Raw genomic sequence first — 144179 nt, 5'->3', positions numbered from 1 at the left:
CCTTTCAGTCGTAACATGCGAGGACTATATTCTCCTGATAGGGTTAAAACTGATTTCTGGAATCCCCGTTCCATCGATGGTTGTATTGTCAAGTGCATCAGCATCCAACAAGTCGTGGCATACATCTACCAAATCATCAGGCGTTAATAAGATATGACACTTGGCCTGGCAAACGTGCAATGGATTGTATTTCTCGTTGCAATAATAATAGAGTCCCAAACGGCGTTGTTCATGCAACTCTACTACAGTAAAACATTTATACGAAGGTTTGGTCATTGTTTGACTTCAAAGTAGGTGGCTGGTTGACAGGGGTTGTAGCTGGTTGTGCGGCAGGAGTTCGGAATGTATTGGGTTGCGAAAATAAGAGGAAAAACTGACGATTGTTTCAATGATTGTTGTAAAGCAGCGTAATTTTGTTCATGGAGCAAGGCTATAGCAGTTGCCTCATGGTAAGACGGTGGTTTGGCCAGCCATAATTGACACTTTAAGTAATCGTTGAGACCAGCCACAAAGAAGCTAACAAGCCATTGTTCTGTCAATCCATTGACTCTAGTGGATAGAGCCTCGAATTGGGTTTGATATTCTTTCACTGTGCCTTGTTGTTTCAATTCCTTGAGTGCTTCTTGTGGGTTGGTGTACAGGTTTAAGCCAAAACGTTTGTATAATGCGTCAACAAAGATTGTCCAATCTTGTGTAATCGTTACGGATCATCCACTTGTACCAAGCGTAGGCAAGTCCTATCATGTGAAAACTCGCAACTTTGATATGTTGCTCTAAAGGAGTTTTTGCAACATCAAAATACTCCTCTAAATGAAAAATCCAATCATCGACATTGATTTCGTTGAACTTAGGAAGATCAATCTTGAAAACTTTGGTGAATATGCATGCAGTGGAAAAATGTGACAAGCTATGCGGAATCGAGTGTGTAGATTCAGCGTCAAGGCCTTCAGCATCTAATTTCTTCTTCTGTAACAGAGACATGAGTTGAGTCATTTATGCTTCCATGCGCTCTTGAAAACTTGAGTTTTGTGCCTCAATACGAGACAACTCACTCTCAATTTTGCTAAGTTGAGTTCCGTCAGCCATAGAACAAGTCAATGAAAGTACCAATGTTAGAGCTTTATTCAAGTCAAGCTCTGGAACTCCATAAGAGACAATATCTTAAATTAATTCAAATTATTTATGCCATTAAAAATTGCATAATAGATTTATTTATAGAGACACCAGCTAACAGGATCTTAATCTTGTGTGGTTAAAATAAATTAATAATGATATATGTAAATAACTAAATCTAAAATAAATTAAGCTAAAGATAAGATAATATAACCAACTAAAGAGAATTATATCATGTGTTAAATAATATAATCAGTTGTCCATAAAGGTACACTTATATCCTAAACCCTAAACTCTAAATTATGTTATTTTATCTTCACGACACTTTTCTTATGTTTTCTAACAAATTCAGTAATCTCCATTATTATAATTTAGTTTGTTTATTGCGGTAATATCGTTACTTTAAGGTAAGGTAGTATTACACTAAGGTTTTTTTCTGCTTGAATTTAAAATTATAAGTTAAATTAGAATAATTTCCTACAAATTGGTCCATGTGCTCGCTAATACATTTGAATATTTTTAGTTTTAAGTTTATTAACTTGTGTGTTTGATCAAATTTATATAGATTTTTATGTGTTTCCAACACACACGTGGAAATTAAAGATTGTCAACAGGAATATGTCAAACTATCGTATATCATTGTCATATCTGCATTTAAAACACAACTATGAAAGTTTTGGACGATATTTAAAATTCGAACCTTAATGAAAAATTAATTTTTTATTTATGGTTTTTTTAACTATTTATTTTTTATATTTTTAAAAATGTTGTCAATAATCTGTCAATTAATCAAGTTTTTATAGTATGTCGTTGGTGATTTACAAATTCTTCGCATCCAACTTGATTCATAAAGGTTGTTTTTACTTTCTTTAAACTAAACAATGTGTAAATATGGTAAAATCATAAATTATTTTTTGGGGAATTTTCCGTTAAAATTATACAATTATTATAACCTGTAAAAATTTATTAAATAATAATTCATATTTGTGATAACCTTTCTTTTCTACCTGTATAAATTTATGTGAGTTTTAATTATAATTGTTGACAATTTAAAATTGACAAAAAGTGTTTCATAATAATAATAAAAAATTACGTTCAAGTTTGCTACAAATTTATATTAGTAAAAAATTACAAAGAGACTTATTGTATTAAAATAAATTAATTTAATAATTGAACTAATTGAGTAATTTTGAAAGGAACTACTCCCTTTGTGTAAAAGGGGCCCACGGGATTACTAAATGCTCATTTGCATATCAATTTAGTTCAAGCCAAGATTTGCCTCCTTTTCCCAGGTTGATGGAAATGCACCTCACGCGTCAGAAATTTCTGAAATGACTTCGCTTTTATATATATAAAAACTAAAATTTATTAAAAATCATATGAAACTCTTTTTTAAAATATAATATTTTTGTAATTTTCTATAAAGTGTAATTAATAAATAAAAAGATATTTTTAAAAATTATGTTTAAAATGATAGAGGGTTCCACTTTATATAATTATATAAACTACCTTTCTGCACATAGTCATTAGTCTTCTTTCACTTTTTACTTTTGGTCAATGTCATTTCTTAACTTTGGAGGCTTACCCAGGGTCTTCTATGTATATCCTAAACATTAATCTTTGGCCCTTTTGGTCAATATAACAGGCTAGAAGAAATCACTTATGTTTAATCCATAGAATTTAAATTATTAAGATAAAATAGAATAATTTGATATAATTAATTATTATATTTTTATTTAATAAATGTTAAAAAATAATATAAAATAAATTATTATATTATGTGTTTTTATTTGGATCATACAAATTTATTATTGTTTTTTTGTTGTAAAATTTTTATTATCCTTAATAAATTGATTTATCGTGCAGCTGAATCAATGGCAAACGGGACCCAATCATGTTAGCCCAAGTTCATGGTTGGCCTTTCCTCGCCAACCCCACTCCTTAGTTTATCATCTTTCAACGATGCCAAAAAATGAAAAATGACCTTATTAATAAGCCCAAAATATGCATCTATGTCACTTTAAATTCAAGGGTGTGTTAATGTATGGTTAAAAGGATTATTTAATATGTGCCATTATTTTTGTTCAATAAAAATGTTCCATTTGTTTTTCAATGAAATATTTTAAAATTTTTATAAAGCAGTTTTATAAAAATAATGAAATTTAATACTAACAAACTTAAAATAATTATTTCCTACTTTTAAGATCAATAAAAACTATTTTTAATGAATTATACCCTCTTATATGATAATCAAAATTTACAGTTTTTTTATTTTAAAAACATTTAATTTCTTTTTAAAAAATGGTTATTTTAGTCCATTTTAATTAAAATAAATCTTATATCAACAAACAATTATTATAAATGAATTTGTACAGGATAATTTTTCTGGCATACTATTATTATTAATAGAGTTTAAATGAACTTAAAATTTAATTTTGACTTGTTATAGAATTAGACTGTTTAAGTTTAACTCATTTATTTAAATGAGTCAATCTAAAGCTTCAACTTGACTTGATTAACAGTTTTAAAATTTAAACTTAACTCATTATATTTTTTTATAAATATTCAATAAATTTTTATTAATTTAATGTTTAATAGACATTTATGCTAAAGAAAACTAAATAATAATAATAATAATAATAATAATAATAATAATAATAATAATTTTATCTACATAAAAATACTTAAATTAATTTTTTATAAAAATAATATGTTTATTTTTAGAAAACCATAATGCAAGTCTTAAAAATTAAAAATAGATAAATTATATATGCATATAATAATAATAAATTTTAAATAAATATAATAAATAAAATTATGACTATCAAATATATATATATATATATATATATATATATATGCATGCACGCGCATTCATGCATGCATGGGTCTACATACAAATTATTTATGAATTATTAGTATTAAATTTACAAATTTTACATTTAATTTATTTAACTAATCAAACTGAACTTTAAGTTTAAATTTATTCATTTAATTAAATAAATGAAGTGAACTCAAATAATTTACCAATAACTTACTTATAATATTGGTTACTAGCAAAAGAGATTTTATTTTGTACACTTTAGTCAAAATATTTATTTAATTTAAAATATTATAAGTGATAAAAGATTTATTTAAAACCAAATGTCAATAAAAGCATAAAGAGAAAAGCCACTCACCATATTATGCTATTTCATATAAATAATGCATAAAAATATTATGTTTGTTCATAATAGAGTTATCTTTCTTTAGTATTTTCTTGAAATATTCATGTCATTTACAGAAAAATTGATTGCCTTTAGTATTGAATCCTTATACCAAATAAATGAATAGATTGAAAAACCACAGTATTACCTAAGCTGTGAGAGGCGTTAGCTTATTTTTCTATTTTTTATTTTAAATTGAAATTTGTAACAAATAATTATTAAAAAAGTCATACAATTTTTTTTGAAGTTTCAAACTATTATGTTAATCAATTAAATTTAAAAAATAAATAATAAAAATAAAATAAAAATTATTTTTTATGTTAATTATATAATAAAAAAACATTCAACTGAAAAATAAACATACAAACAAATTAAAACGCCCAAAAATTGTTTATTCTAGAGTGTCGCAAAGAAACGGAGGTCGCCCGTTTTTTGCGCGCACACACAGTAAAGTGATTGAACTTCAGGACCACCTTTCCCAAGTTGTCATTTTCGTGACTTTGTTGCTTACGTTACCCTGGAAAACATTCATTTCAAATTCACAAACAATTACACTTAATAACATTTATTATTTTCCATCATTAATTTCTCACTTATATATATATATATAATATTTATCGTAAATTTATAATTTTAATATAATATATGTCTTTTTAATAAATAACTTGATATCATAATTAAGAAATTAAAAGTAAAACCTTTTTTATTAAAAATATCATCAATATACTGTCACTATAATTTTTAATAAAAATCTATTTATTATTTTGTTTAACCAATGTTATTAATTAGCAAAATACTAATTAAAAAAAGAAAAGAAAAGAAAGAAAAAGTGAGTGGAAAAATATCAGGAGCTGCAGCACCTTCTCTCTAGTGTATAACTCTATATATGGCATAATAGAACTTCACCATACACTTTTTCCTTTCATTTGAAGGAACCAAATTCAATCTCTTCATCTCTTCATGTGACTGAGGTTATGTGTAAACACTAAACAGAAGAAGATAGAAAGTGCATGAGCAATGAAGCAGATCCAGAGTATCAAACAGCAGTCTTCTTCCCCAAGTTTCGGCAGATACTCTTCCGAGACCTTAGCTGATATCGCGGCAAGGGTAATCCAGGAGCTCCACAGCGACACTCTCTCGGACTCCGCCGAAGAAAACGACAACCTCATTAATCCTAAACATGACGATGTCCCCAATGACTTTGAGTTTTCTTTCTCTTCTACACACCCCGATTCTTCTCCTGTCTCTGCTGACGACATTTTCTATAACGGCCAAATCAGACCAATTTACCCTCACCCTCTCTTTGACAGCAACTCGCTCAACCCCATTCCCCACGGGGAAACGCCACCCCTTGAGTCTCCTCCTCGTCGTTTACCTCTGAGGAAGCTTATGCTTGAGGACCGAGAAACACCAAACGACAGCAGCGTGCCTGCAGGGCCCTACTGCGTGTGGACTCCGTCGTGCAAGAAAAGCGTGTCCACAAGAAGATTCTCGTTGAAGCGGTGGAAGCTTCGAGATCTTCTGAATGGGAGCCACAGTGATGGAAAGAAGGAATCACTCCGGTTTCTGAGTTCCGAGAAGAGGACCAACAAGGTGGCCTCTAAGCATGCCTCCGCCGACAACAATGGCGCCAGCCGCCAAATCAGTTGGGTTTTTTGGTAGTGTCAATGGACTTGTTGGAATTTGTAACCGCCTTTAGCAGGGACATATTAACTTTACTGCTTTAATTTATTGAGCCTATTAAGGAATTTCAGTTTAGTATCCTTGTACTAGTGTAATTAAAGTGAATAAAATAAATTAAAAATTTTCTATCCTTTTATTTTTATAGATTTTTAATTATTAAATGAAAAAAGTTAGAGACAAAAGTATGGATAATGGACAACTTTCTCTCTTAGTAAAGTCAAAATTAATAGTTTTTCTATAATAATTTTATTAATTTTCTTAGTAATTTTAAAAATATATATTTTTATTCTTATTTATAAAAATAATTATAAAATTTTGTTATCTTAATTACAGAAAAAAAAAGTCTTTTCTAGAAGTATTGGTTATTAATTTTTTTATACTTTTACTTATTATAAGTTTCTTTAACAAAGTATTTACTCTTTCCCTATATAAATAAATACATTCATTTATTTAATATTAATTTTTCTAACTTATATAATATTATAGAAGATAATAAATTATATATAATAAATTTGTATTAAAAATTACAACAGTTAACCAGTTAATGTATCAATACTATTAAATGCTATAATTTTTACTAAAAAAATTATTATATATAACTTACTATTTTGCACAATATTGTACAGATTAAAAATTTATTTTTATCATAAAACATAAATTTAGAATATATAAAAATAATTTTTATTAATTTTAATAAATTAAAAATTGTTATAAAAATAAAATTACAGATAATATTAAATGAAAATATTTAATTCACTAAAAAATTAATATCTTTTTTAATTAAGAAAATGAAAATAAGATGGCATGGAGGGTAGTGCGGCTGGCGCTTGCATGGTGGATGAGTTGGCATGGAGAGTGTGTTGTGGGTCTCACACGGCATAGAGTGGGGTGATGTTTGTGATTTACAAGGTTAAAGGTAAATGGTAAATGGTAAATGCTTTGAGGGTGGAATACACGTCTTCCCAATTGGGGAGTTGTTAGAGCATGGTGCTAATTACTAGAGTCATCAGAATACCTAGTTATCCATTATCCAGTGAGGCCTATTTTGGCTTCTTCAGAACTTTAAATTGTTTTCTTTCTTTAATTAAATTGGAGGGTCAAGCCTAGACAAAAGGATAAAAACGCACCATATCTAACGTTACTCCAGCTAAAGCAGCAAGAACCTCAAATCCCATGGCGGAGGATTCTAGTCTCACTTGGCTATATCCAATCTCATAGGTCTTAAAATTAAGAGCATCATAATTTTATTAGAAATTTAATGACTCAAGTTTATCAACTAAAGGCTTTTTTTCACTTTCAATAACCATTTTATTATCTCCACAAGTCCTTTTTATATCTTTTTAACTAATGCTTAATTTGAGAAAATTTTTAGAGAACTTTTTATATTCAAAATTAATAAAATTTTTCAGATAAGTTAAAAACAATTTAAGTTTTTTATTTAACATTTTAAAAATTTGAGTAAATAAATTATTTTTAAAGTTCTTTTCTAAAAGTTTATTCAAATCAAATCTAAAATATATATATTCAAAATTCTTTTTATTGATTTTATTTTTTAAAACTAAATTTAAACGCTTAAATATAGTAACTTTTTTTTCTTGAAACTAAAAAAATTGTTAGATATCTTGGTATTCCTATTTATCATCACAGACCTTCTAAGAGTTACTATTCTTATCTCTTAAATAAAATAAAAAAAAACTTTTTATTTAGAAAATAAATTCTCTTATAATGGCTGACAGAGTAACTCTATTCCAATCTTGTCTTATGAGCATTTCAAATTATGTAATACAATTTCAAGTAATTTCTTCCTTTGTCTATCAGGATATTAATAGCATTTGTAAGCAGTTTATTTGGGGTTCTCTAGGGGCTAAGAAGTGTCAAATTATTAGCTGGGAGATCATATGCAAACCAAAACTTGAAAAGGGTTTGAGTTTAAGGGATCTGCACATGCTAAATAAGGTATATTTGATGAAATTGTGGTGGAGGATTTACACCTCTCCCTTTGAACTGTGAGTTCAGATTCTTTGTACTAAATATAAGTTCAATATTGATCAAAATTCTAAAATTAATAAAGGTTATAAAGCTTCTCACCTGTGGAATCTCTTAAGGAATTGGTTGGTATATTAGAGATGGTATGAATGTTAAATTTTGGTATGATAATTGGTGTCTTGTCTAAATATAGCATTATTCCTTTTACTGCTTTAACTCTTTTTGCTTTATTTGGTGGGAATGAAGTTTAGGATTGGGAAAAACTTGTTTCTACTCTGCCTGTGCAAATTTACAATTTGGTGACTACTAAGAAACCTTTAATTTCTAAGAATACTCTATTTTTTGGCATTTAACTAATAATGGTATCTTTTCTTTGAAATCTGCCTATTCTTTGTTGTCTAGTCCTAATAATAATCCAACTAGCTATCAAATTTGTTTGGAAATGGGAGGGTCCTCTTAAAATTAAAATTTTTCTCTAAAAATTAACACATAATAGACTGCTCACAAATGTTGAATGTTGTACTCGACGTATGTCAAATTCTTCCCTTTATTCTAGATGTAATGTGGAGAAAGAAATTGTAATTCATGTTATTAGAGATTGTGTTTATGCTCAAAATATCCATAAATCCTTTATTTTTGCTGATTAGTGGGTTTCTTTTTTCAGTAGAGATATATCAGATTGGTTAATGTTTAATTTTTCCAAACATAAGTAAATTCTCAAATTGGGAAAGTTTGTTTGGAGTTATTGTTTGGCACCTTTAGAAGGAAAGAAATAAATTTATTTTTAATAATCAGTCTGTTCAGCCTACGAGTCTCATTCAAAAAATTGTTTGATTTTCAGGCCTTTTCCTGTTGCCAAAATAACAAGAATGAATCTTTCATGCAGCTTGTAAAAAATCAAGATCAGATTAAATAGGTTCCTCCTCCTATTCACCAATGGAAGCTCAATGTTGATGGAGCTATTTTCCAGCTAACAGGAGATGCAGCTTGTGGTAGAATAGTCAAGAGTGCTCAAGGTCAATTCCTGTTTGGATTCTACAATAAGCTTGACCCCTAATCTCCTATGGTTGTTGAACTCTAAAGTATTCTACTAGGTTTGGAACTTGTTCTGCAGAAAGGGATCCACATTATCTAGATAAGGAGTCTAAATGTCCAGATTGAGGCCCATCCTTTATATGACCTAATTGTTAGAATTAGAAATGTTATTAAGTTCATTTAATTTGTTAAGTTTAATCATATCTACAAAAAAAACTAACCAGTGTGCTAATTATTTAGCTAAATTAGGTCTTGATGATTCAATAGTGTCCTTTTGTATAGATTTTGCTCTCTTAACTCCCTTTCTTTATTTTAATTTTGTAGGCAATTGGACTCCTAAGATAAGTCTCTAACTTTTACTTGTTTTATTTGGACTTTCAGCCTTCTTATCTAGCAAAAAAAGAGAGTAACTTTTTATTAATATTAACTACTAATAATAAATTTTGTAATAATTTTGTTGATATTAACTTTAAAAACTAAACTTAAGTATATAAAATAATATTTTTTTAGAAATTATATACTTAAGTTTAGTTTTTAAAGTTAATATCAACAAAATTATTACAAAATTTATTATTAGTAGTTAATATACTAATTTTTTTAAAAATTAAGCATAATATTTTAACTTTGTTTTCAATTAAAGTCAAATTTTATTATTGTATCAGTTATTAAACAATTAAAAACAATAATTAAGGATAAACATGTAAAAAAATAATAAATATTTTAAAATTTGTTAAAAATTATAAAAGAGCCTTAAAAGAATAATTTTTTTTTACTACAGTTACTACCTGTACATTTATGATTCTCGAAAGTTCTGCTATGAAAGCGCAACTTATTCCAACCGCCATTAGGCAGAGGAACTTTAAATGATAGCTCCACAGCTGGCCATAAATAATCAACTGCTTGGAGGGAATTTCCCATTAATGTCATGCAGTGATGAATTGGTAGCAAGTTGACTTGTATAAGGGGCCTCCCTAGCTTTTTATGCTTATTTTTGACAAGTATAAAAAAAGAGAAAGGGTGAGAAGTAAAGAAAATTGGGTAAAAAATATAATAAATAAATAAATTACCTTTCTTGTTTTGAAAAGTAAACAAAATTAAATAGATTGTACAAGAAATTATTTTATAATAGCAAGAATAACATTAATTTAATAAAAATTAAAAGTTTGTTTGTTTTTTACTTTTAAAAATATTTTTTCCTTTTTAAAAGTAAAAGAAAATATATTTGTTAACATAAGTTTTATTTTTATTTTTAAATTTTTTAAAGTTATTTAAAATATAATATTTAAAATTATTAAAAACTATCATAAAAGAAAGATATAATACTTAATCATTAAATTTAAATATATTTTTAATCTCTCAAAATAGAACTTTATTACATCCTCCTGATAATTTTTTTAATAATATTTCTACTTCTTTATAAAATAAATATTAAATAAAAATATAAATTCATTATTATGTTGAAGACATAAAATATATTAAATATTTTCTTTATTTAATAATTACCAAGATTTTTAAAAATAACGAATAGAAGGATAGAAAATTATAGTTTAAAATATATTATTTTTTTCTTCTAATTCTTAAATTTTTTTATATTTTTAATTACTTTTACTAATGTTACCTCAGAAACAAACATGACATAAAAGTTAACATATAATTCTCATAATCATTTAACATCAATTAAAAACTAAATAATTTTGCAATCGTTTAACATCAATGAAAACCAAAGTTAATAATTTTAAAAAACCTAAGGACTAACATAACAATTTTACATAAATTAAAATAAAACTTAGTATATTTTAAAGCACCAAAAACATATTTAATTTTAAAATTTAGTAGCACTTATTTCTTTTACCAGTTGATATTAAATATCGACATTTCAATCTCGTATAATCCCTAGTAATACATCACAAAACTTAGGAGGACATTTCAATCTCTATAATCCCTAATATTGCATCATTAAACTTAGGAGGGCTTTCATGAGTTTTATACAGAAGTAATACCGTGACAGATTGTTGAATTGAATTTACCGTTCTCTTATTAACTAAGATCTCAACCTAATTCTGGACGAAATAAAAGGAGGTACGGTGAGTTGACCTAGAATTTGGACAGGTCGTAGCTGTTACAGTTGCGTTCTAATACTTCTCAACCCCAACATACATACTAATCCTGTGAAATTTTATCAGTCCCAAAATTAATGAATTTATTGATTACCTAACAGCATTACTAACTAATGTTCCAAGCTTCCTACAGGAATGAACCTCCTTGCCGAGTTGTCAGCTAGAGACAACACTGCTGCCTCCGTCACCATCGGTTAACTCGCCGCCAAACTATTTAATTTTGAACTCACCCTAACTGCCTACAAGATTTTAGTTGCCACTTGATGCACCTCCTCTCGGAGTGGAGGCAGTGGAGTTTGTCTCTCTCTCACAGTGATGAAAGCAGCTTCTACTTTGAGGGTTCGAAGAGGAGGAAGATATAAAAAAAGGGAAAAGAAAGGAAGATAAAGACGAAGAAGAGGTGGGGTGAATGTGTAGATTGAAATCGCAGGAATAACATGACCAATACACATAGCAGAAAAATGAAAAATCAAATTGAACAGTTAACTTTGTTAAGAAAACCCATTTAATAAAACATTTTTAAAAAAGAGAACTAAAATGAATCAAAATAAAATTAGAAGACAAAATCTCAACTTAACTTAAAACTAGAGGGTAAAAACACTAATTTTGCCTTCCAAAAATTGTTTTTTTGTAAAAAATTGACCAATGACAAGAACTGTATTAAAGAATGTGCTTAATAGTGTGTGTTGATGACACTACTCTTAAATTAAAAATGACAAATAGAGAAAGGAAAAGGATTTTTAAAAGTCAAAGCACAATTTTACTCAAAAATGAGTCATCCTAATAACATCAAAACGCAAGTCCGAAATCGAGTCCAGTATAGATCCAAGACAATTAAATATGGCAACATCTAACTACCAAAAAATCAAACAGCAAATAATCCTGACCCAAACAAACCATCCCGAGATCCTCTAGCGCAACCTTCTTGCTTCTCTTTCAGACTCAAGTAGGGTGAGAATGTCCCCTTCTCTCACTGGTCCCTTCACATTCCTCATGATATGACGGTTCTGATCATCCAGAAACTTCACTCTAACCTGAGTCACCTGCCCTCTAGACCCAGTACGACCCATAACTTTGACAACAACAGCATGCTTCACCTGAGATTCCATCCTGCTCAAATACATGCAAAATTTACAAGATTAACAGAGTGTGGAGTGGAAGAACACATGTAAACAAACCAGATACATATATTAATCATAGTACTTGACATACGAATTCCTTTGAACGCATCCAACAAGTGATAATAACATAAAGTTGAACAACGGAAGAAATAGGAAAGACAGTTTAAACTAAAATGAAATTAGGTTCAAACAGGTTAGGTGAAATTTAATATCAGTACTCAACCCAACTCAACAGCTATGAAATTTGCAAATAAGGTTTATGCGGTCATCAATCACCATGTGGATGGAAACCACTTAGACCATAAAATCAATCCAAATCATGGTACTCTAAGATAAAAGCCTAAGGGCAGTTCAACAAGATACACATAGAAAGCGTAATCAATTTCAGAACAAGAATCAAAACAGCTTCATTTTGTACATATATAATCTCAAGCTTCAGAAAATATTTAATACTTTGTTTCTACAAATGCTGTATAAAATATACCGAGATCAAGTTTTTTTTTTTTTATCAAAAATTCAAAATTCAACTCCACAAATAAGAAGAATACATATTTCACATTCTAAATGGAAACAAGAAGTGTTAAATATCTACATTATGCAGCAGCAGCAGCAGTAACAACAATAATAAACACTTTCACCCTTTTGAATAAAGTTCAACCGTTTGCTATCAGATAAATGCTAATAACCGCACTCACTCTTTCTGTCATAGGGTTAATCTAATGTTGGCACCACTAAATAATCTGGATCCACTCTCCATTAGAGGGTCCAGCACAAAATCTTACACAACATTATAGAGAGTATTCAAAATATATTAAGTTTGAAGCGTAGAAAATTGGACACTTTTACGCATTAGTAATGCGTAAAAAAACCAATAAAAAAAAAAGCAAATCATTAAGGTCACGGTAACCACGGTGATGGACATTAAAATCAGAAAAGGAATATTAAAAGGATAAAGCAACGAAGAACAATTGTGAAAGATAATGAAGGAGTGAAGTGTTAGAGAGTGCAGTAGCAGAACAGAGCTTTGATGAGAAGTTACCTGATCAATGAAGGGGAAGAGGAAGCTAGGGTTACGCCTGGCGGCTGCTCTCTCTTTTCTCACTCACAAATGTTAACTAAACCCTTCTGCGCGTGATGCTTCACATTTATACTAATGGGTTTTTAAATTTAAATAAATTTTATAATAAAAATTAGAGAAAATATTAATTTGTTTTTTTATTAGTAATAAATATTTCATTGTATGAATGGAATTCTCGCCCTTTACTATTAAATTAAAATTATACTGCAATTTTTTAATTTAAAATAATTAACAATTTTTATTATTGATATAAATATTATATTATATGTGTCTAAGTTAAAGAATTTTAAAATTAACAAATAAATTAACAAAATTTAAAAGAGAAACATGTTACTTAATATAATAAAAAATTATTAAATAAATACTTATATTTAATAAATAAATATGATATCTAAAGATAAGTTAAATATAATTAAATTAACAAGATGACACTTTTAAAATAAAAAAAATTACAAAAAAAAATTTATTAAAAATATGACATATATAAAAAATGATTAACATTATAATAATACTAAATTCAGCTTATTTAAAAAATAAATTATAGTATATTAAGATTTAAATTTAAAACTGATATTTAGAAAGAAAAAAATATAAAATTAAACGATAAACGTAAAAAAAAAAACGTGAAAATAAAAATAAAAATAATATTTCATTTTAAAAACATGGACTCGGTACATGTAGATTAAGGTATATTTTGAGTAAATTTATTAAAAAATTATAAAAAATTAGTATAAAAATAATTTTTATGAGTGAAAAATAACTTTTCTTTTTAAATTTAGAACAGTTAAATTAGAGATTTTTTTTTCAAAAATTAGATAAATATAAAATCTATAAAAAAATTATTTATTTATTTTTATTCTATAAGGACTTCCAAAAATAGTTACTTAAATTGGACCCAAGTGTATTTTTTAAAAAATGTTATTTTAGACAAATTCATTGCGTGAAAGTTTTGCTACATTTGAACCACTACCAGGAGGGTGATCAAATCCACAAGGGAGAGTAGAGACAACATTGTTTCTGTATGTTATATTTTTGCAGTGATTTCCAACCCAAATAAATTACCGAGAAAAGGCAAACTTGGTCATTTGAATATTTGAAAAAATAGAAGCCTGAAAAGAAAAATTAAAAAACTTGATTTGTTTTCATATTCGTAATCGTTAGTGATATTACAAAATATTAATATGTCAAAATATATTTTTTGTTTTCCTAAGTAGTATACTTATCATAAAAAGCAATCTAACTAAGGAAAATAGCCATGAGTTGGGGGAAAAAACACTGTTTACTCTTCTAAATTAAACAGAACCATATCGTGATATGCAGACATTAAATAGTATTTTTTTTCATAAAAAGTGAAACTATAAATATAATTTGTAAACTTTACCCGTAAAATCTGGAGTGCCCCTCTTGTAGTGACTACGAAGGATCATATTCCCGCGAAGTGATAGCCCAGAAGGGACTTTTCTTTTTATTTTAGGAGCCTGTTAGTGGAACTATTGATTCAAAGCACCAATTCGAACATGCTCTAAATAAAATGCAATAACAAAGGTTATAACTTGCATCTTTTTATAAAGTGGGAAGCTAATCCTTTCAAAATATAGAGAACAAGCATTGGGCTATTGAGATTAGTGGACAGTATTCTTTGTGAGGTCAACTATGTCGGAAGTGCTGAACCCACTCGCATGCTCTTCTCAAGTAATTATATTTTTTGGGCAGTGACAGACAATGTTTTGTGTCCTTCTCTCACCTCATCTCTACTTTTATCTAATGTATTATATGTGAATCTCTCTCAGCCAACCATAACACTACTCCCATCTCTCTTTTTTAGATGCGGAAGAAATTTTTTAATTCAAAACCTTCCTCAGATTCAGTATATAAACTGGTTATGGAGAGAAGCTAACTCATAATGGACAAAGGGAAAATTTGTTTTGACTATTATGTTGCTGCCTGGGAGCTGCTATAATATAGTAAATGTTAATAATCCTTTTAACACTTTCAAATCACGTTTATTATGGATTAAAATTTATAAAGATCGAGAGTATGAATTACTTGTTGCCTCTATGAAGTGTGTCCAATTTCACGATTCAAGATGAAGGGTGCAAATTTGAAGCTTAAGAATTTTGCTTAATTAGTTTGTTCAATGGAAGACTTGATACAAAAGCACTCTTATGGCAAAGAATGAAGTAAAGGTTGTTGGGAGGAAAGGAGTTAGATGAGAAAATCATGTATTAAATGCCAATTGCATAGTAAATATTAAAAAATCTACTGAATACCATTCAGAAGATGATGAATATGAGCAGATTTCTGAAGAAGAAACTTTCATGAACAGGATGGGTCAAGTTTCGTGTTGGTCTTATCAATTTTCATAAATATCAATTTATTTGAAGAGATAGCCGCAAACCTAATACATGAAAAGATTCATTCCCTTTCTTGGCTTTGACACATTCATGGGCAATCTCCCATTGACTACTAAAAAACATTATTTTCGGTGAAACTATGATAAAACTACAAGATAAACTAAACTAAATGCATTTAAATATCATCATTCCATTAATAAAAACCTTTTTTTCATTTTTCAATATTTGGGGAATGCATCATCCTACATTGTATACAATTGTTCAATGGCCAAAGAAATCATGGTGAAAGCTAGCAGTTGGCAGGAATGAAGCACATTCCCCAGTTCTTAAATCAGTTTCATGCAGGAATAGGAGTCAAACTGGAAGAGTCCTGTAAGCTAGCAGCATATTCTCGTGCCCAAAGGTCGTAGTGAATAATTTCCTCAAGGGAAGGCGAGGATAGCAATTCATTTTGATGCTTCTCACATGTTAGCTCCACAACCTTGAATATATCCAAATATCTAATCCTGGAAACACCAAAAAAACCATTAGAGGATAATTTACGTTGACAAGAAGACACGTATAAACATTCAAGCACGGGACAAGGATAGTTCAAAAGGGTGCACACTGCACATGCATCAGACAGTGTCAGAATGACATGACACAATTGAACAATTCCTAAACGGTAATGTTTGCATGGAATTTGTGTCATGCTTCTAAGATAGTAACAAACTAAGTACAGGTAAAGAAGAATCAAAGTAATATGAGTCTATGACCACATCATGAAGGATTATAGGCCACCTTGGTCACCCACATTATGTTAGAACAATTCCAATCAAGGTGGAAAATTTTCACATAAAATGTAAGTATACGGGAAAATTCTTAGTGCACACTTGTGATAAGAAAAATAACAAGAAAATTCTTACTTTTCGTCAATAAACATTTCTACAGCTTTCTCATTTGCTGCACTAAGAACTCCTGTCATGGTGCCTCCTGCGCGGCCAGCAGCATAGGCAAGATTCATCGATGGATACTTAACATTGTCAGGAGCTTTAAATGTAAGTGAACCAAGCCTGCATGATCACATTTCAAATGTGGCTGTCAGACAAACTAACAAAATTCTATGCCAACTTTAATTAAATGATTCATCTTACATAATAAAATTTCATGATAGTAAAAAACACCATATTGTGAAGAAGAAATTATATGATCATATTTTAAGCAATTCTGTAGATGCTGCTCGATAATTAACCCATATCAAAACATAATGCACCCAACTTAGTATATTCCTGCAGTGTTTACTATGTAAACATGTTAAAAGAAAGATTATATTTAATCCAACTGAAAACCACAGAAAGGGGCGTGGGGGTTGAAGGGACATGACTACCTTTTCACATCACTCTAACTCTCCATTTTTCACATTCTATTGACACCCATGACGAATGAAATATACTTGCTCGATGTTAGGCAAGGAGCCAAAATGGAAAAGAAAATTAAAGTATTGATCATTCATAATAAGAACCATTGATAATTCAAATTGTACTTCGTAAAGTTCCATTTAACAACAATAAAGACTTCAAAATTTGAAAACTCTATGCCAAATGGATCTATTTTCTTTGGTATGTACTAAAATGAAATAAGGAATTGAATTCAGTAAAGCTTAAGGGAAAAATTGTAGTACTTGCAAAGATCAAGGCGAGGCCAAGTGATTTCAGAACAATAAATCCTTTCAGGCCATGATAATGTAAAAAGGATTGGCAAACGCATGTCCGGCCACCCCAACTGTGCAAGAACAGATGAATCCTGAAATTAAGAATTAGTTTAGCATTAGATAAAGATTAAACAATGTTTGGTGAACATTTTCTCCTTTCTTATGTTCCTTTTTCATATATTACGTATGTTCAGCACCACCCCTTTGCTAATTAAGCCAAGGGTCAGGACTCTTAGGTGCCATGGTTAATCTTTGTATCTGAATATACATATGTTAAAAAGTGGTAGCCAACATAACATAGTATAAGGTTTAGACCTGTGTTTCAACCATTGAATGTATTATTGATTGTGGATGAATGACAATATCAATATGATCATAGTCAGCTCCAAACAAGTAATGTGCTTCAATTACTTCAAGACCCTGTGAATAAGTAGAAGAAATTTACCATATAGCAAGGTAATTCATTCCACATAATTAAAATATTCATAAGAAGGCTTTTTTTTTCATCCAATATATTAATGAAAAAAAAAGAAACAAACCTTGTTAAAAAGGGTAGCGGAGTCCACGGTTATCTTTTTTCCCATATTCCAGTTGGGATGTTTTAATGCATCAGCAACTTTAACATCTTTCAGTTTATCAACTGGCCAATCCCTGTCAATCACCAAGAGAATGATACTTAAGGTCACTTTGATTAAAGAGCCTGGAACAAGAACTAAGAGCGGAACAATTCAAGGTTTTGAGTGGTAAAAGAATATTGGTTCAAAGGACAAGAGGAACCAGACATTTAGATATATGTGGGAAAGTTTAGATATTCCCCTTCAGTTTCCTCCCATTTCCAGAAAAAAAAAAAAGAATTTTCCAACATAGAAAGAAAACAAGAGCAACAGAAAAGCAAAACAACAAAAAGGCAATCATATGAGGTTTATTTTAAACACCTGAAAGCACCTCCAGAAGCAGTTAAAATAACTCGTCTAAGTGCACCCTCTGGCAACCCCTGGATACACTGAAAAAAATAATTCTTTAAGTTTTTGTAGTAACAAGTGGAGCAGGATGATAAAATAATTGCTTGAGTTCAATAAAAAATCAAGAGGCAAGAGTAGATATAGGTAATAAATAACAACAGTATAAGTAGACTCTATTGAGATTGTTGGACACAATTTTTTATCATTATGTGCTATTTTACCTGAAAAACAGCAGAATGTTCTGAATCAGCTGGAAGTATTTTTACATTATGCTTCTGAGCAAGGGGAAGAACAAAAGGACCTCCAGCAATCAAAGTCTCTTTGTTGGCCAAAGCTATATCTTTCCCTGCTTCTATTGCAGCAACTGTTGGCTAGTAAAATAATGAGAGGATTTCAGATTTCTATCATCTGTTGTCTGATAAGTGGCAACCAATACCATCTATAGTTAGTGATTTTCTCTCTAACTGGCTTTGCTACATATTTTGTTGACGAAAAAATAAATGTTCATTTACAAGGGGAACAAGCTAGCCATAGAGTTGCAACTGGAAAAAATTACTGAGTTCATACACCATGGGCCATTATAAGCAAAATTCTTATATTTCTATTCTACCTTCATTATATATAGAATGATATCTTTTAATTGAACATTTGTGGATCATTCTCCATTGAAAGAATCAATGTCCTAATATAAAATTAATAACCATGCTCCATTATTTTCCACCTAGTGGAATATGACTTGATTGTTATTGATGTCCCCCTGATGACCTCGATGATATACTTCTATTTGTTCTACCCCCACCAAAAATAAATTCCTCCAAATTGTTGGATGTGGTCAATGAAGTTAATATTTAAAGATATGTAAATGCATGCACACAGAAGACCTCATTACATGGGATAGCAAAGAGATCCGTTACCAGGAAGGTCAAGAAAAGGGAAAAGAGGGTTACCTTCAGTCCTGCACAGCCTACAATTCCTGTGACTACAGTGACTGCATCTGGGTGACGAGCAACCTGAGAATATATGAGCCATAGCCTAATGAAAAATATCTCTATAAATACAAATTGTGTCATACAAACAAACCAGATATTCACCTCAATGATTCCCTGCTCTCCAGGGATGATCTCAGGTTTTTGTTCAACATCATCCAAAGCCTCTTTTAGTTCAGCAATTAGGGATTCATTTCTAACAGCAACAAGTTGAGGCTTAAATCTCTTTACCTGTGCAACATAAATATTTACAAAGGATTAATCTTTCTTTATTTTTTTTTTCTGGCTGGTATGTTGAAAATATGAGATACATCAACTGAGCCTTAAACCATACTAACTAATGTAGTTTTAAAACCTTTTTAGTCCTTTATGATTTCGCAGCAAGAAAATTTAAGAGAAAATAACGAAACCTCCAGAAATTATTAAGAACAAAATGCCTAGCACCCCTGAGTTCTTTTGAAAACAGAGCAGGATCACCATTTTCATCATGACTAATGTAACAATAATTACAGTATTAAATTATCTGTGGGGGTGAATTGATCATATAAATTCACTGAGGTCATTAAAATTCAGATTTAATGTTTGTCAAAGATAGAGAGACAAATCAATCCATAGTTACATTACATGCTTCAAGTGAAGTAGTTACCTGATCTGCAAGAAGAGTGACGTTTGAACCAGCTGCAAGTGCCACAACTTTAAACTTATCTGGATTCTCTGCTACGATATCTAGTGTCTACAAAAGCATACAGGGGAAAAGATGCACCACATCAAAGAATAAGAGACAAAGGCAGGTCAAGCTACATCTACAAGGAGTAAACAGTCAACTATTCCCAGTAATACTCTCATTCACTAAAAATTCAAATTATTTCCAACAAATGCTTGCAATCAAACAGCACGTTTCAAGTCCAGCCAAAATCAGCTTGAAATCATCAGGGACTGTTTGGTTTGGGAAAATATTTTCTATTTCAACTTTAATTACAAAAACGTCATTTTGTTTCTATTTAGTTTCATGTTTTTAAAGATTTATATAAGACACAAAGAAAACAACATTTTGTAATTTTCAGTGTTTCCTATATGAATCTTTGAAAACGAAAAATAAAATAAAGTAACAGTATTTAATTTATAATTAAAAGTGAAATTATAAATAAAAAACATTTTCAAAAACCACAGATCCCCTTAGGCATTTTGCTACATTAACTACAGCTTGTCATGGTAGAGAGGGAATCCATTTCCATCAATACCTGAGTTCCAATTGAACCAGTACACCCCACAATAGATATGGGTTTTGGTCCCTCCCAAGTCTTGCGATATTCTGGAACCGCCCTTCCTGGCCATGCTGGTGGGGGCGTCTGCACTGAGCAATAAACTCGCCTTCCACACGCTGCTCCACACTCTTTTCTTTTAAAAGCAAAACCTCCTGAGAATCAAATGACTATGAAAGTAAAACTTCTATGTCCCATATAATTCACATAAAAAAAAAAAAACATCATAGTAGACAACAAAGGTTTATGCATGACTCATAACAAAATATTCTTGTCAGCACAAGCATTAAGCAGCAAGAACATAGAAAACAAACATAATCCAACACAAGCAAATGGGGGGAGGGGGGTATTTCTCTATAAAGTTGTTGACTTTAGAGTTTTCCCAGAACACACAGGGAAGGGAAACATAGAGATATTAAAAGATGAAAAGAAGAAAGGACCTGAGAATTTTGCTGTGAGGCTATTAGACTTGAAGGGATCAGCGAAAAAAATGGACTTGACTTCAGCTGGGGAAGACAAATTGAGAGCCATCATAAGAACCCAACTTCAGTTTGAAGAAGAAAGAATCTAAGAGTTTGCAATCTGAAACAAGAAGAGTAGTTGCCGCTTAAGGAGTGTGTGTGGTGGCAGAAATGGCTCAGTTTTATAATGGACACTACAGTGGATGTGGTCTCAGAGCTGAATTTTTTATTTTGAATTTTTGTAATAATCTTATGCCAAAGGAAAAGGAAGGGGAAAGTGGCTAACTAACGAGTTTGATTTACAATTTTTTTAATGTGTACTATAGACACACGTAATACAAATTTATTTCATATAATTTTATTAAAAATATAGTGTTATAAAGTATAATAAATTAATTACATTTAATGGTATAATATTTTATACAAATTTGTATTTATTAATTTCTTTAGACTTTCTCCTGTCCACGTTTAAATTAATAGTTTGATTTAATCGTTAACAAAAGCGCACAGAATGAGGACGAAAAAGGGTTAGGACAGGGTGCTGACTGTGGAATCAGCACTAGTCTTTGCTCCACCCAATATTCTGATTCGTTCGTGTTAATGAGTTTTAAGTTTAATTTAAAATTAAGTATAATTACTATGATAAAATTAACTTCAAATTATTGAATATAATTAAAATAAACATTTCATTCTTAAAATGAATTTTATATTAAAATAAGAATTTTATTAACTTTAATTCTTAAAATGAATTTGAGCATTATATTCATTGTATTAAAATTATAAAAGTATAATAAATATTAATTTTTTAAAAATATTTTTTCTAAATATTGAGATTAATATTTTTTTAAAATAAAATATGAATAATAATTGATATGAAATGTTTTTTTTTTTTAAATAAACAGATGTTGAATCATATACACTGAGTAGTGTACCTGGTAAATGTAACGAAACAGTTTTATTATTAACTATTAGTGAACATATTTAATTATTTATTCAGAAGCATTTAATATTTTTAATTCTTGATTGTTTAAAAAAGTTATTTATAGACTTTTATTTATTATATTTTGTGTTTAATATTTTTAATTTATTAATCAACGTCGGTTGTCATTTATTAGCAAAATAACATATTAATTGTGTGGTTTATAAGTAACTAATTTTGTACACTTCAAAAACAATTTTGATCCTACATTAAATTATTTATATTATTTAAAAACTAAGAAAATATTAATTCTCTTTAATTGTTAAATATTAAATGCTTGTACATTTCATTTAAAGTATCTTATTTTAGTTCCTTAGCCTAATCTTAAAAGCATTCATTGACCTGATCTTAAAGTAATATTTTATATTATCTTAATAAATACGTGACAAATAAATAAAATAGCTCTTTATGATGGCATACCTAAAAAAACTCAATAATGATAACCAAAGTTGATTAAGGTGAGTGTAGTGTCTAATTAAAAACAATAATGCGGATTGCAGATTCCATTTCAATTTGCTTATTACAAATATAAATACAAATAGTTTCAAAATGTGTTTCAAATGGAGGAGGGGTACTATTTAGCATAGAAATTGAATATGAATAATCCTCGAATTTTAAAATAAATGAAAGGATAAGTTATAAAAATATTGTAAGTAGATGTTAGATATTTTTTTTTACTTATAGAAAAAAATTATTTAAATAAAAGAGCAAAGTTAATAATATATATTTTTAACAATTTTTTAATATTAGTTAAAATTTATAAATATAAAAATGATATATATTTTATTTAATAAACAAATATATTAAAGAAATTATGTCAGACACTGTATCACAAACGATGCATTTGCAGTCGTCGTGACAAGAGCCCGACAAAAACACGTGCCTCGGACTCCACGTCTTCAAGCGGCAGTCCATACAGTAAAATATGTTAGAAATTTCATAATTTATAGTTGTTAAGTTATTTTAAAAGTTATAATTAAGTTTATATAACCCATGAGTTTTAAAATAAGAATTTTATTAATCATGATACTAATTATTAGTCAATGAATTAATAAATTATTTTTTATTAAAAATTATGTTAATTATAAAATATAAAGATTAGCATTTTTTAAGTTTTTAACAAAACATTTTTAATTTCTATTCTCTTACTAATACTCTTAGAGCATTGATTAACATTTTTTTAAAAATAAATGTGTATAAATATTTAAATATATATATAATTTTCATTTTTTATTAAATTATTTATAATTTTATTATGTCTTTAAACATATAAATAAAAAAAAATTTAAATTTTTTAATTTTATCAAGTCATTGAAAAATTTAAATATTATAGTATAAAATTTAAAATATAGGATTATTTTTTTATTTTATCATAGATAATCGTAGATTTCTTTTTGTTTATAACAAACTATAAATTAAAAATTAATATGAATATTATTGTTATTGTATTTAAGAAATTATAATTTAAAGGCTAGAATATATACATGTAAAATTTTATATTAGTCAATTTTTTTTGTCTAGATTATATTGGTAAATTTGTTTGTATTATATGAATATTATTAATTAAAATTTTTAAATAAAATTTAAAAGTAAATTGCATTATTTTTTAATTTTAATTTTTTAAAAATTAAATATTTTATTACTAATAATAAATAATTAAATTAGTATTAAAATAAATACAAATAAAGTTTCAAAATGTGTTTGAATGAAAAATTAAAATAATGCCAAATAAAATTACTATTTGAAATAGAAATTAAAGCATTTGAAGAATAATGATCCTCGTATTTTAAAAAGTCATTTGAAAGAACAGAGAAAGGAAAGTTGTGTTTTGTTTTGTTGGAACTGTCAAAACTCTAAACAAAGTTGTTTTCATACAATAATTTAAGCAGTCAAGTCCGCAGTCGTGACAGGAGTCTGACCAAAACACAGCTTCCCACTCACACTTTGCTTTTAGTGGCAGCCTATACAGTAAAATAAGTTAGATTTTTATAATTCATAATTAATTAAATTACGTTAAATAATTAAATTTTCTGTTAAAAATGTTTTAAATGAGTGTAAATTTTAAAATATTATAAATAAAAATATATTTTAAAAGTTAAACTTTTTTATTTGTAAAAGGTTCTATTCATTTATTGATAAAAAAGCTATAAATTACTATACAAGTTGCAAGTTCATGTTTTATATTGCACAAATCATATTCACATTTAATAAAATGATAATTTTTTCAATTTATATAATTTATAAAAAATATAAATGTCAGAAAAAATATACAATATTATACTACTATACAAATTCAGAAAGATTTATGTAAGATAAACATATTAAGAATTATTTTTATGAAAGTTTAAAGGATATGAATGAAATTTATATTATATTATTTTTTTATATTATATTTATATAGCTAATTTTTTGTGTGAGTAAAAACATATTAATATTAATATAATATAAAATAAAATAAAATAATTTTATAAAAATTAAAACAAATAGAAATACATGATATTATGCATTTAAATGTATATACTATTTCATAGTTTTTATTCTATTTTGTACATATAATATGGTTTTTAATAGTCATATATGTATTGGTATTCTCAGTGAATTAGTAAAAAAATATTAATCACTTAATTTTTTAATATATTTATTATTAAAAAGAAGATAACTAATGAATACATATCAGCAGCCGCAAACGACACCACTCTCGTGTGTAAAACGTTCAAGTGCATTAATTTCCATCAAATGCTTTGGCATTTTGAAATTTGCAAAATTATACATTAGACGGTGCTCGAAATCAAATTTAATCTAAAGTCACGATGTAAGTTCAAATTTAATAAAAGGTAAATTCTGTGATATCTATAAAATTTTTTCAGGATATCATAAATAAAAAATTTTAATTTAGACATGTATTTAAATAATAAATTATTATATTTATTATATTTAAATAAGTTAAAATAAATTAAAATTTAAAAATAAAATAATATTATTAATATTTAATTATTAAATTAATATATTATTTATAATTATTTTTATTTATAATAAATAAAAATTACTTAAATACAAATTATATTTTATTTAAAATTAAAAATTTATAAAAAATAAAAAAAATTAATATATAATATATATAATAAAATTATATAGTAAATAATATAATTTTAAAAAATTATATATAATAATATTTTTTAATTTGTCACGTATTCCTTTTTTATTAATATATATTTTTTGAGTACGATACTAAAAAAAAATTTAAGATACCACATTCCACACTTTAATAAAAATTATTGAAATCGAGTTCTAACACAAATATTTGTGCTCAATTGAGATATATTGTGTTCAGTGTTGTGCTTCTTTTCCACATGTTCCATTTTTTCACTGAACAACTATTTAACCATAGTAGTATTGCACCTGTCGTTTTCTAAGGCATTATCTTCACACGGTGATTTTGTTATACACGCACTTAGGTCCTTAAGAAATGAATATATATCAACATTTTAAATTAGAAAAAATATAGAGGAAAGTCGATATTGAGCATTGTAATTTAGTGCGTATTGATTCAATCGCCCTAAATTTGTTGGCCAAATCATGATGGGTAGACGAAGTAAGTTTAATTTAAACTTTGCATGTAAACATGCATCTACCATCAAACTTTAATACGTTAAAATTATGAAGCAGTTGCAATAAAATAAATAATAAACGCACCCTTATTTATCCACTTTAAGGACAAGTTATATCTTAAAAAAAATCCAATCTTATAAATTATACATAAAGGTCAAACTCGGTCCTGACAGCAAACAATGGAATCAATTCAATTAAGAATCATTAAGATGCATGACGCTCCTAGTTTGGCATTTGTTGATTGCAATTGACTAAACAATCAGATTTTTTTTCATTATTATTAAATTTTCTATGTTTTTCTTTTGTTTTTTATATCGATAGAATGAATCGATTTCTGTCTCACGGTGTCACTTGCTTACCAACGTCAAAATCATCAAATTTTATAATCAAAGGAGGAAATAAACCTAGTTAATGAATTGTACTGCACATATTTGAAAACTGAAGCTTGAAATATAAAGCTGCCGTTGCTATGACTAGATGTTTGATACGAGACCCGGCTTTAAATAAAATGGGAGTTGAGTTATAGGTCAAATGATTCAATTAGTTAGATTGTAATCATATTGGTCAGTATAAAGCATCAAAACTTCACGTAAAATAATGTTTTAATTATATTTTTATCTTTATAAATATTGAATATTTTATAATAATTTTTTATAAAAATATTTTTTATTAAAATTTAATCTATGAAAAGTTAAAAAATTATAATTTAATTTTGTCAATGTTAAGTGTTAGCTAATGAAATATCAGTTTAACACTCTTAAGTAGCATTTTATATCATTTTTTTATTATTTAAAATTATATAATTGTAAATAAGTTTCTAAACATATTTTATATAATTATCTATAAGTCTTTTTAATTTTTTTTCTTCTTCTTGCAACTCTTCTCCCTTCTCCACAAGCCTCCTCCAATTCCAACCCTACCCCTTCTCACTTCCCCATCCATATGATATTGTAATAAATCTTCTCTATATAATTATAACTATGCAATTGTATTGGTAACTGGGATTCAACTCAGCAGAAAATAGATGGGACTGAATTGGCATAGAGGAGTTGTTAGTGTCTTTCTACTTCTATTCTGGAGGTTAATTTTTAACGTTGGAGATATATGTTTCAGTATGTGTGGAAAGACTAGTACTTTTGTAAGAAATGATTATTTGTCTTTGGATATGCCTATAGATGGTGATGTGTTTCGTGTGCCACCTGGTTACAATGCTCCCAGCAATTAAAGCGACGTTTTTTTAAATACACTTGAAACTACTTCTCCAAGAGTTAGTTAGACTTGTTATATATGTTGATTTCTATTGAAAATGTGGATTTAGAAAGGTTCATATAACACAAGGTGATCATCTCTTGGGTTACCCCAGATGAACCGGGTTCAAGCACCGTGATATATTGGGCACTCTTTTTGCCAATATCCGAGCCATTGCGGGTAAAATTTGCACCAAGAGCTCCACCTCGTCGAGTACCAAAGCAAGAAGTCAAAATGTATGTGTCATTTGTTTTGACAATGGTTGGTATAACTTGGTTTGATTTAGCACAAAGCTTAGGTGCAGTTCTTCAAATGCCATTTACGTTGTTTGTTTAATTAAAATTAGAGTTCTTCAAATTAAGGTTGAAGGGAAGGGGTGGTGAAAAGGGGAGGACAGCGACTCGTGAAGAAGAAAAGAAAAAATTAAAAAAGTTTTTATATAATTATATAAAATATATTTAGAGACTTATTTGTAATTATGTAATTTTAAATAATAAATAATAAATAAATTAAATAATATGGCATGTCACTTAACAGAAGAGAGTTGACAATAGTGATTAAAACATAATTTTTGAATTTTTTAAAGTCTAAATTTTAATAAAAAAATTTATAAGAATTTATCATAAAATGCTCAATATTTGTATAAACAAAAAGTATATTTAAGCCTAAAATAACTTAAAGCATAAAATATGATTGTGTAAATTTATGATAAAAAAAGGGTTTAATTACATTTTTTTTATATTTATCATAGTTTTTAACTTTTAATTCTTCAATATTTTTATTCTTGAATTTAATTGTTCAAATTTTTAATTGTTATAATTAAATTCTTCTGTTATTTTATTTTTATAAAATTCTAAATTTTGTATATTTTACTCAAATAATTAGAGGTTTTAAACAAATTCAAGATAAAACAATTATTTAAAAATAAAAAAAATATTTGATGAAACTTTAAATTTAGTAAGGTGTGAGATTAAGGTTTTACAAAGAAAAAAAAATGAGTTTCTTTGATTTTTGGATAAATATGATATTTAGATTGGTAGATATTGAATAGAAGACTTTTTAAAATAATTTCATAGATTTAGTTCAAAGAGATTTAAAAATAATTGAGAGCTTTAAATAAAAAAGAAATGGTAAAAAGACTTGATTTAACAATTAAAAATTTAAAGAACTTGGTTGTAATGATTAAAAACTCAAGGAAATAAACTCGAGGAAAAAATTATTGGAAGACTAAAATTTAGAATTGGTGATACTAGAAAAACCAAAAATACAGTTAAGCCCTAAAAGAGTTCACCCAAAAAAATCCAGTAATAAAAATTTAAAATTCACTCTTTTTGGTAGATAAATTTTAAATTTTCTTACAACATTTAAAGTTTGTACTTTGAAGTAAAAATTCACTTCAGAAAGTGCGCTTAATTTTGAGTGAAAATTCGCTGTTCTAACATTTAGCATCAGCAAAACTTGCATCGTAGCACAGGCAGGATACTATTGGGGTACAGCTTTAAACAATGCCACAAGTGACAAATTTTCCATTAAAAATGCAGTTCATCGAAACAAAATTCTCTACAAGACAATTAAATTTGAGATCCTAAGCTGACGACACATTTTCTGTGCTCATTAGATCATCTTCAGATTTTTTTCTTTGCGTCGCCACTCGTTTGTTATAAATTAGCTTCGCAACTTTCTAGTAGAATACTTCGTTCAGTTATTTTAAACATTCTGCATGCACTGACTGCACTCATAATATTACAAATAACATTATTCTTTCATAAAAAGACACGTGCATTTTGCATCTTGGATTGACGTCCTGTTCGAAGTACACAATTTATGATTATGAAACAAATATTGTGAAAAAGACTATCCATGGGACTACTTCAAGTGCTATATCCGACTTCGTGTGTTTCATGACAAACCATGATTCGCCTTTATTTCTCTTCATATTTCACTTCATGGTCTTCGACTTCTTGTATCTCACCAGAGCTGAGAACTGAGCTGACACTGTTGCCCTCTACCGCACCTTCAGATTCCAATAGTTGTGGGGTCCTATGCACCTCATCAGAGACATCTGAAGAATGAGCTACTGACTGATTATCTGACATCTGCTCCTTTTGGATCACTGACTTTGGGCGTCTGATTGCTTCAGCAGCCTCCGGCATGGCTATCGGAGGAGGTTGAGGAGGAACCCACACACGTTGGACTGGCTGCTGACTGGATGCAGCACCATAGGGTGCTCCATTAGACTCATTTTCATCATCAATCTCTCTGATTCTAACATTTTTTCTCTGCCACCAGGGCAATGGGTCATCCCCATTCAATTGAGTGGTGTCTTGGGTCTTGATATTCAAGTCTTCACCATTTACTTGAGACTCAAGCATTTGGGTAGAAATGTTTTGCACCTGACCAACCTCCCAAGGCTACCCAGGAGAAGTTGAAGCATACAATCAGATTCGGATGAAATAATACCACTGAGAAAGGAATATTACTGTTCCATGTGCGTGTGTGCCTCTAAGTTAAAACTCCAAGTTCATTCTCATGGATTAATTAGAGCCCACAATATGACTCGATGCATTATATCTTTCAGATTAAAATTAAAATCAAGGCAACCTCCCATTTAGCCTAGATATCTTAAAGAAAGTTGACATACAAATTTAGTCAAACAAAAAAACTTCATAAACGAAAAATATTTAGGAACTGCAAAGCACTTTGAAAGAAACCTTGGATCTAGGCACTAAGCGTGGATTTGATGGTTCTTGATTAGGGTTGGGGGGTAAATCATTGATATCCTGCATTAAAACCCAGTGTTTTATAAAAGTAACAGTGACCACAGATATATAAGCATAGGAACAGATCTTCTTATGTCAAATTAATATGACAAGGTCAGGTTCAAATCTTGTGTCTATCTCTAATGATAGACATTCAATAGAGCTCGAGAGAGAAACACAAAATATAACTTGTCATGTACATGAAAAGATCTATTCCCTTTTAAGTGTAATCTTATTTGCACAGCATAATCTTCTCCACAGTGACACCTCTCTCACATATCAATCTGTAATTACTTTAAAGTGAATTAAAAATTTTTATGATTATCAACGTTGCAGAAATGAGTTGTATGATTTATTGTGCAACTAAATTTATCTTAAAAAGCATAAAGGTTTACTCTAATATTAGAAGGCTTCTCTCCTCTTTGGACCATGGCCATTATCTGCAAGAAAAAATTGTGTAAGTCAAACAAAATCTTATAAATATTAAGATAAATAAATAAATCTCTATCGACTCCATCAAATAGGAAGAAACTACAAACAATTCATTAATTTCTACTAAGCAGTGTCCAAAGTGACGCAAGCAGTGAACACTCATGTACTGCACGAGCTGCTGTATATGAGAAAATCTTCAAATCTTTACAGGTAACAAAATTAATCATTTTGAAGGAATATCCTATCGATTATGGAAAGTAAATAGAGTAAAGTAGGCATCAATTATGAAGCTGACACAAGATTGTAATAACCAGTACCAACAAAAAAAAAACACTGCACAATAGACTTAAATCACAATTTCACCATCTTAGTTAAGAAGCTCAATCGCATACAAGCAATTACCTGTGTTGACATGGCACATTTGGTGGCCATAATAGAAAGTTGTAGTCAAATCCCAAATTTTTTTATTTAATGCCCAAATGTTAAATTTTGGTAATTATAAAAGTGACCTTCAAGACATGACTGAAAATGATAACCATTCAGATATGATCCAACAAAAAAATGCAAGACAGGGGATGTAAAAGAGAAATTATAAAAGCAAGATAATCACTACCTCCATATATGACTTTGGATGAAGACCACCTGATGGTTCAACAGATGCAGGTGGGGATGAAGATCTCACTGCACATCACATTCTAGTTATTGATAATAATTCAAAAAACAAGATTGATTTAATTAAGACTTATTAACAATATGACAACCTGAACGCAAGTCATAGTCTGCTTTGCCATTCACAATCAGTTGCTGCATATTTTTAAAAATTACAGTCAACAAAAGTCAAATTATATCGTAGACAATTCAATGAAGATCAGGAAATTCATTAAAGATGCTGAGATGGTTTCCATCTAAGTCTATTTATATCTGACCTTTGAACTTGTTTGACTGACTCTAAGATCTTCTTGACCTGAGACAGAAACTTCATTAGAATGGTATATTTTGTCCCACAACTTGGCAGAAACAGATATTTGACAAGAACTTTTAAAAATTCAAAGTAACTGTCAAAAACTTTCAGCGTAAATCTGCCAGAATTTCTGACATGATAGCCACCAACATTATCAGTAAGCCTCAAACAATTGAATGAAAGTTCAAGAATAATACAGTCATGAAGCTAGAAATCCAGTTAGAATAGTTAAAATGTGCACAAAACTAATTACAGCTCTTGGTCACCATGTGCCACCTCATTGACTCTTAAGGGGCTACAATAACAAGTTCCCCAATTAAAAATCACGTTCTTTGAAAAATTTACAAGTGCTATTGGCATATATCATACATCAAACCTTGTATAAAATATTCAAAGCATTGGAAACTTCTCATCTCAGTCCAATAGATTAAATGACAACGCCCAATTACCTTCCAATCTTCTTATTGCATTTGTCATTGACTTCATTTCTTGTACTTGCTTATCTAAAAGACTCACAACTTCCAGAAAGTATCTCCTCTCTGCAAAGCATAAAACCAAATGCAGTAATATAACTACAGTCATTTCTCAAAAATAAAAATGTCCATGGAGGGTAGAGAGTATTAAAACAAATCAAAGACATTTTATAGTATCCAAATTAAAGTTCTATACACCCACCTTCACCTTTTGAAGCCAACATTTCTTGGCTTGCTTTTGCCACATCTGCAGCTGCAGCTGCAGCTGATTTTGCAGCTTGTGCAGCTTCTTCCACCAGCGTTGGTTTTTTGTCATTTTTCCTTATTTGTTCATCATCTTCATCTAAGACAACTTTACGTATCCAAGATTTTAACCGAGGGAGAATGGAATTCTAAAACATGGAGCAAGCTTCCAAAGTTCAGTGTGGAGAAAACATGTAGCAATATGTACTCACCGTAATATGCAATTCCAAAGTTCAGTGAGATTAAACTTGTGCATAGCAACATATTAAGTATAAGAAAGGATATAAAATATCAATAACAAAGGGAACCTAGTAATATCGATATGCACTCATTCATTAAGATATCAATTTAAATGACATCATGCATGACGGTTGGCAGTAATACCTTAATTACTATAGCTGTTCCAGCTCCTGAAGCAGCCAGTAATCCAACAGCAATAAGGGCATGGGACCAGTGAAATCTGGGCCGTGATAAACTTCCTGATGAAGAATTAACACCAGTAGAAGCAGGTAAACCCGGCTGCAAAGTTTGTTGTTGGGCTTGTTGCTGAATGTTTGATGATGATTTCAGTTGCCCATCTGTTAGCAATGAAAAAAGCCGTGTTCAAAGCACAACTTAAGCAAGAATCAACCAGCTCCATTGAAAACTAATTAATGTTAATTTCACAAGCAGTTTAACCCAAAGGTAAAAAGGAAAACTTCAATATTAGAGTTACACTTCACCTTGATTTACACCAGCTGTCTGCACAGTTGGAGCAGAATCCTGTGATTTGAATCAAAGGTAAGGATTAAAACAGATGAACGTACAAGAAATTGATAAAATGATAATCAATCGGTTGGCTGTGAAAAGCAGTCTAGGAAATTGAGTGACTGATATAATAGTTTTATAAAAAATAGCTTACTGGCACCCGCTGAAAGGCTTCATCAATCTCCTCCTTTGTAAGGCCCTTCTTCTCCAGAAATGATCGCCTATAGATGACAGGTGAACCTCTAACTTTTGGGTGTGATAGAAATTTCACAGCATTCTGAACTTGTTCTTCCCGCAATGGTTGTGAATTAACAAAGACTGATGTAGATGAACTCTGTTTAACAGGCTCCTCTTTGACATTTTGCTGATCCACATTTGTTGGTTGCACAACTTTAGAACCTAAACCTCAAAAAATAGAATCAGCAAATCAATTTTATCATACTCAAGACAATATAATTTATAACTAAAATGATGATAACAACTAAATCTTTGGTACAACTGTATAATAAAAACAAGGAATCTTATAGACATTTAATATAAAAGCCATTCTTGCATCTTCACCTAACAAATTAAACTTTTAAGATTGTTGTTTATGACAGAATCTGCTGAGAAATTTAGTTAGTGTTTTCTTAAATTAAGTTAGTAATTACTAATAATGCATCCGTAGTAAAGGGTATCTTGTCATGTTATAATTATTACAAAACCATTGGATAACCTTTGGTCCCACAGCAACTTTTTTTTTTTCCCTCTAAATAGTCAATAAAGTCCCACCTTAGAGTTTGTGAGGGATTTTTGGGAATAAAGCATGTGCAAATATCATTACTATATTAATTTGTTTATCAGCCAGCATCCAAGATGACAAGCATAAAGGGAGCCTAATTTTTCTGATTGCGTTGTCATTGGTTGTGTCCTTTTATTTTTCAGATAATTCAATACAAACTAGAGAATATTTTACAAAACAACTACATTATTCAAAATTAGAATACGTAGTATTATCAGTCAAGTTGGAACCTTGAATGGAAGATTCAGTTAAAGGAAACAGAACAAGAAGAACAAAGTAAAAAGCCTTTTCCTACTAGGTAGTGTTTGCTATATATGATTTAAACACCACCATAATGTCCTATAATAAACCAAGTCGAAAAACCATTTAAATCTAAATCCTTCTTAATGGTTTGACAAATAGTTTTCCTTGATCTCATTCTACCTCTAAATAGTGGACTACCCTCCACGTGATCTACTAGCCTAATTGAGACTTTTACAGGTCTTCTCCTCATATACCTAAATCACCTAACATGAAATTCTAACATATATTCCACAATAGGTGCAACTCTAACTTTCTCTCAAATCTAATGCGTTTGTTCTTTTCCTATTATATCTCATGTACACTTATCCATTGTAACATTCTCATATGTATAACATCGAACTTATTTTCTTGTTAGCTCTTTACTACCTAGCATTTAATCTCGTAAAACATAATAGGTCTTATAGTTATGAGACAAAATTCTCCCTTAAGCTTAAATGAAACTTTTGTATTACATAACATTTGAAACACCATTCCATGTCAATCATCCCACTTGAATTTTGTGGTTTACATCTCCCTCTATTTCCTTATTTTTTAACCATGTGACCTGGGGTATTGTATGGTCTCAAATTTTCGCCTCTATGCTAGAATTAGTGTGCCTCCTACCAAACTTATATGTCATATACTCCATTGTACTTTTACCCAAACAAAAGTCATGTGCTTCTAGAGTTTGTTTCCACATCTCTAGCTCCCATTTATTTTCACTCGAGTCTTGACCCTAACTAGGACTACATGTGTGTGTGGATGAGATAAAATAGTGCTGAAGAGCTTTTCTGAAGGATAAAAGATTTTTTCTAAAAATGGCAGTATGTTTGGCATAATTATTAACGTGATAAAAGAAAGCTTTTTTATTGTAAGCAAAATTTTGAAGGCACATAAAATTAATGTTTCTCCTAATCATGGTGTCCATTGTTCACATCATCTGTAAGTAGCCTACATTTCAAGTCCACAATTAATCATACTTTCATGAACTAGCTTTGTGTTTTTATTACACTCAGGCACTGATGCAACAACTCTTGCTCACTTGACACAGTACTTGAGTCATATGGCATTTTTCCTATAGTCAATGAGCTAGCAAAAACACTATCGAATCTTTGATCAATATCAAGATGATTCAACAAAGTTTTACATCAGTTACCAATTCCCTAACACAACCCTCCTCTTTTCCACGCTTGGGAATGATTATGTAAGATGGAGGAAATGTCCAAGCTCCAATTGAACAGAGGATACGGAATAGGGAACGAAGTTCTCAAAGAAACCATGGAATCTGTTTTGTATTACCCAATTAAGATTAACATTACTGCTTAATTAAAAAAAAAAAAAAACAAGTTTCATAAATATCATAATAATTTCAGAACTCCCTAAGACTGGTGTAAATGTATTATAAACTATTGGGGCTAATAAGTTGCTTGAGCCGTTCAGAAATGATTTGGAACCACAAATGTTTGGAAAACGATTTGATTTAAAAAATAAATAAATCTGCCGTTTAGAAATTTTTAATGATTCCAAAAACAGTGTGTGGTAAGTGACTAAAACCATGAAGACAAGAAAGTAAAAAGGAGTTTTTAAAAGTGAAAAGTAGAATCAACAAAATTCTCCGATGGCACTATCGAGAAAATTACGGATTTGAAAGCTGAACTGAATTAAGAGAGAGAGAGAGAGAGAGAAATGGAAACCTTGGTTTTCGTCAGTGTCGGGGGGAGTGGAAGGCGGTGGCGATTGGGTGGTCATGCCTGCTACTCTACTCACTTCTGCGTAAGGTAAAGGACCAAAACAATTTTAATATTAGAGTCGTAAAGAAAAAATTAATTAAAAAATAAAAGGGTGATTAAGGGAGAGTGAGAGGATGAGATTACAGTGAATGAGTGGATTAGCTGAACAAAACAAAATGAATGGGTGTGCCTTTTATTTCCTCTTCTCCTTCTTCAAGCATATCCTCTTCTGCTCTCCTTGCTCTACCTCACGCCAAAATGCCTCAACCATCAACTTGAGTCAAATATTTTTTGTTTTAACTATATTTGTATTACTGTATAGTTTTTTTCAGGTTGTTTTTATAATGTAATTTTAATTAAACTACACACATTAATACAGTTAATTAAATTAATTATTTAAACAAGTATCATTTTATGATAATTTTATTTTTATTTGATAATATTAATAATAATTAACATTATTACTTATCTAATACGTCAGATTCTAAATATATTATGTATCATCTTATACCTTCAAATAATATCATATGACTCTATAAAAAGGCAATTATTAAACAAACTCCCTCCCTCACAAAATTTTTCAATTATTGACTGCATTTGAAAACATTAACGAATTAATTAACTGAAAATTGAAATATGAAAGTTGAAAATAATAAGCTAACTAATAAATTTAAAAATATTTAATAAAATAAACTGCTAGATTAATTGATGATATAAAAAAATATATAAATATTTAATTAATCATTATATTAAAATTTAGTAATTATATAATTTTAAATAATAACATTATTTAACAATATTTTATTATTTTTAAAAATAGAATAACAATTTTTAATTTTTTTCTAAACATTGTTATTGACTAAAGTAAGATAATACAAATAAATTTAGACTTTTATTTTGATATTTGATTGTTTTCTTAAGTAAAAATACATGAGAAAAAATATGTACTTTTTAAAAATTTTAAATAAATAAATTTTTTTGAGTAGTGGTAGTTTGATTATTAAACATAATAATATATAAAGAGATATTAGGTTTCTATAATTGAAAGTGTAAAATTGGTATTACACTTTCAATTCTCAGTTTTATTCTGGGTCAAATCTTTAGTTTTAGTTTTGGTCAAGTTGTTTCTTACCTTTAGAGAAGTATTACATCTGTCTGGTCTATGTTTTCTCAGAATTTAAGGTGGACAATTAAAGATGACATGTCCACTAAGTTTTGGACTGATAATTAGCTACCTAATAATACTAATCTAGTCATTTATTCTAAGTGTCCTACCTCTGACTTATATCTAATTATTCCTATAGTTTTATTTTTTGTCAATGGACACTAGAATTGGTCTAAAATTTAAGCTGCCCTTCCTGTTAGCATTTGTAACACTATAGCCTTGGTTAGGCCCTTGATAGGTTTAGTGGTTCTGATGCTATTTTTTGAACTTTAAATGGTAATGGCTTATTTTCTATTAAAACTGCTTATCAACTGCTTTCAACCCCTTCTAATATTTTTTAATTTAGTTTAGAATTAGGAAGTTCTTCTTAAAATTGCATATTTTCTCTGGAAAGTTACTCATGGGAGGCTCCTTACCAATGAGAAGAGGCTTAGGAGAAATATGTCTACCTCCTCTTTTTGTCTAAGGTGTGGAGATCAGGTTGAGTCTGTCATGCATGTTTTAAGAGATTGTTTTTCTTTTTTTGCTAAGGCAGTTTGGGATCATTTAATCTTTCATCAACAGTGGATTTATGTTTTTAGCTTAGGTTTTCTTGATTGGTTACTTCTAAATCTTTCTAATTTTTCTTGCAATAAATTTCAAAACTGGAATTACTTATTTGGTTATGTTATCTGTTTGTTATGGAAATGTAAGAATGAATTTATCCTTCTGAACCATCATGTTAAACCTAAGGATGCAGTGTATAAATCTTTATATAAAGCTAATTATTCTTTGCTTTATTGCAGGGTTAATTCCAAGAACTTTTCTAGCTTGGTTTCTGAACCTCGGTGTATCCGTTGGTGCCCCCACTTGCAGGACAGTTCAAATTAAACACAAATGGAGCTGTTTCTAAGTCTGGTTTTTTTCGACTCTACTTGTGGAGGCCTCATATGAGATGATCAAGGAAAGCTGATTGTTGGGTTTTATAATAGAATAATTCCCTATTCTCCTCTTATTGCTGAGCTATGGGGTATTTTGTTAGGTGTCCAATAGGTAGCAAACCTTCATATTAATTCTATTTGAATTGAAAGTGACTCTAAGGTTATTGTTGAGCTCATCCTTAAGGCATCTTTATCTTCCCACCCCCTTCCCCATCTGATTGATAAGATTAGGGAGAAATTAAAATCTATTCAGATAATTAGGATTATGCATATTTGTAAAGAAATAAATATGTGTTGATATATTAGTTAAATATGATCTGGAAGAAGAAGTGGTATTACAGGATGAGTACATAAAAGCATTACTTCAAAGTGTTTGTATTATTATTGGGCTTTGGGCCACATTTTGTAAAAAAAAAAAAAAAGTCTGCGTTATCTTTGTTTTGTTTTAATTTAATGATAAAGATGGAATTCATTATTGAGATTTGAGAAAGAGCAGAAACCGTTTCTTCTTTACGCTGTTATTAACTTCTTATATGCTCGTAAAAAAATTAGAAGCATAGATATATATTTTTTAAAATTACCGTAATATATATATAATTGTAAAACTCGTAATAATTTGATGACTTTACTTCTTCCAAGGAGCCACATCTTTATGATCAGCTTGCAGTGGGAAAAAGTTAACCATGATTCTTAAAATGAGAATTAAAAACTGATCCAAACTATTTAAAAATTTATAATTTTATTAATAAATTATTTAGTTTTTAACTGTTCTTATTAATTTAACATTTTAGATTGATTTATAAATATCCCTGCCTGCCATCGACCGCAAAAGAAACCCACGGAGTCATATTGTTGGGTTGCGAGGAGAGAGACGGTTCGAGGCGCAGTGGTGTTCTTCGTGGGGTGTGCAATCTGATTTCAAAAAAAATATTTTATATGTTTTTTATGATTTTATTTCTATCTATAATTTTCATGTAACATATTATCATATTACATACACAAAATTCAATGGCCAGAAAACTTTAGGAACTTAAAAAGGGGAATAACAATATCATACTTGAACATCGTATACACTATATTAACCATGAAGCCTCAAGACAATAATCACAGACACACACCCGTGATGCAATTAATATAAAGAAATAATAGTCATTTTCAAGATGTTCTGCAGAAGAGGATATTCTTTAAAGGCAACTTAATCAAAGGCCAAAAAGACGCTCCTGAAAAGACTCCATCAAGTAACGAGTAGTGCATAGCTTAAGCTCACTATCAGCAAACAAAATGTACTTTCAAAATCATCTGCCATAATCTCTTCATGCATGCTTTGAAAGTTTATCAGACCCTCACTCACGTTTGCTTGGACAAGATTTTCGCCTTCACCAATTGACCCTGAATGCCTCGTACATGTGTCATTGCAATTATCCTTTGGATCAATAATATAGACAATTTTCGGATGAAGGGCACGAACTTTGCTCTTTTTCTTCTTAACACCAAGCTTCTTGCTTAAATGAGTGTTCCAATAGTTCTTCACTTGGTTGTCTGTCCTACCCGGAATCCTGTTGGCACAGAGACATGATTATTTATCTCTCAACTCAAATTCTCACTCATATACAATAAAGGAAGAAAGGAAGAAACATTTGCTAAAAAATATTCACTCAATTGATGTGTATTTCCTCTTACATGCTACTACTTTTTATAGGCTCTTCACTTACAATAAAACAAAATAGTAAATATCAATTATTCAAACGTAGCCTGACATATAGCCTATTCTTCAGTTTCTTATTTTGACAATCTTCAACATTTGAAGATTTACAAATCTCACAAGCAAACAAGTAAACAAACGGTGCAGCAAACTTTGACATTTTCAATGCACACAAATCTTGACTTAATTCATAACATTGCCTCCCTTAAGTCAAGTTTGTATCATACCAAGCATCTTCTTCAATTTGTAAAATAACTCAACTTTTAACGGCTTCGTAAAAATATCTGCAACTTGTTCCTCCGTGTGGCAATAATCAAACTCCACTTCATTTTCTGCTACTAGTTCTCGAATCTTATGAAATCGAATATCAATGTGCTTGGACCTTCCATGAAAAATAGGATTTTTGCATAATGCAATTGCAGACTTATTATCACAAAATATTTTTGTGGGAGTATCCTACTTTTGATGCATCACTTCAAGTATTCTTCTCAGCCACACTGCTTGGGTTGCGCAACTTGTTGCTGCTATATATTCTGCTTCGACCGTTGAGAGCGCTACCACCGGTTGCTTCTTTGATGACCATGATATTGCACCACTTCCAAGATGGAATGCATACCCTGACGTGCTCTTTCTCGTCTCTATATCTCCTGCCCAATCACTATCTGTATATCCAACGAGATTCACATCAATGTCTTTGTCATAGAGAATTCCTTCTGTTAGAGTACCTTTGATGTATCTGAGAATTCTTTTAGCTGCCTGCCAATGAGAATCTCGAGGCTTCTCCATGAATCTGCTGAGTAGTCCAACTCTATAGACAATATCTGGCCTGGTTGCAGTTAAATATCTGAGGCTTCCAATCAAACTTTTATAGAGAGTTGGATTGACTTTCTTGCCTCCAATGTCACTCGTCAGCTTCAACTTTCCTTCAACTGGCATAGAAACTGGTTTTGAATTCACCATCTTGAACTTCTTCAAAATATCACCAGCAAATTTCTTTTGAGAAATAAAAATTTCATCATCTCGCTGATCAACCTCAATGCCCAAAAAATAGGACATTAATCCCAAATCCGTCATTTCAAAATGGCATGTCATAGCCTCCCTGAATTCTGCACTCAACTTCAAATTGTTTCCAGTGATAATTAAATCATCAACATAAAGACACACGATTAGAACGTCTCCAGCCTCAGTGAATTTAACATATAATGTGTGCTCAAATGGACATCTCTGAAATCCATTCTCAACAAAGTAAGAATCAATCTTCTTATACCATGCCCTGGGTGCCTGCTTCAAGCCATACAATGCCTTCTTCAATCTGTAGACTTTATCTTCTTTTCCTTCAACTTCATATCCTGCAGGTTGCTCAACGTATACTTCTTCTTCCAAAGTGCCATTCAGAAAAGCAGATTTAACATCCATTTGATGAATTTTCCAATTATTTTGAGCTGATAGAGAGATAAGTATACGGATTGTATCTAATCTCGCTACAGGAGCAAATACCTCAAAATAATCAATACCTGGCTTTTGTTTGTACCCTTTTGCTACCAACCTTGCTTTGAAACGCTCAATTTCTTCACTGGGCTTGTACTTAGTTTTGTACACTCACTTCACTCCAATTGGTCTTTTGTCTGTTGGTAAGTCTGTCAGTTCCCATGTTTTATTCTTCTCAATGGCATGAATTTCTTCATCCATTGCTTTTCTCCAATGTTGATTATTTGAAGCTTCTTCAAAAGTTACAGGCTCACAATCTGCAAATAAAGCAAAATTGATAATTTCTTCATCAGATGGGTCATTATCATTACCCACAACATAATCCTCCAATCTGGCTGGTAGTCTCCTTTGCCTTTGTATTCTGCTCGATGTTTCTGGCTCATCAGGTATTGGATCTGCACGTCTATCCTCTTCTTCATAATTTTCTGGAATTATTGCAGGCTCCTTTTGGGGCTTGGAAGACCAATCCCACATTCCTTCTTCATCAAATGTCACATCTCTGCTGATAATTACCTTCTTTGTCACTGGATTATAAAGCTTGTACGCCTTTGAGTTGGTGCTATAACCAATAAAAATGCACTTCTTTCCTTTGTCATCAAGCTTCTTTCTGAGTTGATCTGGTACATGGGCATATGTTATACACCCAAAAACTCTGAGATGCCGGATTGAGGGCTTCCTTCCACTCCAAGCTTCTTCTGGTGTTTTATCACAAACACTCTTTGTTGGACATCTATTCAAAATATACATAGCAGTAGAAACTGCTTCTACCCAGAATTCTTTAGGCATTTATTTTGTCTTCAGCATGCATCTCACCATGTCCATGATCGTCTTGTTCTTCCTTTCTGCTATTCCATTCTGCTGAGGAGTGTATCTTGTTGTCAGTTGCTGCTGAATTCCATGTTGATCAAGGAAATCTGCACAGGCAAGATATTCTTGGCCTCTATCTGTCCTCAGTGCTTTAATCTTGCAGCCACTTTTTTTCTCTACAAATGCCTTGAATGACTTAAAGGAATCACAAGCTTCTGATTTATGTTTCAAAAAATACACCCAAACTTTTCTGCTAAAGTCATCAATAAAAGTGATGAAATATCTACTACCACCATGTGTTGGTATCTCAACCATGCATAAATCTGAATGCACAATCTCCAATGTCTTTCTTGCTCTCCAGGATTTTCCAGTTGGAAAAAATTCTCTGTGTTTCTTTCCAATTTTACAAGTTTCACATATACCTTCAGGAATGTTTATAACAGACAAACCGAATACATACTCTTTTCTAGATAAAAAATTTAATCCAGAAAAGTGATAATATCCAAAGCGTATGTGCCACAGCCAATCATCATTTTGTATGATGGAACTCAAGCAGGGAATTTTATCTTGTTGAACTTTCAAAGGGAATAGGCGATTAGGAGTCATTTTTACCTTGACAATGAATCTCCTATTTTTGTCAACCAACATACAGTAGCCATCATGTATCTGCATGTTGTAGCCTTTCTCTGATAATTGTCCCATGCTCAACAAGTTGTGATGAAGACCAGGAGCATAGAAAACATCAGAGATGAAGTTTTGAGAACCGTCCTTCAATCTGATTGCAACTCAGCCTTTTTCCAAAATCGGAATATTAGAGTTATTTCTGAATTTCACGGTAGATTTTACCGTTTCATCTAGTGAGAAAAATAACTCCTTTTTCCCACACATGTGGTTGCTGCAGCCAGTATCTAGGTACCAAATATTTTCATCGCCTGAAAATCTATTTGCTGCTAGAAGTAAGGTTTGTGAATTATCAAAACTCTCACCCGTATGCTCATATTGATTTTCTGCTATATTTGCTTGTTGTTTGAATCTACAATCTGCAGCTATGTGCCCGAACTTTCCACAGTGGTAGAAATTGAAATTTGTCCTCTCCTGGTAGGTGAAGCTGCCTCTTCCTCTTCCACGGTTGGTAGATCTGATATTATGTCCACCTCTTCCTTGATTAGGTGGCCTGAAATTGTTGTCTTTCCATTGTTGATTGAAATTACAACGACCTCTTCCTCTGAAGCTGCTACGACCTCTACCTCTGAAATTTATATTTCCACCTTCACGACTTCTACCGTCTTCACTTCGGCTGGATTCTGCTATGTTGGTAAAATTCACCTGGCTTTTCAAAGCTTCTTCATTTGATTTTTCAGTTTTCTCCAATATTCTACTCACATGGCTTTCAATGCTACCTTGCAATTCTACAACCGTCATGATGTCTGTGTCATGGGACTCAATTATTGTAGTCACCACATGATCAAACTTCATCGGCATGGTGCGTAGAATTTTCTCCACCACCTTACTTTCAGGGATGTCTTCTCCATACACCCTCATCTTATTGATAAGATTTGTTACCCGTGAAAAATATTGTTCCACGGTTTCTGAACTGGACATCTCATATCTTTCATATTCTCGACGCATGGATTGTAGTTTGGATTTCTGAGCTTTCTCTACTCCTTTGTATGATAGCTTTAAAATGTCCCACGCTTCTTTGGCTGTTTTGGCATTTGCTATTTTGCCAAAAATTGAATAATCTACACCTTGGTGAATTTGTGAAAGCGCCAACTAGTCCTTCCTTTGAGTTGCATCATCAGCTCCTTGTTGTATGCCTTGTTCAATAAAGCTCCAAATATTGTGAGCTTTTAAATGAGTGGACATCAATAATGCCCAATAATTGTAATCTAGTTTCCCATCTAATTTGGGACCAGACCAAATAATATTGTAGTTTATGGCCATCTTTCTCTCTCAAATAGACTCACAAAACCAATGCTGGATCTATCCAGTGCTCTGATACCAATTTTTGTTGGCACAGAGACATGATTATTTATCTCTCAACTCACAAATTCTCACTCATATACAATAAAGGAAGAAAGGAAGAAACATTTGCTAAAAAATATTCATTCAATTGATGTGTATTTCCTCGTACATGCTACTGCCTTTTATAGACTCTTCACTTACAATAAAACAAAATAGTAAATATCAATTATTCAAACGTAGCCTGACATATAGCCTATTCTTCAGTTTCTTATTTTGACAATCTTCAACATTTGAAGATTTACAAATCTTACAAGCAAACAAGTAAACAAACGGTGCAACAAACTTTGACATTTTCAATGCACACAAATCTTGACTTAATTCATAACAAATCCTCCCCGCGATCAAAGACCACCTAAACAAAAAAATATTGTGTACTACCCTCGTTAAATTCATCATAAGTGCCAAAAAAGTAATGACCAATAGTATAAAACGTGTCTTGATCTATAACATTTAAGATATTAATACAGTAGATGATCTAATAATTAAAAATTATTTTTTTTAATTATAACATAATACTAGTCCTGTTTATAAAAATAATCACTAATTTTTTATTTTAAATATAAAAAGTAAAAACTCTTTTTAAATATATTAATTGTTAACTTTTTCTATACTTTTATTTATTATAAAACTTATGTTAAGGATATATTCACATTTTTTTATAAAAATAAATATATATTTATTTAATAAATAACACACTAATTTGACCATTTAATATTATGAATATTTTTTTATAATAAAGTATAAATTTAGGATATATATAATAAATTTTTATTGGTTTTAATTAATTAATTAATTATTTTTTTATAAATAGGACTCCAATAATACATGCTAATAAATTATATATAATTTTTTATTAAAAATTATATATTTAATGTATAATTTTTATTAAAAAAATTATTATCATATACAATAATCACAACTTTAAAAAAGTAGAATTAATAATTATTGGTCCAAGAGAGAACCTATTTCCAAGGAAGTTGTGGTTATGGTTGAGCTTATATATATATATAAACTCTTACATTCAATTTGAGCTTTCTAACGGATTATAATTTATTACTTCACTGATTATTAAATTTAAATTAAATGAAAAACTTAAATTAGGTGTTAGAATTTTTAGACCTACATATATATATGATATGATTCATTGACACCAAGTGTAAGTCATAAACTTACACTATTTTTAACTATTAGATTATTTAATTTGTATAATTAGAATTTGGTATAAGTCTTTTAAACTTACACATAATATCAATGAATCATATATATATATATATATATATATATATATATATATATATATCTCGGTGTGTGTGTATAAATTAAATGATTGAGCAGATAAAATTTAACTAATAAATTAAGGAGAATGTTCTTTAAAAAAGTTTTAAAATAATAATGAGTTATATTTTAATATATTACATTACAGTCTCTTAAAAGATAATTTTACTAACGCTGATAAAAAATTCTTTTGCTAATTGGATGTATTAATATGATTTAAATCTCACATTTTTACTTCTCTTATTACGTGTAGCCTATGCACAATTCAACTTCATTATTTAAATAAAGGAATTTAATCATAAAAAAATTTATTTGAGAAGATCAAACTATTACGTAGGAGACCATATTACTTACCAACGTACTTCCTAGAAATTAATATGCATGTGACTCTCTATGTAATTAGTACTTCTTGTATTTGGGATAAATTACCCCTTCCACTTTATCATTCTTTTTTGGCTTGTAAAAAATAAAACATGGGATCACACTCTTTGGTTAATGGTGTTTGTGGGTATAGATAGAAAAGTGTGATGACATTACCATTAACAAAGAAATAAAAAACATACTTTTATAATAATGTACGGCATTCTAATTTAGTTAACTGAAGTAAAAGAATATAAATTCTCATTTCTTCACAGTTTTAAGCTTTTATGTGGTGTGTAAAAGAAGGATCTGGATCCTCTCATGTTCAAAATCGAACATGAGGGTCATGTTGATGTAATTTTATACGTTTCACTTAAGCGAGTGTATAAAATTACACCAACATGACCCTCATGTTTGATTTTGAACATGAGGGGATCCTTTTCCGTAAAAGAAAAAAGAATATATATACAAGATTGAGTTTATGTGAATATTTAATTATGGTGCACAAGGATATGCATGAATTGTATAATTTGTATTCTGGCATAAAGGATACCTGCATGCATGGCTGCATCTGATTGATTATAGAAGTCATGGCCACCAAAAATAAACTACAATGCCCATATGAGAAAGTAAGTGAGGGTATGGACTACTACTAGAAAAGCGCCATTTGTTGTTTTTTTTTGTTGTAATTTTTGAAAAATCTGTCTGTAAATTTGTTTATATTACAAACGGATAAAAATCCGTTTGTAATATCTATCTATAGTTTGCCCGCCATTTGACGCGAAAAAATATAAACAAGAATTATAGACATATTTTTTTGTCTGTAATTTGAAAATGGGAGGAAAATTTGGAGCAAGAGTTACAGACAAATTTTTTTTGTCTGTAAATATGACCCTTTTAACCGACTTTTCATGTGGCTATTTACAGACGAATTTTTCTGTTTGTAAATGGAATTGACGAATTTACAGACAGATTTGTCTATAAATGGACCTTTAAAACGCACCGTTTCATTAAACCATTTACAGACATATTTTCCCGTCTATAATGTCTGAAACTCATAAAACTGCGCCTCCCCCTTTCCCTTCCTCATTTTTCATAAATCTCTCTTTCTCTCTTGCCTCTCTCTGTCTCTCTCTAAGAGCTTAGTTTTTTTAGCTTTTGTGAGTGATTGAAGCATCCGTTTGAAAGATAATTTGCATCATTGTGTTCCTGGTATAATACTTTAACTTTTAATCGGTTTATTTTTTTTTTATGTATTTTAGAGACTTAAAATTTCTAAGATAGAGTTATAGAATTGGAGATTGTATGACTGAGGAAGGGCGTAGAGCTCCTTCTCTGAACCTAATTATTGTGTGCTGTGAGATTGCTTGTATTTATGGAGTTTGTAGAATATGCATGTTGTGGAGTTATAAGGGAATGTGCTCTAGAACGGTTAAGGATTGTAATGTGTATATTTTTTATGCATTGATTAATAGATTGTTATATAATATATAGATTATGTGTAAAGAAAATTTAAATTTTTGTATTAAGTACGTGTAAATAAATGTTATTTTATTTTTTATATTATTATTTTAGATGTTTACTTCTTCATTTGTAATGAAATTTTATATTTTACATTTTATAAATAATTTCTGATTTTTAAATATATAATTTTATAGTTTTTATTATGTTTATAAATTTGTGATAATTAGGAACAACTAAAAATAATTATGTTTTTTAAAAAATGAAATAATTTTTTTAAAATTTCATAAACAAATTACAAATGAATTTTTTCGTCTGTAATTTACAGACAGATTTGTCTGTCTATAATTACAAATGGATTTTTCTGTCTGTAAATTACTATCTGTCTGTATTTATTTACCGACGTACATATTACAAACATATTGGAGCCTAATAATGAAAAAATCCGTCTATAAATGCATCTATATTTTCAGGTTTTCTAGTAGATTCTTTTATTGAAAGCTGATGCAAAAGTGAAAAAATATCGTCTCTTTATATCTACATGCAATTTGTCTTAATTTACCCATTCTCACATCTCTTCTCTTTCATTCATCACTTTATGTTTAATATATTGCCACAACTTTAGGTTCATAAAAGTAGAAAATTTAAAATGCTATTTGTTTATTTGCTGTTATTGTTTATTAATTAAACTAAATTCTTATTTTAATAAAAAATAAATTTAATATTATTAAATTTTTTATCTTTAGATAAAGTTATAAATAATGAATGACTTATTATAATGAACCAACATTATATATATTGATATAGACTACAAAATAACATATGCATATGTATGTATAGACTATATGAGTAATGCTATTTAAACACGCGACACCGTATAAGAAAAGAAACTAAGTAATAGATTGCACCAAATTTATTCTACACACGTGCATAGGTTATTAAACCTTATAAAAAAAATTTCTTCAACTCTCCCGTCCAGTCATGCGTCCTGTTTATCTTCTTCTTCAAAGGAAAAAATTTATTTTGCTAATTGTCCAGCCTTTTGTTCATCATCCTCTTCTTCTTCTTGAAAGGAAAAAAAAACTTCTTCTGCTAATCGCCCAGTTGCCTTTCGTTCGTCCTCTTCTTCTTTTTCTTGAATAAATAAATAAAAAAACATTTGAATAACTCTTACCCTTGTTCATGTTCTTGAATGTCCTCTTCTTGAATGACTTTCGCCTTCCTTCTTGTATGCCCTATTCTTCTCAACAAAAAAGAAGCGTTTCTCACTCTCGCCCACTATTCATTCTTCTATGACTCTCTCTCACTTGTTGTTTGTGACCTACTCTTTCGTATATGCATATTGGCCCTTATTCTAGCCTCTGTGTTTTAAAAGCTTGAAATACTGGTTAGGCATCACGTGCAGCATCACAGGTACTTTGCTCCCCTCTTCTTTGGGTTTTCCACAATGTTATGGGTATAGATAATGTTGATGAGTACTCTAAATTTATTTTAGATTCCTCTGTGGTGGCCTTATAAGCAACAGTACTTAGTGAATGTAAGGTAATTTGACATATTAAGTTAGTAATTTTTTGACCTTGGTTCTAGTAATTTAGTATATAAGCTGATAATTCTTCAGGTATGTCTTATATTGATGAGTAATTAGAAATAGTTTTATATTCTGCTATGGTGGCCTTGAAGACCATAGCATTTAGTGAATGTAGGTAATCTAGCATCAAAGTTGGTAATTTTTTGTCAAATATACTCGTAATTTAGTGTATAAGCTAGTAATCCATCGGGTCTATAAACTTGTCTCCTACTCCCATTATTGGACTAGCTAACATATTGAATTAGAAATAATACAATGGTGTATACTGTAATCCTGAGTAATATACTACAATTAAAATGATAACAATTTTTTCTTAAGTGAACTGTATATAGATGGTAATAGACTATAAAAAGCTGGTGATTCAATGTTCAAAGTGATGGTAATTGACTATAGAAGCTGGTAATGTTGCAGTGTGTACACATAATTTTTTTTTCCACTTCTCTAATGTGTGTTACTGAACTTACTTAATTAATGGCTACCATAAGGTTATTTAATTTTTTGTCACCAATATTAACCCATAAGTACGAAATTACTACTAATATGATAACAATTTTACTTTAACTGAACTGTATGAAGATGATAATTCACCAAATAAACCTGGTAATTTGATGTTCAATGTGATGGTAATTGTAATATTAAACTAGTAATGTTGAAGGGTGTTCACGATTTTTTTTCCACTTCTCTAATATGTGTTACTAAACTTAATTAATGGCTAACATAAGGTTATTTGTTTTGTTGTAACCAATATTAACCCATAACTACGAAACTGCTAATAATATGAAGGTGGTATGAAGTTGGTAATTCAATATTCAATGTGATGGTAATTGATTGTAGATACTGGTAATGTTGCATGTTGTACACAAAATAAAAAAATGACGCGAGAAAAAGGACGTGTAGTTGAAGATTCAACAACCTCAAGGTCAGACCAGGACTTTGATCCTAATGAAAATGTAAATTTAGATGAGTATGACTATAATGATGAAAGTAAAGAAGTTATACATAGTAATAAGATCTGTGAACAGTCAAAGAAGTAAACTAAGAATAAATTTGATGGCAAGGTATGTATTTATCAAACTTGTTTCCACTTTATCATTCAGATTGAGATTTTATGTTTGATAGTTGAATTGGAATGCATGTATACGGGCTGTTTTCCTTAGTCGATGCTCACCAAATCATTTACAAACAATTTGTAACATCTTGACACAAGAACAACGAAACACAGTGATTGATGTGGGGTTTGAAGAACTTTTCCATGTTAAATGTACAAGACTTGATAAGAGAGTGTGCTTAAAATTAGTAAAGTCTTTTGATTTACATCAATTATGCATATACGCTAAGAGAGAGGAGATTCAAGTCAACTATCGCGATGTAGGCAAAGTTTTTGGCCTACCAAAACATGGTATGTCAATTGTCCATATTGCATAAGTTAATTAACATAAGGATTATTACTATATTTGTCAAGTTTGAAGGAATGAATATGTCTGATATCATGATTTAAGTTCACTAAATGAGTTTTATAAATATTCTTAACCATTAGTTGCAATTAATTTTTTTACTTAGGAACTATTAAATCTAATATTTTGGATGAAAATAGGATTGAACATTCCAAAATGTGCCACAACGGATGAAAGGGCAATGTTGAGTGAATTTGCAAGAATAACAGATATCCAACTAAGTCAGATTATTGGTGAAGGCAAAGTGGATGATCAGATTAGAAGAGCTTTTATCTTGTATGTTTTGTCATGTTCTAACTTTAAAGATGACACTCTGTCTAAAGCTTTTAGGATCTATCATTGATATAGAAAACATAAAAAGCTACAATTGGAGCTTATTTATTTTTAAGTGGCTTGTAAGGCACTTGAAATCATATAAGGTCAGATAATATAAGAGTAAGACAGTAAGGATTAAAGGTTCCATCTTTTTCCTCAAGGTATTGTAATGTATTACTTGAGTATCTAAGTGTCCCTTTATATTATGCTGTAAAATTAAATTCCAGTATTGTTGCAGGTTTTGTATTTTCATAAGCATCCACTAAGTATCACCGCATTAAACAAAGAATATCCGTGGGTTAAATATTGAGATGATGACATGATAGACAAACAGATTTGGAAAGAGAATAATAACGTGCTGGTAAATTCCATTGAGTTATATCTAACATATCTATTTGTGTTTATATTAGTGTAATTATAACTAAAATTGAAAATGGTTGATATGAAGACAAATTATTTTTAATTAATGATAATTTCTATTCTTGAATAGGGTCTATTGTACCATAGAAAAGATAAAGGTAATATTGTTGACAAAGTGTGGTTGAAAGAGAATTTTGAAATGGAGGTATAGTAAATGTTATTTTGAGATATGAGAATTTATATTTCTTTTTCTGGTGGTCAGTGTATTTTGTCATGTTATGCAATTTTTGTTGTCCATGAGTATAATATTCGATTTAATATGAAAATATAGTTGTTTCAAAACTTGGTTGCAGAGACTATTAAGAGGTATAAGGCATAAGAAGAAGCTACACTTACTGCTAATCATCTTATAGTTTCTGATTCCACAAAGATGAAAGCTTCAAAAAAGAATAAAATGAGAAATAATGATATAGATAAATCAAGCCTAAAAGGCATACATGAAGGTGATGGAGGACAAAGAATAAAATGAGAAATAATGATATAGATAAATCAAGCCTAAAAGGCATACATGAAGGTGATGGAGGACTTACTTGTGCTCCTATTGTCCAATCAGGTGAAGAACATCATCGAAGAATGGCATCCAGTGTCTTATATGAGTATTGTATTAAGAAGTCAATACCACCAGAATAAAAAAAAAAGAGTATGAATTTATATGTCTATCTGTTATAAATATTTGTAATATAATTTATTTAGGCATAACCAATCAAACGTAATCATATTCACATGATAAAGCTTAATCATATTAGAACATTGTAGGCCAAACGATTTGAGGAGATATTCACATTGATTGATCATAATTTTGCCTTTACAAATGTCCACCTACAAATTGAGTACCCAAATGTCCCAAGACAACATAATGGATGAGTTTGTATTTCATATTTCATATATATGAGGTTTGGTAACCTATGCGTATATGTAAAATAAGTTTGGTATAACTTAGTATTTGATTTTTTTTCCTATACTGTGTCACACCTAAATAACATTACTCTAAACTATACCGCATTGCATGCTTTTAATCAGTTTGGGAACTCTTGCATTCTTATGCAAATGAGTCATCCGAATGTAAGCAATTGGTTTTTTGTGCTAGCACCACATGTATGAATCTTGTTCTTGATACGTAGGAAAGTAAAAAAGTAATTTTTTTATTTAAGTTTTTGTAAAATTAGTTAAAAGAAAATTAAGAGCTGTTTTGCGCTTAGATTCTCCATAGTTAAAATCAGGAACTAAATGAAAACTATTATATTTTCAAGAATCAAATGAAAGAAAATAAAATAAAATAGAAAGTTATAGAAATAAAATAATTTATGAAAGAACTGTATAAAGAAATCACATTTTTTTTTATGTTATCATCTCACGCAAAAATCTTGTTCCCGTTACTAAGAATAAATGTTTAACTTTTTAATTGGTTTCCAAACATATGAACTAAACAAAAACTTATAGAAAATTCTGTGGATTCTTGTGTTTCTTAGCAACCAAACATACTGTCAGGGTCAAACAATGATTATTTTTTGGTATACACAAAATAAGGGCATGTCCGCGTACGGTGATTAATTACATCTTTATCTACAAATAACTTTAGGATAACAATATTAAAAAACCCTTCAATATTCATTCCATTTCTAGAGTCCATGTGAAGATCAAGTTTTTGATGAGTCCTAGCTAGCTAGCCATAAACATCATCAGGCATCGATGATAAGGTTTTTAAAGTACGAACATTGGCATCAAGAAGGATCTCAAGTGACTTGGTTTTTCTCTTTCGAACTCTACCTGTTTCCTTCAACAACTCATGCAACCTTCTCTTCTCATAAACAACATCAGGATTTGCTGTTCCAAGTTTTTCTTCCCTCGTACCCACAATGTGCTCCAGAATTTCAATCGCCTCATCCACCCTGAAATACAATTTCAAAGTGCACGACAAAAATAACCTTCACTTGACCATTTATTAGTTAATCATGAACTCTAAAGACTAATGAAGCAATTGATTCCATATTATGCCAGTAAATTTCCAAAGACATAATAATTACTATTTTTTTAATCCGGGTCCTTTTCGTTTCCTTAAGAATACCATCATGTTTTAGTTATAATTTATTTCAATAATTTTTTCCTATAACTTGTTAAAATACGTTGTTTTTAGCTTATATCAATAAATTTTATGATCAAATTTATGGTACTGATTCCAAGCATGCAGTCTCAAGCCTAGCAGACTAATTCTTCACTTTAAAATAAAATAATATGCATTATATTCATTATCAATGTTAATGGCGTGACTTGATTATGTTGCCTAATAATTAATGGCAGTAACTAGAAAGGGCTGCAAATACTCAATCAAGTAGTGAAGGAAGATTTTCAAACAGAAGAATGTAGAACCAAACAAGAAAAGGAACACAGTGGGTGGATACCTGCCCATGGCATCATAGGTGCCAGCAAGATTGCTATATACTCCAAGCGTTTCAGGGTGATAGGGTCCATTCTCTTGTTCCAAAATAATCCTCGCTTCTTCAAATAACTGTGTAGCCTCACTTAATGCATGAAGCTGCACACAAGCAAGTCCCATTTGATTAAGAATAGTACCAAAGTAGGCTGATTTCTTTTCTCCAGTTACACGAAGCTTTGACACAGCATTCTGAAAAGCATTGTAAGATTCAGTATAGTTCCCCAACATGTAGTACATGACCCCAATTTGGGCTTCAATTCCTGCTATTGTGCTTTGTTGACCAGGGGCATCATTATGTATCCCTAGTGCCTTGTGCAGCAGTTTAAGTGCCTGTTCTAGCTCATTCATTGACTCATAGATGGCTGAAACATTCATCAGCCCACTTGCGATCTCCTCTGATGGGACTCCAGGCATGGGATTCTCATAGATTCTAAGTGCATTCTCACAATAAGATTTTGATTCCCTTGTCTTCCAAGTCCTGTTATATAAGTCAGCAAGACGTACTAAGACTAATCCTACAGCTGGATGATTCTCACCTTTGTGGGTCTTGAGAACTGTTAAAGCTCTCTGATATGCAAAGATGGCCTCATCATATCTAGCCAAGGATAAGTATGTGTCTCCAATGCTGCAGTCAACGGATGCAACTTCCACTCCCTCACCGTTTTCCACCATTGCAATGCTTGCCAAAACAAGATGCTCCAATGCTGCTTCATGATTTCCATTTGCTTCACATATAAGCCCCATTAGCCTCCTATCAGCTGCCTCTTCAAGAGATGAGGGTGAACCATTGGCTCTATGAATGTCAAGAGCCATTTGGCACAGCCTCTCTGCCTCGTCAAATTGCATTGCTTGAAAGTTTGCTTCAGCCGCATACCGACAAGTTTCACCAACTCTTGGGTCTGTTTCTCCCAAAACCTTCCTTTGTATTTCCAACCCTGCAGTGTAGCACTTAATTGAATTTTCAAGCTGGCCCACCACGGCATAGATGTCTCCCAGTTGCATGTGACCAGCAAATTTAGCAATGGCATGTTGTTGGCCTTCCTCAATAACAGGAATCTCAATTGAGCGTTTTATAATTGGAATTGCCTCATTGAAATGGCCCAAGGTGCAATATATTGCTGCAGTAACATGGAAGCACATAACTATGTCTAAACTTGGTTTCCCATTAGCAGTCTTTTCAAACAATTTCACTGCTTGAAGAGCTAATTCAAGAGCTTTCTGCGGATTATCTCCTGATGAAATCATGTCCCTTGCTTGCTTTAGTAAAGCTGGTCCAAGTTCAGGTTTATATAATGCTGATTCGGTGGAATTCTCAACTCGAATTTGTGACACTGATCTTCCAACAGATTTTTTCACACGGGTAATACCTGAATTTTCTTTTCTCAAAGGATTATCATTCTTCCTATCAACAGGAGGTTTTGGAGGAGTACTTTTTCCTTTTGGTCTTGACTTTGATGATGTTTCTGAAAAAACTGAACTTGCAGTTGCAGGCCGAATCTTATCCAACTTCTTATCATTGGACAAACTACCCATTCTAGAAGATGCTTTACTGCTAGAATTCCCTTTTGTTTTCTTCTGCACTTCCTTTTTCCCTACCTCCACCACCAAAGTCTTTTCTTCAACCAGATTGTGCAATTCTGAATTGATTTTAGACTCATAACCAGCAGATCCAAGACTTCGCGTTGAGGATGATTGATCAGAACTTTGCATGTCACACACATTTTCAGAAAGCCTCTCAATGGAGGAAGTGTCAACCACCCCATCAACAGGAAGATTTGGATCAGCATTTTGGTGTCTTTGTGGACTCGAGGAACTCCTCGGGGACTTGATTGGTGTTAAGGTTTCCATAAAGGGGGAAGTGTTCCCAGTCCCACTCATTTCATTCACTTCCCCTTCATTATTTACTCCAGTTATAACAATCCCTGGCATCTTTGATTCCCTAGTAACCAGAATCACTGAGACAACCAATGTGTAACAGAGAATACACAACATAAATACTAGTCAATATCCACCATGTACCAGAAAAAAAGAGGGACTTTAAGGAAAAGCATGTTATAACTGGAAGTCATGACAAGAATGCACTTGAAGCAACAAAGAAAAAGGAAATCATATCTACAACATCAGAGAGATGGCACAATATGTTGATTCATTAATTGTTATACTATTCTATTGATGAATATAGCACGGTTATTCCAACGCATGATTAGTTCAAAGCACATGCATAAAAGTGGCGCCGTAGTTTTGGGTTTTATGCATTTCCTTGTTATTGTGGACAACGATAGAATACCCATTGGATAACTCCAATAATTTTTGACATGACATAACCAAGGCGTACACGATTCATTATAAATAAAAACACAAATCCATAACCAAGAATGTAACAAAATAAAGGGTAAGAAAATCAATATAAAGCGCATATATATGTTTCATTTTGTCCTTTCCCCGCCTTGGGATTATGAGGCATGAACGATAATGGATTCAAATTTCAAACAAGAAGTTAAAAGTTAAGAAGATATACCTAAACAATGAACACCAAAGCAAGGCAATGATGTGAAGGGATGTATTAGGAAAAATTCCAAACTTTTTTGGAGACAATGAAATGTAAATTTTACGAAGCGCAGAGAATTGAAGAGAAGGAAAATTTTCGAATTTTGGGTTTTGGAGAAAATGCTGAATTAAGAGGGTATTTTGGTTTCGCAGAGTTGGAAGGGAATGTCAAGGTGCTTTTCTTCCCAAACCAACCGCGCGCAACCTGCAACTGCCGTTGTTCCTTTTGTTTGTTTCCTTTTCTATTCGTCAGACAATCCTCAGAATGCCACGTGGCGTCCTCACATTTCAATTTGGCATAAGGACGGTTGTGCCCCTCAATAACATGCATAGCAATTTTGGTAACTAGAACAGCACTTCCTGCGCAGTTACAAAAAAAGAAAAAGAGAAGAAGATGCAATTTCCGAATAAAATTTTCATTTTTCATGTTAAAGTTGCAATATTACTGTTTGAAAAGTGAAAAAAATACCCCCAAACAATTATTTGGAGATATTTATTATATAGAGATGAGGACTGTGTATAAGTAATTGAAATTATATATATATATATATATGAGAAAGATATTTTTATTAAATACGGTTAAATAATAAATTATAATTTGTTAAATATAAATTAAATAAAAAATTTAAATTAAGTGTAAGAAGATTCTATATATATATATATATATATATATATATATATATATATAAAAGTTAATTTAAGTGATATTTATTTTTCTGCAACTTATAAGCATAGTTGTTTTACCATTTAAAATTTATCATTTTCAATGCTCTGATACAAAATAAGTAACTTTTTTTTTTTTAATTTCTCAAAAATTTGGTCCATGACTAATACACAGAAGTTTTTAATCTGCTGTGGTTAAAATATAAATATAAGGAGAATTTTGGCTCCATTTCAAAATTCACAACAATCAATTCTTAGAATCGAAAAAAAATCACATTCATTTAATATATTTCATAATTTGTGCATATTATATAAATCATTGATTTTATTTTATTTTTTCATTTTAGATATAGTTTCTTTTAAGATATAGTTTCTTTTAACCAACTAAGAAACAAACAACCATTAAGTCATAGTTGGTTGCTATCATCAAATTACTAACATGAGATACCTTCTTAAAAACATCCTCATAAATTATAGTTTAGTTGATAAGAAAGGATAAAATAAAAATAAATATAATAATATAATATAGTTTAATTATATTAATATTTAGATTATTTATTTCATTACATTTTTTTGTCATTTCATTTCATCATTATTATTAGATATCAAATATTATCTCAACCTTTAGTTAAAAATTAAAAATTAAAAATTAAAAATTAAAAATTAAAAATCATCACCATGAAACTATTTAATTTCATCCAGCCCCTTTTTTAGGAAGGAAAGGTTGGAAACCTTTCCCATTAATATTTTAAAAAAAAAAGATAATTAATTTGAAAGAAATACTGTCAATAACTTAGTACATATCGGTGAGAAGTTAGGTCTAATAAAAAAAAACAGTTAATTTCCTACAAAGATAACAAACTTTGGTTCAAATTTTTATTGGAAGAGATATTTATAATTAGTAACTAATTTATCTTTAAAAAGACTGTTTTTTATGGAAAGATATTTATGAAAGGTAAATTTAGCACATCTAAAAAATTGTTGATAGTGTAAATTTATCTTAAAATGCTACATTAGGATGGTTTATTAATTCCTGTTACTCAAATATAGGGGTCATCATGTTGCAAAGAGAAGCAACTGAGTTTAAAACACTACAATATTGGAGGATACTTTGATACATTGTCAAGCGATTATAACAAAAAAGATCTCATTTTTGGCTTCCTCAAAATGTGGTTAGGATATTTCTAAGAAAAAACACATCTAAGAAACAATGTCCCACGTGTGTTACATAGAGATGAAACACATTTAATTATTACTATTAAGTCACCCAGTCCCCCCTCAAACTTTTTCAATGGTGTCTCCTCTCGCGTCATATCGTTCATTGTCCGTCGGTGACTTCATAAGGTCCAAGTTTCTTTGTTCATTCTTTATATTGCCCGATTCATGGGATATTTCCCCCCCTCAACAATCATTACGCGTTCTTAGAAAATATCCTCCAAACAAAGAAATGCTATGAGATGTTACTAAAGAATCTTGGATTTGATTTCTCCTTATAATTGCTGGGACTAGCTTAGCCACTCTCGTTATTGTTACTAGGCAAGTCTTTCTGTTTCCAAGATATGATAAATTTAGACGTTATGTTTGCTTGTCCATTTGGTGAGGGAGTTGAGATTTAAGAAAAGCTGATAAAAATTATATGATAAAACTGACAGCTATGGGATTTGAACCCACGCCCTTTCGGACCAGAGCCTAAATCTGGCGCCTTAGACCACTCGGCCAAACTGTCACTGCATTGCCATCTCACCAATTTATATATATTTGATTGACATTTATGGAAAACTTTGTCATTTATATCATAATTTTTTTCTATGAACTCTCATTTGCGTATTAAAATCATGACAACTATTTATTTCCATGTTACCTTACCTTTCAGTTTCTAACAAATAGTTTACCATACAGGCTACAAACATAAAGATTGATTAAAGATACAAGTTTATTTCTATTTTTTCGAAGTTGTAAAAGCGTTATTTTACATATTTTATACACAAAAATGTGTGGGGAATTTATATATATATATTGAAACAAAATAGATAATATTTTTCATTAAATAATTTCTAATTTTTTATAATATAAAGACGTTTTTGTTTAAGATAACATCTCAATCTTGACTTAATCAACAAAATTATGTGAAGTAATTCTACTAAAAAAGTTTAGTAGTAATGTATTATTAGTATTTTTATACTATCAATCAATTAAAATATGTTATAAATATAATTTTTATATTTATTATTATAAAAATAAATAATTTTTTCTGATATAACAATATATGATTAAATAAATAATTAATGTATCGAAATTAAATTTGAAGTAGAATAAGAATTTTCCACTCATCACCTCTTCACAAATTGTCTTTCCAAATTCTTAGTATAACTATCATTAATGTTAACATGTTTTTACAATCATGTCTTGCGATTATAAAGATAAACAAAAAGGATGACATATTTACATTGTGAAATAAATAGACGAATTGGTGAAGTTAAAGAATGAGACTGGTTTGAGCTTTTTTTTTTATTTTCCCTTTAATTATAAAGATATCACTTTATTTTATTTTCCATTTTGAAATATTTGTTTAAAAAATGTGAAAAATGAATTTTTATTCTTGTATATAAAAAAGAAAATAAAAAAAATAGCATTTTTGTAATAAAAAATAAAACATGAAATAAAATTAGGAAATATTTTCCAAATCAGTAAGCAGGCTCTGAAATTCTTTACTTAAAAAGAAAAAAAAAATACGGAAGAAGATTGTATTTATTAATTAATTAGACATATTTTTTGTTCTTGGGGTTGATTTGATACAATTCATGTCACATTCTTGAAACGAGGATCCTAAGGTTTGCAAGAAGCAGATTTATTAATTAGCAGCATTACATTGTGGTAAGCATCTGAGAATTCTATTATTTGAACGTGGTTTGTAAGTGGAGAAAAATTCAGGATCCTGCTCAATTGCTTCAGTATAGCTCTCCAAAATTGAGACTATCTCATCAAAATGTGGCCGTTTATCTGCATTGCTCGACCAGCATCTGTTTATGAGATGACTAAATGCTTTTGGACAGTCAGATGGTAAAGGAGGCCTTGCATTCTGCAAAAAATCCACCAATTTGAGTTATAGAAATTGACCCAAAAAATGTATATATAATTGACGTAGCACCACCTCAATCATTTTTAGTAAAATCGAGGAGAGAGCTAGCATTATATGAAGCATTTCCAAAACATATTATAATTGCTTGGCTTCAAAAATCCTATGGTAAAATACCAACATAACCCCATCTTCAGTTATTTAGTATTTTATACAATTAACGCGAAACTTTATATTGGTATTGATCCATATATATATAGAACCCGTTACTTGATTTTGGTACATCGTGCGATGTTCTGTGCATGTGAGAGAAAAGTTAGGGGTGGTGGCAATAAATCAATATTGATAGCAGATACCGAATCTCGAAGGTGTTAAAAGCGTAAGGATCATCTGGATGTCTGGCAAAATAGAGAGGCCCCTACCCTTAGTGTAATATAATATATTTAATGAGGTTTCTTGCTTTGATAAGCACCACATACTCTGTAAAGTTCACACCATCATAGCCAATGAGTGGTAATTGCCAATCATAGCCAGAAGGATTTGGGACACATCAGTCAGGAAAAGTACCTACGCAAATTACAGTAGATAATAGAACTCAACACGTAAACATGTATGCATTCAAAATGTAAAACTTAGTCCTCCTAGCACCATCACTATGTATGATTTGGACGAGTAGTTAATATAACTGATCTGAAAAAATGGACAAGAAAGGATATGAAAAGCAATTATAATAGCAGTGACGCAAGATTTAGGCAGACTATTTCTAAACAAATTCATATAACATGTAACAGTTTCTTAGATGAGCATAAGCTGATTCCTACACTTCAATTTTATATACTAGAAATGAAATAAGCTTAACTCACTTTGAAAAAACTAGTTCAAAGGCCATTCTTATGCTTAGGATTGAACGTGAACATGCTAAATATGCTCTCAAAAGAAATTTTTTAAGTCTTATAAGTGTATTTTGATCATATTTTTAACTAATATTGGACATCTAAACATTGTATATACAACGAGAAAATGTTCCATAGGATTAACTAAATTTGGAGGCAATACAATTAGAATACCTTGTGGGTGACTGCATAAGCTGCCTGTTCAGGTGTCATGTTGTCAAATGGTGTCAATCCTGTTAGCACTTCCCATAAAACTATGCCAAAACTATAGACATCTACTTTCTTGGTATGACGCTTTTCCTTGATCATTTCAGGTGCCATCCAGCGGTATGTTCCGGTGAATCCTTTGGCACTACCAGTCTGGGATTCCAAGCATGAGATCCCAAAATCTGCTACTTTTACACACATATCTTCCCCCAACAGCAGGTTTTCTGATTTGAGATCCCTGTGAAGTATACCTTGTGAATGAAGATATTGCATTCCTCGTGCAATGTCAAGGGCTAATTTTAGAACAAGTATGTGAGGAACTGAATGTGGTCCTTGCTGATGCAAGTATTTTCTCAAGGACCCCCCAGCCAAATATTCTGTAATTATACAGAAAACGGGAGGTTTCTTGCAAGCTGCAACAAACTGTAGGAGCAACTCAATGTCAATTTCTTTATTATTCATCACTTGCAAACTTAACCCATAAAGCATTCTCATCTCTATAAAAAAAACTCTAATCTTAGCATTAATTGCTAGCACACTTGTAATAGGCCACGATCCACAATATATATTTCAAAGAGAATGAATTCACCGACTAAAACACCTTTTGCTCAGCACATGTTGAAAACTCATCTATACTCCATAATTCCTTTTTACTAATAATTGATTCATTTTTAAGATTTGATCAAGAAATTACATATTTCAGATGAAGACACCCCTTTTATTAAAATCACCCCTCCCCATTTTTCTATCCCTCCAATTAAAAAATAACACCTCAACAGAATAAAAAAAACAAGAAGAGAATATTACCGACGTGTCAGTTTTATATCAAAGAAGTAGTTAGGTGTAGACATGGTTTCATATGTCTATCTCTTAACACGTACACCTTTGAGCCACACCAACATATAAAAACGTAAATGGTCGTGCTCGAAACGAATATATGATAGAAGGAGTGGAGATCAAAGTTAGTATAGTACATGATATATATTCCATGCAGAAATAGAGATGGGTAAAGAAACAGAGCTTACAGTAATGATATTTGGATGGCGCAATCGAAAAAGCAAAGCAACCTCTGAAGTAAACTGCTTCTCAAGCAAAACAGCTAAGTCCTCATCCTCTTCAGGTTGACTTACCAACTTAATTGCAACATCCATGTGCTTGTAGATCCCTCTGTAGATTCTGCTATGCCTGCCAGAAGCGAACTTTGACCCAATGAACAACTGAGACATATCAGCACTCCATTCTTCCTCTCCTTCTCCCTTTATGGCTGCCCCGGATGAGATCAGATACTTTGACCATGACACTGCTCGCTTGTATTCCCCAAGTGAAAGCCTTCTACCTGATCTCACGTTGTTAGAAATCTCTTTAAACCAATATAAGTTCTTCTTCATGCTTACGGAAATCATCAATTTTTCTTTCAACCACCCCTTCAACCCAATGTAGACTAGAGTTTTAAACTAATGCAGAATACCCAGTTTGAAAAATCTTGTTTTTTTTAGTTCCCTAAGGTAACTAACTACATTTTGAATGATCCTCGCCGTTTATGCATTAGGAAAAAGGAGAAAAAAGAAGAAGAAAGAAACAACTCCAATCCAAACCACCTCATCTATGTAATTGCGTATAGTATAACATAATTATATTATAGCTATACTTCGTCTTTTATTGGAGAGAGATTTGATCCGTTTTGTTGAGAAATGGTAATAATATAAGAAAAACAAAAAACCAAAGAAAAGATTTGCAAATGCTAGAGAGAAGATTTGAAGCAGAGGAAGGAGGGGGAGAGAGAGGGGTGGGTGGTGGTGTTGCCAATGCCAATGCCAATGCCACCTCTCTGAAAAACAGTGACTGACATTAGCATCTACGTTGCTAACGTGCGAAGATATACTCGTGAGGAGACAAAGTGGGTCAGCATGATGATGACCCCTACCTCACTTGCTTTCTTTTTTTGTTTCCAATTTCAACCCATGTTTCCCACCGCATTATCGCCACTGCCATATCACTAACCTCCAATTTATTTGTCACAATAGCCCCCTCCTTCCATTTATTATTCTTTTCTTTCTTGTCTTGCCCCTCCACGTGTTATGTAGCGTTGAGCCTTCCAACTTTGTCACTCATTCCCCACCCGATTACTATTTTACTTTTACCGTAACACATTTTATTTTTGTTCAAATTTCATCGTCCCACTACTATTTTAATAACCTCATACCAATTTTATTATATTCTCTTTTCTTTTATAAAACTCTATCGGCTACTAGCTTGTTTGTTTCACATTTTTACAACATTTTGACCACAGGAAAAAAATAAAATTCCAGCTTTTATTTGGTTGGGATTTTCATTTTTCTAATGGCAAATGACCAAATTTCTCGTCCCAAAGCAAGATAAACTCACCCTACTGTAATCTTTTCCTGTAACGTGTATGCTTTTACGTTTGCGTTTGGTGGCATATAAACCAAATATTCTGTAACTTGTTCTTAATTTAGCCTTTTGTTGTGAATGTTTTCCAGCCAATGGCATTAAAAAATATGAGAATTGCTAGTTGTGACGAATTCTTTCTCATGACAAAGTCAGATTGAGCTGGCTTTGTGATATAAACATTAAATGTTCTGTTTTTAACCTTACAAAAAATTCTTTTTTAACCAGCAACTTAGTGAATAAATAAGACAGCTAAAAACGGCATTTAAGTTGTATGCTTTGAACGATTAGGGTAAATTTCTACCAATTCCTTTCGTAACAAATACTATTTTCTAAAAATTAATTATTAACCGACATTTTGGCAATACACGCGATTTAATAACTTGATAAACTTGTTTACGTAAATTGTTAAATCAATAAATGTGATGTGATATTATTTACTATACAACTTATATATAAATTTTTTACATGAATTGTGTGCTATACAACCCTATCAAATGCATAAAACGATACAATTTTTGTTTATCAAAATTATGACTTAAATGGTGTTGTTTCAATTCAGTGAAATAAACAAAAGAATATATTGTTTTGTCTTTCATGGAATAATCGCCCAAAATAGAAGTCATGTTGTTAACTAACAACTTCATATCAACTTGTGTTTATTAGACTAAGAAATCTTGACTATCACTAATAAATATTGTAAGACTTAAAAATAAATAATTATTACTTTTTTATAATTTATACCGAAGTTTAACTATCCATAATTTTTTTTTGTTCGATTTAAACTATATTAATAATAAGTAATTAAATTTAAATTTTCTATGATAATTATTTTAACATTGCCTTACAAATACCTATACATTATTGGGAGACACAATTAAGTACTTGTTTGAACTACGAAGGTAAAATTATTAATATCCACAATTATTCGTGAATAAAACTCGACATTGAATAGATTCGGAGGTGAGTTGTTTTCTTTTTCAACTCACACGTGTTTAAATTTTTAGACCCATTTGTTATATAAGATGTAGTAAACATTAAAGTATTTTATTATAAAAAAAATTGTTATATATTAATAAATAAATATTGCCAAGTATTAGAATAATTTTATCTAAAAAATAAATAAATATCTTTTTAATAAAAAATTTAAAAATTTATACTTACAAATAATAAATTAAGTATATTAATATTTACTGTATTAATTATATGTATTATTTACCAATAAATTTTTTTATTTATATAATACATCATATTATCAATATAAACTCATAATGTTTATACTAATAATTTATTTATTTTTTCAATAAAACATTCTAACAAGTACTAGTTTAATATTAAAATATTGATAAATAATTTTTTCGTACTGTTCGTACTTATATACAGTTGATAAACAGAATTATTTAAAAATCCTGAACTATTTAAATAAAAATTCAACCTGGTTTACTTCTTATTAATTAATATTTATAGAATTTTTTCAGTTATTTATTTGTAAATTGTAATAATACAAAAAAAATGCTCGCAAATAATAATTAAAATTCACAATCACATCAAGATTGGCAGATGAATACCTTGAAGAGTTTAAGTTTTCATTTGTGAGTACAAATAAGAAAATGATTTGAAAATTAGTCACTCGAAATAAAATATATGATTTAAATTAAAAGTTTAAATATAAATTAAATTTAAACTTTATTAATTTAATTTCATTAAGTTTGAAGTAAATTAAACTTGTAAAAAAAATTAAAATAGTCTTTAAAAAAAAAATATACTCAACTTAAACATCATTCCACGAGTTCAAATTGAATTCAATTATTTTTCGGTTCACAAAATTTTTTTGAGTGTAAATGATTGACTTTAATAATTCAAGTAACCCATTTTATTTATCAGCTCTCTATTTATGAATCTGGATAACGCAGAGCTAGCTATCATCATTATAGAGCAAAACTAATAAGTGTTGTATACGCATTTTTTATTTTCGTTTTTGGGAAAAAAAAGTTTAAATATGAGGAGCACTAATTGTTTGTAGAAGCATCCGTATTTTAATGTAAATTAATGTTTTTTAAATAATATTTTATCGTTAATGGCCAGAGAAAAAAAAGTTAATTAAAGTTTTTTATTTGCTTTTTTTTCATGATAAAAGTATTATTTAGATAAAAAAGAAGATAAACAAATGAAAATGCACGGTCTAAATATGTTTCATTTTTAGTATACAACTTTCTTTTATCAATATCTTATTGATGCATATGATATTTATTTAATTTTTAATTAAGGAATGTCTTATATTTAAATTTTATATATAACAAAATCTATATGTTAGCAATACACTTTTAACATAAAATTTAAAAATAATTAATATTTTTTCAATTTAAATGTTAGCTATAAGAATATTTATTAAGAAATTAATAAATATTTTTTTAACTATTACCTTTATTAACATTATATATATATATATATATATCATACAATTTACCCACGCGAGATAATAATACAAAATTTCACACTCATGTACATAAATATGAATAAGAAGGATAACGTGAATTTTTGGAATTGTATTTGATATTTTAATAATAAAAAGAATGTTTTTAAATTTTATTAGTTATGTAATACGTTGGTTAACGGAAAAATGTTAATAACACATTATTTAATATTATTTTTAATTATTAAATAAAATTAATTTAAAATTAATAAATATTGAATAATTTTAATTAATAAAAAGAATTTATTAAAAAGCATATTAAAATATAACTGAATACTGTTGACACGTCAAGCAAGTGAAATATTTTTATTGTAATTAACTAGTAGTATTTAAAAATATTTTAAAATGAAAAGTTGAATAATTTGTTATAATTATAAAAAGGAATATATTTATGATTAATTTTAAAAAATGAAATGAATTAAAAAATAAGTGTTCTAATAATAGAATTTGAATTTATCTGGGCAGGGTCATTGTCAGCAGTGGAATGGGTTTTTGGCAGCGTTGGGTGAAAGTGGGAAAGAAAGGGAGAGAAAAGCTCTAAACCAGTAACATTGTCTTCACTTTGACCATCATCCGGTGTGCCCTTCATAGGGGTAACTTCGTCAATTCATTCTGTGGGCCATTCCTTTGCTGCGTCATTGTGTCGGACAATCCGTATCTCGTTATGGTCCTCTTCCGTATACGGTCTACTCCTCCTTCTTTTTCTTTCTTTTTACTCTTTTTCATGTCATTTCGTTATTTTTATTTTGTTTTGGGTGAACACCACCCTTCCATTTACTTCTGATAATGTCAATTTTCTCATAAATGCATGTTTATAAGTTCATTTATTTGAGTGCATGTTTAGTTTGATCTATTTTAAAGTATTGTTTCTTTTTAATAATTTTATAAACAAGTTTTTAAAATGAGTGATTATATTTTTAAATAAAATTACCTTATACGGACATGTTTAGTGAAACTCAATTTAAACGATATAAGATATACTTAGAATACAGAATCACACAACAATTTTGCATAAGATAAATAAAATTAAAAGTTTACTTTGATAATCCACACAATGAAGACAATATTAGTTATTAAATTAATAATAAAATATGAGCAGTACAAATATTAATTTATAGTAAAACAACGGATTGAATATTTTCTTCTCCTATAAAATGCATATAAAAAGACACAGGAAACCATGAGAGAAACTCCTCCTTTCATGCTGCAACTCTTACTGCTATGCTACAGTGTTGCCTTTCAATAGTCAACATCTAGTTTTAGCTTACTCGGTATATATCCAGTGCAAAAAGATTGACAAAGTTATATTTGACCAGCAGTCTTTGGTTATACGTGAATGTAGGCATAGTGGATTCGAAGAATCCTAGCTTGTATAAATAGAGTCATATTTACCAACAATATAATTTTCAATTTTTAAAAAATATTAATATAATATGTCATTATGTAAACTATCAATTAAGCATAGAGAATAAAAAGAATACAGGTTTGATGGATATTTCAATTAGATTAATCGATCTTTAAAAGAAAAAGCTTTTGAAAAAATGAATTTATCGTTAATGTTTTTGGTATGATATGGTATTATCTTGATTCTAGCTTAAAACGGCACTCCCAGGGTGAATTGAAGGTGAATGATGTGATATTGGTGGCGCCATGTGTGCATGGCTGGTGAAGGGTACAGCTTGATAGTTGATGCATCCCTTAGAACCGGCAACCATAGCAGTTTACACGGCTTCACTGGATTCGCATCTATCTCGTGGGTTGCCTCTATATCACATAATTCATATCCGCATCAACAATTTTAATATGTATTGCTCCATTTATTTCTTTGTTTTTTTAATTTTGCATTACTGTCAAACATGTATCATTCTAGTTCAGTAGTTCTAGTTAATAATTAATCAAAATAAATATGCTGACATTCTTTATTTTTCGTTAATGCTTTGATTGAAGAAATATTTGTAGGATCTGATTTGCTTGACACCCAACGTGTCTTGGAGGATAGGGTAAGTACGACCTGCCAAATTAATACCAGTGGACGACTATGGACTCACACGATCGCTCATGGGAAAATCAAATCTATCCACAATTTCATTAAGAGATTCTTATTCGCTTTCTTTTTCTTTAGAAAAAGACAATGCCGTGAATGTGTGAAACAAAATTTCAGCTCCAATGTCAATTTTACTTATCTCACAAACAATATATTTACAGTGGGTTTCAATCTGCACAAGAAAGGTTAAGGTCTGTTTGTTTTATCTCTAAAGTCAAATTCTATTATCGTATACATGCATATGTTTTACTTATAGTTCAACATAGCATGTATCTTAATTATATCCATTTGTTTAAAATATACTTTTTACTTAACTTCGTAATAATAACTGAAGTTTTAATTTAAAATTGCCGAGTAATCTTATCACCTAATTAATTAAGAGTTTAAAATTAGTTAAGATAATTTTGTCTTAAAATCTGGATTAACCAATGGAAGTTACCACCGTTGCCCGTAATAATATTTAATGTGTGTTTGGATGAGTAGTTTAATTAAATACTTACTATCTATTTTTATTTAATTGTCTAATAAGAACAAAAATATTGTTATTTATTTGTCTACATAAAAGTTTAACATAATATTAATTGTTATTCTTCTACTAATATTTTTTAGTTTATATAAAATATATATTATTTATATAGTTCAAAAGTAAAATAGAAATTCACTAATGAAAAGTAAATTAAGAAATTTATCATGAATTAATTATAACATATATTTTTTAACATGTATAATTTGTTCTCTTTCTAAACAAATTATTATGAATGATTATATTATGAATTAACGAATGGAAATTAAAACTAACGGTAGGCACAATTTTCCCCTTCCATGACTTGAAAGGAAGCCAACAATCACAAATTCACAATAAAGTTTTGTTGGTGACAGCTCCTTATCAAAGGGTCTATTTTGATTTCTTCAAGTGAATGATTCATGGTGACAACTAGTGATTGATGTCGTTCATCTTGTTCTTTCTTCTCTATGATTTCAAAATCAATTTGTACTCAGATAGAATTATCCTTATTCAGATGACAGCGCATGCCGGTGCAGGTAGTAACTAGTAAATTTGGATAAGAGAAGAGGGCATGTGTCCAAACATGATTGGCAGAAGAAAATCAATAATTAAAGGGGGGTTTGGGGCGGTACAGAATAATTAAACTAAGTTTGGCTGCAAGTTAAAACTAAAGCATAATTAAACTAAGTTTTAAATCATTGAAATCTATAATTCTACTTGCAACAAAGGATTTCATTTATAAATAATTTTAAATTTTCTTATGTTTTAAGTTTTTAAATGCTCTTAATCATAATAACAACACTTACAAAATTTTATCTTCGCGGAAGAAATTGACTGTATCAACGTAATGTTATTGAATTTGGTTGAAAATTAAATTATCTAAAATATGATTTATTGTTAAATATTTTTTTAAATTATTTTAAAGCTTTTAATTTTTTATTAAATTAAAAATTATGCCATTCATTTTTTTATTAGTGTCTTTTTTAATAAATTTTTCACGTGCTTAAATCACTTTAATTAATTTTATGCTGTTTTTTTATGATAAATATTATTTTAATACTTATGCATATACAATCAATTTTTATTTTATTTATTTTGACATTATATTAATTATTATTTAATATATATAATACATATTTTACAAAATATTAAACGAACTATTTCAAAAATTACAATAGGATGCAACAAAGTTCTTCGTCCGTTGATTAGAATCAAATGGCTGAAATTTATCGCATATATCTTTGTAGTTATACACTTTGTGCTACCTATGAAAGCAAAATAATATGTGAGAAGTTGGAAAAAGAACTCATCTAAGTTTATTTATGAATAAAAAATATGAAATTATTTGCTTTTGAATCTTTATGAATTAAAAATAAATAAATAATAAATAACTCTAACATTTTTATGTTATAAATAAACTCATTCTAGAGAAGCCTTATCTTGATAGGTTAATATACTAACTTACTGTTTCAACTCCTTAACCCTCGATCTGATGCAAACTTAGTAGAGGAGTAAGTTGATCTGTACTCATGTACGTGTAAATTTGAATTATTCAACCTAATCGATATAAGTAATAAATTTATGCAAGTTGGTTCACATAGTCATAATTATATTTAAAATACTATTAATAATAATAATAACAACAAAAAATAACTTAAAAAAATACTACAAAAGGCTAAACCAAGAAATATGCATTAATTACAATAATAATAATAATAACAACAACAACTTATTTTTGCCTAAATCATGATTTGAAAATCTTCAAACTCAAACCAAAATTGCATTGTCAATCAAATTACAAGTGTCAACTTGGGCTTGTTAAGCGATTCAAATAAGCCCACCATGAGCCCATGTGCTTTGTGAGATGTACCAATTAAGTTGTGGCTGATAATTGTTGCTCAACTTGAAGTTACAAGCTAAGAAGGCTTGCCGTCTCACCTAAAAAAAGGGAAAAAGAAAGAAAGCTAACCCACTTTTATTTTAATTTTTCTTTTAAACCAGATGATAATATAATAATTAGAATTTATATCACTACAAATACAATATGTATATCAAATTATCATTTTGTAGCATCATTACATTCTTATAATAATATATTGTCTATTAATGTTTGATATAATAAAACTCATCACAAACGTCTTTCTTTCAAACCTTTTATTTTTATTTTTTTTTACCTTTTTAACATGCAAATCAATTTGATATAAACAAAATTAGTCTAAATAGAGAAGGTCCAAATAATTTTAAAACATAAGAAATTAAGCCATCCAATTTTATGGCTGTTAAGCTAAAATATAATTGGTCTAAAATTTTTAAAATATAACTCACATAATTAATATATCTAACTATTGGCACCAAACCCAATTTTTCACACCCCCAAGTTAAAAAAAAAAATGGTTCAAAAACTTTGCCAAATTCATGTGTTTTTTATGTCATTCCTTAATGTATGATTATAATATGTTGATTATTCAATCAATAAATTAAATTAAAATTATAAAATGCGTTAAATTAACTACAAGTATTTTTTTTTTATTCACTTGATTAAATAAAATTTAAAAAAAATCCTTTTAACAAACGCAACAAATATATTAATTTTTTTGTCAAGTTAATCCAAAAATATACTTCACTCGGGCATGCATGCATACATACATTTCTAGAGTTTTCAACGCAAAAACATCATAAAGAATGTAAAGAAGAGAAAGAAAAATCGTTTTACCAACGACATCTACTAGCAAGGGTAGAGATACATTAGGGCTTATTTGTTTTTGTTTTGATTTTTAAAATAAATTTTAACAATTGTTTTTTAATAAAAATAAATTTTATGTTAACAAATAATTTTAAAAAATATTTTTAAAAACAAATTATAACTTTTTTTTTGGGGGGGGGGGGGGGGAATATTCTTGATGACTCTTAGAGAAAGTTACAGTGACTCTAGGAAAGAGAACAAAAATGCATTGCAACGTCCAAAGATGGAAGAAACCTCTCTGGAACCTTTCTTATTTTTTGGTATAGAGTTATTCATTATATTAAATATTAATGAATTAATTTAATACAATTTGAGAGCTTACATTGTTTTTTAAATATTAAAGATTTTTTGCTCTTACCATACATGACAAAACTCACAAATACGAAATCCCTATAAAAGGGAACAAAAATTATAAAATGCATTGTTTTGAACAAATTTGTGGAATACTGTGTCCAAATAAGATGTATCATTTCATTTTTGGATAATGAATAATACCTAATTATTTATAGCAATACATTTATAGTGACATGTGGTTGTAAGGGTTTGAGACACGACTTACATTAATATTCGGCAAACTTGTTCATTCTTGATGCGTTGACTGGGTTTTTGAAACTTTTTTTCTGTTCTCTCCGTTGATCAGCAAATTTAATCTCTCTCTCTCTCTCTCTATATGTATATATAAACAAGTTTTTATATCCGATCATCGATTTATAAAATTGAATTTTAATTTTGATTATTTTGTCTACTTCTTTATATTTTCTTTCTCTTCAATTGCAATTCAATTATCCTACGTATAAACGTAACATATTGAAATAAAATAATAAAATGTTTATTTATGATAGTAAAATTAATTTGTTTACTATAATATAAAAATGTTTTGTTAAATCAATAATTACAATATTTTATTATATATTTCCTTAAATATAACATAAATTAATTTTTATTTATATTTGTATGAAGATAGTCCTTTAAATATTTTAAATATATTTATTTCATATATAGTTAATGTATTTTTCAATTATAAAATTAACTTCATGAGCATTTTAAGAATTAAATATTAAATAATTTATGAGTATAATTTGATGTTTTATTAATATAATTTTTTTACACTACAATTCAATTAAAACATATAATAAATATAGCTTTTAAAATAATTATTATAAAATATTCATTTGCTAATATAATAATCTGTGACTAGATAATAATATAAGAATATTTTATCCTGTCAATAAAATTTAATTAAATTTATAAATTATTGATTAAATATATTTTTTAAATTTAATTAACAATAAAATTATATTTTTATAATTAATTATTATAATTTAATTACTTTTATATATCCTTACATAGCTCAAAAATTAAATCTAGTTATTATTATTATTATTATTATTATTATTATTATTATTATTATTATTATTATTATTATCTTTTTGAATAGATAAAAAATTCAAAATTTATTTATTCATCACAATTAAATCATCTAAACTAGTAAAAATTTGTTCTAGTTTAATTTGTAATCTTAAATTTCAGCCTTAAGGAATGTAATTGTATTAGATGCACAAAGAAAGAGTTTTCTTACTTATAACAGTGATACCAGCTCAAACACAATTATGAACGATATCTGCAATCTAATTAATTAAAAAAAATTAAATCATTCTAACTTTGGCATTATGCACAGTAATATCACCATGCTACTCTTAGTACTTTTCGAATTGTCTTGTTTTGTATTTCGATAAAGAATTAAGAATAGAAGAGTGTAACTTGTCAAGGTATTTAAAAGTTTTTGTGATGAAGGCTTTTTAGTTATTTTACAATAAGTTTTAACTATTGAGTCATTTAGGTGAGTGTTTTGAACTCTGAGAATGTGTAAGAAATTTGAAATTACGAAAATTCCTTCTCCCCCTATCAACCAAGATCGATCCACCTTACTCTCATGTTCATTGTTCTCTGACTTCTCTCTCTATTTTGTTCACACTTCTTTCCTGCCTTCGATGCTCGCAGTCCATAACTTGCATACTAAAATGTTGCTACCCTTTGCAATTGATGCATCATAGGAAACAATCCTATAGGTTAATCATGTTTGTTCCCAGCATGTTCCGTATGTATTCAAAGCTTGGGAAATTTGAGTATTACACGTTCTGTTTGAGAAAATGGTAGATGGAGAAGTGATTTCTAGGACATCTACGATTTATTAATTTTTATAAGGGTGCATTTGCTCAATGCCGTTTGAGCAAATGTTGAAAGTTAGAACAACAGTGAATGATGTCGACCATTGCTAAGGTAATAATACTATTTGAGAAACCTTTACCTATACAAAGGAGCAATAAAAACAATGAACAGGCCTACGGAAGGAGAAATAAATTATCCAAACAAGGAATGTTGCGAACGAATTCCTCCGTCCTTCAATTCTCTCAAATTCTGAAATGCTCCGTCCAAATTCCAAATTGAAACAGTAAAGCAGTATCAGCATAACAAATTTAGATCCTTTCATTAATAAGTAAAAATATAGCCATCCTAAAAGAAGAAGAAAAAAATACATTTTTTATCAAATAAGGACTGGCTTTGTTTCACTAACTAAAGTAGTTAAAAAAAATATATCTTTATCACCATATCATGTTACTTATAAATATGAAAGGATCCAAATTAAATCATAACAATTGGCAAATCCTGAAATCTTGACCATCTGATTTCCTGGCACCTTTTCGTTTAGCAAATAGCAATGCTTTTTCTTCGTGCTTGCTTTGTTTCTGGTTTCCACATGTATGGGACAAAAGGGAAAAAAACTCTGACCTCGTTATGGATTTGCAGTACTTGTAATTAGTAATTAGAAGAGAACCTGTGATATGTAAAACGATTTTCACGCAAGAACATTAAATATAAACGAGTGTAATTTAAAGCGAACAAAAATTCTCCTTTTCCACCTTCCAATTTGAGACTGCGATTGTACGTATACAAGTATCTGTACAGTAAAAAAATTCAGTGGCACCAACGCCCTCTTAAATGCATTCCTCTACAGCAGCAAGAATAAAGGAATAAAAGAAAAAGGTGTAACACGTATACAAAGAAAACGTATATAAGGTAAAAATGTTGCTATGAGTACAGAGTGCAGAGGTTGTAGCCAGAGATTAGTGAACTAATAGCAAATGCGATAAAAGCAAGGAAGGCCATTGCAATAGAAGCACTGGCCATCTCTGTGAAGTCATCCTTTCCCCAATTTGATTGCCAGTCATCAACCCTCGTGGCTGCAGATGAAGCTGCCGATATCAGAAGGTATGCCAGCACCTGCCCATCAATTTATCAACAAATATACATATTAATGTCATGAAAATTAGTAAAGATTCATTTAAGATACGTTTGAATAAATAACTTAATTAATCACTTATTTAACAAACTCTTAACATATGAAGTTTTATGATCATAAAATTTATTAGAATAAATTAAACAAGCTCATAAAAGCCATAAATATTTTCATAAATACTTTCAAAGCTCTATCATTCTGGCAACGAAATGAACTCAAACGTGGAGGCTAATATATATATATAGAAATTAAAAGCTTTTCACGCAAAGAGGAAAAATTGAACAGAGAGAGTGCTCTATGACTTGCCTGATCCATGAAGAAATCAAAGTGATGACGCGTGTGGTGTTTGATTATCTGTCTCCCCGTGACTAGCTGATAAGCCAAATCACAGGCTTGAAACGCTGCGTATGCGAATGCGATAACATTCACAGACAAACAATACCTGACATATCAAAAAGCTTTACCATCATCATTCATTGTTACAATACACAGAAGAGGACACAAGACCAATTCCGAATTCCAATAAAGTAACCTCCAGCAAAGCAAGCATTAGTTTCAATGAAATTATGATAATTGATAATGCGTTGACCCAAATAACAACCACCCAAGCAACCAAAACATAGAACTTCAAATCAAAATTATGAAATTTGAAAACCGACATATAGTAAGCTGATATCCGAACCCAATAGGAAAATTAAAATATTTTTAAAATTAAAAAAAGAAAACCTGTATTCCTTGTAGCGATCGAAAGAGTCACCGCTCCAACCTTGAGTCTTATCAGCAGCCATAACCGAAAACGAAATCAAACACAACACCACCTCGCTTAGTCGGAACCCTAATGCTACCTTTTTCGCCATCACCACCCTTTTCGGCCAGGCCGGAGTGGGCGCCGGCGCCTCCCTCAATCGCCCCTGCCCGCCGCCTCCCACCACCGTAGCCGGCTGAGTCTCCGGCGTAGCAGCACGGTTAACCGTCATCGTCGGCGGCTCATTCACCGGCGGGTTCCGGTGCTCGGATTCGGGTACGGGGGGTGCGACTTGAGCATATTGCATGGAAGTCTCGAGGATCACGATGGCCCTGGAGTTGTCTCTGTGCTCACCTTCCGGGAAGTTTTCCGGCGAATGAAAGGGGTCGCCGCCATCGGAGAGCGGAGAAGATCGGTATCGGAGAGGGGAGTGAGGCGAGTCAAACTGAGTTGAGGACTCGGAGTTCCTCGATGATGAGCTCTTCATGGAGGGCACTGCGTTGGAAGCTATGGGCGTGAGGTGGCGGAATTTAAAGGAGGAGAAGGAAGAGGAATAAAGAAGAGGAGTGTTTGGGTGGTGAGAAAGTGGAGAGAAAGTGAAAAAGGAAGCGTGGGGACTAGGGATTTTTAGCTTCGTGGGTTTCAGTGTAGGACCATGCCACGTGGATCGATTCTTCCAATAAGGTTCTCTATCTCTCAAGACCCTCACGATCTTGCCACGTGTATTCAAGTACGACCTGTGATGCTCTTTTATTCTTGGAGTGCAGAGAGAAAAAAAGTGTGGGTTCAGTGCGAGATACAAGAAGACCTGAAGACTGAACTCAACTCTGCTCTATTGAAAATTTGAAATTCAGATTTAACTTGTTTGGATTAATTTAAATTTTTAATAATTAATTATATAAAATAGTTTTATATTTAAATGCATTGAGAAAAAATAATTTTAAAAATATTATATTTCAATATATAATTTTTTTAAAGGTAAAATTATAAATAAATAATATATATATAAGTATGTGTAATATATTATTTTGTATTAAAAATAATTAATTACTAAATGTAAATAAAAATATTAAAAAAAATTAATAGCTTTAAATTATAAATTTCAAAGTTTTATTCGTCTAAAATTTTTTTAATAAAAAATTATTGTAAAGATTAAACAATATTTTTTTTAAAATAATCAAACTAAAATAATTCAATCCAAACACATACTTAATTCACGCCTGCACTTACGATTACTTAGCATTTAGAGTTTCTGTTCTAACACTTACCTTTTCTTTTCTTTCTTTTATTTTTCTGATGACTAGTTATAGCTTACTTAAGCTCCACAGAAGGAACTTCACTTTTTTAAAAAAAATAAAAAATAGACATTCGTTTGTCATAAGTAACTGCTAACTTGGTATATGGCCTATATGGTTTAATTTAATTTTTAAAAATTAATCACTTTTTTCAAATTTATTAAGAACGTGTTATAAAAAATAAATAATTACTTTTTAAAATTTAAATTACACAAAACATGTTATTTCACTCGCATATATGCATGCATACACAAGTATGTACATGTAAAATAAGAGTATTAAAAATAACTGATCATGTAAATAAGATTATTCCTACCTCATTGCCATTTGATATATAAGAATTATTGTTTAATTTTTTTAAAAAATTTTATGATTCAGTATTTTTAACTTTTAACTTTTTTTTCTTTTGAAAAAATGCAACCGCTAGCAAAAGCCCTAAAAATGGATAAAAAGTAAAACCTAGAAATAAAAAAAGTCTATGACCACAATGATTATGACATTAGTGTTTCTCATTTAAAAAAGGTTTCAATGCCTCAATAATAGCTTTCTTTTTTAATATTCCTTCAAATTGAAGTTCATGATAACGAGGTTTAACAATTATTAATAATAATAGGGAAATGAGTGACCGCTGTACATTTGCATGAAAAGCAGTTCCTCACTACAAAAAAAAATTGTAAGTAAAATATCACTTTTTACAATATTTTTTGCTTATATTTAATTTAATAAAAAAATTATTTTAATGGTCCATTTGTTTGAATCTATTTCGAAAGTAGTTTTTATAATTATCAATATTAATAAAATTATTTATCTTACCTGCTAAATTTTAATTTGACAAATTAAATAACATCATATTCTAAAAAAATATTGTGTAACTTTTAAAAAGATAACAATTAAAATTTACTTCTCTTTCAAAATTTTAAAGTAATCATTTTCTTTTTTTATTTATCTCAAATCTTTATTAATGTTCATTATCTAATTTTCAATACTAATTCAATTTGTACTTAACATATTAATTTGACATTTAACATATAAACACTTTTGTTAAGTAATACTAATGTTTACCAATAATATGGACTAATGGGATACATTTTTTAGCAACTCAAAATTAAAATATTTTTTCAAATTGTAGATGAAACTAATATTATTATAAAATTAGGAATTAAAATAGTAATTTACTAAAAAGTTGTATATATATTGAGTCTATGATTCTTAGATAACTAAAATTAGACAAGATAGTTAGAAAGATAAATAATTGCAGGAAATCCAAGGGGGTCCAGTTTAAATCCCTACAAGCTTTTACGACAGAGAAAAGTCATTTCTTTCGAGAGTGGGCTATCTTTAGTGTAAAAAAGGCACAAATTCCTTAGAAACTTCAACCAAACGTTAATTGGAACTGTTCCTCCAATGCGTTTTAATGTCATTCATTTAAACAAAACAATATCCAAAGCAAAGCAACTTCCTATGGGATGAAATTCGTCTTACTTCTTACAACACTTTCCCCACTACCAAAAGCACGTATATAGGTTTATACAGGAATCTACTCACAGAGGCCTCAAAAGCATCTCTCTCTCCCAAGCTTATCTTGAGGCACGTTACGAGCTTATGATTCCATAATCATATTCTTTCCTCTTGAAGAGAGTATAGTAAGTACAGAACTTTTACTATTATTTCCTCTCTCTGCAGAGGAAAGAATGTAACACAAATATGCTAGTAAGTCAAGTGGGTATAAGGAAGAACATGCATTCATTATAATTAAAAATAATTGGCATATATAATTACTTGATGTGCTAAATATTTTAATTTTAAAAATTTGATCGATCATAAAACTGCATTTGAAAAAGGATATTACTTAAATTTTGAAAGTGGATGTACACAAGAATCAAAAGGATAGGAAAGAGGATGGAAAAAAGAAGAGAAAATGTTGAACTCATCTCACCGATATATTTCAGAGTAAAGTTTTTTTTTTTTTAACAAAAAAGGTTATTTTTTTCAATAAATTTTTAAAAATAAAATGAATATAATGCATAAGTATAAACTCAATATCTTAATTTTTATTTAATTTAATAAATATTAAAGAACTTTCTTTAACTTAATAAAAAATTTGTCTCTTCTTTTCTTTTAAAATTTCACTACAAATTCTGAAGCACGATCAAGGGGTGTTACAAGCGGCCACAAGTAGGATAAAACTATCTGAAAATATGTTATAGATATCATTAGAAGAAAGAGATTAGAGTGAATCCAGGAACTATTGCTCACTCTGGTGGTATCAACCAGTTGAATAGCACAACAAAACTTGAGAGGGAGAAAAGGAATATGAAGAAACAATTATTTGGGAGAAAAGCCTCTCAAAACCATTCATTACAGAATCAGGAGGGAGAAAAAGACAGCATGCATGAGGTTATAGCGTTACAGAAAACAGTTCTTTGATCAACATCTAAAGAACATAATTGACACAAGGATAAACGATCTCACCACCATAAAAAAAATATCTAAATCCCCTCTTGAACTTGTAATTCGACTGAAGGATGAATACTCACATGGATCAGTTCATTGTCTTGAAAAACATAATAAACTTTGCAAAGGCCCAAGGGGAACATTTTTTAGAGTGATTTTTAGATGAATAAGTATGCAACCAGACTCCAAGATTATACTCCCGGTCCTATCATTTTGAAAACTTAAGTAAATAAAAACAACTAGAATTTTTTTACATGCACTTTTAATCCCCTCTCTATTGCTCCTTTATCTTATCATTTCCCTCAACCTTCTCTTCATGTTCCTGCCACAATTCAAGATTCACTCTTGAACTCGGGTTCGGATGGATGGAGGGTTACTCGTTGAATAAATTTCCTATGATATAAGACGTGCAGAAAAAAAAGCATGCCCTTGAAAGAAAACCCAAATTATCCTAAAAAATTATGTTCCACTATTCATTATATATTGTATTCAGTTTATTTACTCAAGTTTTGCATAAGCACACTCGATTTAATTTTTGTTTTGAAAAGTAAATTACTCATGAATCACAAGATTTTTCTTTCAGATTTGAGAAAAACCCAAAATCAGCCCAAGGCCCACATCTATTTTGAAAAATTACAAGACTTCTTTTTCCCCTTGTGTATTGCTAAGCCAAAACAAACAAGCATCATTTCATTTAATTTTACAATATGAATATTACGTGTATATAATTTGTATGGGAAGCTCTCTTTTTTTTCAAAAAGTCTAAGCGAGGAGACGGTGGCATTACCGACTAAATGTTTAATTTAATATTTGAGATTATTAGGGTCAAATACTTTAATATTTGAGATTTTAAAATGTTTTTAATAATTTTTTATATTTTTCTCTATCAATCAATTTGTTAAAATTTCATGATATATATATATATATATGATAGATTACATAATAAAAATGATATTATATATGGTGTGATATATGTTTTTTTTTATTCATTTTAATTCTTAAAATTTTTAAAATATTTTATTTATCAATTATTCTTTACTTTTCTTTAAAATTGTTAGAAATTACTAATTATAGCAATAGATTATTTAAAGACATAGCGACAAAGGAAAAAAAGAAAATATCTTATTGAGGAAAGAGTTAAAGTTAGAAAAATGAGAATGATATAAAAGCCATAAAAAAATATTTTTTTAATCACAAATTTTTATTTTTTAACATTAGGTTGGTCAAGAAAAGAAGAAAATGAAGCAGATATGGTGATTTTTTGTCAAGTAATTTTTAAAAGTAATAGTATTAAGAAAGAATAAAGAAAAGAAAGATAGATAGATAAAAAGTTTTAAAATTTTTAAAAATATATATAATTATATATATCACTTAATATAATATTTTAATATTCTGCAGCTTATCTATATTTTAATAATGTCCAACTTCAAGATTGAATTGATTGATGGAAAAAAAATGTTTGTAGAAGAAATTTTAAAATTTCATATACTAAAATATTGACGCTAATAATCTTGCGACCAAAATTGAATGTTTAGTTTGTGATTAATTGTTGTGTAGCAAATAGAAATGATTATCTAAAGACAAAATAGAAACCAGGAAGGTCAAACCTTGAGCTGTAACTAACCAACAAATATTCCCTTACCTGAACTTAATATGTATTATTGTTCCAGAGGGATCATCTGAATCTTTCGAGTAGGCTACCAACCAACCCACGTGAACATGATGATAAAAAATTAACGTGGAGATGACTAACCTGGACTTAATTAATATTCATTATAAATTATAATTGGAAAGAAAATTTACTTACTAAATAAATTTAAATATAGGTATTAGTATTTAATAGCAAAATTTATGAGAATAAGTGCGGCCAGAAATATTTTTTTATTTTATTTTTTATTTTTCATCCTGTTAAATTTGAATTCGACCTTGATAGCGTATGTGGTGGGTAAATCTACCATTAGAGATTTTTTACATATACAAAAATTTAAACTCAAGACTTTGCTTAAGTGATATCAAAAGTTTTTGTATTCACAAGAATTTGAACGAAAAACCTTTCTTAAGTGATATCTAACCGTTTGCCACTTGAACTAACCTTCGTTAGTGCAGCTAAAAATTTTACTACTCACCCTGCTTTATTATCACATATATTTAATATATTCATTTTTAAATAAATGTTATACTTATATCTCTTAAAAAAATTAGCTCTACAACTCAAACTTTATTACGACGACTTAATCTTTTGGTGTTAAAATTTAAAAGGTTAACTTCTTCGAACTCATTTTTAAGTTTGTTCACTGAGAAGCATCGTCAGCTGACTGTTTAACATAGTCAATTTTTAATAGAAGTGTAAGCAATGAGTTCAGATATGAATATTTCGTTGGATATCCACAAAGTGCGGAGATAGAGGTATTAAAGTTACTATTTGCACAAATATGAGTTCAAAGTTGAAAAAAAAACGCCTCAAATGAGCCGAATGAAAATACTATCACAGAATAGTTGAAAACTGCACCAACCGTGGTTGTTTATTTCGAGATAGCTTAACTTTGCTTGCATTCCAGCTTTTTTTTAACGCTGAAGTTTGATACAACCTCCCCCACCCTCCGAGGCTCCACAACCAACTAATTTTTTTAGAGCACCAGCTTCACCAAAGTCCACATCATATTCCTCCTTAAAAAAGGTCTACGTTATTTTCATTATGTTTTACCAAAAGGCGAATTCCATTCCCAACACAATTTTAAGGATGTCAGTTTTACGTCAAATAATCACCTCCAAGCTCAAAAGCTAAAATTCCTATAGTCAACTTTTAGGATGGCATGGCGATAAAGAAGCTATCTAATCCCCGCTACAAAATATGTCCCGCATAAAAACTGATGACTGATTCAACGTAAAAGTAAATCCTCAATAAGCACAAGTTTATTCAATAAAAAAAATGTAAAGTCATAACCGAATTTGACGATTGAAATTGTGAAATCAAAGACAAATGCACATTGAAATTATTAAAATCTACTCTAATAATTTTCCAAAAGATAGTTATAATTGAGGACTTCCGGTCTCTAAATTGCACCTCATTTTATCAGATTTAATCCGGAAATGACACCAAACAAAGGTGCATAGCACCATACCAAAAATAAAGATCAAAAAATAATTTCTATTTTGATGTTCATAGCCCTACACCCCTCTGCCAAAATACAGAGTGAAAAAAAATCTTATCCCAAGAAGGAAAAAGGTAAAAGCAGAATTCAACATATAATTAGAATTTTAAACTCTCTTTACAATTTGTTAACATAGAAGACAATTACAAATTTGCAGCTCTAATCTACGTTAGTTAAACAAAAAGGTATACTTAGATCTTCCAAGTCCTACTACCCAAGATGCCACCACCGACAAGAAACTGACCCATTTCTTTATGGATCAATCATGAAAATTTCTTGTTAGAATGGGGCACCATGGCCAGATATGGATATGCACTCTTCACCTTCTCTAGAATGGGTTAGAAATATAACAAGTTCAGAAATAGTGCAATCTAACTTTGCGCAGAGGAAAGACTAACAGGCATGCGTTCGACAGACAAGTCATGGCCTCCATATGATGCATTTTGAGTCAAAATTGGTACAGCACCGTTCTCAGCATTTTCCAGAGCATTATCAGTGTCGCCAACTGGCCCTGAAATTTCAGACCGGACTGGACGGAGAAGACCCTGTAATCTTAACCGGTAACTTTGACTAGATGGTTGGCCTCTCACATATCTGGTTGTTGTCACAACACTGGCAGAAGATCTTTCGGGCTCAGCACGGAGATTGGACAGAGCACTAAGATCAAGGTTTGGAAATACCGAGCAACGGCACCGAGGACATTTCACATTCAGCCTAAGCCACTCATCAATGCATTCAACATGAAAATTATGAGCACAAGGCAGGCCACGGACCTACATTAAAGTAAAATTTGAGACTAATTTTCAGTTGCAAAAATTATGATACACGTTGCATCTCCTCTTTCTTAAGAAGTCACTGCTCCAAAAATCCGTGAGGTTAGACAAGGAGCACATTTTTCAGTAATAAATAACAAGCAGCAGATGATATGACCTACTTGAGACCCTTAATTAGGTAAAAAAGTATACCTCATTCCCTACGTGGAACTCTTCTAAGCAGATGGGGCATTCACTGCAATCAGTGGGAACAGCCTTTAACCTGAACTTTGGGAGTTCCTGAATTAAAGCTTCAACGGCTTCTCTCTGCACCCAACCCAGAAAAGAAAGCCAAGTATCAGCAGTGAAACTGACGATAAATATTCCAAAGTAATTTCAATAGGAGAGATAAATGCATGACATAATAATAAACCAACAAATTGTAAAAAAAAAAATAAGAGACAGTATGACCAATTCATGAAAATTCAAGAAACATAATTCATTAGCTAATGCAAGTGACAATAAAGTTCACTCTGCTTGACAAAGAATAACAAGATTTTCTGCTTCAAATGAGTTCTAATACAAAATCCACAGGTCTAGAAACATTAGCCAAAACTACCTGAGCTGGAGTTAGATAAAGTCCTGGATGATATGCAGCAGCGTCTTGGCCCATGCCCCTTGTTTCTTGACCAGCAGCTTCAAATGCCCAATCAGGCACTCGGATCATATCAACCAGAACCTAACAAAAGGAAAATAGTAATTGTTAACATCTAATAGTAGTAAAGTATGGATAATCAAATAGAAATATACATCCAGCTTGCTAAATGCTAATAATATGATTACAGCTCACACGTCAATCAATCCAGTACATACAAGTGTTTGAAATGAAGAGACTACCATAGACCAATGGTGAAAGAACATGCCAGTACAAGTGGAGTTGTTACTATTTTTAAATGTAACTTTCTGGGAATCCCACAAAAGTAGTAGGATACTTGGTGTTCATTTCAGCTCATGACACCTATTGATACAAGTTTTCTAGGAAGGAAAAAAAAATATAAAAGGTAGGGTGTGGAAGATAATATTACAACCATATGCAAGGCACTGTGTCCTAGTAATGGCGAGAATTAGAACATTGTCATACAAATACAACCACCAGAACAACCAACCAGAAAGCTGACAGTGAAAGAAAGCACAATTCAATATATAAATGCTAAGACTAGGTAACTTCATAAAATGAAAATTTTGACACGGTTCACAAAATCAAAACAAGTCTGAAATTAGAACAAGGCAACATGGACTCAGTACATTTATCAGAAAAGATTGCACCACCTGATGAGCTAGCTTCAATACCATGTCAGATTACGTGTTATTTCAAACTTAACAAGTAATTGAATGCAGCCATGCACTAACTACAAATTCAAGATAAAATTTAATATATTGTAACTCCGTCCCCTTACTCCCTTTCCTTCCAGAGGGGGAAAAACAAGGAAAACCTAGTCCATGTCATTCAGAAAGTTGTTTAGAAATACTCTAATTAGACTTCAAACGGCAGTATCATGCTATCAAACGATGGAGTTTCCCAAAACATGTAACTAACACAGTGACATATGTTGAGTAATGGTGATTGGTAAAGCTTACTCCATATTCGGATACAGGGATACCCTGTTGAGCACGCAATAAGTGTGCTTGTCTTCGTGTCAACCACTGCAAAGAGTTAAACAAACCACAATGAGAACAGCACCAACCTATATAAGAAACAATGAAGGAGAATAGTACTCAGCAGATATTTCCTGCTGATAGGATGTTCAGAAATAATAAAACCATGACAAGCAGAAAAAGAGAGATTTTTAACGCAGAAACAAGTAACAGAGAACTACTAACCTTCCCCAAGGACATGCAAGCAATGCAGAGGAGTCCACAGTAGCTAAAAAGTAACCAGATGAGGAAGCCCCATTTCTGACCCTCTTCAGGCAACTGCAGAAAATTATTTGCAGTGTGCATCAAAAGCATGCTAACAAGAGTACAGTGAAGATTAAATAAGAATAAAACATACACAATTCTTGGCACTGCTGAACCACAGGGTACCAATTATTGTCCAAGCCCAAAGAAATGGATAGAGAAGCAATGCAAGGATTGAAAGGACAACTACTCTTCCACAGAATCGAGCATATCTCTGCTGCCACCCAAAATCTCTAGAAGCATACAAAGGGAGAGGGGAGCATAAAAGAGCAACTAATTAGTAGTGGCCTAGTGGGATTTGACAAGTTAAAACGTCATTTATCTAATTTGTTTGATACAACACAAAAAATTAAAAACCATTTAAGTTTAGTATGATAATAGTATGAGATCAAAAAAGTCAGCCATGAAAGCAAAATGACCATAAATAATCTTGAACTCAAATGCTCAACAGCCAAGAGAAATTAAGTGAAAACAAACCCTAGAAACTCCGGGACTGTTTAGTTTAGGGTGATAGAAAACACCTCATCTACCATGCTCTAATTTCAATTCTATTAATGCATACAACCAATGTAAATCTAAGAAAACAGCCCAAAATTTTTTTAATTAGCAGTCAACAATAACATTAAAAGATTAAGGATGGAAGGCCTTACAAACCCATTCCCGCAGCTAGCCCATTATCAACAAACATTAAGAGCCGGAAAACAAACACAGTAGTGTAGTCAACCTAAACACACCAGTGAAAGAAAGGAAGAGGGATCATTTCTGGGGGGCAACTTCATCACACCGAAAAAGAAAAAAATAGAAATACACAGCGATCTAAAACGAATATTAAAATAAGGAAAGGAAACCCCACCACGATCCATATGTGCAACGGGTGAGTACAAGAATGGTACCGTTTCCAATTAATTGCCACAATAACTCTACAAGTCAAATGGTTAAAGAAACATGCACACACATTCCATAAATAAATAAGGAGTATAGAGCTGAAACAATGACTTATGAGCTTAAAAAATGCTTATATTGGGTAGTAGAATTATCGACTATTTTAAATGTTTAAAATTCAAACATTTTTCACAACAGTGATTCGAATGAAGTTAGAAAAAGGGTCTCAGAACGAAGAAGCAACGAGGCAATTGAAAATGCAGAATGACAGCAAAATTAGGGAAAATCCAGAAGCTGAATTGTTAAAGGATACACGCTGGTGGCGAGCATGGACAAGAAAAACCCATCGTACCTGCAAGGATTGAGTTACATTCAATCAAAATTGGGATTAAACACAAGGTGGTCTTCGAATCAGACCCATACCCTAGAGAGAGAGAGAGAGCGAGAATAAAACGAACCACTTGAAATCGACGCCTTTGATAGCCATGGGATTAGATTCAGGGAAACCCTAGGAGAAAGAAGCGGTGTTATGTCGCAGGATCGTCGTTAAGAAAGAGGAAAATGCATGAATCGGAGAGAGAGAGGGGAATCGGAGTGAAATGTTTCATAAGAAAATAGAATTACGAAAAAGGAAAAAAAGGTAGAGTGAAGTGAAGGAACAAGGACGAAGTAGGATTAGAAAAAGAACACAGTAACGCTAAGCAAATGTGGGTGTGAGGTGTGAGGTGTGAGGTGTGAGAGGATGAACTAACAAAACACAACCCATGCACCGCACCGCCAACAACATTGACTTCTGTGCTAGTTGCTTGTGTGTGCGCGTGTAGCCCACTCGCATATACTTACAGCACATTGCGTAAAAAGTGTCACTGACACTCGCAGACCTTTGTTTTAATTTTACTATCAACTGCGTTCTATGTGCCTTCCTGCTCTCACTCTTGTATTGTAACTCCTTCCTTTTTCTTTTTATTATCCCTTTCTGTTTATCTCTGTGCCATAACACATTATTATATAAATCTTTCTTTTCCAAGTCAATTTTACTTTAATCACTTAATTTATATTTTTTTAGCTACTTTCTCTTTCCTCGCACTTATCCTATGCCTGTTTCTGTGAAAAACAGAAGCAACTAATACAAGACACTAGCGAAGCACCGCACTTGGATAAAAGAAAATTAAAAGAATACAATTTATTTATTGTGTTTAATACTTGTAAATTTAAGTTTAAATAAGTTACTTTTATAAAATTTATTTATTTTAACGTAGGTTTACGGTGTTGTAATTATACTCTGAAATTTTAGAAGTATATATGAATGTATAATAAATTTTAATTGTATTTTTAAATTTAATATACAAAAATATAATTTATCGCATGTATTCATATGTCCAGAATTAATTCTGATTTAGACTGATTAAATGTTTTACGACGATGATTAAAATATATCTGTTTCTGTTTAACTTATTTACAAAGATTTAAACGTATTTTTAAATATACATTGTATTTAATGAAAAAAATAGTATTTACCGTGTGCTCATTCGTCCTTGACTGATTGTGAATATGCAGCGAAGATGCTAGAGAAGATAAAAATGTAATTATAATTATTTATTAAAAATAATTATTAAAATTAAATAATTTTATAGTTTATCATTTGTTGACAGAAATTTTTACAATCTCATATATTGACTTTTTAATTTCTCTAAAATAGAAAAATGTACTTTAAAAGATAAAATATAATTATAACCGGTCATTATAAAATTAAAAGTAAATAGTTAAAAATATAATAGAATAATAAATTATAAAATTATTATAATAAAATGATGTCTGTTATCAATAAAATAATGATTTGCTGTGACTTTATGACAACAAACAAGGAGTTAAAAAAGATAATTAAGTAAGGCATGGGAGACACAGAGGATATGATGGAAGAAATTAGATCCCTTTGCAGCACTCACTTTGTTATACACATAGCCTCTCCTATGATACCTTCGTTGCTTTCGTTGTAACAAAAGCAGAGAAAATAGCTGTACGTGTGAGAGACGTATTAGATTAAATGACATATTCAATAACTTTTTAGTATAACTAATTTCTGTTTATGAAATTGTTAAATTTTTTAAATATATTAATTGTACAAAATTTTATATAATTTTAATTTATTTAAAAATAATATATGTCATTAGAAATATAAAGTTATATTTATTATTGAATTGTGTAACTAAAAATATTTAATACGCATTTATTTACTGAATTTAAAGAAGAATCTCCTACTTTATTATTTTGTTATATTATTTTATTTCATATAATACATATTATTTAAAATATAACTACGTAGTTATTGTTAGATGGTATGTTTACGAATGTTTAAATTATAAAAATAGAATATTTAATTATTAATGTAATATTATAAAACTTAACGTTTGAATTAATAACATTTTCGTTTGATAAAAGAAAGTTATTGACTAAATTTTAATTTAAAATTTTAAGAGTTATAAACTTGGCAACGTATGAATAATTAATATTAATAAATAATTAATAATCGTACAACTATTTTTATATATAATAATAATAATAATAATAACTTATATTTATTTTTATTTTTATTAATTAATTAAATATTTTTATTTAAATCATTCTCAATGTCTGTTTGTATATATCTTGAGTTGTTTAAGTGAGAATAATATGTTATTATTAGAATGATAATAATAAATATAAATATTATTCTCTATATGTCTTGAAATTAAACCCTAATTGAGAATAATAGATTATTAGATTTTGTTCTAATATTTTTTTTTGTTAATTTGTTTTAAATTTTATAAATTAAAATTACTTTTTAATTTTTATTGTTATTTTATATAAATTTTTAAATTTTCAGTGAATACCTATTTATAAAAATATTATTTTATATAAAATTTCAAAATTTGTATATATATATATTATACTTATAAATTTTTTGTATTATCCTGTTTACATTTCTAATTTCTCATGAATATTAATGTTTTTGTTTATAAAATTTATAATCCTTAATCTATTATTTATAGTAAAGTCTTCGTCTTTGTTTTAAAGTTGATTTTTAGAAGACAATTAAAAAAATGAAAATACTTATTTAATCATAGCCATTGTTTAAAAAATTTTAGATTGGAAGGGATTTTATAAACTCTCTAAAATTTTCTTAACTTTAAATTTTAAAGTTTTTTTAATATTAAAGATTTTTTTATTCACTTCCATTCATCTTTCCTTCTCCTCTATTTTTTTCATACAAATTTTTTTTCTCTTTCCAAACTCTTAAACAAAGTTTTATTCAAAATTTTTAGAAATTACAAACTTTTAATTTCATGAAAAAAAATATTTTATTTGTTAGAAATTACAAAATTTACCTTTTTCATTTATTTTTTCTATTCACATGATTTGTATTATTATTAAATACTATACATTATTGTAATTTTTTAAATTAATTATAATAGATTTATTTTCAACATTAAGGTATCTTTTACATTTCTCTATATGAGTATATTTTTTAACCTTTACATCTTTTTAACATGATATATGTGTAATTTATATTTATTTTAGATATACATCATAATTGTTTTATTTTCATTAATGTATTATATTTGATTGATTTTATAATAATATAAATTATCAATTTTTACATCTTATGTTTCATATTTATAAAAATGTAATTATTAAATTATATATATTTATTTTAAAATAAAATATAGACACATTGTATGAGATATTAAACTAGTTAAAATTTATTTAAATTTTTAAAATTAAATATTTAATAAATATAGACAGAATTAACAGTGCTAAATTTAAAATTTAGGAAGATAGTATATTTAATAGCTTTTCGTAAGAAAAAAATTATCAATATAACAGCAAATATAAAATTTTCACCAATGAAATTCTACATTATCATTTTTCTTTTGTCTTATTCAATGTAATTTTAATTAGTACTTTGTTTTACCAATTCTTTTGAAAATTTCAATTCCTGACGGCACATTAAATTGATCAGAAATTCAGAATACTAGTTCCTCGCTAGTTTTTCCGGTCTAAACTAGTTGTCATAATTACCATGATAACGTTACCAACCACAATAACATGGCCAACCATGGCCTAATCTCTGTCGAAGGACCAAGTTCCACGGATGTTTAAAAGATTCGTTGGAATTTATAATTTTATATTATTTTAATTTTGATAAGTATTTTTTCTATTCACATCTGATTTAATCAAGACTTATAATAAATAAGATACGACTATCAGCTCAATTTATTATTTTAATATTTTAATTTTAACAGTACATATAATTCACTCACCTGAGTTAAGATATTGTAAAATATAAGTTGAATTTGTTTTTAAAGTACACTAAATTTAACTTTCAGGCAGATTAGTAAGATAGAAAGCTCATCAATACGACTAATACTGTTAACTTCAAATCATGAAGGGGTCGCAATCAAGTACTGTCATGATCAGCCATAAGGTTCCCATTGTATAAACAAGAAAACTTACCATCAAAATCAGATTTTGACCGCAAACATTTCAGAATCAGAGTTTGAGGTGTAATATGGTCCACAAGGAAGAATGAAAATATTATAAAGAAAAAAAATCATAGAGAAAGAAAACCGCTCCGTGTTTTTGGGACTTCAATGCTAAAGGGTGCAAACTTTTGCCCTTTTTTTGTTGCAGTCTTTGCTACAAACATGAAGGAATAATGCTCTATTTGGTAAGAAAATAAACATGTTAAATTATTATTATTATGAATTGACATAATCAATTATTTATAATTTATAATATCAATTATTATTATTATTATATTATTATTATTATTTAATTATATTTTATTTATTGACCAATTGATAAATAATATTACTTTGGATTATTTTTTTAATAAACTATGATAGGTCAGGTGTTGAGAACAAGGTATGTTCGTAAAAAATATTTGCTCTAAAAGAGTGTTTTATTCAAAGGAAACGTGAGACTTATATAAGTCTTTACACACAAAAACTAAACTGCAGCATAATGCATAATAATTATAAATATACAATAAAAAATGGCACTAATGTAGGAGAAAAATCATGCAACTGAATAAAGACTAGTTCTCCCTATAAAATAGGAGATTTATTTAAAACATTAAAAACTTTAAAACAAACTAACTAACATTCTCTCCCTTAAGCTATATGCAGTGCTGCATTTTAGCTTACTTCATTGATTTCCACAACTTCAAGCATGCGATGAAATCTTTCAAACTGCTCAAGCTTCAATGCTTTGGTCATTATGTTAGCTAATTGTTTTCTTCAGAGCAACAATAATTGAGACAAACAACTTGATCTTTAACTAAATCTCTAAGAAAATGAAATCTTATACAATATGCTTACTCCTTCCATGGAAGACAGGATTCTTGGACAACTGAATAGTAGAACTATTGTCACATAGGATTTATGTTGCAACGTTTTCTTTTGATCCGAGTTGTTCCAAAATTTTGCGAAGCCAAATGCACTGACATGCGCAGAATGCTGCAGCAATGTACTCTGCCTCAGTTGTAGATAAGCTCACCACGAGTTGTTTCTTTGAGGCCTATGAGACAGCTCCAGTGCCTATTAAGAAAACTGAACTGGAAGTGCTTCTTCTATCATCTAAGTCTCCTGCATAATTGCTGTCACTGTAGGCTGTAAGACCAGCCTTTCTTCCCTGTCGGTAGAAGATACCATACTCAATAGTGCCTTTGAGATATCTTAAGATTCTTTTTGCTGCAGCCCAATGTGATTCTTTTGGATTTGCCATATATCTACTGATTAGGCTTACCCTATACATTAAGTTTGGCCGAGTAACTGTGAGATACATGAGACTACCAATTGTCTGTTTAAACTCTGTAGCATTTGTTGAAGCCCCTTCCTCATCTCTAGATAGTGTTGTTCCTGGTACAATGGGATTCTGCACTGAATTGCTTTCTGTCATATTGAACTGAGCCAATATCTCCCGAGCATATCGTCTTTGACAGATAAAAATCCCTGCATTGCTTTGTACAACTTCTATTCCAAGAAAGTATCTCATTTTGCCAAGATCAGTCATATCAAATTCCATCTTCATTGAGCTTTTAAATTCTTCACACATGTGTTTACTGTTTCCAGCAAAGAGCAAGTCATCAACATAAAGATTGACTATTAAAATATTACCCTAAATTTTTTTGGTGAACAAGGTGTGTTACTGGAACATCAGTTAAACCGTTCTTTGACAAAATAAGCTTCAATTTTGTTGTACCAAGCTCGTGGGGCCTGCTTGAGCCCATCTAGAGCTTTCTGAAGTTGGTAAACTTGAGTCTCTCTGCCTTTCTGGACGAAACCTTCCGACTATTGAACATATACCTCTTCTTGAAGATCACCATGTAAGAATGCACTCTTTACATCAAGCTGAAATACATCCCATGCACTCTGAGCAGCTAACGCTAACAGCAATCTCACTGTATCAAGTCTAGCAACTAGTGCAAACACCTCGGTATAGTCTATTCCATATCTTTGAGCATAACCTTTGGCCACCAATCTGGCTTTATACTTCTCTACATGACCATTTTCATTGAATTTGGTCTTGAAAACCCATTTAATGCCAATAGGCGTAACCTCTGCTGGTGGATCTACAAGCTGCCATGTATTATTTTTCTCAATGGCCTCCATTTCAACCTTCATAGCTTCTCTCCACTGTTGACTTGTACATGCCTCTTCAAAGGTGTGGGGATCTGCAGATTCGGTCAACATCATTGCTAGCAATTCGTCATCCTCTTCCACTAACAGATTTGTTTCATAGTCAGTCATCCACGTAGGTGGTCTTCGGATCCTAGTTGCCCTCCTTGCAACTGGAGATTCAATTTGTTCAGAGATTGATTCTGATATGCTTTGATCTGCATCATTGTTGAATGTTACTTCCTGTGATGCATGCTCACATTCAGAATTATCATCTTCTCTAATCACTTTGTCTTCCCAATCAAGAACATCAATCTTATTTCTCTCAGAGTCATCTTGTCAATTCCAACTTTTCTCTTCTTCAAATACAACATCCCTACTGACTATAACCTTTTTTGTAACGGGATTAAACAATTTGTAGGCCTTAGATTCATCACTTACCTCCAAGAAAACACACTTCTGACTTTAATCCTCCAGCTTTCTTCTATTTTGATTTGGAATGTGAGCATGTGCAATACATCCAAACATTCGAAAGTAATCAACACATGGTTTTGATCCACTCCATATGTCTTCCAGTGTTTGATGATCTATAGCAGATGTAGGGCTTCTGTTTTGAACATGCACACACCACCGTACTACCTCAGACCAAAAAGGTTTGGGGAACCTATTTTTCATGTAAAACAGCACGCACCGCATTCATAATGGTGCGATTTTTCCGTTCAGCAACTCCATTTTGCTGTGGAGTGTAGGTAGCTGTCAATTGCCTGGATATATCTTGTTGAGTGCAGAAATCAACGAATTTCTTAAAGGTGAACTCTCCACCTCTATCAGTTCTAAGGCAAGTGATGAAGGCACCAGCTTCCTTCTCAACACAGATTTTGAAGCTTTTGAAAACAGTAAGTGCTTCAAATTTCTTATGTAAGAATAAACCCAAGCTTTCCATGAATAGTCATCAATAAAGCTTAGAATGTACCTTTTGTTACTATGAGAGGACAGTGAGATGGGACCACAAATGTCAGCATGAATCAGCTGAATTTTTGTGGAGGCTCGCCACGTTCTATGCTTTGGTAAGGTATCTCTGTGCTATTTACCTACCAGACATGTAGTGCAGATTTCTTTGGGTGGTTTCAAAGGTGGTAGTCCAATCACCATCTACTTACTTGCAAGTGTACCAAGACCTTTGAAGTTAAGATGTCCAAATCGTCGATGCCATAAGTGCATTTTCGTTTCTGAAATTTCTTTAGTTTGAAGGCAGCGGGAATGTAATGAAGCCGATAGATAGAACATTCGGTTTCCCTTCATATTGATCTGCAAAATGAGGCATCGCTCTGGATGAAAAACTTTGCACATGCCGTTTTGAATTAGAATAGAAAAACCCTTCTCTTGTAGTTGTCCTAAGCTCAAGAGATTAGTCTTAAGTTTAGGCACATAATAGATATCTGATATAACATGAGGGGTACCATTAATCTCAACTCAAACACTCCCTTTTATAGTGACAGCCAAAGTTAAATCATTGCCAAGTTTGACCATTCGATTAATTCCTTCTTTTTGTATTTCTGTGAACCACAGCTTATTTCCGGTCATGTGATTGCTGCAACCGGAGTCTAGGAACCAATCCTCCTTCTGTACAGTTTGTGTTTCCTCATATGCAACTAGCAAAAATCCTTCCTCTGCCTCTGCTGCTTCTTCAAATGATGCATAATGAGCCTTTTTCTCCAACTCAGGACACTCATATTGATAATGACCTAACTTGTGATAGTGAAAGCACTCAATGAGTGCTTTATTCAACGTGTGTCGTCCACATCCACGACCACTTCTGCCGCGGCCTCGACCAGCTGCTGATCTATCATCATGAACGATTTTCAGCACCTGCTCATTGGGTTGACAGTCTTGCATCCTTTGTTCATAAATAAGTAGGCTGCCATGAAGTTTATCAAGGTTAAGGATACTCAAATCATTGGATTCCTCAATTGAACACACAACGTAGTTAAACTTTGGAGTTAATGATCTGAGAATTTTGCTAACCACCATGCTTGTGTTTATCACTTCACCATTGGATTTCATCTTATTAACAATGCTGAGCGTACGTCCTAGATAGGTGTCCACTTTCTCACCCTCTTTCATTCCCAGTAACTCAAATTCACGACTCAATGCTTGAAGCTGAGCGCGCTTGACTCTTGTGGATCTCTGATATTTTTGTTGCATGGACTGCCATATGGCCTGTGACGTGCTCTTGTCCAATATAGTTTCAAGAATTTCCCTATCAATAGCTTGAAACAAGTAGTTCTTCACCTTCAGATATTTAAGGTTGGCCTCGGACACACTCTTCCACTATGCTTCCGTCGTCGTGTTTCCAAGATTTGGAATCCCCTCCTCTACAAGCGGCCATAATTCTTTGCTTCGTAGAAAGTTTTCCATGGTCATGGCCCAGAAATCATAGTGGCCATCAAACCTTGGGATGACTAGTTGCACAAACTTTTCAGACATCCTTTGTACTCACTCTTCTCTATACTCACTCTGAACTTTGCACACTCTCTCACACTGTTTTCACTCGTGCACACTCTATATTAGGCCCCTTATGGAGCTTTGATACCAATTGTTGAGAACAAGGTATGTTCGTAAAAAATATTTGCTCTAAGAGAGTGTTTTATTCAAAGGAAACGTGAGGCTTATATAAGCCTTTACACACAAAAACTGAACTGCAACATAATGCATGACAGTTACAGATATACAATGAAAAATGGCACTAATATAGGAGAAAAATCCTGCAACTGAATAAAGACTGGTTCTCCCTATAAAATAGGAGATTTATTTAAAACATTAAAAACTTTAAAACTAACTAACTAACATCGGGTTATTTAATAAGCCCATTGAGAGGTATCTGGTCTCATCTAGGAAGTTGGTTATATGTTATCCCATCAAGCACTAACCCATACGCATGATCATTCTTTGTAACTTCTGATAACTTCCCAGACAGAGAGCAAAACACTCTCAATTTCTTGCGGTTATCCTCTCATCTTTTCTTATACCAGAGATACATCAAATTTGAGATGGATGAAGGATTAGTTCCGGGTATGTAATCTGAAATCAAAAACTAATTTAATGCATGCTATAGTTTGTATCTTAAATTGCTCATTGTTTAAAATTTCAACAATTGGTATCAGAGCTGGGTTAAGATATGAATTATAGTTGCTTTTATGTATTCTGTAATTTGCTTAAAACCCTAACCAAAAATTTCCCGTAGTTTCTTGATAACAGACTGGTATGAAAATTTGATTTTAAACGCAATCGTAATCCCTCTAAAATAAAAGATATAAAATTTTCTTATAAAAGGTCACACATATTTTGAGTTTTAGACGACGTGCCATATTTTGATTACGCCTTTAACAATGCCACTGTGTTTGATTTCGTAAGTTTTAAATGTCGAGTCAGCGCATAAAGATACTGCTTCTACATGAAAGGATTAAGGCTTTTCAAAATTGAAAACAATAATGAATCTTATTGAAAACCGCATCACTAACCTTTATTCATGAATAATAGAAACCTGCACCACTACTTCGGTAAAATTAAAAACTAACCTCCACTCTCGGAATTCAGAAAATTGAAAACTGCACCAACGTGCTTGATTATGTGCTTAATTTTTCTAATCTTATAAAACATAGTATTCACGTGTCTTATAAAATTTTATATAGTATTAACCAAATGATAAATAATTTAAAAGGGTATAATCCCTTTATAAATATCAATTCCAAATTTTATTAGTTTGACATTTTCCAGATTTTAAAATGCTGCAAATATTTATTATTAATATCAAAATTTAAATTGATTAAATTATGTCGTATTCTTAGTATTTCAGTCTGAAATTTTGTGCATGATATTCATCCTATATCTGACATTATTATGTTATGTAATCTCTTTGTCGGCATGTTGCACAAGAAATTTAATTTGTTAGATCCTTATAAGTATTGAAGCATGCCTACTGATATTAATTAATATACACTTTTACGGCATCACAAAATTTTCATGATATTTGGGCATGATAATTATTGTCATTTTGTGTGATTCTAGTCCACCTATCGTGGATTACAATTATATGGAATATATTTAAAATATATGGTTTATCTCATTATAAATTTAATGGTGCATTATTAATAATTATATCCTATCGATATATTATTATTGATGTGATTGACATATAAATACAATGCATTTCTATTTTGCTTGTTTCAATTATTTGCTAATATCTTATCGATGTTATTTTTCTAGTGTCATAAGCTTGTATATTATATTGTTATAAAATTTCTTATTTATTATAGTTCAAAACCCTTAGGTAGAACTATAATAATTGAGAAATTTTATTATTAAGGCATATTCTGGTTGTGAATACAGGATCATTTAACTCTCTTTTGCATGACTGATCGTGCATATTAAATGATTCCTTATCTTGTTTGATTCCAGCCTCTTTGCCTATGCAATTGACTTCGGTCAAAACTCTGAATGGAACAAACTATGAGGATTGAAAAAAGTCCTTGGATCTCTATCTTGCTATCACCAACATGGACTTAGCCCTAAGAGAAAATGAGCCTCCAACTCTCACTGCTGAATCCACTACTGCCCATAAGACCTCTCGAGAGAAGTGGAAACACTCTAATAGGGTCTGTCTTATAGTCATGAAGTATACAATGGAAAGTCTATCAGACAACCAAGAAAGCAATAATGATAAAGATTTTTTGAAATCTGTTGGGGATAAATTTCAAACCTATGACAAAGCAGTAAAGGGTCAGTACTTGTCTTTACTTGAGAAGACCATGTATGATGGTGTTAGTGGAGTACGTGAGCATCTAATGAAGCAGGTCCATTATTACAACAAACTGAAAACACTGAAAGTGGATCTTGGTGATGACTATTTAATTTGGAAGATTCTAGATTCTCTCCCCTCTCAGTTTGACATGTTGAAAACATCCTACCATGCATATAAGCAGCTAGAATGGAAGATAGATGACGTGATTGCCATTGTTACTCAAGAAGAAGAAAATATGAAGAAGACTAAGTCTCACACTATTCAGTTTGCTACTTCCTCTTTTGGTGCTAAGAATAAGACAAAAGGAGGTTATAAGGGAAAGCCTCGTTTTAAAACTCATGTTGAGAAGGATAAAAAAGGGAAAGCACCTGTCACTTTAGGACTCAAGAAAAATTCCTTTAAAGGGAGCTGCAAATACTACAAGAAGTATGGTCACAAGGTAGATGATTGTTTTTTCGTAAAGAAGAAACTTGAGAAACAAGGTATTCCTCTAGATCTAGCATGTTTTGAATCTAATACCATTGATATTCCTCCCCATTCTTGGTGGCTAGACTCGGGTGCCACTATTCACGTTGTGAATTCTTTATAAGGATTCACAAGCCTGAGGAAGCCAAATGATGCAGAATCCAAGATTATCATGGGAGATGGAGCTAAAGCAGTTATGAAAGACATAGGAGTAGTTTCTTTATGTTTACCGTCTAGACATGTTTTGGTGTTAAAGGATGCTGTTTATATACCTCACATTAGAAGGAATTTGATTTCAGTTTCTGCCTTGGATAAGGACAATTATTCTTTTACTTTTAGTAATGAAAAACTAGTTGTTTCTTTCAATTCCATTGTTGTCGCTTCCGGAGTTCTGTGTGATGGGCTATATATGTTAACCTTGAGTAACATGATTGCTAATTCTGTTATTAGACAAAAACGTGGTAGGATTGATAAGAACTTTTCTATGTTATGGCATAGACGTCTAGGGCATATTTCTAAGCCTCAGATTCAAAGATTAATCAAAGAAGGTATTCTTAATAATATAGACTTTTCTGATTTTGACACTTGTATTAATTACATTAAAGGCAAGTTCTCTGCCAAAGTCAGAAATAAAACTTCTGGTAGGTGTGATGATGTGTTACAGTTTATTCACACTGATATGTGTAGGCCTATGACACCTGCTACTTTGGGTGGATATAGGTATCACATTTATTGATGATTTCTCCAGGTTTGGATAGATAGAACTCCTTCAGGAGAAATCTGGATCTCTAAATGCTTTTGAATCTTTTAAAGCTGTTATTGAATTGAAAAGGGAAAAAAAAAATATCAAATGTGTAAGGTCTGACAGAGGAAGAGAATATTATGGAAGACACGATGAAACAGGTAGAAACCCTGGACCTTTTGCAAGATATCTTAAAGAATGTGGCATTGAAGCCCAATATACTATGTCATGCACACCTGAGCAAAATGGAGTTGTAGAGAGAAGGAATATGACACTTCTTGACATAGTGAGATGTATGTTGAGCCATTCCTCCCTACCAATCTTTCCTTGGGTAGATGCCTTCTGGACTGTTGTGTATATTCTCAATCAAGTACCCAGCAAATCTGTATCTAAGACTCCTTATGAGCTTATGACTGGAAAGAAGCCGACCTTGAAGCATATACATGTATAGGGTTGTAAGGCAGAGATAAGACCTTATAATCCTCAGTTGAAGAAGCTTGATCCAAAAACTATCAGTAGTTTTTTCATTGGCTATTGCATTGGTTCTCGTGGCAACAGATTCTATTGTACTCTCACTCTACTCGAGTTATTGAATCCGATCGTGCTGTATTCTTTGAAGATGTCTTGGATAGTGGGAGTCAAACAACACAGCCAATCATCCTTAGGGAGGACAGGGTTACAATTCCTATGTCATCAAATATTGTCGTTCCTATTGTTCCTGATCAAAATCTTCAAGACGAAGATATAGTAGCTCCTTTCATGAATGAACAGGAACAAGATGAAGAGGTTCCTTTGAGAAGATCTCAAAGAGCGCGCGGGTCTTCAATACCTGATGACTACATTGTTTATCTCCAGGAACATGAATTCAATTTCAATGATGTTGATGATCCTATTTCTTTTGAAGAGGCTATCTCTTACTCTGATGCTTCTTATTGGCTAAATGCCATGCATGATGAATTAGCCTCTATGGCATATAATGGTGTTTGAAATCTTGTTGAGTTACCAGTTGGTTGCAAGTCAGTTGGATGCAAATGGACCAAACGTAATCCAGATGGTGAAATTGAAAGGTACAAAGCCAGACTAGTAGCCAAAGGCTATAGTCAGAGAGAGTGTATTGACTATAAAGAGACTTTCTCACCGGTATCTACTAAAGATGCTTTCCGAGTTATTATGGCTTTGACGGCACACTTTAATTTAGAACTTCACCAGATGGATGTGAAAACAGAATTCATGAATAGAGATTTACATGAAGATGTCTATATGGTTTAGCCTGATGGCTTTGCTAAAATTGGCAAAAAAAACTTAGTTTGCAAACTTAAAAAATCCATTTATGGATTGAAGCAGGCATCTAGACAATGGTACTTAAAATTTAATCAGGTGGTCAATTCTCTTGGTTTCAAGGAAAATGCTTCAGATCAATGTGTTTATCTGAAAACTAGTGGGAGAAATTTTATCATTCTTGTGCTTTATGTTGATGATATTCTTTTGGCAAGTAGTTGTGTTAAACTTTTGACTAAGACAAAGTCAATGTTGACTAACCACTTTGATATGAAGGACCTAGTTGATGCCTTTGTTGTTCTAGACATACAAATTTATCGTGATAGGTCAAGTGATGTCCTTCGATTATCTCAGAGAGGATACATTGATAGAATCCTCAAATTGTTTAACATGCATTTTTGTTCCCCATGTGTTGCACCTGTTCAAAAGGAGGACAAACTTTCTGAATCTCAATGTCCTCAAAATGACAATGAAAGAGCTAAAATGAAGAAAGTCGCATATGCTTCTGCTATTGGCAGTTTAATGTATGCTCAAGTTTGTACTCGTCCTGACATTGTTTTTGCTGTCAATGCTTTAGGAAGATACTTGAGCGACCCAAGTTTGAGCCGCAAAGAAGGTCATGAGGTACTTGCAGGGCACAAAAGATCACATGTTGACCTATAAGAAGTCTAATCAACTTCAGGTCATTGGTTATTCTGATTCTGATTTTGCAGATTGTCTTGATGATCGAAAATCTACATCCGACTGTATCTTCATGATGGCAGGAGGAGCTATTTCTTAGAAGAGTGTGAAACAAACGCTTATAACTACCTCTACCATGGAAGTAGAATATATCGCTTGCTACGAAGCTACTTGCTAAGCCATGTGGCTCAAGAACTTGATTTATGGACTCCAAGTCATTGAAAGTATATCTAGGCCACTTGTGCTATATTGCGATAATTCTGTCGTTGTACACTTCTCTCAAAATAACAAAAGCTTCTCTCGTTCAAAGCATTTTGACATAAAATATATGTTTGTTAGATAGAAGGTTTCAGAATTTCAGACTAAGATTATGCACATCTCCGCAGAGAAGATGTTAGTTGATCCACTAACCAAAGGCTTAAATGTTGGAATATTCAAAAGTCATGTAGCCCACATGAGTGTAGTTGAATCTTTTGATGTTTTGGGTTAGTAGGAGTCTGAATTCTTTTTTTCCACTTTAATCATTGTGAGGTATGTTTGAGACGACGTTATTTTATTGTCATATCTCATATATAGCATTTCTAAATGCTTGGACCATTCTTTGGAATTGCATTTTAAATTGAATAAAATGTTATGCATTTCTTTATATCCATCACCCTTCATATGAAGTATAAGCACGTGACACATATATGATATCCTTATCGGATATTTTATTTACACTTTCATGGCTTATATCTTCTGCTGATTTGGTCAAATAATATTCATATAATAATTGATATATTGATATGATATTTTCTACAGCGTTGTAAGTGACACATATATTGATTTATATCATCCAAGTAGGAGATTGTTAGGTGATTATTATTATTATTATGGATTGACATAATCAATTATTTATAATTTATAATATCAATTATTATTATTATATTATTATTGTTATTTAATTATATTTTATTTATTGACCAATTGATGGATAATATTACTTTGGGTTATTCTTTTAATAAACCGTGATGGGTCGGGTTATTTAATAAGCCCATTGAGAGGCCCCTGGTCTTATCTAGGAAGTTGGTTATATGTTATCCCACGAAGCACTAACCTATACGCATGATCATTTTTCGTAACTTCTGATAACTTCTCATGCAGAGAGCAGAACACTCTCAATTTCTTGCAGTTATCCTCTCATTTTTTCCTATACCAAAGACACATCAAATTTGAGATAAATGAAGGATTAATTCCAGGTATGTAATCCTAAACCAAAAACCAATTTAATGCATGCTAAACCCTAAACCCTAAACCAATTTAATGCATGCTATAGTTTGTATCTTGAATTGCTCATTGTTTAAAATTTCAACACAACATTCTATGTTTCCTCTTACTTGCCACGCCCTCATATTGAATCATTTATAATAGTTCTGGTTTGGGAGTATCGATGTCAACACCTGATTAAATAATATTACACAAAGTTTGTTACGGATGCCTTACATTGTTTAGAAATAGGACTAGAATAGAAATAAATAAGATAATCCTCCAACTATAAACTAGCTTCTAAAACTGAGTTAGACCAAGTTTCATAACATAATATAAGATTAAATAAGTTGTTTCTTTTTTTAATTGCTTCAAATATAGAGATTACTTATAATTCATCAACTCAATATTATCACATGCATTTTAATAATTGCTATGTCATTACTTAATTATTATTTTTTTATCTTTGTAAATATCTCAGATTTAGTTTCAGTTCTTGAATTTTTTATTTATTTTTTATTTTGTTTAGGTCCATAACAATTTAAAAGTAAATAATTTTAACCCCTCCTTCTAAGGCGACAGTGATGTGGTAACGCGCGATATATGAGAATGGGAAACGCACAAGAGGTGGACAGCAAGTTAAGAAAGAAGCAAAAAAATAAAATAAAAGAAAGTAGCAGAAAAAAAAAAAAAGAGTAGGAGAAGAAACTATATGTAACACATTAGCCAGAACATAGTGACACCGATAATGTGAATTACAATTAATCAACTTAATATTCAACAAAAGTCACTAAATAACTTACGCTGAATTATTCATTTTAAAAAAAATAACAAACCAAACTAAAATAATTTTAGGAACTAAAATCAAATTTTAAAATATTTCTAAGGATTATAATTACATTTAGACAATAATATTAATGATTAGAATACACATAATAATGTAGGGGTATATTATTGTTAGCCAATTTAATATTTAATAAAAGTATTGATACTTAACAACAACTTACTGGAGGTAAAGTCATTCATTTTTAAAAGGTTAAGGACATACACTAAACACAAGTTTTTTCAAGAATGAATATATATATATATATATATATATATATATATATATATATATTCAAATGAAAACAAATTTATCTAAATCAAATATTTTATATAAAATATTAATATTTTACTATTCACTAACATGATTAAATGATTATACATATGAAAGTTTATTCATTTTTTTATTCCTTTAGTTAATTTTATATTTGTCCAACGACCTTGTAACAGGGTAAAAGTCTAACAATACAATATAACTATTATTTTAGAAAACAAATTATTCTCTCATCTTTACTAAGGATAAATCTAAGCTGATGGGAAAGAATCTAACTAAGTTCCTTGTTATAAACTTGAAAAGCTCATTTTACTAAAATAATTAATATAATAAATGCTAACGATTCTAACAGATTAAAACAATTCTTTAATCTTTTTGGATATAGGATAGAACTTATGACTTCTAAAAATATAATAATCAATTAAGCGAATGTGTAATAATATTTATATTTATTCTTTTTATCACATTATTATAGATCTATATATTAAATTAATAACTTTTTTTAGCTGTTTTCATTTATAAAGTAGCTGTCGATTCTTCTTTTGTTTTCATGAAAGACGAGTCTACATTATTGTAAAGCGTTGTCACAGCATAAAAAAAAATGGAATAGACATGTGAGATGTGAAAGAAAATAGTTCATCTTTTAATAATGCAGCTCTTGGTAGAAATGGAAATCACTAAATCAAAAGAAAAAGTGGAAAACATTTGTCATTCATAATTTTGAAATATTCATACAATAGAGCCATATAGAAATAGATTTCTTCTTGTTTCTTTAGCAGTTATTCGGATAGCAGCATTCAGTTAGTTTTTTAGGGGGTGTCACCAGCGTTAAACCCTTCTTCCAGTGTCATCTGGAAAGGGTTCATGTTCTCTGGAAAGGGACTCTGCTCTACATTGATAAATGATGACAGTTAATCAAGTTAGTTGGAATATATTCCGTTATTCATTAGACGGTATGTCATGCTCTCCGGGAACTGAACGGTTTCTTGTACATTGTATGAGTATTATGATATTTTGGATTTCCTCAATTCTCCATTAGATATTTCCTTTATTTTTTCTCCTTAATACACCACTAAGAGGAGTTTTTTCTTTTAACTGATCTATCGGTTACATAATTCTCCTTTCTCGATTATGCAGGAACACACTACTCGTTCTTCCCCTGCATATATGTTCTCAACGTATGTAGGGTGTTTAGTATTTTGAATGATTTTTCTTGCCGACTGAATGAATCATATTCACCCTAGAAATTGAAAGCCAGAAAAAAATTCTTTAAAGTTTCAACCAAAGTTATTACCTATTTAATTTCCTTCCATGAAACAAATCAACTAGATGCTAATCTAATTGGGTACCATGGTTTGGTTGTTAAATTCTCTTCGCATTCTTAACCTTTAAATGTTTCAACGTGGAAGTATATAGATACAAAGAGAGTCTTATTTAATCCATAATATAATACACGACAACGATACCCCAAGGCCCTAATAATCTCTTTAACAAAATTCAAATTGATCTTTAGGCTTTCACTTGATGAATATCCACTTTCCCGCTATACCTTGAACGAAGGAAAACTAGTAACACTTTGGTGGGTTCGAACATTTATATACAGCAGATGCAGGCTGCTTATATTTAGGAATGTCTTTGGTATCAACAAAGCGGACTTCACCAGGTGCAAAAGCCAGATCCCTGTGCCTGAAATTCAAGAGCAGCAACAAAAAAGAGATGACTAAGTAACCAATATTAATTTCCAAATTGAAGCTATAATTAAAACCATGCACATAGTTATAGCTTTAGCTTCAGTTATGCAGTTACCTTCGCAGGTCTAGTCCTATCAAACCAGCGAGAAGGATTGTCAAGTTGTCAGAATCTGGCGAGACTATAATAACTGTGTCACCAGAGTACTGAGTCTCAAGAATTGACATGAGCTGCGTTACACGAACAAAAACATCTGCAACACTCTCATTTGGAGTTCCATCATCAATGGGAGGAGGTTTGATGTTGGGAGATATACCATCTGATTCATACACCTGCACCATTCTTAACATAATTCAATATGCATATGTTCCACTTAGCTAGGAGAGGGAGTGACGGAGAGAAATGGTACTTGTGAAACAGATTCCAATTTTTGTCCTTCATAAGCGCCTAATCCACGGGCATCCAGAAAGCTGTATTCAGGGACTATATAGCTGAAACATAAAAGAAAGGTAAGGTTTTGGGAAATGGGGTACGTTGGGGTAAATAAGTTTGTGAGAAAAACAAACCTACGAGTAACTCCATTAACAGAAGCAATGATCTCAGCTGTTTGGTAAGCTCTCTGAGTTATAGCAGGCCATATCCAACAGTTCTTCTCACATGCACCCATTTCTTTCAAACCAAAAGCTGCTCTTATGGCCTCTTTCTTCCCTCTTTTAGATAACCCGCTATCCACAGATGTCTTGGTCACGGGGTTGGTGTTGATCACTCCCATGCTCTCGAACTCAGACTCACCCGCCCGAACCAGAAAATACCTTCCCACACCACATCAACATAAGACTAATACATGCATTGATTAGTATTATTTTATGATTAAAATACAATTGGTCTGTATAATGGAGATTCATTTTCCAATTAATTTTTCTGCCTAAATAAATTACATTAGTTACGTTTTTTATAATACTGTTAAAAACATACCTGTGAACTATATTTTTTATTATCCGTCTTATAAGACTAAATATTAAGATATAAAAAGCAATCGTACGAAAATTAGAACATAATGATTTTATACACTGTCTAATTTATAACTATAGGGCTGATATTATTAATTGCTATAACATAATAACACGTTTGCTTGCACTCACACAGGAGCAAGAGGTTACCGGTTGGTGAGGCGCGGTGGGGGCATCTGGAAGAGGCCACGGGCACCGGCTACCGGCTCTGACGTGGAGAGGGAGGTTGTAAAAGGGACATTGAAATTGAAGGAAATGGTGAATGCAGTGGTGGTGAGAAGGTGACGCCGACGGAGGAGGATGTTGAAGTGTTCCGCAGGAAGAGACGGCGGTTGTGGCAGAGAAGGAGAGAGGCTTTGACGCGTGTGATTTGCTGCTAACATTTTCTTCATGTTCGCATTTTAATGGCCCAGCTTTATATATACAACCTTATCAACAAGCCATAGTGAAGATCGGAGAATTCTTGTTTATTTAGGTCAACAAAAGAGTGAGTAAAAAAATATTTTTATATATCATTTCCTATTAATATATTTTTTATTTTTTGTGTTCTAAAAATTAGTTTTTTTAATTAAAAAAGCCTTCTAGAAAAAAAATAGAATAGAATAAACTTTATATTTTAAATAAATATAAAATAATATATTGACACAAATTTATTAATAATATGTTTGATATTATAAATTATATATAATTATTTTAATTTAAAATTAAAAAATATGTTGTACTCTTTTTTAATTTAATTTAAGAAAATTGTTATGTTCCCCTTTTCAGTGACAACTTTTTATTGATAGAAATTAAATTATTAATTTACTAAAAAAAATTTTATCAGAAATTAATTTGCATAAGATAAAAACAGTACGAAGAAAATGTTTATTAAAACTAGCTGGTATATTCATTTAAAAATAAATTCTTTTATCGGGCCTGGAATATATATAAACATGATCCAGAATGATCTATAAATTTAAACCGGCAGGTCCAAAACCAACACAGTCGTGATATAATAAAAGCCCAACTTGGACCATATTAAAATAAAGGCCTAACACAGTGCTAGTGGCCATATTCGACCAAAAATTACAGGGTAATAGATACACTACAATTTACACACGGTGAAATGTTAAAAACATATTTTTTTAATGATTTGCATAAAAAATAAGAAACAAATCATTAAATTAATATAATTTTTAATAAATTTTAGTTAACAAGTAGCAGTGTCTCTAACATTTTCTTTATATTTGTTTGCTTTGTCTCCCTTTTTTCCTCCTTGAACTCCAAAAATGAAGAATCTTCATAGGAAGAATATAGCCAACTTCAATAGTTGAAGGCTAATAATTAAGATAAGAAATTAATTTTTACATAACGATAGTGTAATAATTTTTAAACTGTTAACTAACTAAAATATACCGTAGATACAATTATTATATTATTTATTAATATAATAACATAAAATAAAATAACAGTGTTAAAAATTTTAAATTTTTAAGATAGTTGTAATATTTGTGGCTTTTTTATTTCAATAGCTATCTTTACGGCTTTATGGAATATTCTTATTAATTTGCATATGTTTAAAAAAAAAATTGTGAACTAGGACTTTGTGGTCTGCATGGCGGTAGATATGCTAGTAACATTTTATGAATTACTTCAATTGAAAGTGGACTTTGCTATAGCTAAACAATTTATATAATACATGGTACACATCATGCATTTTATCATACTTCAAATCCGACGGCGTGAATAGTACTATGCTTAACTTTTCCAAATTCAGAGAGCACGGGTATTTGTCCCGTTAGAAACTAACGGACCATAGCTTTACAGCTCGACTGTGATAAATCAACAATATCTGTTTTTTTTTTTTTTACATAAGAATTTTTTTTAAACAATTAAAAAAATTACATATATAATTTTTTATTTTTTAAATTTTTTTTATATATACAAATACTCAAATCTAAAATTTTACTTAAACAATATTAAAATATTTGTTACTCAAATCAATCTTAAAAATATATATTTTTTATTGAAATAATATAATGAGACAAATAACTATCTGCATATAAAAGCTGTACACTCTTTCAAACTTAATTTTTTTTATACAAAGATGTAGTAGCTAATCTTTAGAAAGGATTACCAACAATGGGGGTTAATATAAAAAGGTTATGTCACTCAAGTTATAGTTTCTTTAAGAAAAGATTGTGAACACTCTCTAAAGCTTGATTATCAGAGCACACAAAGGTTGGTGCATCAAGACTATATATGTTGTCTCAAATATCTTTTTAAAGCAAATATTAGTAACGACCCCATATTTCTGCCCCAACATTCGAAGTTGCGTTACTAAGCAGATCACATGCATGCACGCAGTAATGTTTGATTTTCTAGTGTGATTCCATAGCATAATATTCTTTGTACGATTAAGCACTGCACTGTCATTCCTCTGATGTATAGCCATCTAGGTTGGCAAACACTCAACCAAATTACATTGTTGCCCAATCATTTCTGAGTTGGAGGCTGGATTCGCCTTATATGAAGACTACACGTTTTCTCATTATATGGGTGATATGATCCGCAAAGTGGGACTTTGACAGTACCTAGACAAATTCTTGCCTGGACTTGTTTTAGTCATTAGTGTTTTGTAAATATATACAAATGTTATGGTTCAATTTATCTCAACATTCGGATTTTATTCAGAAGTGGGGTACCCAGCACGGTGGAAAATTGACACTTATACTTAATTGTATGTTAATCAGAATTAACTGGGAAAAATGAAAAATTTATGATTATATATTATTTATTAAGAAGTAAAAAATCATACCAAATAAAACAAAAGTTTATCATAATAGTCATCCATACGTATTTATGATTTATGATACTCTTTTGAATGTCTATACATTATGAACATGCTTTATTAAAATGTTATTAAAAAAATCAAGTGGGCTAAAAATTTACCTAACAAAAAAGTACAATATTTATAAGTAAACTTATTTCTTCTAATATTTTTTTTTTAAATTAGAGCATCCAAATGTCATGCATGTATCTTAAATATTAAAGCTGACATTACTTTTATAAACAAATTTGCTGAGTTCTCACATAAACATAATAAATATTAACACCATCTTTTAAATGTAATTCATGAATATAAAGAAACTTTGAGAAAATATGTTTATTTTTATTATCTTTGATTTGAGCAATATACATTTCATCATCCTCGTGTGCTTATGATTGAACATTGTAAATATCGTTGATTTTTTTGCATATATATTTCAATTGTAAAGATCTTTGTCATTATTTTTAATATTACGTCTAATAATTTTTAAAAATTTTAAGCAATATTTTAAAAGAAGAAAGATAATAAAAGAAGTAACTGAAGCGGAACTATGAAAGTAGGGATGAAAAATATTAGACTTTACATAAATAAGTTTAGTCTGTCTAATAATTTTAAAATTTAAATCTGACTTATTACTTGTTATAAGCTTTTAATTAAACTTAGCATGACTTTTTTAAAAGTTTAATTTGGCCTATTAATTTTTTTAATGGCCTACTTTGTATCAATACATTTAATAAATTATTAAGTTTCTTTATAAATAGACTTTTAAACTATTTATATAGGTATATCTTTTAAAAGTCACAAGCTTATATTTAAATAAACTATTAAAAAATGATTTAACGCCTTCAATATAGATAATAAAATTATATATTCATACTTATCACTTTTAAACTATATATGTAATTTATATGAGTAAATCACTACACATACAAAAAATATAATAAAATAAATATTAATTTATAAATTATTAAGCAAATCTGGTAATATAAAGTCTTACACATTACATCAACAAATACAATATAACTAAATAAGTTTTAAATCTAAAATTAGCAAATGCAATAAATAAAAATCTAAAATACATAAATAACAATATTTTTTCATACAGTATATGCAAAAAAACTCTAATAAATAGCATTCTCTCTCTTAGAGGTATGAAATAAGAATATTTTTCAACTCTAACAAAAAAAAAATAGGATTTTTAAATTAAATTTTTATTATTTTAAAATTTAATAATTTAACATATTATTATATTATAATTTTTATATAAAATTATTTAATATATTATTATAAATTTTATTTTAAAATCAAACTTAACTTATTTAATTAATTAATTAAAAAAATAAATTAAATCTATTAATTAAATAAATTAAATTAAATTAAACTTAAAAAAAGTAAATGATATAATCTGTCAGAGGGACTAATATATTTTTATCACTACGTGATTGGGTTGAACCAATATTTTTGTCAACCCCACTCTGTTGTTTGTTTGACCACTGGCTTCGCACTGCATGATTCTCTTAACAACATCTTAATTCATTTATGGGGTGGCATATGACCTGGGCCCTCATGTCTGCTATATACAACTAGGGGAAGAGTGTAGGGGTAGCTACTGTTCACACCTGTTTCTTCCGTTAAATTCGCCAGAAATTATATATTCCATAATTTTATATTCTAAAATTATAAAAACCTGACATCCTTTATTTTTTAAGGGGAAGTTATGTCACTTAAATAAATAATTGTTATTTTATAGATTTACTTTGTGTTAGCAATCTAATCATTTGATTAGCAAGGGGTTAATTTTAGTGATATGTATAACGTGTCAGATTTTATTCTTATGTATGAAAAATATATTTTATTGGGTGAGTTAGTCCTACGATGTTTTGAAATTTTCTGACTCGGAAAATAAAACATTTCTCATAAAATATTTATTATTTTAAAAAATATAATTTCTTGCAAATCAAGGTCGGTCGTCGTTTTACTTGTTAGTTTTTTTTTTTAATAAATAAAATATATATGATTAGAGATAATTTAAAGAAAACTCAAAGAGAAAAAAAATTAATACTTACACAAGGAAATAAATAGACAAAAATAAATTTATACTAAGCTAAAGTAGATGCAATATCGTGAATTTATATACCAATTAGCTAATAATTTTTTTTTTTTATTAAAAAGTGAGAGTCACTTTTAAGACTTTATGATAATAGAATCTAAGATTTTCTTTTCATTCAAAACACTCTTTTATTTTTATGTGATCACAAAGATCACATTATATTTATCCAAACAATTAATAAATATATTTTTTTATTACAACCAACATCAATCCACACAAGCAAGTGAGTCTATAAATTTGAAGACAAAACTAGCGAGAACTCAAGCCAACGCGCAGTAAAGTACTATATTCAAGACAAAACTGAGTACTTTAAAAACAAATGACTTTGAAGTTCTTCCAAATTATAATAAAAGCAACAAGTTATATCGTCAATTTGAATACTGTGATTAATTAGTAGACTTTTACATGAAAGTGCATTCAACAATAATTACTAAAAAAATACTAGACACTTAAGAGGGATCTTTCTTCTATATAACCTTTGCAAGACATCCATCGTACACTGATATACACTATTATCATTACCAAAAAGTTCAAACTATGAATACACTGATTGCATTGAATAACACCATAAAGAATTCATCTTCCATACCTATTTATCTTCTTGTAGTACCCTAATAAAAACTCCATCAACGAGTTCTAACAAAAGATTGAAACTTTGAATCAATATTGAAAAAGTCCTTTGCGCCAACTAACAACCTAAACTCATCTTATGTCATCATGAAAATCATTTTTTAGTACATAAGATTTAATATTCTTTAGCATCGTAAATAATCACGGAAATGTCTTACACAATTGCACCTCAGCTATCTACTTATCTCTCCAAAAGAAGATATACAAACTTGCAGCTACACTTGTATCCAACTTCTAATACAGTCATGAATTTTCTTGATGAATAACTTTCAACAAATTACGTCACCACAAAAAATATTTATTATATATTAATAGACAATTAATAAAAAAAGTTAATCTAATATATATAGCTTCTAATACCCATACCCACAATAAAAGTTATTGATATTTTAAGTTTTATAATTAAACTGGAAATACACTTACTTCGTATGTCTATTTAAATAAGTACTCTTGGACAAGAAAGTTATTAATATTTTAATTTAGAATTGTACAAAATTAAATAAAAATTGGTATTTTATTTTTCATAAAAATTAATACTTAAATTTTAGTATAACCTTTTAACCCGTCCTTTATTCCAAACTTGACATCAGAGGAACAGCTCTCTCAAACGATAAAGTTTCACAGTATTAAAGGTTGGCGATTTTGCATGAAATCCTGTCAAAATAAAACTGTCCTTGTTTTATTACAACTTCCGAGTACAGATATGAAATTTTAAATTTTACACGTTATTAATGAAAATTTTCAGTACTATCCTCGACACTTTATATAATAATAACTACAGTCCACAACCTTTTTTTTATAATATAATGACACGTAATTAAATAATATATTACAAATTAAATTAAATAAAAATGAATCTAAACAAATAAATGGTTAATACATTTAATTTTAAATTTTCAATGTATATTTACTGATATATGTATATATATATATAATAATTTTTCATATTGAAAAATATAAAATTTAATATGTTAAAAATTATATAACAATAAAAATAAAATAATTCTTAATAAAATTTTACTATATTTGTTAATTTTTATATAATTTTTAAGCACTTGTTAAAAATTATTTTAATTTTAATTAGCAATTATTTGACGATAGTCTGTCTAGTTTTCAAACTATGGAGCATGGGTCTCGCTGTATAATCAACAAGGATGCAGTAATTAACAGGAAAAGACTTTTATCATTATTGTTATAATAATGTTTTTTAAGACGGTTCATTACAAATAAATATTGAAATTATTGCCAACCCAATAAATTGCATCGAGCGAACGCCTCGGGTTGAAACAGATAGTTGCCGGTGCATCTACATATAAATATTGTGTGTAATTTGGCATGTATGTTTGAAATTTAAAGTTATTTTTCTATTTAACTATTCACTTCATTTTTCTTATATGAAATAATAGGAAGTAATTTTTAGTCCTAATTATAAATAATATCAACCTAATTTCAGATAATATATTATATGTAAAAACTTTTTACATTCTTACTTTATATGAAATAAATTTTGTGTTACTAATTTATTTATTTATTTAATTTATAAATCAATAATTCAGTCATTTGATGTATATATTTCTAAAATTACTACAAAATTTTATTATTTATTGATTGACAAAAATTGTCAAACTTTAAAATAACACTCGTTAATATAAAAGTTTTAACAAAAATTAAATAGTTTGTAAAGAATTTAAAGACCAATACCAATAAATCATGTTTGATATTGGCGTCTACGTATTAATAGTGTAGATTAATATTTTATATTAATAAAATTATTTGTTAGTGTGTATAATATATAATATTGTTAAAACAAATTTTAAGGTATTTATATTTATAATTTAATTTTTAAAATTGCGATACAGATAAAGGCTAATATAATATTAAATATTAACAAATGATAATTTTGTATAAAAAAAAGATATTTTATTATAAAATATAATTAGTTTTCTTCAAAACATTTCTCACGTGGCTTAGAGACTTGTGATGATGAAACAATCGTTGTTGACTGAGGCTTCTCCCTCACACAAGGCCAAGGCAGCACGCACATGGAGCGTGTGTTTTTCATGTGGGGATGACAAGTAGGGACCACAAATCAAGTCTTGTCTTGTAACAATGGACACAGGTTGGTCAAAATCCATAAATAGGAGATAGTGTGTTGATTTTTCCGATTCATTAAAGGAAATAGTCCCAAAGGCTCTCGGTACCTAAGGGGACATGTTAGGCTGTTGGTAGGCTCAACGTGTTGGTTCTCAATTTGGACTTGTTTTAGATAACTCAAAATAATTTTATATATTTTTTGAAAATTCATTTAACATTTTCCTTTAATTTTATAAATTTTTTCCAGGCATATTTTATACATGTTTTAATGAAGATGTTTAAAAGTAATTTTTAATGTTTTATTGTTGTTTATTTCTAGTGTTCCCCCAAAATACAAGTTTCGAGCTAGTCAATCGCTCGTGCCATTGCTATTGCATCAATCGCACTCAACCGTTCAGCACCGGTTCTGTCAGATTACGTCACTTCCGCGGCCTCTTTTCATTGCCTTTGCTCCCTACAAACTACAAAGGCTGAAGTGGCATAAAATTTTCAGATTCCGGATCGTTTCTTTATTTTTAAAAGATAATTTAGTAATTCATTTTTTTAGAATTTACTTATTTTTTAAAAATTATTAAAATTTAATTAGTTTTTTTTTCAAAAAATGTACATGTTTATTATATATAATCAAGTCCTTATTTATCTTTGCTAATTAATGTCTGTATTTGATTCGTCTTGCTATCTTTAATATATGCATATTCTCAAGGTGTTTTTTTTTTTATCAATGTTAATTAACTAAAATAAATGTTGACAAACCTCTTTAAGATACTCTCTGAATAATTTTCTTTTGTCAAAATATTATAAGGGCACATATTTTATATTTTTAATTGTATCTAATGTAATTTTTAATAATAATAAAAAATTCAACATGAATTCGACATCTAAACAAAACCTATGGCAACATTTGATACGTAAAGATATTAGAAGAGAATGTTTTGTTCTGTTCGTTAATTTCTTATGATTCGACCTTTTTTAAATATAATCAAAGTATATCCCTTTTAATCTGGTATTACGTAATGTTTTGATTTTAAATGTATCAATTATTAAAGAGAATCCAAGTGTTTTCTTCAACCTCATTATAGTATATCTACAAAATACTATATATAACTTTTGCCTTCATTTTGATATAAAAAAGAAAGAAAGGAAAATCAAATAAACATTTTTTCACTCCATTATTAATAGGAAAACAAATTTGCCTTCATTTTATTTTAATTAATCATTTTGTTTTTCTGTTAAATTTATCATTAAGTTAACAAGCAAAGCATAAGCGATAATTCGTTAATACCTTGATAGGATCTTAAAATTTTCAAAGAATTATAACTTAAATATCAGACGATGCTAAGTTTGTCCAGTATGTATATTATTTTAACGCTGTTGCTTTTACATTATTTCATATTAATTAATGATGTATATATTATATAACAAGATGTACGTATAATTTGATTAATCACGGTAAAGCTACTATCATTTCATTATTTAATAATTAATTAAAACCTTATTAATCAGTATAAAATTTGTTTAAATTTGTGTGTTTGAGAAGACTGTGTTTAGATTTTATGTATATGAAAGACTGTGTTTAGATTTTGTATTTATATATGTTTCTCATAATAAGCACTGAATAGATTGTGTTTATTTGATATTATTTTATAAGAGACGCAAACACAATATTTAAATACAATATTGTAACGATAAAAATCAACACAAATGGCTTTATATGTTACTCATGATCTTCTAAGTAATTCGTTCTCCAGATTTTTCATATTTTGTTTGGATGCAGAGAAAATTAAATAAAAATAAAAATATTTTTTTTCTCTTTTTAAATAGTTGAAGAGAGAAATCAGAAAAAGTTTAAATATTAAATAATATTTATATCCTTTTAATGTAATGACAATTATGTTAATTTCAATAGTTTTTTATTTCTATTTTTCTCCATATAAAAGAATAAGCTATTTTGTGTGTTGTACGTTTATTTGTTATTTTGAATTATTTAAATATTATATATATATATATATATGGACATTTAAAATAATTTATAATTTTTCATGAGATATAAAATTCACTTGTATAATTGTTGATTTAAAAAATCTTATTAATTGGATTAGTTTTATATAAAAAATAATAGATACTCCGTTATATTATTTTATTTTAATGTTATTCTATTTTTAAATATAAATAAATTTTAAATAATACATCTATCAATATTTAATTATGTTAAATTACAAAATACAATAATAAAAATAATATAAAATATTTTAACAATTAAATTAAATAATTTTATATTTATAAAAATTATTAAAAAATGAAACTATCAAATTTTAATATTAGATGTCAATGATTCTAATTCTCTCATACTCATATATATAATTAATAATTTTTACAAAATTGTTAAAAATAAATAATTCTTTTAAATAGGTTGAATATAAAAACGAAAGCAACTGGTACGTACGAATAAGAGCGCCAGCCGAGATGAAGAATTGAAGACGCGGTTTTTCTATTAAGAAGTTTCGTAGCAGGTGCATTTTGTGCTACCAGCCATGGGACACAGAATGCGACACTGATCCAATACAAAATTGATTGAAATTATGCCTATTTAATTAAAATATTAATTAATAAATAATATTTTTAATTAAAAAATTATCTTATACTATTTTAAATGTATAAATTTTTACATTTAATATGAGATTTTTATTTAACTTATATTTAATAAATTATATAAATTAAATAAAATATTTAAATTAATTATAAAATTTTTAGACTTTGTGTGAAAAAATATTTTTTTTAATATGAATTAAAAATTATATTATTTATAAATTTTAATAACTATATATATATATATATATTTTTTTTAATTTGTTTAAGAATGCTGTGAGAATATTGCTTGTTATCATATTTGGTCGAGTTATTGACAAGGACGCAGGTGATTGCTTCACGACAAGGACGATGTGTTAGCGAATTCGCAATCGCCATGCGAGTACCGATGCATCTGTCGAGAAACAACATAAGTCACAACACAACATTTATTTTGTTTATTGAGAGATGGTCAATGCATGCATAAATAAATGCGGCCAATGTTTTACTATTTAGTTCCTTTATCTTTTTTATAAAAACAATTATTTATATTTTTAAAAGATTATATTCCTCATTCAATTTCTGTATACTCATATTTATTATAAAATTTATATTAATGAACGCTGACTTATTATTCATATAAATATTTAATTATTAATATAGAGCAGTCATGATAAATAAAAATTGTCTGTATATTTTTATAGACATATTTTTGTTTTTTTTTTTAATTTATTGGCGGTAATGGTCAAACAGTTATTTGACTGAAAGTTAAATTAAATTGTATATATTAAAAAATAATAAGTTATACTTTCTTAATTATTTTTGAATTTATTTTAAAAATTTTACAGCATCTTTTCTTTTCACATTACAAAAGAGATGTCTGATAAATAGTTAAGCGTTAAATTAAATTTTGTTGATATGATATAAAAATTATTAATATAAATATTATAAGTTTGGCTTAAGATAATTAATAAAGTAAGTCATGCATGAATAAATTTTTATAAACTGTTAGATATATTTTAAAAAAATTAAATAATTCATATTTTTAACTCGTAACTTAATAATAATTTTTTATATATTTATTATTTAATTTTTCATAAATTTTTATAAAATTTGTTTTTATATTCAAAATAGATTATTTTATATATTTAAAACCTGCTATTTTTTTAAGCACTATCACTTGTATATATATATTATACATCTAACGAATAATTTTAAGAAAATATATTTTCATATAATTTAATTTTAATTTAAAATAAAAAATAATTTTTAAATTAATAAGAGATTGTAAATTCTTTAAGAATAAGGCTCTTTTGAATGTCATTTTTGAATTTAGAAAAATTTAGAGTTTTTTATAAAAGAAAATAAAAAACTACATAAAACAATATTATATATATATTAATTCAGCTTTTTAACATGTCATTTGTCAGTATTTTATTATTAATTATTAATATTTGAAAAATTAAAATATTTGAAAAATTAAAAATTAAAAATAATGTAATTTTTTTAATATTTTAAGAATTAAAATATCAAAATTTAACTATTTTAACAATTAAAATAAAAAGTTGTACATCTATAATGTATGAAAAATTGTGTGACATGACAAAAACACTTCGGCAGAAAAATTATCTTAAAAAAATTTAATTTTATAGTTTATTTTTTTAATATTAAAAAATAGAAAAATCTTAATTTCAAAGATTTTAAATCTATTTTTTAATCTAATTTAATTCAAATCTAATTAGACCATTATCCTAAATACGAATCTAGATTCAGTATAGTTATTGTTAAATTTTTTTATGTATTTTTATATTTTTCTTAAGTACATATATTTTTATTTAAATAAAAATATAATTTTTTATCTAAATACATGAACTGTATTAGATCCAGGTCCTCTAAATACAATAAGTAAATCTATTAATATTTTTTTTTTACATATACCAAAATTCAAATTTAAAATCTTACCGAATTTCTTATTATTGGAACCAACCTAAAGTGCTGCAAACCTATCTTTGATATTCTTAAGGTAGCGCTGATTGATAAAGCATGGTCTGGTGTTAGCGTGGACGTGGAGTAAAGGTCTCACTCAGAATACGATATGACAAACATATTCAATCGAGGCGCGTAATGATAACGACCTACTCATTAATTTTTTTCTTATATCTTACTCTCATTTGTTTATTTATTTATTATATCATATATTATATTATTTTTTATCTCTTTATTTATTATATCATATATTATATTATTTATTAATTGTCACCTTATGAACTGAGAAAAAAATAATAATAAAATTGGGTTAGACGTAAAATTTAAAAGTTAAATTCCACTGTCCAGTGAGCTTAAATGAGTGAATCAGGTTAGTCCATTAAGTTATACACAATCTATACTCAACTCTACCAAATCTATTAATCTTCAGATTGAATATTTTACAGCAACTAGAAAGTAAAGATAATATAATGTACGGTTAAGTACATGTAAAAAAAATTATATGATTTAATATATAAGAATGACATGGTTGATAGTTGACTGATAAATATTAAAATAAACTAATTTGAAAATTTAAGCACTTGAGATTTAAAAAAAAAAGGGTTGAATAAATCTAAAATGTGATTAAGAAAAAATAAACATGATAATAAAAAAATCTGGCTGTTCGTGGTGTTTATTCGATGCGCGTTTGTAAGACTAGAAAGGCAACGGCCGCAAAAATTAAATTCAACGTACATGCGCGTGGTCGTGTTACACACTTGCATAACATACTGTAAACTTCAATTATGTTGCATTGTATAGATGTCTTAATTATGGTGGTTACTTGATGAATTGGGAACTGACCCGCATTGAATTTGACACTAGTTTTGACCTATTATTATCGGGGCAGAAATTGAGAGATCACTCACTAATTGCTGCCACCTTAAATTTCAAATATCCTTGCTCTAGCTGCTATAGCTCACCATCAAACTTATAAATTTATACCTCAGGTAGAATGAAAATTTTTGAATTTAATTAAAACTTCTCACTCGTAAATGTATAGAATAGATCTTCTTCTTTTTTTATTGAATTTTTTAGAAGTATGTTAAAAACAAAAAAAAAATGTTTAATTAGTTGACTAGAATGATTTTTAAAATATAAGTTTAATATTATTTTTTTTAACGTGTGTCTTAGAATATATGTTAAATATATTATACTTTTTGTCTTATTTATAAAAAAAACAAGTATCTAATTCATGAAGACGAGTAAAAAGTGGTTATACTTTATAAATTTATATTTCAGTTCAAAAACAGACATAATATTAAATAATAAAATTGATGTATTATATATTAAATAAATAAATATATCTACTTTTATATAAATTACATAGTTAAATAACGATGAGTAAATTATACTATTTCTTTCTATGATGGATTTACATTTTACTTATTTTTTTATTTTTATTTGACATTTTAAAGTTATTACTTGATTTTCTTTTATTATTTTATATCAAAATTTAGATTTTATGAAAATGCCTACATGTTCATTTATAAATTTTATTATTATCTTATATGAATTTTCAATTTTTTCATAATTTTTAAATAAAAATTATCTTATTATTTTATATAAACTTTTAAATTTATCATAAATATTATTTTTACATTTATAAAATTCATAATACTTACTATATTATTTATAGTAATCTAAGTCAAAATTCTCAACAACTATACTTTGATAATATATATATATATATATATATATATATATATATCTTTTCTATTCTATGAATTGCATAGTCTATTAGTTTCCTTTTTTTAATATTCACATTGTTTTCAAATATTATTTTACGGTCTTTTTTTAAACAAACTCAAATGTATCTTTTATTATACTTAAGTATATGATTTTAATTTTTTATTTCTAAATTTAAATTTTATCTTTAAGAGTTATATCACTTAAATTTATCATTATTAATATATATTGACGGTTGATATTTAAATGATTTTTTAACATTATCTAATAAAAAATAATTTTAAAATAAATTATATTTTAAATTATTGTAATTTTATTAAATTTTTATTATATTGATACATACCATTCGTGATTGTAGTGTTAAGTTAAAATGATTTTAAAAAAATTTATCTTTTGAAATAATTTTATTTTATATATAAATATTAAAAAATATAAAATTTGATTCTTTTGTAAATTAAAATTCATATATTTAATAATAATTATTGTTAATTTTATATCAATAAAATTAATAATTTATTTAAATATTTATAAATATCTTTTAAATTTTAAAATATTAAACAAATGCGATTATCAAATTAAATAAAAATATACAATATCTCCCAAGTCATAACAAGAACACTCACATTAGTAAGCGAAGGCTAGCAAAACATATGCCTTGACCTTCCATTGACGGTGTGAAAACAGAATCAAGTCTTCGTCCGTTAACAGTTATTAACTAATAAATGCTATTATTCTAGTAACCTCCTTTCGCTTAAAAAAAAAAAAAACACCAAACTGTCCCCACATTTCTGGGCAGTGATGGTCGTCGGTTTGACCTAGCCAATGACGTGAACAACTGAACTAAAAAAGATCCCTAAGATGTTGCTGAGTGCTGAGTTAAAAATATAATTCACTTTTCATTTTTATGTAAAATAAAGCATTTTAAATTGTTTTAAATGATTTTTATAAAATAACAGTTTTTTAGAAGGATATTTATTTGTAAAAAAATGTTAACAATATACATCCAACACCCACTTTTAAAACCTCCAACCTTAGCTCATGTTTCTTCCTTTGCAACACATAATAGAGGATATCCCTTAGATCCCGCACACTAGCCTATTAGGCACAACCATCACACGAAGCATCAATCTACAACCACAGTTGTGCCCTAAGCTAATCAATAAACTCCAACTATATGAACATGATCATTTGTCAATAATCTAATTCGTGATTCTGACAAAACAAACACCAAAGATTGATGAGTGTGAGCAAATGAGCAAGATGATCAAGCAATGGCAAATAAGCATTTGAAGCAAAAACTATTATTATTATTATAGGATCAAGGTGGGTTTAATTTTCTAACATAATACCCGATTTAGGTTATCAAAATTCCAATAAACTAACACCGTCTAAAGAAATAATAAAAATAATTTTTTTAAACACAAACTTAAGTTTTATTCAAAACATGTTTATCTTGAGACCAATTCGTACAAAAAAAATAAAATTAATACCATAATTTTTAACACATTTTTTATTATTAGATAAAATTTATTGAGAATAAAAAATTATACAACTCTTACCCTAATTTAATGGAATTTAATGAGCTCTCATAAGTTAGTTGGCAACAAATTTAAATTAATAATAAAATCAATTTGCTAAAAATTTAAAAATGAATAATGTTCAGGATGCGTGTTATAATAAATCTCAAGTTCTTTGCTTCAACTTTATATACTTCCATCTTCATAGCAGTACATAAGTTTACCTTTTGCGCTTTCTTTGTTTCTATTGTTTTTGGTTTTTTAATTCTTCATCAAGAAACCATATTAATAACCTTATTGATTTTCAGTTGTATGTTGGTCATACTAACAGCATATGTCAAACCTTCCACATCTAATAGAATGCGTACCAAATAACTATCATTAGTAATTTTATTAGTTTGTTAGTGTTTTCTACTTGTATAAATATAGCCTTTCTATTTTTCTTTAAGTGTATGAATTTTATTTACTTTTGTAGTAATCTTTTTGAAATTAATAATATAATTTTTCTCCTGTTGGGTAGATGCTTATTCCTTTCCTATTTATATATGAAAGTTGATACCTATAACACAATTTGCAAAGGATACCATGTTTATATAACTGGTTATTACCATATTGACATTAGATCATATGGAGCTTTAGACTCTAAAAAAATATAAATCTCCTTTTAATAGATAAAGTAACAAGAAGGATTAATATTGTTGGTAATAATAATGGCTATGTCAACTTGGGTACGTTGGGATTTTTACGTTGGGCAATGAAATGAGTAACTTAGTAAATTTAGTTGTGAAAAAAGTTTGATGGAAAAAAATAGTAGATATGTTGAAATGCTTTAAATTTGTACTTGATTAATTTTTTTTTGTATGTCTCTTAAATTTAGTTATTATTGTTTTAATAGATTATATTAGAGAGTTCTCTTTTATTATAATTAGTTATGAGTCATTATATACACGAGTTTTAAAAGTTAAAAATACACACTTCTTTAATGTATCAAAGGTAGCTGTGTATACATAAATTATATTAAATATAAATTTTCTAATTTTCTCTTAGATATAGGTCTCATTAATTCTTGTGTGTTCTTCCTTTTTTTATTACTAATTTTTGTTTCTATCATAACAAATGGAATCAGAGCCAACAGTTCATCTAGGTGATCGACTCAGTACATGTATTAAGAATTAGTAAAGGATCCACATGACATAATCATTGTATCGAAAGTTTTTTTAACAATGTAAATGTTGGATAGCATTTTTCATTGGTGAGAGTTAATGGTTGTTTAAAGTTGTAAAGAATATTGGCAATGAACGATGATTGCTAATAATGTGGGCCACAGTAGCCTAATTGTTAACGATGATTTGCATGGTGATTGTAATATCCTTGTATTATCATAAATATCTATGGTTAAAAAGGTCTATCACTTAATTATATGAAGAATGATATATGCACTGTGGAGAATTGAAGAGGGAAGTCTCTGATTCTTAGGTAGGTGATGTAAGTCAAATGATTAATAATGTCAAAAATGATATGTATTATAAAGAAATGAAGAGGGAGATCTCTAGTTCTGAAATAGATGATTCAAATTTGATGGTTAATGACATCATTAATAGTATGCAATCTAAAAAATTGAAGAAGAAGTATTTAATTCTAATATATTAATAGTAGCTTGGGACTTTATGGGATATGTTGGGAGCTATTCTGTTATCTACTTATAACAGAATGGTTGTAATTAGATTAGTTAGTTAGTGGTAGTTGTAATGCCTATATAAGGCATATTCCATTTTTAATCTGACAATAAGAATTTTCACATATCTCTCTTTTCTTCTCAAAACAATTTTTACTCTTTTTCTTTGCGATAGAATTTTGCAGTATCTGTTTTCATAACAGATTGGTATCTCGAGCTTGGTTGGATATCCCTAGGAGGTGTTCTTTGTGAATCAAAGAATGAGGATGAGTTCTGCGAAATTTGATATCGAGAAATTCACGGGCAAGAATGATTTCAGCCTTTGGAGAATAAAGATGAGAGCGTTTCTAGTTCAACAAGGACTTGAAGAAGCACTGGCTGGTGAATCAAAAATGCCAGCCACATTGTCTAATAAGGAGATGCTTGATAAGGCCCATAGCGTCTTGATTCTTTCTCTAGGGGACAAGGTTCTTAGAGAAGTCGCGAAGGAAAAGACAGCTGCTGCGGTTTGGCTCAAATTGGAGAACCTGTATATGACCAAATCTTTGGCCAACAGGTTGTATTTGAAGCAGAAATTGTATACGTTCAAGATGCTAGCGGGAAAGGGGTTGGAAGATCACTTAGATGATTTTAATAAGGTCATTCTTGATCTGGAGAACATTGAAATCAAAATCGATAATGAAGACCAAGCCCTGTTGCTTCTGAGATCGTTACCCAGTGAGTTTGATACTCTATCAGACACGCTCATTTATGGCAGAGATGCATTGTCATTGGAGGAGGTCCAGTCTAACCTGTTCTCGAAGGAGCTGAAGCAGAAGTATGAGGCAGGATGAGATCAAGATGCTGAAAGTCTGTATACGAGAGGCAGGTCAGAAAAGAAAGAATTTAAAACTAAGAAGGGTTCAAGATCAAAGTCGAACGGGGGCAAGAAGAGTAAGTGTTTTATCTGCGGGAGTGAGGAACACTTGAAGAAGGAGTGCCCAGAAAACAAGAAGAAAAAGAAGCCAGAAGATCAGAAGAGTAACAACGGTGATGCTGATGTTGTTTCAGACGGATACGAAAGTACAGAAGTTCTGTGCATTGTAGAAGAAGAGGGCAAATCAGAATGGGTTCTTGATTCAGGATGCACATTCCATATGTGCCCTAATAAGGACTGGTTTGTTTCCTATGATGATAGCTATGGAGGAAAGGTTCTGTTGGGTAACAACAAGGCCTGTAAGGTGATTGGGATTGGTGCCATTAAACTGAAACTTGCTGATGGAACCATAAGAATCTTGCAAGGGGTAAGGCATGTACCAGAACTAAAGAGAAATTTGATTTCTCTTGGAATGCTTGATACACAAGGCTATGTGTGCAAGGTTGAAGGTGAAGTTCTGAAGATCTCCAAGGGTTCTATGGTACTAATGAAGGGAAAACTAGAACATGGTTTGTATCTTCTTCAAGGGGGCAGTTTGATAGGAACTGCTGCCACTACAGTTTCTGAGAAAATTCAGTCTCAAGCAAGTCTTTGGCATAAAAGGCTTGGACATATTAGTAAAGGAGGATTAAAGGAGTTGAGCAAGCAGAAACTATTGGGCAAAGACAGTATTGATACATTAGAGTTCTGTGAACATTACATTTTTGGCAAGGCAAAGAGATTGAAGTTTGCCACTGCAGCTCATCATACGAGAGGCACTCTCGATTACATTCACAGTGATCTATGGGGTCCATCAAGAGTCCCTTCTCACAATGGAGCAAGGTATTTTTTATCCGTCATCGATGATTTCTCAAGGAAGGTGTGGATTTACATTCTCAAGAATAAAAATGAATCCTTTGCAAAATTTAAAGAATGGAAGGTCTTAGTTGAGACTCAAACCGGGAGAAAGGTTAAAAGGTTTAGATCCGATAATGGCTTAAAGTTTTGTTCTAAAGAATTTGATAAATTCTGTAAGGAGAATGGTGTTATTAGGCATAAGACAGTTAAAGGAACCCCTCGACAGAATGGGCTTGCTGAGAGAATGAATAGGACAGTCATGGAGAGGGTTAGGTGCTTACTGTCTAATGCTAATTGCACTGCACATTTCTGGGCTGAAGCTGTAATGACAGTGGCTTATTTGATAAATAGATGCCCATCCATTGCTATTGGCATGAAGACTCCAGAAGAGATGTGGTTTAGCCATCCTCCAAATCTTAAAAACTTGAGAGTTTTCGGGTGTGTGGCTTATGCTCATATCAAACAAGGCAAGTTGGATCCAAGGGCTCTAAGATGCATGTTTCTGGGATACCCGCAAGGTGTTAAAGGGTTCAGATTGTGGTGCATTGAAAAAGGGCATCCAAGGGTATTGATCAACAGAGATGTTGTGTTCAGAGAATCTGAAATGTATTACTCTGAGAAGGTTTCAAGTCAGAAACATCAAAAGAATGATGAGAAAGTTCAGCTGGAGGTGGAGACAGTACATGAGCATCCTATTTTTGATTTTCAAGAACACTTTCCACAACCTGTTCAAGAAAGAAACATTGAAGTTGAGGTAGATACTGAAGTGCAGGAGGAAGATGGTTTGCAGGACTATCTACTGGCTAGAGATCGAGAAAGAAGAGAAATCAGGCCACCAACCAGGTTTGCTCATGCAGACATGGTTGCTTTTGCACTCACTGTAGCAGAGAAAATTGAAGGAAATGAGCCTAGGAGTTATAGTGAAGCTGTGAATGGCAAGCAATCCCAAGAATGGGTTGCTGCTATGAATGAAGAATTGAGCTCTTTACATAAAAATGGTACTTGAATGGTGGTAGACAAGCCAAAAGGGAAGAAACTTGTCAAATGCAAGTGGATTTTCAAGCTAAAGGAAGGGATTCCAGGAGTGGAGAAAGTTAGATTCAAAGCAAGACTGGTGGCTAGGGGGTTTACACAAAGAGAGGGTATTGACTACAATGAGGTCTTCTCTTCTGTGGTAAAACACTCTTCAATTAGAATTGATCTAGCCTTGGTAGCATAAGAAGACATGGAATTGGAACAGCTTGATGTAAGAACAACTTTCTTGCATGGAGAACTTGAAGAGCAGATTCACATGACCCAACCAGAAGGCTTCATCAAGAATGGCGAAGAAGATAAAGTTTGCTTGTTGAAAAGGTCACTTTATGGTCTTAAGCAATCCCCTCGGCAGTGGTACAAAAGATTTGATACATTCATTGTTAAGAATGGTTTTAAAAGGTGCGAGTATGATGGTTGTGTCTACTTGAAGAACACTGAGATTGGAGCTGCCATCTACCTTCTACTCTATGTAGATGACATGCTAATTGCTTGTAACAGCAAGGTTAAGATTGAGAAGGTGAAGGTAATGCTTGAAAGTGAATTTGAAATGAAGAATATGGGGGCTGCTAGTAAGATTCTGGGTATTCAGATTTCAAGGGATAGATCCAAGGGAACCTTGTTCATCAACCAGAGGGACTACATAGCTAAGGTGTTGAAGAAGTTCAATATGGATCAATCTAAGGCAGTGACGACTCCTATGGCGCAACATTTCAAACTTTCTCAATAGGATTCACCCAAGACAGAGGAAGAAAAGGATTATATGCAGAAGGTTCTTTATGCAAATGCAGTAGGCAGTATCATGTATGCAATGATTTGCACTAGGCCAGATTTGGCTTATGCCATGAGTTTGGTAAGTAGGTACATGGGGAAGCCAGGAAAGATGCATTAGGAGGCTATGAAGTGGATTTTCAGATACTTGAAGGGAACATCTGATGTTGGCTTGCTATACTCGAAGCATGATAGCAATGCTGCAAATGTTACTGGTTTTGTGGACTCAGATTATGCTGCTGTTTAGATTCCAGAAGGTCCTTAACATGTTATGTTTTTCAGTTCTATGGTAACACTGTTAGCTGGAAATGTAATCTTCAACATGTAGTTTCCTTATCCACTACTAAAGCTGAATTCATTGCTATTACTGAAGCAATGAAGGAAGCAATCTAGATGAAGGGAATGACAGCAAGTTTGAAGGTAGAAAATGCAGTTCCTAAGCTGTTTTGTGATAGTCAAAGTGGGATACATTTGGCCAAGAATCAAGTCTACCATGAGAGAACTAAACATGTAGATGTTAAGCTCCATTTTGTGAGGGAGGTTATTGTAAAAGGGGAAGTGATTCTGGAGAAGATTAGCACAAATGACAATCCAGCTGATGCATTTACGAAAGTATTACTAGTGTCTAAGTTCAAACACTGTTTGAAGATTTTGAAGGTTGTATAGCATAAAGTTAAGCTAAGGTGGAGAAATTATTAATAGTGGCTTAAGACTTTATGGGATATGTTGGGAGCTATTCTGTTATCTACTTATAACAGAATGGTTGTAATTAGATTAGTTAGTTAGTGGTGGTTGTAATGCCTATATAAGGCATATTTCATTTTTAATCTGATAACAAGAATTCTCACAGATCTCTCGTTTCTTCTCAAAACAGTTTTTACTCTTTTTCTTTGTGATAGAATTTTACAGTATATGTTGTCTTAATATAATATAAATTTAACAGTTAGCAAATAGAGAAGCATGAAAAGACAAAATAGTAACAAGAGACCTATTTTTGGTAGTTAATCAAAATTCTTATAAAAAAATAGTATAAAAATAAATAAATATTTTATAATAAATTAAAAATTATTCATCTCTTTAAATGTTACAGAATATAAATAGAAAAACTTATTAAAATTTTTAAAAAAATAAAAAAATAAAAGTTGTTTCTAACTTGTTGAAAGAATTTTATTTTATTTTTATAATTGTTTTCTAAGAATTTATTTAAATTAGGCTTATTGATTATAATTTTTAAATGTAAAACTGTTGTGTAATATTTACAGCTGTCCATGTCAACTTCAAACACCGAATATGAACTGCATTCCTTTGACATACATAAAACATTCCCTGTTTTGGTTATTCTGGAAAGTGAAATATAATTCTCAACTTTTTAAAACGCAAGCATATACTGTCATCGTCACTTCTCAAAACTACACGCAAACACTTTGAGCTGGATATTGTTTTTATTGGATCTTCGGTATTATTATTCAGGTAAAAAATAACATTTTAATATTATTTTACTATAATTTTATTTTAAATTTTGAATAAATTTTTAATTATTTTTTATGAAAATTTTAAAAAAATATTTAGTGTCCAATTTTTTAAGAATAATATATTTACTATCAAATGTCATTAAAAAAACCCGGTAACTCTACACTCAATTATTATAAAAAAAAAAGTTAGAAAAAAATATTCTTAGTTATTAATCAATTTTTTGAAAATATTTTTATCCTTGTTTTTCTAAACATAAAATCTTTTATTTGTAAGTTACTTTTAAAAATATTAAAACATTTCTTAAACCGTACGAACCTACAATTTGGGAAGGTAAGGTAAAATTTTGATTACTTCACAAAAGTGAGCTTTTCATTGGGAATTCTGGCTAAAACAAAAGTATCTCAGTTTAATAAATACTCAGTTTGCCGTACATGTCTTTGCCAACTAAATTCTAAAAATGATAATGCTCCAAGAAAAATTCCAGATGTATAGTTAACGGTGGATATAATTATCTTATATAAACTCCTTCCGTTTTTCATTAACGTTTAAGGATTTGTACAAATATGAGAAAAAATTAATATTTTAAATTTTATAAAAAATTACTTAACTTCTTATTATGCTTTAATATATTATATTAATTATTTTATTTAATATTTTTAGTAAATAAATATTATTTATTAAAAGTAAAGTTAAAAACAAAATATTAATTATTCGTTAATTTTCTAAAACAACGACAAAAAGCGATAAAAATAAAATTGCTAGTTTTAAAAAAACACACAAAAACTTATTAACATTTTTTTTTTGTGTTGGTAACAAAACAAAGCAATAAAATCTTGTTTGTTTGAGTGTCTATTCTAGCAGCCAAATAAATAGACCTCTTTCTTTTTTGTTACACTTTTAGTTTGATAATCAGTTATTGAGGTATAGTTACAATTAAACGAGGGCCTGTTTGTTTACTTTTGTGAATGAAAGTTATACTTTAGATTATTAAGACCAAAAACTCAGTTGTAATAAAGGTTTTTAATTTTTTTTTTTTTTCACTTTTTAATATAGCAAAGTTGTCAAACATAGAGAAGGTAATTTACACATTAGCTTGTAAATTGAAAGAATATTTTGTATTTTCTTCATACGTGAAATTATTATTATTAATAATTTTATATTAATAAATAGTAAAGTTAATAATTTATTTTAAATAACGTAAATATCTAAGATATTAAATACTGTCAATCTAAAAATATATTAAGTACCTCTTAATTTTACAAGAACTATAGCAATTACTCCTAAAAAAACAAACTAGGAACTTTATACAATGGACTTTTCCAGGTTGGTCGTAAACTGGCCATGCATGCACCACTTGTGCATGAAATACATTCAGGCTGTATTAGTGTATTACGGAACAATGGAGAAGTGAGTGTGATACACACATTTGCGCGGATAAAGATTACAAGTCTTTCTATAGTTTTTAAAATAATAAAATTATAGTAAAATTAGTTTTTTCATCCTTTAATTTTAAAATAAAATATACTTTTATTCTCTAATTTTTTATTCATTTTTTCCTTAAATTTTATTTTTTTTCACATTAATACTTTTTGTTAACCTATTATATGACCTGACAAAGATTTCTTAGATGGCGTTAAAATGACTTTAATGCTGTTAACTAATCCTACTTGGACATTTGAATTAAAAAATTGTCAATACACCTAGAGAGGTTGTCCTACCTCAATCATTATCTCTCTCTCAATCCTTATAACAATTCTCACTTGAATTCAGCGACCTCAACTTGGTGAAAGGGGTAAAGTGCTCCTCCATGACAAGTTTGTGGTGCTTATGGACAACACCAAGCTAGTGGAGAGGCTCAAGAGAAGTGGTTGCGAAGCTAAATTTAGATTGAATGAGAGTGAGAAACAAAGAAACATATATTTTGTCCTATTTAATATTGCAAATCATGATATTATTACAAGCTTTAATCTTAATAAATCAGTTTTTTTGCTGAAAGAAAACTCTTGAAAGCTCGGAGATAAAAATTTTTATGAGAGACGTTCTCTTGTCTCTAGATTTCTTACCGTCAATACTAATTATGGTGAGAATGCCTCAATGGAGGAATCCCTACATCAAATAGAAAACTTCCTACATCACAGTATGTAATTTTGTTGAGTTTCTTAGTTGTTATTTTACTGGAAAAAAATTCTCAAATTTAGCCTCCTAATTGTCATTTTGAGTATAAAAAAAAGGTCGACTCATCATGTTAAAAAAATGCTCATCTTAAACTTGCAGCCCTTTCTCCCAACTCAATGAAAAATTGTCCCCAAAATTTTATTCCAAACATATATTCAATTATTTAGTTTACAGAATAGATTAGTAAAGTAACAACACATGCCCAATTATCAATTATAAATTTAATTTACAGAATACATCTATTTTACTCCCTTTCTCTTTCTTCGCGTTTGAAGCTTACAACTTTTCACTCTATTGTTTATTGAGTTGTTTTAAATTTGCATGAAACTCTAAATTTTATTACTTTTTATGTATAGTTCTTTAATTTTTTTTTTGTGAAATATGAATCTTCTGTTATTTTTGTGTTTATTTGTGTTGCTGATCGCACTCTACTTGCAAGAAGGGGTAACAGAAGCTGCAAAAAAGGAAACTAAGATTGGTGGATTAAGGGAAAAAGATAGCAGAGTTGCAAGAAAAGAGAGTAAAAACTGTGAAATGGAAGTTGCGGGAGGAAGAAACAAAACTAGTGTGTTAGGGATTTAGGAGAAAGAGGTGGGGGAGTTGCGGGAAGATGGAGAAGTGGGGGAGTTACATTTTTTAATTATTTTTGAAATAAAAAAGTTTAAATTGGACTAAATAAACAGTATTAAGCTCATCTCAGCGTCACTTAAAATATCTCTGAGTCATATAACAAAGTTAACAGAAATGACTAAAATGAGAAAAAAAATAAAGTTTAAAGGCGAAAATGAATTAAAAAAATAAGTAAAAGACAAAAGTAAAATTTACTTTAAAGTTAAATGACGACAAGGCTAATTTTGCCTAAAATATATGTTTAATCATGACACGATAATTTGGCATAATTAATTTTTAACTATTTTTTATAATTAAAATAAATTTGAGTGTTTCATAAAAATTTACTAAGTAAGATTTTTTCAAGTTTATCAATATTCAAATACAATATTAGAAATTTTAAAACAAAAATTTTCAAGTTTTCAATGTAATGACACTCCTCAAATGTACACTCTTTTTTAGTTTTTAAAGTAGTTATGCATTCTTAGATACTTTAATTTGAGACATTTACTTAAAGCAATTGTTTATCAATTGATTTATACATTTGATAATTATTAGTGGATGAAATTTGTTATAGTAATATTTTTTCCTCTGGCGTTTTTGAATAAAAATGTAATTATAAATGAGTTCTCTTTTCGTCCAGTTTAAAAACCACTCATGTCTTCAAATTAGCGATAAAAAATGTTTTTAAAATTAAACATTACAAAACTGATATTTCTTGCTAGTATAATAATTTATAATTAGATAATTTTAGATTATATTAAATTGTTATAGGATGTGTTTTCATTGTGAAACATTGGATGGATAAGACAAAAGTGATAGTGTAGTATGATGATGCATTAAGAAGGACTGAAGGATTGAAAGGGTCAAGAGTCAGCTATAGCGACGGGAGGGAGGGTTGTCCCTTGAGATGAGCGAAGCAACACAGCAAAGGCAATTTACGGAACTCATAATAACGACCACGTTCAAGAGATGATTTCGTTATGAGTGCGGGCCAACGCGGTTACAGCCCCTTTGAGACTAGATCAACGATCACTATTACGAAAATAACTCTTTTTACGATTGGTTTTGCAGTAATTACAATATTTTTCAAAAAATAATACTAAAATTATTTATAAACTCTTTCTTAACTATTTAAATCTGAATCAGGAACACGAGAGAGAGAGAGAGAGTGAGAGTGGTGGATCTGGATATCTATAATTTTAGAGGAAATTACAGTATCCAATCTAAAATCGTTTAACCGATTTTGAAAAAGTAATTTTAATTTAAATAAAAAAAATTATTTAAACGAATTTAATAAAAAATAATTTTTATTTAAGATAAGAAATTCACTTAAATCAAAATTACGAAAAATTAATTTTTATCTTTCTCTTTTTTAAAATATAAAAATTTTTAAAAAAATTTCAATAATTATCTGGTTATAAAAAATTTTAAATATATTATTTTATTAAATATTTTAAATATATTATCTAATAAAATTTTAAAATTTTTTACAATTTAAAAATAAGAATTTTTTTTATTTAAGTAAAAATTAATTTTTTAATTAAATTTACTTAAATAAATTTTTTTAATTTTAAGTTAAAATTATTTTTTTATCAAATTTACTTAAATAAATTTTGTTTCATTTAAATAAATTTAAACTCTGAGTAGTAGTATCCGAGAGTGGTTGGGACCAGCTTGACTGCCTATGGCTTTGTGCCACTGTTTGGCAGACTTTTGGGGTCTCCGGGTCCCACCTCCGGTGCCGTGTACCCTTTAGTAACAGCAGGGCTTTATTGTCATTTCATCGTTTTGTGGGGGCACACCAACGTTACTTAACGATACTATCAATAGAAATTTTACATCCGAATACCTATTTATTTATTTCGTTAATCACATTATTTTTACTTTATTTATCTAGAATATAACAAAAGTAAAAAATTTAATCATTTTTCAAACAATAAAAAATCTTAATTTTCTTTTATTAACTAATTTCTTAAACTTTTAGATTATTTAATAAATGTATTTTTTCTTTATTGTATTTACAATTCTAAGAAATTTTTACTTTCACTTTTTTTATTTATTTTTAAAAAATTAAATTAATTAATAAATAAAAAATCATTTAAAAATAATTTTTAAATATGAGTCATAAACATTTTAGAGTAGAATAGATCCACTTAAGATTTAAAATAGACAGAAATATAATAAAAAAATTAAAATTGTCTTAAATTTTTGTATAAATAAAAAATTAAGAATAAATTTTTTTATTTTTTTCTCTAAAAAATAAATGAAAAAATAATTTTTTTTATTTTTTACAGTAAATAATTATCAGTATTTTTGTCTTATTAAAAATGAGACACAATTAGTTTTTATATATTTCAATTTAATAATAAAAATGTGATTTGCAAATTTTACTATAATTTATATTACAAACATTTTTTTATATATCTTAATAGCTTTTCATAAAACATAATGTAAATTAATTTAAAGATATTTATTAAACAAAACAACTTTATAAAAAATAAATTTAATAATTATTTTATATTTTTAAAATATAAATAAATATTAGTTATTAAATAATATACCTATGCATGTTTAAATTACATGGAATGTAATATACATATCATAAAAATATTGAATGACAGGTTGGTAAATCTTCTATTTCATGAAAAGAAGTTTTAAGTCTTGATTTATCTCTTATTTTAATACATAAATAATTAATTTAATTATTTTATATATGCATATTTTAATTTTTATCTAATTTAATCTAAATACGATATAGTAAGTGTATTTATTATTAAAAAAATTTGTATACACAAAAATTTAAATTTGAAATATTATTTAAATGATACTGAACTGTTTATTATTACTTAGATTAATTTTCAGTTAGTATTTAATAAATATTTTTAAATATATTATAATACATATATGATATATTCTTATGTTTTTCACTTTAATAAAGTAATTATTTATTTTTTATAAAAATATGATCACATATGACAGTTACTTTTGTCTGTACTTATTGGTGTAGACACCCAAGGTATTCCCGTTGCTGGCATACACACCCTCGTCTTGTTTTGGTTTGGTCTCCTTCTCTATATAAACGCGTACCTCTCTTTGTTTTCAAACTAAACTTGCCACAATCATATTCCTCTCACTCACCCCAAAACACTGCAAAGTAAGTGTTGTTGTCTTTGCTAAGTTGAGAAGATGAAAAACTCAAACATTACTACTAGTGATTCATCAAAACTTGATCGCAAAACCATCGAAAGAAACCGAAGAATTCACATGAAAGCTCTCTGCTTCAAGCTTGTTTCTATTATTCCTTCCAAATACCTCAAACCCACCAAGGTACGTTGTAGATCGATAGCCTCTCTTTGCAAATCAATCAGTCCTAATTAGTTGATGCGAAAACTTATTTAATTGAGATTAATTAATTAACTAAATGAACGAATATTTCAGGACATGTTGTCACAACAAGATCAGCTGGATCTAGCAGCCACGTACATAAAGCATCTGAGAGAAAAGGTAGAAAAATTAAAAGGAAAGAAGGAGCAAGCCATGAACATGATTAGGTCAACCCAAAGCAATAATAGAATTTTTAATATTGGCTCACAATTGCCTCAACTTGAGATAAGGGACTTGGGTTCGGGGATTGAAGTGATGTTGATAAGTGGGTTGAACAAGAACTTCATGCTCTACGAAGTAATTAGTGTCCTTGAAGAAGAAGGTGCTGAAGTTGTGACTGCTAACTTCTCTACCGTTGCTGATAAGATTTTTTACACTGTTCATGCTCAGGTATAATAATGATACACATCTATATCTATAGTACTCAAAATCAAATCAATAAAAATATATATAGACATATATCTACTTTGTTCTGAGAAAAAAAGGCATTGCAACGTGTGTGGATATTGGTTTATCCCGGGTTGCTTTCATCTCTTTTTTGGGTCCAGCTAGTTTTAAATAGGGTTAAGAATGATCACACAATACATATAGATATTCATTTTGATGATATCTTATCTTTTTCTATCAGGTTAAAATATCAAGAGTTGGTGTTGAGCCAACGAGGGTATATCAAAGGCTTCAGGAGTTGATCGCACCCCTAGAAAGCTGGGAGTACATATCGTGAAGACAAACTAGCCACAGGATCACTAGCTGGACAACAATAGAAAATGACAACGTACAATGGGCGTATATATATATATCTGTGTGTGTGTGTGCAAACCTTAGAAACTTAATTTGTGAATCAAAATATGAAGTATTAGCCAGCTAGGTTGCATATGTTTTAAGGCAAATAACTGTTTAAGAAGTTTCTTTTCTTCACGTCTTTAGAAAATGTTTTATAACTTTTACATGCTTAATTGGTTTATCAATCAAGAGTAACAAAGCAGACTTCAATTTATCTTTTCTTTTTTCAGTGGCTTTTATTTATAGAAAGTTCACAGCCAGTTATTTTCCATAAAACAAAATGCAACCTTAGATATTAAAATTAATTGTATTGATCAAAATGTAGGATTGGGAGCTGATGCATGTTGGCAATCCAAATTATAAATTAATGCTTTAAGTATCCCCAGAACATTCAGTTTAATTTGCTGTAGCTAGGTAGTAGAATGCAAAATGTAGTGCTGCTGATTTAAGTTTTGCATTTTTTATTCTAAACTTGCATTTTAATTATTCGGAAGTCCAAATCTGAGCGGGTGAAAAGAGTTTGAGTTGTGACCACAAATTGCAACTGCGAAAAATTATCACCGTTTCATTTTACAAGACCAAAAAAAATTTGCTAAGAGACAAATATCACACTCCTCAAATATGAACTACGCTCCACACATCCTCAAAAGAATATTAAATGTCAATATTAATTAGATATGAATTTTGAATTAAACTTGACTTTCAAGATTCAAGCATTAATATCATAAATAATTAAACTTCTTGAAATGGATGCTTTAAAATTGGACTTTTCTTAACTAGGAGTGAAACCAAAAATAAAAGTACTCCCTGAAAAACACAAAAAGCAATTGATTTTTCTTAATTAATAAGTGTGTTTTTCATAAAATTTTTATCAATTAATAAAATTTTGACTTTTAGTTCCTTTTATTTTATTTTATTTTTAAATTTAGTAGGGATGCCCGTAAAGACCCCTCTAATTTTTACTTCCAACAATGGGAATAATGGTTTTGTTATAGAATAGGAGGTTGTTGCAATGTTTTGTATTTTGGAAAGAAAAATTATTAGTATGGGTACACTCGTAATGACTATACACCTAATATAATAAATAAAAACAGTTGAAAAAAATGAAATAGGTGATATGATATAATAAGAACAGAAAATTGGTGAAAAATGATTAAAAAACCATAAAAATTGTATAAATATTTGTAAATTAAAATTGTCTTGAAAAATACTACATATCACATTTTAACGGGGTAGAAGGTTGAAGGGAGGGGGGGGGGGGGGGGAATTATAAAGATAAGATTAAAGAGAAGTAAAAATATTATGAATTAATATCATTTCAATGTATACCAACCATTAGATGTATTGTCTTACGTCCAACAAAAGTTTTCATGTTCGAAGTTTAATTTTAAACTTCATTGATAAAAGAGAAGAGTTTCTACAAGTGACTGTTTAAACATATTGATTAAATAATATTTAATACACATAATTGAAAACTTTGTTTATTTCTTTTTAATTGTTACATTTTTTAAGAAAATAATTGTTTTTATTTATTTGTCATTCTTCAAAATTTAAGACAACGTTATTTATGTTTTATCAAGTATATCTGTAACTTAAACTAAAATAAAAAATGATTAATAAAAAACATAATCAAAAGTATATTATAAGAAATTAAATAATAATTTTAATAAAAAAGAATATTAAATATAAAAGGTCATTTTAAACATTTTAAAATTTTAAAAGGTTATCCTTTGTGAATAATAAATATTTTACTTTAAATTATTTTTATGTTTATTTCTTAACCCATGCATTAACTAAACTCCTATAATTTAGTATTTCTCGTGCAAAATACTGTAGTTACTGTAAATCGTTCAAACGCTTCAGCGAATATCCCTTTGATGTTGCCCTTTGTAAAGCGGAGGGTGCCAGATGCATTTTGGGCCGGAATGGACTTTCATTAAAAATAAAATAAAATAAAATAAAGTCTTTTTAATGCAAAATTTTTAGACAAATTTTATGTCTTTTATGAGCTTTTTTTAAAAATTAATTTAAATCCTTTCAAATTTTTTATAATAAATAATTACTAGCATTTCCTTAACTTAATTATATAAAAAAAGTATAAACTCGTTTTAAGACATATTAATTGATGATATTTTTATATCTTTATCATAAAATTTATGTTTAACATTTACTCATATATATGAATATATTTAGTCATTTAAAATAGTATGAATAAAGGATAAGTGTTATGTTGATATAAATTTTTATTAAAAATTTTAATTATAATTTTATTAACTTTAACTCTTAGAACTAAATTTAAAAATTAAATATTGTAACTTTTCATTAAAAATAATATTTATCACACTTTTATTTTTAAGATAAATGTTTGTTGTCCTGACAAAATTTTATTACTTTTAGTCATTTATCTTCAAACTTGAATATTAAAATTAATATTTTCTTTTAAAATATATAAAATTAAAACTTGACATAATTGTTTTATTTTATTTTATACTCTATTGACTTTCAAATATAAGTAAACATAAACTCAAGTATATGATGGTCTAAAATATAAATAAATCTTAAATAATTTATATTATTTAATAAAATTATGTTTTAAAATATTATTATTATTTTAAAATTTATTTTTAATATTTTTTATTATCAAAATATGGCACCAACAATTTTATATGAATTTAAAACTAGAAAGAGAAAATTTTACTTAACACAAAATCTCGTAATTTAAATCTCTTTTCAAATTTTATTTTTTATCATTGACTTTGACATTTAACATATCAACTTAAACTATCTACTAATATAATTTAATGCTAATAAAGTAGTTAAATTATTTTTAATGATTTATTTTTTTACAATAAATATTATTAATGATATACTAAAACTTAAATTTGTTTTTCAGATAAAATTTAAAACATTCAATAAAATTAACTAATTTTCTCAATACGTAAAATTAAATTATTTTTTATTTATATTTCAGATAAAAAAATTACTCATAATTTTATGTCTGTAAATATTTTATAAAAATTTCATTAGAAAAATATCGATATCTTCTAAGAAGAATATAATAATAATAATAATAATAATAATAATAATAATAATAATAATAATAGAAACAAAAACGAGAGGAAGGGAGATAGTTGAATGAAATAACAAAAAGATAATTTAGGGTGAGAAAAATGGCAAATACATACAGGAAAGAGAAACAGTTATCATAAATTATTATTGAGTGCAAAATATCTCTAATTATATAGATTTAGTATCATAAATAAGAATACTATCATAAATATGATAAAATAATTAAGTGCTGATCATTAACTATTAATATTTTAATAGATATTGAACAAAGTTACGTTGATATCATATCACAATTTATATTTTACGTTAGTTTAATTTTGATATATTAATATACAATTTTTATATTGGAAATTAATTAAAATTTATAATAAGTGTGATTTTAAAAAATAATTTTTAATATAATAATCTGTAATTAAATTAACTGGAAAATAAATTTCAACAAGTAAATATTATATGATAATTTTAAAAAGTGACATTGTTTTTTAAATGATTATATGAATTCACAAATCTATTAATCTTAATTATTTATTTGAAATTATACATAGAATGTTATTTTTATGGATAAAAATGAGAAATATACATTTGTATTGTAGAATTATGCATAAATCATCAAAATTAAAAATTATTATACAATCAATTTTAAAAATATATAATCTTTTAAAAGTATTACCTGATTTTTCTCCAATCGTACTTTTTTATTTGTGATTTGTAAACGTCTGTATGCAAATTAAAAGAACTGCATTTATTTGCAGGCAAATGGGAAAGTGTCCACTGAAAAGTAACTAATCAAATGTATATATATTGTGAGGTTAAATTTTTAAACAATTTATTTTTGAAACATTTTCAACAAGATTGTTTTTAAGAATTTCTTTATCTCATGATACTAAATTTTTTTTATGTTAAGAATTTTTAAATTTAATATTAATTTAAGTTTTAAAATTTTCATACTTTATGTTTTAATTTAAAGTTTATCTATTTATTTCATTTTCCTGTGGTCCGTACTGTGATTATATTCTAAATCGTCAATTAGGAAGACTAATTACTAATCTCGGGTTATAGTTATTTAGAGTGAGGTTTTAGTGGTAGCAACTTCATTTTATACACGTGGTATAATGTATGCAGAACAAAAAATCAAACCCAAAATATGATTAGGACACCGAGAGGCTTTAATCCACGATGACCAGGTTCATGTATCATATTCTAATAGGAAACCCAGGGAACGTGAACTTAGAAAAGTGGCACGAGGTCAAATAGTTTGATCGTTTTCTAGTCAAGTCAAAACTATTCGTTTTAGCTTATTTTAGCATTTCTTACTGTTTAGTTTCATGAAGTAAATTGTCACGTGCTTTTTTGCATGCCGAAGCTTCGTGGTTGAATTTCCAGTTCACTGACAAATTACAGTAGCAAATCAAGTACAGTGATTAATATATCGGACAAAGTTTTTGTGTTTGAATTCTAGGAAGACTGATCACACCGGCACTTATGGGGACACAGGCAACAGTGAAACCCTTTTTCGTTGAAAACGATATAATATATCATGAATACATTTTCATACATTTAAAACTTAAAAGAAAAATTATAAAATGATAAAGAATTAAAGCAATTAACATTTATAATTTCAAAATTAAAATGAACATTAATATTAAAAAAATTAACATGAATATTTACTCTTATGAATGACTTATAATTCTAGACACTTTTCTTCTCGTTTTCTAAAATTTACCCTTTAATTTAAGCTCAGTCATGTAATGCATGTCATAGTTAACTTTGAAATACATTACTAAAATATCTAAAGTGAGAACCATTTTAAAAAGAGTGAGAAAGAAATTAAGGAATATTTAATTTAAATACTTCTAATTATTTTAAATAAATAATTTTTTTTATGTTTTAAAATATAAATGCTTATCTTTTATTTAATATATTTTTATTTTTATTTTTTTAATTATTGATTTTATCAACTGTTTTTATTTTCTTTTATTATTTAATTTAAAATTTTATTAACCTCAATTCTTAGAATCGAAGATAAATAATTAATAATAGTAAATTTTTATTAAAAAATATTTATTATATTTTTATAGTTTTAATACAGTAATTATATATAATTTTTTAATTTTTTTATTTATAAATATTTAAACTTAATTTTAAAAGTTAAAATTAATAAAATTCTTTAATTTAACTTAAAGCAATCGGATTTTCCGATGCAAATGCAAACTGAATTTGATAAGTGCATCACTTTCCTTCCTACAGTCCTATTTTTGTCTCCTTAGTCAAAAACCAATCAGCTCATCAATAATGCTGAGCCTTTTTGTTGTCCGGTTTACTCTAAAATCTGAACAAAAATTAATAGTAAAAGAGAGTCGTGACGATTTTTCGATGCAAATTGGATGGTAGAAATATTGTTACTAATTTTATTTAAATTTAAAAAAATTCAAGAAGTGTATTAAATAAAAATGGTTTTATTATTGATTAAAATCAAAGTATCTCATAAACTTAATTCATTTTAAATAAATGATAAATATGTTATTATTTGTTTACTTTTCATGTTTTCTTATTTTGCTTTGGTCATCCGTTTGTGTGTGGCTATTGGCTAACAAAGACTTTGTATGGTTCATTTAGGTGAGTGTATCTAGTACTTTTGAACTTTGTAGGTTGTGGACTGAAATTTTCTTCCGTTTTGACGCGAATTGGACAATCCAGTCAAATAAAATTTTATATTTTTGGTTAAACAAAAATACAACATCAATATAACAAAACATCCAATTACGGGAGAGAATCCGAATTTGTTTTGCTCATACTTCTGGCTTCTTGCTTTATGTGTACATTTTTGCGTCAACAGTGATCATTGCACTTCGAAAAAATTTGTATGCTATGAATCCAATCATATTATATTATATTATACTATAGACTCGTAATGCCTTTTTGTTAATAGTTTAATATTTTATTAAATTAAGATACTATAAAAATATCAATTATTACCAAAAATATAAAGTGTCAGAGCAATTTTTTTAAATTTAATATTTGAAATAAAAATTAAACTATTAATATAAATGTTAGAAGATTAATACTAATTGACAGTATATTATACTAATATTTAATGCGTTGGTAATATATTCAATATTTTGTATTGATAAAATTACTTATTATTATAATATATTATTATGTTAATCTTCGTACTGATATTTAGCTTAATTATTTATTAAATAAATATTGACAAAGATTATTCTTTTTAATTTAACTCATCTAGATTTTATCTGAGTTGTGTATCTAAATGTGATAGGTAAATTTATTATTGGAGATCTTTTGCATATACAAAAACTCAAATCTGAGATATTTCTTAAACGATATCAAACTGCTTGTTATTTAAACTTTCGTGGATATTAATTTAATATTTAATTATCAGTAAATGATACTTTTTATACGGTTAGAAAGAGTAAAGTAATAAAATACTCACTATAAAAGAAATATTATTTAATAAAAATAATATAAATAATATTTTGGTTCTTATATTTGACTCAAATTTATAAGTTAATTTTTTTATATAAAAAAATTATAAATAAGTCATTATACATATATTTATTTTTAATTTAGTCTTTGCATTTAAGTTTAGAGTAAAATATGTTAAAAAATAAGAGACTACATTGAGAATAAATGTAGTACGAGGATTGATTTACAAAATTTTTTATATGTAAAAACTAACTTATAAATCTAAGTAAAAAATATTTTTATAAATTTACGATTTTGATTTTGCAATTCACTTACACACTTCTCTTTTCCTCAACCTTTAATTTCACTATCTTAATTCTTCTTTTTCCTTTGCGTAAACCTCAATAAAGGTTATAGTCTCATTTTCTCTTAGCTTCTCATCCCTAAAATTCAATCAAATTTTAGTAATTTTCACTGAATTCTCTTTTCTTCTCAACTACTTCACCATCTTTTCCCTCATTTTCACCCATACCCATATTAACACCCACATACTCCAAACCTTAATCTCTTATCAAAACTTTCTTTATCCTCGAATGCACCATCATCGATGTTGCTAGCAACAGAATTATCAACACATTCATCTACGCCTTTATCCACTTTCTCAACAACATCAAAATCAAGATATAAATCAAATGTCTATGACAAATTTACAAAAATATTTTTGATTCAAATTTGTAAGTTAGTCCCTATATGTAAAAAATTTATAAATTAGTCTTCATACTATATTTATTTTCAATTTAGTCATTTACTTTTTTAACATCGTTTACTTCAAATTTAACTATAAAGATTAAATAAAAAATAAATGTATGTATGAGGACTGATTTACAAACTTTTTACACTTAAAAACTAACTTACAAATTCGAGTTAAGTACAGAGACCAAAACATTATTTAAACCAAAATAATATTATTTGATAAAGTAATTGAAATGAGTAACTACTACTATTTTTTTAAAATGCTACTTGTACTAACATTTTTTTTTATTTTCAACCACAAGTGAATTTTTTTATTTTTGTTCTTATTATTTTTAAGTAACTTTTCTTCACCCAATTTTAAATTTCTAAATTCTAATTTTTTTTATCTTGTTACATTAAAAAAAACAAAATATCACAAAATAATAAATTGTCAATGTATTGAAAAGAATTAAATATTTTTTTATAATAAAATATTTATAAACAAAACTAATTTTTAAATTTTATTATCTTAATTTAAAAATGATAAATGATTTCAAATATATTAAAATATAAAAATTATATTTAAAAAAATATATAATTACTATATTTCAAATTTTGGTCTATTTAGTTATAACACCCTTGTTTGTTATTTTAGATTTTTCAGTCAACTTAAATAATTATTTTATTAAACACTTTCCATTCAATCAATTAACTTTGAACTTATATTATTTATTTAGCTCTCTGCTAATCTGTTAGTTTTGCCAAATATACTCACAAAATGTGAGTTCTAATAATTTTTTTTAATAAGCTAGTTATTTTCTTAGTCATTCACTTTTGCCATTAGAATCAACGAAGGATAATTTTCACCCTTCAATTTAGAGTCATTAGAAGTACCACTTCGTTATTTGAATGAATTATTAATATTTTGCGTTTGGGCTAGTTGAATTAATTTCTTGCTCTTGAAATTTTGATTGTTTGTAAATTTTCTTTTGTTTTTTTTTATAAGATAAACAATCTCATTTGTTTTGTTTCATTAAGTATTTTTTTTTTGAAAAGTGAAAAAATTAATATAAAAATTGAATTCACTTTTTTTATTTGTAACCAAAGAAAACTTGAGATAATAGTTTTAAAAAATGAAAAATCAAAGAAAGCTTCATTTTTCTTTAATTCGAAAAGAAACAAACAAACCAAAATAATAAATACTAAAAAGTTTGTTTAAAGAAAAATGAAGCACATAAGTGTAAAGATTTTAATAGAGGTGCTGCAATTCAATTTTTGTATGTTCTTTTTCTTTAAAATGTGTATATTATAAGAGGAACACTTGGAGTCTTTCATGTTTATTTGATTCTTAAAGTAATATTAGAGTCAGCTTGTGAACAAATACATTATTTTTTTATTATATCCAAAACATATTAGGATTAATTATTTTGCAAAAAACTTTATTTTCTTTTTTGTTTTAAATAATAATTGCCATAGGAATAACATTTATATGTTTTTATGTTTAAAACATGTTTCTACAATGATTGATTTTTATTGAACTTAATTTTGAATATTATATATTCGTATATTTAATCGTATAATTATTTTTATAAATATAAATTTTTATTGAGGTACTAAAACGAAATTTTCACATGGCATGAAGCGTTTATGTTTGGGGTGTTAATTTGAGTTCATGCTTGGAACATCTATATGTTCCCAGCACTCTACAAGGTTAATGTAATTAATTAAAAAAATATATCATGTGGAATTGTATTAAACTTGAGAATATATTAATACAATTTTGGCAAGAAAATATTGATAACACTGGTAGAACTGCTTATACGTGAGGGCGGAGAAATGTTAGCAAAATTACAATTACAAGGAAGAATTGCAAGGTTTTATATTTTTGTCTCTTTATTTTTATTATTTTGAAGCTATTAAATCCAAACTTACTATATTTAAGCTTTAAACAAATCTGTATTTTTACTTAAACACAATAAAATTAAAATCTTGAATCTATTAGCTTTAAATTTCGATAATTTGTATAAATATATAACTTTTTCATTTGATTCTATTGATTGCTGGTACCAAGAAGGCTAAGTAAATTTTTCTCAAGTGACCTTTTCTGTAGTGATTCATTCCATTGATTTGAGTTCTTGTGATGGTTCTCCTGCTCGTCCGTCTTTCTTGACCAATCAAGGATCTTTTCACTGATTAGTGGGTATCGCTAGGTGGTGTTTTCGTTGTTTTTGTATGTACTTTGGTGTTATCTCCATTAAGGAGTGAGGGACCTTTTGGGTTTTTACTTTTTGTCGTTCTCAAACTAAACTGGTTGTTTTTGGTGTGTCAGAAGCTTAGATTCCTTTTAGATTTTAATCTTTCACAATTTTAGCTTTTAAAGAAAATCTCTCGCGTCCTTCATACGACACACGACTGGATACTTAATAAAGTACTTTTTTTTAATAAAGATTCAAACTATTAATTTTTTAATTTTTAACCAAGATTTTAAAGAAATTGATTAAGAATATTATATTATTATTGATTTTATTTATTTGAATTCTTAAAATTAGATTTAAACATTAAAAAGAGTATTTTTAATTAAAAAAATATTGAAAATATTATAAATATAAAAATTTAATAAAAAAATTTCTAAGAAAATTTTACTGCTTTTTATTGCTTAAACCCTGAGAAATTAACGAAATTATATTATTATTAACACCTCCTTCATCCAACCCAACCCCATTGTATCAGAGGTAGAAACAAATAGCATCACTTGTGCCAAGCGATGCAAGATTTGGAAAATACTTTGAAATATGAATCAAAAGCCACATGACATTTGAAAAGGAAGTGTACCTGATATCAAGACCATTACTACGAGGCTTGTTCAATTGTGCTGAGAACTGCGAACCAATGCGTGTCACCGATTCACTGTTAGTTTGCAAGCTGATTTGTCTTAATTCGATGTCAAATTTGCTGAGAACGACAAACTCATTCAAACGAAACTTTGGCATAGCAAGCGTCGATTACAGCATCTTTGGCGCTTAATTTCCTTGTTGCTTGTTTGGTTCGTCTGATTTCATTGTTGTTGCTGCGCTAATTGATCATTTCTCCTTTCGCCATTTTCGAAAATGAAAGGGTAGTGCTACAGTATTAGTATACCCAATCTTTTTCTCCAGAACCTAATTGATATAATAAAAAAATGATTAAAATAATAAATTTGTGATTTTTAAAATAATGCGTTATCTGTAAAATTGAACCAAGTCACCGACGGCGACAACTAAAAAACATTTTAATAAAAAAAATTATGAAAATATAATTACGAATTTTAACGTATTTAATATTAATATCATTTTATATTATTTCTTACGTAATTTATAATTATTAAATTTAAAAAAAACCTA

At 29.1% G+C, this 144179-nt stretch overlaps 13 protein-coding genes and 1 non-coding gene across 17 annotated transcripts; 2 read left to right on the top strand and 12 right to left on the bottom strand.

Moving 5' to 3' along the window:
• The first annotated feature begins 5336 nt into the window (after positions 1 to 5336).
• Positions 5337 to 5981, top strand: LOC113874835. The gene has a single exon (XM_027513048.1). The coding sequence runs from the start codon at positions 5337 to 5339 to the stop codon at positions 5979 to 5981; it is 645 nt and encodes a 214-aa protein (XP_027368849.1).
• A 5916-nt stretch (positions 5982 to 11897) lies between these two features.
• LOC113847936 (40S ribosomal protein S28-like) lies at positions 11898 to 13385 on the bottom strand. Its single transcript, XM_027477269.1, has 2 exons — positions 13302 to 13385; positions 11898 to 12261 (listed from the first exon to the last, which is right to left on the bottom strand). Exon 2 carries the CDS (start codon positions 12247 to 12249, stop codon positions 12052 to 12054), a length of 198 nt encoding a protein of 65 aa, XP_027333070.1. The 5' UTR covers positions 12250 to 12261; positions 13302 to 13385; the 3' UTR covers positions 11898 to 12051.
• A 2303-nt stretch (positions 13386 to 15688) lies between these two features.
• On the bottom strand, positions 15689 to 21289 carry LOC113846385 (1-deoxy-D-xylulose 5-phosphate reductoisomerase, chloroplastic). The gene is made up of 12 exons (XM_027474568.1): positions 21034 to 21289; positions 20573 to 20748; positions 19978 to 20064; positions 19437 to 19562; positions 19293 to 19355; positions 18567 to 18716; positions 18319 to 18386; positions 17923 to 18034; positions 17699 to 17803; positions 17354 to 17475; positions 16599 to 16745; positions 15689 to 16199 (listed from the first exon to the last, which is right to left on the bottom strand). Exons 1-12 carry the CDS (start codon positions 21125 to 21127, stop codon positions 16031 to 16033), a joined length of 1419 nt encoding a protein of 472 aa, XP_027330369.1. The 5' UTR covers positions 21128 to 21289; the 3' UTR covers positions 15689 to 16030.
• Positions 21290 to 28392: 7103 nt separating this feature from the next.
• Positions 28393 to 35576, bottom strand: LOC113845843 (peroxisomal membrane protein PEX14). Of its 3 annotated transcripts, XM_027473486.1 has the most exons (13): positions 35443 to 35576; positions 35263 to 35337; positions 32660 to 32904; positions 32481 to 32520; positions 32143 to 32336; positions 31718 to 31907; positions 31492 to 31581; positions 31008 to 31045; positions 30843 to 30885; positions 30695 to 30762; positions 30045 to 30089; positions 29602 to 29670; positions 28393 to 29301 (listed from the first exon to the last, which is right to left on the bottom strand). In XM_027473486.1, exons 2-13 carry the CDS (start codon positions 35315 to 35317, stop codon positions 28813 to 28815), a joined length of 1566 nt encoding a protein of 521 aa, XP_027329287.1. In that variant the 5' UTR covers positions 35318 to 35337; positions 35443 to 35576; the 3' UTR covers positions 28393 to 28812. The 3 variants fall into 3 exon arrangements, with proteins under 3 accessions (XP_027329287.1, XP_027329289.1, XP_027329290.1); XM_027473488.1 differs by lacking the exon at positions 29602 to 29670; XM_027473489.1 differs by lacking the exon at positions 29602 to 29670 and having other exon boundaries at positions 28395 to 29301; positions 35263 to 35334; positions 35443 to 35456.
• A 3041-nt stretch (positions 35577 to 38617) lies between these two features.
• Positions 38618 to 39245, bottom strand: LOC113874834 (transcription factor WER-like). Its single transcript, XM_027513047.1, has 2 exons — positions 39226 to 39245; positions 38618 to 38939 (listed from the first exon to the last, which is right to left on the bottom strand). Exons 1-2 carry the CDS (start codon positions 39243 to 39245, stop codon positions 38618 to 38620), a joined length of 342 nt encoding a protein of 113 aa, XP_027368848.1.
• A 10515-nt stretch (positions 39246 to 49760) lies between these two features.
• On the bottom strand, positions 49761 to 54647 carry LOC113874832 (protein KINESIN LIGHT CHAIN-RELATED 3-like). Its single transcript, XM_027513046.1, has 3 exons — positions 52678 to 54647; positions 51989 to 52167; positions 49761 to 49816 (listed from the first exon to the last, which is right to left on the bottom strand). The coding sequence occupies exons 1-3, from the start codon at positions 54639 to 54641 to the stop codon at positions 49761 to 49763; spliced, it is 2199 nt and encodes a 732-aa protein (XP_027368847.1). The 5' UTR covers positions 54642 to 54647.
• Positions 54648 to 57568: 2921 nt separating this feature from the next.
• Positions 57569 to 57648, bottom strand: TRNAL-UAG. The gene has a single exon. It is a non-coding gene; the product is annotated as a tRNA-Leu (tRNA).
• A 1057-nt stretch (positions 57649 to 58705) lies between these two features.
• On the bottom strand, positions 58706 to 61636 carry LOC113847903 (serine/threonine-protein kinase HT1-like). Its single transcript, XM_027477232.1, has 3 exons — positions 61124 to 61636; positions 60066 to 60521; positions 58706 to 59001 (listed from the first exon to the last, which is right to left on the bottom strand). The coding sequence occupies exons 1-3, from the start codon at positions 61499 to 61501 to the stop codon at positions 58774 to 58776; spliced, it is 1062 nt and encodes a 353-aa protein (XP_027333033.1). The 5' UTR covers positions 61502 to 61636; the 3' UTR covers positions 58706 to 58773.
• Positions 61637 to 73068: 11432 nt separating this feature from the next.
• LOC113847814 (CASP-like protein 4A3) lies at positions 73069 to 74895 on the bottom strand. The gene is made up of 3 exons (XM_027477104.1): positions 74297 to 74895; positions 73877 to 74012; positions 73069 to 73554 (listed from the first exon to the last, which is right to left on the bottom strand). Exons 1-3 carry the CDS (start codon positions 74800 to 74802, stop codon positions 73363 to 73365), a joined length of 834 nt encoding a protein of 277 aa, XP_027332905.1. The 5' UTR covers positions 74803 to 74895; the 3' UTR covers positions 73069 to 73362.
• A 6394-nt stretch (positions 74896 to 81289) lies between these two features.
• LOC113846356 (E3 ubiquitin-protein ligase SIS3) lies at positions 81290 to 91176 on the bottom strand. 2 transcript variants are annotated; one of them, XM_027474508.1, is made up of 10 exons: positions 85268 to 85528; positions 85123 to 85161; positions 84781 to 84847; positions 84578 to 84651; positions 84022 to 84160; positions 83850 to 83942; positions 83607 to 83672; positions 82588 to 82707; positions 82182 to 82295; positions 81290 to 81989 (listed from the first exon to the last, which is right to left on the bottom strand). In XM_027474508.1, the coding sequence occupies exons 1-10, from the start codon at positions 85294 to 85296 to the stop codon at positions 81588 to 81590; spliced, it is 1143 nt and encodes a 380-aa protein (XP_027330309.1). In that variant the 5' UTR covers positions 85297 to 85528; the 3' UTR covers positions 81290 to 81587. The 2 variants fall into 2 exon arrangements, with proteins under 2 accessions (XP_027330309.1, XP_027330310.1); XM_027474509.1 differs by lacking the exons at positions 85123 to 85161; positions 85268 to 85528 and adding an exon at positions 91157 to 91176 and having other exon boundaries at positions 81376 to 81989.
• Positions 91177 to 91196: 20 nt separating this feature from the next.
• On the bottom strand, positions 91197 to 92411 carry LOC113874831. The gene is made up of 3 exons (XM_027513045.1): positions 92160 to 92411; positions 91318 to 91711; positions 91197 to 91201 (listed from the first exon to the last, which is right to left on the bottom strand). The coding sequence occupies exons 1-3, from the start codon at positions 92409 to 92411 to the stop codon at positions 91197 to 91199; spliced, it is 651 nt and encodes a 216-aa protein (XP_027368846.1).
• Positions 92412 to 92941: 530 nt separating this feature from the next.
• On the bottom strand, positions 92942 to 93955 carry LOC113874830. The gene is made up of 2 exons (XM_027513044.1): positions 93848 to 93955; positions 92942 to 93760 (listed from the first exon to the last, which is right to left on the bottom strand). Exons 1-2 carry the CDS (start codon positions 93953 to 93955, stop codon positions 92942 to 92944), a joined length of 927 nt encoding a protein of 308 aa, XP_027368845.1.
• A 9179-nt stretch (positions 93956 to 103134) lies between these two features.
• Positions 103135 to 104919, bottom strand: LOC113847522. The gene is made up of 5 exons (XM_027476686.1): positions 104626 to 104919; positions 104032 to 104277; positions 103875 to 103956; positions 103583 to 103797; positions 103135 to 103462 (listed from the first exon to the last, which is right to left on the bottom strand). The coding sequence occupies exons 1-5, from the start codon at positions 104865 to 104867 to the stop codon at positions 103342 to 103344; spliced, it is 906 nt and encodes a 301-aa protein (XP_027332487.1). The 5' UTR covers positions 104868 to 104919; the 3' UTR covers positions 103135 to 103341.
• A 27514-nt stretch (positions 104920 to 132433) lies between these two features.
• Positions 132434 to 134168, top strand: LOC113847616 (transcription factor bHLH162-like). The gene is made up of 3 exons (XM_027476835.1): positions 132434 to 132735; positions 132847 to 133182; positions 133421 to 134168. The coding sequence occupies exons 1-3, from the start codon at positions 132595 to 132597 to the stop codon at positions 133514 to 133516; spliced, it is 573 nt and encodes a 190-aa protein (XP_027332636.1). The 5' UTR covers positions 132434 to 132594; the 3' UTR covers positions 133517 to 134168.
• Positions 134169 to 144179: the final 10011 nt, after the last annotated feature.

Source organism: Abrus precatorius, unplaced genomic scaffold, assembly GCF_003935025.1.
Source record: "Abrus precatorius isolate BTA unplaced genomic scaffold, Abrus_2018 Scaffold8, whole genome shotgun sequence".
Classification (NCBI taxonomy): domain Eukaryota; kingdom Viridiplantae; phylum Streptophyta; class Magnoliopsida; order Fabales; family Fabaceae; genus Abrus; species Abrus precatorius.
Note: the sequence above shows the minus strand (reverse complement) of the source record. Positions and strands in the feature narration are given on the sequence as shown.

Excerpts from the sequence above, each read along its gene's own strand:
- LOC113847814 (XM_027477104.1), bottom strand. The coding sequence starts at position 74,802 with ATGAAGAGCTCATCATCGAGGAACTCCGAGTCCTCAACTCAGTTTGAC. Across the intron at positions 74,013-74,296 it reads GATCGCTACAAGGAATACAG|GTATTGTTTGTCTGTGAATG; the intron begins GTTTTCTTTTTT and ends TTGATATGTCAG. Across the intron at positions 73,555-73,876 it reads TTGATTTCTTCATGGATCAG|GTGCTGGCATACCTTCTGAT; the intron begins GCAAGTCATAGA and ends ATTGATGGGCAG.
- LOC113874835 (XM_027513048.1), top strand. The coding sequence starts at position 5,337 with ATGAAGCAGATCCAGAGTATCAAACAGCAGTCTTCTTCCCCAAGTTTC.
- LOC113846356 (XM_027474508.1), bottom strand. The coding sequence starts at position 85,296 with ATGGCTATCAAAGGCGTCGATTTCAAGTG. Across the intron at positions 84,848-85,122 it reads TCCATGCTCGCCACCAGCGT|AGTTATTGTGGCAATTAATT; the intron begins GTATCCTTTAAC and ends TTTGACTTGTAG. Across the intron at positions 84,652-84,780 it reads CGTTGCACATATGGATCGTG|GTTGACTACACTACTGTGTT; the intron begins GTGGGGTTTCCT and ends TGGTGTGTTTAG.
- LOC113874831 (XM_027513045.1), bottom strand. The coding sequence starts at position 92,411 with ATGGAAAGCTTGGGTTTATTCTTACATAAGAAATTTGAAGCACTTACT. Across the intron at positions 91,712-92,159 it reads ATCGCACCATTATGAATGCG|GAAGTAACATTCAACAATGA; the intron begins GTGCGTGCTGTT and ends CATGCATCACAG.
- LOC113845843 (XM_027473486.1), bottom strand. The coding sequence starts at position 35,317 with ATGACCACCCAATCGCCACCGCCTTCCACTCCCCCCGACACTGACGAA. Across the intron at positions 32,337-32,480 it reads GACAGCTGGTGTAAATCAAG|ATGGGCAACTGAAATCATCA; the intron begins GTGAAGTGTAAC and ends CATTGCTAACAG. Across the intron at positions 31,582-31,717 it reads GTTGGCTTCAAAAGGTGAAG|AGAGGAGATACTTTCTGGAA; the intron begins GTGGGTGTATAG and ends TATGCTTTGCAG.
- LOC113846385 (XM_027474568.1), bottom strand. The coding sequence starts at position 21,127 with ATGATGGCTCTCAATTTGTCTTCCCCAGCTGAAGTCAAGTCCATTTTT. Across the intron at positions 19,356-19,436 it reads GAGAGCAGGGAATCATTGAG|GTTGCTCGTCACCCAGATGC; the intron begins GTGAATATCTGG and ends ATATATTCTCAG. Across the intron at positions 18,717-19,292 it reads TAGGCTGTGCAGGACTGAAG|CCAACAGTTGCTGCAATAGA; the intron begins GTAACCCTCTTT and ends TTATTTTACTAG.
- LOC113874830 (XM_027513044.1), bottom strand. The coding sequence starts at position 93,955 with ATGTCTGAAAAGTTTGTGCAACTAGTCATCCCAAGGTTTGATGGCCAC. Across the intron at positions 93,761-93,847 it reads GCAAAGAATTATGGCCGCTT|GTGAAGAACTACTTGTTTCA; the intron begins GTAGAGGAGGGG and ends AAATATCTGAAG.
- LOC113847936 (XM_027477269.1), bottom strand. The coding sequence starts at position 12,249 with ATGGAATCTCAGGTGAAGCATGCTGTTGTTGTCAAAGTTATGGGTCGT.
- LOC113874832 (XM_027513046.1), bottom strand. The coding sequence starts at position 54,641 with ATGCCAGGGATTGTTATAACTGGAGTAAATAATGAAGGGGAAGTGAAT. Across the intron at positions 52,168-52,677 it reads ACCTATGATGCCATGGGCAG|GGTGGATGAGGCGATTGAAA; the intron begins GTATCCACCCAC and ends ATTGTATTTCAG. Across the intron at positions 49,817-51,988 it reads CCTTCTTGATGCCAATGTTC|ATAAAAGCTCTTCTAATCTG; the intron begins GTACTTTAAAAA and ends AAAACATACAAG.
- LOC113847522 (XM_027476686.1), bottom strand. The coding sequence starts at position 104,867 with ATGAAGAAAATGTTAGCAGCAAATCACACGCGTCAAAGCCTCTCTCCT. Across the intron at positions 104,278-104,625 it reads CCACCGCGCCTCACCAACCG|GTATTTTCTGGTTCGGGCGG; the intron begins GTAACCTCTTGC and ends TGGTGTGGGAAG. Across the intron at positions 103,798-103,874 it reads AATTGGAATCTGTTTCACAA|GTGTATGAATCAGATGGTAT; the intron begins GTACCATTTCTC and ends AGAATGGTGCAG.
- LOC113874834 (XM_027513047.1), bottom strand. The coding sequence starts at position 39,245 with ATGTCAAAGTTTGCTGCACC. Across the intron at positions 38,940-39,225 it reads ATGTCAAAGTTTGCTGCACC|GATTCCGGGTAGGACAGACA; the intron begins GTTTGTTTACTT and ends CTGTGCCAACAG.
- LOC113847903 (XM_027477232.1), bottom strand. The coding sequence starts at position 61,501 with ATGATTTCCGTAAGCATGAAGAAGAACTTATATTGGTTTAAAGAGATT. Across the intron at positions 60,522-61,123 it reads GCCATCCAAATATCATTACT|TTTGTTGCAGCTTGCAAGAA; the intron begins GTAAGCTCTGTT and ends TTGCTCCTACAG. Across the intron at positions 59,002-60,065 it reads CTTATGCAGTCACCCACAAG|AATGCAAGGCCTCCTTTACC; the intron begins GTATTCTAATTG and ends GATTTTTTGCAG.
- LOC113847616 (XM_027476835.1), top strand. The coding sequence starts at position 132,595 with ATGAAAAACTCAAACATTACTACTAGTGATTCATCAAAACTTGATCGC. Across the intron at positions 132,736-132,846 it reads AATACCTCAAACCCACCAAG|GACATGTTGTCACAACAAGA; the intron begins GTACGTTGTAGA and ends CGAATATTTCAG. Across the intron at positions 133,183-133,420 it reads TTTACACTGTTCATGCTCAG|GTTAAAATATCAAGAGTTGG; the intron begins GTATAATAATGA and ends TTTTTCTATCAG.